This window comes from Mesoplodon bidens, assembly GCF_964165515.1.
Source record: "Mesoplodon bidens genome assembly, chromosome: 9".
NCBI lineage: Eukaryota > Metazoa > Chordata > Mammalia > Artiodactyla > Ziphiidae > Mesoplodon > Mesoplodon bidens.
The window spans coordinates 80492031-80636209 of record NC_138166.1 but is presented as its reverse complement, the minus strand read 5'-3'; positions in this window follow the sequence as shown (position 1 = coordinate 80636209).

Here is a 144179-nt window from a genome sequence, read left to right as displayed (position 1 = left end):
CTGGTGGTATTGGCTGCCTAGGAAGCATGTTATGTGTGGGATCAATGATTTAGAAGAAACCTATGGTAGGTAGAAATAGAAAAGGCTTTAATTTTCTGGGATCACATAGCAGAGGTGAAGGTCAAAGTTTAACAGTAAGATAGACCAAACACAGGAGGAGAAAAATACATGTTGATAAAAAGATTAAAAATGAAAAAAACCCAGAAGCTTGTTATCCAAGTTCTTTAGAGCCAAGAGATAGGAACAGGGGCAAGGAGGTGCCCCAAACAGCTTATCAAACAACTTACTGAAGAGTAGCTTGTTTGTGATTGCTCCATCGGTCCAAGCCAGGGCAATTTCTTTGCTGCGGGATTGCCTGGCTATATTCAGTGTATTTCAAGGATTAGCAACGAAACATCCCTGGAAATGTTTTACAATGTTATGTTTTAAACACATCCTTATTTATAATCAGTTATGCTTCTTACACTCTCCTCTATGAATTAAAGAAGCTTAAACAGCAGACAAGGGGGGCTGCCTCAGTGAGCTTGCCACGTGATGAGAAGAGAACTGGGTAATTTCAGAAAAGCAGCACCATGAGATGAAGCCAAACCTGAGTTGGGCATGCATGCTCAGTTCCCTGTTTCAGTTGTCTTCCCAGTTCAGTCATTCACTCCTCCTTTAGGAATTACTCTTTAGGGAGGAATCAGGGCTGGAGGTGGTATGGGTTGGAGTGAGGACAGATATGTCCCTCCCATATTTTCCTCTGTCAAGATGGGTTTACGTGCTCCTTCCCCAAACTCTCCCCATCATCTTACATTCTTTATTCACTGGGCTGAACAATTGATCCTAGAATCAACCAAAGGGAGACTGGTCAGCAATATGTAGGGAAAGTGAGATTTTCACCTTTGTGGAGCTGCTCTCCCATCTGCAGTTACATAGATCCACTGTGAATACTCTCAGTGTTACTGATAGGCACTTAGCTTTTACCCCTAAACTTCAGGCTCTGAAAGGCATTCCAGGCAAAAATAGTCACACCCTAGTCTAAGTCTTATATCATATATTTCCAGGCATATGTTCTGAGATGGCTCATGAGTATTACACAATAAATCCAAATGCCAATAGAAAATTATTCCATCTAGTTAATTGTCAGCATTATTAAAATATGCTAAATTTGAACCAATATATTTATTCCCTCACTTTATTGTATTCCAGTTGAAATTAAAGGCCATAAGTCAGATAACTTGCTCCTTTAAATTGTAAAAAAATCAAAAGCTAAAATTCTTAAGTGTAAAGAAATTAAAATCCCCAAATTTATATTGCTTTTTTTTTTATTATACTCTGTCTTAGCCAAATGAATCTCATTTTGATGCCTGAATAGTATTGGGATTCCTTCACCAACTGCGACCTAGGCTGTGATCCAGTGGGACTGGTAGAGCCAAATACAGAAATTGAATTATTGCAATAAATCCTCTTAATCTAAGGCTATGGACATGTTTTAGCCAAAACTCTTATTAAATTTTCCACCTACTATTTCAGTGCTGAAACTAGTGTTTGTGATTACTTCTCAAAGTTTCAAAATAAAATATGTGTTCAGGTTTTAAGGGCTCATCCCAAATTCAGAAATAAGACCCAGGCTTCAGACAAATGGAGGTCAAATATGAGCATTATTACTGATAAAAGTTATGTATGAGGATGCACCTTAATATAAAGTCTAATGGATTTCCATAATCTTCCCCTTATATTTAACTTAAAAAACTGAACCAAGGAACCCAGCTTACCACACAGAAAACAGAGAATTGAAGCCTGCAAAGTCTAGGTACTTATGAATGAAACAGAGGGCCGAGTTGTGCAGAGCATACTTTCTATTCTTCTACCAGTCTTACTAACTGGGTCAATGAATCCTATCTTAAGGAAGTGTTCCTTCATGCTTTTTCCTTTCTGGTGAGTAAAATGGAGCTTTACTTCCCTCTATGGAAATTTGAGAATGAAAATAGCTATTTACCAACTACAACAGATATACCAGAAAACTGCTAATTAAAAGAAAGATGGGCTCATGTCATTAATACTAGACATGATTTAAAGACACCATTTTTAAGGGCAAAGTACTCTGTCTTGATGAAGTAAGTGTACCATTTAAAATGAATGTATAATTGCTGTGCTAGACATATGTAGAGTTTTCCTTCTTAGCATATTCTTCCTTGTTGGGAAAGAAGAACTGCTCTCTTTTGGCTCAGATGGGACTGACCCCACTTGCCACTACGTAGGTTCAGGCATTTGATGGAGGTCTACTCTCATGAACTTGGACATCAGAAGCAGTTCAACAACAGGCCAGGAAACTACATAAGGACAATCAGAATCCTCTCTGTGATTTTCCTGCTTGGATTATTTGGGAATAATCTCTCTTTCCAATAAGAAGTATCTATATGATGAGCCACAGGGTTACAGCTAATATCATGGCCACAACATGGGGACAACTTGTTCCAGAAAAAAAGAGATAGGACTTACTTGATGACATATTTAAATACCTGATGGAATTATGCCTAAAAATCAAAAACACTTGAATTTTCAGTTACATTATTCAGTAAATTCTTCTTTTGCTTAAATCAGTTTTACCAAGTTTCAGTCTTGTATAATAATTCAGAACTGATGTTACATCTGTACTAAAAGAATACCAAGTAAGATTTAGCCAAGATCCATGTTCAAAGATGTTTATCACAGTAAATCTGGAAAACACACAAACTGCTGTATTAAATTTTCATAAACTAGTACAAAGGAAAATTATGTGTTTGATATAGAACAATCTTCAAATTATATTAATTCAAAAAAGATAGGTACAAAACTATATGTATATAGTATAATTAATTTCATGCAAATTAAAATAATGCACATCAATATGTAAATTTATGCATATATGTTAGCACACATAAATTCTGGAATTACAAACACAACTTTTAATAATAGTTATATTGGAGCACAGAGAATAGAGATTGAGAAAAGGAAGATTTGCTAATAATTTTATCACTTTTCTTACCTTGATATTTTTATCATTAATTACAAAAAAATTTAAATAGAGGTTACCTTTTGGTGGAATTATGAGCCACTTTTATTCTTTTTTTTAGGATCCTAACTTGAAACTACTAATGAATATCATATTTCAAAAACGTATATGAAGGTGAAGGTGGCACAGAGCTGAATGATAATATATCTAATTTCAGTAAGATAGTAGCCCCTTGAAGAGAAGGATCATGGTTTCTTTTTCTTTTCTCCTTAATGGTAGCATATAAGTTCTGCCAAGTTGATTCGATATAGAATGAGTAATGTGGTTTGATGACATGTATTAATTGCCAAGTTCTTCCCTCTTCTCTTAGAAAAACTGCTAGCCTTGTTTGAAAATGTATGATTTTTCCAAAAAATCATCTGAAAATTACAAAACTGAAAATGAAATAATCATTTCATCTATTTTATGCCCAACTTCACATAGAAAAATGAACTTAAAAGCAGCAGGAATTGTGTGACCTTTGCAAAATATCAAAGACTCTTCCTCTTATAATTGTCTTCCAGTGAATGAATTTCTTAGGCTTAGGACAAATTGCAGGGTTCATCCAACCTTGAACATTCAGTACATTTTCATCTTTTAAAGAAAGCACTGGTATGATGCTTAAATAGCTGGTGGTCACATATGAATATAGGAAACATAACTTCAATGGCAAATCTCAAATTCTGCTATACCGCTACATCTGTAGTCAATGAATAATGTAAATGAAAGTTTCAAAATTTTCTATGTACTGTATGCATTTTTATTCCTACTCTTTTATTTGTGAATATTTATGCCAGCTTGTGATTTTGTATCATTGCAATTGCAAATGAAAGGTAACTGTAATATGGTTATAAAACATAACATAGTAACATTTTGGGTGATCCTCCAATATGTATCCAAAGCTTTCTGTTAAAGTTCAGTTTTTCTTTAAGAGTTATAATTGATCTCTAATTTAACAGAAATGTTGGATCAATGGTTTATTTTTACTACCTATTTCTAAATATATCTATATATTAAATTAGTATTTATACAATAAATGCAACTTAAATAATGATCAAGTTCATCTTACTGCATTCAGGGAATGTTGAAAACTACAGGATTTAGAATTATCCCAAGGATGATATCAGGTATCTTTTTCAATGGCTTAATCAAAGTTATATCAACTTAATGATGACTCTTACATACAGTAAAAATTATTATATTTAAATTAATCCCCAAAACAGTTATATATTTGAAGGCAGTGTACTTTGTCTTCTTTAAAATAGTCCCTATTGATTTGAACTCTCTGACTGAAACTATAATGCTGAAATGCATCCATATACCACAATCATTCATTACTATTTTTAAAGGGAACCTCAAATATAAGCATATCTATGTTCTGCAAATAGATACTTTAATGTATTCAAAGATCAGTTTCTTTTACTTTTTTTTTAAAACCTAAATGTATTTTTTAAAATTAATTAATTAATTTATTTTTGGCTGCGTTGGGTCTTCGTTGCTGCGTGCAGGCTTTCTCTAGTTGTGGTGAGTGGGGACTACTCTTCACTGCGGTTCGCAGGTTTCTCACTGTGGTGATTTCTCTTATTGCAGAGCACGGGCTCTAGGTACATGGGCATCAGTAGTTGTGGCACGTGGGCTCAGTAGCTGTGGCTTGCAGGCTCCATAGTTGTGGCTCGCAGGCTCTAGAGCTCAGGTTCAGTAGTTGTGGCACACTGGCTTAGTTGCTCCACTGCATGAAGGATCTTCCCGGACCAGGGCTCAAACCTGTGTACCCTGTACTGCCAGGCAGATTCTCAACCACTGCACGACCAGGGAAGTCTCTCATTTACTTTTAAAATACAGGGTCTTAGGGGTAATTTTTTTAAGGCAGCTTTGCAATGCTGTTGTAACTGGATGGTTTTAAGGTATCTAAAGTTGGGTTATTTTTCCCAGGAGTACATTCTAATAAATGTCCAAGTGATTTCAGGCAAAGCTACTATTTTTTTTTTTTTCTGATACTGTTGTTTTTTAGCTTCAGGTAGCTTTTTCCCCACCTCGCTGTCCTCTTCAGCCCTCCATAGCTGCCTTTAAGCCCCATGTCACATAGCAGGTACCACAAAGAGGCAACTGCCAGAACTCCTGTGTTGATGGAAGCTTTTATTTCTTCAGCTTTTGCACAAAGTGATTCTTCAATTGCTTCCTCCTTCTGTCTGTTTTACCCTATCCTGACTTCGGGCTTCATAGTTCACTTTCTATTTTCAACCTTGCCTTGTCTTTTAGACTAGATTTTCAGCATTGTCTTCTTACCCATAATCTTGTTCTACCTGTTTTCCAAGAATTAGGTCCTTTCTGTACACTGCTTTGGGCTGCCTATCTCAATAAAGCTACCATTTTTTAAAGGAGCTTTGAAACAAAGACAATATCATGGGACTATGAAACAGCAAACTGGACAAATAGTCAAATGGGTTTTCCTTGTCCCCTTATTTATAACATCAAAGGCTACAATTAGAATTGAATTTGAAAACATAGATTAGAAGGTATATTTAGACACTAATGATCTTTGAATAATTATAGAATTAATAATAAGAACTTAAATTTGCATTGTAAATTTTAATTTTCAAATGTATCTGCACAGATTTTATTTTATTGCATCTTATTACAAGATATTGAAATTCCATCTTATTGCATTTAGAAATAATTCTTTTCTTTTTTTAACCCCTTTAATTTTTACAAGTTTTATTGACAGAACAAGTATATTACAGTCTATTTTGCAGGATAACTTCTGTGTGCTCTGTGTATTTAACCTCTCTACAACATTTTAATGATCTCTTAGCTCAAAGAATAATTATTTATGGCTACCAAAGCAGAATTCAGAACCCAAGTTTACTAATACCTAGAACAAGACCTGTCCCATTTACTCGACACTGCTTAAGTTGAGATGGTTGCCATTCATTACTGTTCATGGTCTACAATATGGTAATGCTTAGATAAAAAGTTATGGGTATTAAAGACTGTACTTCAAATACCAGTTTATAAACTAGCATGTATTTAGAAAAGGCGACTCCTAGAAAGATTTAAGAAACAATGACAAATGAGACTGAATCAGATTTCAGTATTCTTTTAAAATGATAACAAGACTCAATTCACAGCAACATTTGATTTTTGGTAAATTAGATATCACTTAAGTTGGATTCTCATTGTTAAAAACCATCTTAAAAAGCTTCCCCACGTTAATGGTTCATAGTACTAAAAGCAAAGCTCACAAGTGTCAGAGACGGAAAGATGTGTTTTTTATGAATATATTGAATATTTATATGTTTACATATGTATTTATGTGTATTATATATGCATTTATACATACATATATAAAATTGATTACTATGTATATGTTTATATAAAGAAATATAGAGGGTAATATGTATTTATATATACATATATACATGAATTACATGCATATAAAATAGACATACTCATGTATATATGTATATTGACTAATAATTTTGCAAGGTATTTTCACATGCCAATACATATGCATGGATTTCCTTTTGACTGAAAAATGTACACTGGTTCAATCATTTGTATTCATTGCTATTGCATACCCACTTCTATTATTCCCAGAGACACGAAGCTAAGAGAATATAAACATCTGCCTGAAGCTAATACACTCAGATATTCTCTACAGACAAGAGTTCCTGAAAGTGGTGAACAAAGAGAGTAGAAAAAAGAGAAAATCTAAATATAAAATAATTTTGACTTCACTTCTTAATTTCCAGTAAGCCCATCCTTATTTCTTTCTGATTATGGGTTAGTATTGGTGAATATTTCTTTTTGTAGCTAATAGAGCAATAGTAAATAATATTTTAATATTGCAAGTGGATTCACTTTTTAATTCACTGGATAAAGGGAAAATGTTATTTGCCATTCTCCTACACCAATATGTATTATCAGAATTATCAAAGGGGGAAAAAGTTGCAGTGGTGATGATATTCCTTAAAAATTTTAATTTAACATTTCCCTGAGCTTTGCAACTAATTTACTATTTCCTCTGCTTTCTATCATATTTTCTGCTGATAGAAGTTATAAATCTCAAATAGGGTCTTAATATCTATTAGCATATTTCTGCAGAGAAAAACCAATTTCTTAAGGATATAAAATAAACAACGTGCTCTGATTAAAGAAAACACTGTAGAAAATAAAATATTTTTAAATGTAATTTTTAAGCAAAATATTAATAACAAAAAATAATTATCAAGAAGAAGGCTATATGTTTTACTATTTAAAACTGTTATTTTTGGCTTCCCTGGTGGCGCAGTGGTTGAGAATCTGCCTGCTAATGCAGGGGACATGGGTTCGAGCCCTGGGCTGGGAGGATCCCACATGCCACGGAGCAACTAAGCCCGTGAGCCACAACTACTGAGCCTGCGTGTCTGGAGCCTGTGCTCCGCAACGAGAGAGGTCGTGATAGTGAGAGGCCCACGCACTGCAATGAAGAGTGGCCCCCACTTGCCACAACTAGAGAAAGCCCTCACACAGAAATGAAGACCCAACACAGCAAAAATAAATAAATAAATAAATAAATAAATAAATAAAAACAAACTCTTAAAAAAAAAAAAAAAAAAAACTGTTATTTTACAGAATATATATTCTAAAAAATTAGCTACTAGCCAAACTTCCAGGAAGGATATTTCTTGTAATTTGCTGACAAGGCTATCTTAAGTTTAAATATAAAGAAAAGTTCATGACTTTGAGTGTACATAAAATAGAACCAAAGTGCAGTTTGCAAATATTTAATGGGAACACTTACCAAGAATAAAATAACAAGGACCACAGAATAATAAAGCAACACAATACTTATTTTAAAAAATAGAATTATTTTGACAAACCAGAAATTAAATGAACAAAAAATGGTGACGGATATCATATAATGGCATACATTCCTTCTATATGATGGGACATGAGCTGATCTATTTTTCAAGTCCAAAGGTGTGCAATAATTGTTTTTGAGATTTAAGTAAATGCACAGGTTTGTCAGATACAAGTGATATAATTCAAGCATAGCCAATAGGCTATATCATCATATTAACCAAGCAGTTTAATGCAATGTTTACCTCTTTCTTAGGCTTATAAGAAAATATTTAAATGTCAAGAACCATTATCTTGTTCACATTGGAGATAACATTTGTTAAAGGTCATTCTGAAAATCTACAGATTATGAAGAATGGTTTTTAAAAAGTCATAAATGAATTAGTTCAGTCTATATAAATAGTATACGTGGGTGAGACCCAAATAATGATTAATTTTTACATCTAGTCAAATGAAAAAACTGCTGAATAGATTTATTTCTTAAGCCTGTTTTTCATCTAGATGTGTTTTCCCTCTAGCTTCCTATTGATTTTCCCACTACTTCCAAGGGTCATTCTAATGGTTCAAGAAAACGTTATCAACCATGTCAAAAAATACATTTAGTGATAAGGCAATACATTTATTTAAATTGTTATGGAAATGTTAAATTATAAATATATAATGGTGTATATATATGTACACACACACACTGTTTTGTAAAATGATATTTGATAATAACGTATACATATTTCCTAGCCGTAATATTGAATTTAGCTTATGCATAACATGACAGATGAAGAAAAATAACTTTTAAGGTTCTAAAAATATAAAATATAAACCTGAAAAGAAACTTTTTCCCCTTAATAAAAACAAAATAAAGATGGTGTGAATGAATTGACTACAGTAATGTTAAGGATATTTAAAATGGTTCTTCCTTTATGTTTTAAAACAATGTAAATAGAAAATTTTTATTTTGTAAAAATTATTTTATTCTATTATATACTAAAAACAGGGATGATTTCAAATGAAAAGGTGTCTTTTTTTTTTTTGTCGTCAGGGAAATTCAAACTAAAACAGCAATTAGACATCATTAAATGCCCACTACAGACCCAGAAGTTTAAAAAAAAAAAGAAAAAAGATAAAAGATGTGAGGAGCAGGAACTCGTGAACATTGCTGGTGGGAGTGCAAACTGGCACAAGTTCATCACTCTGGAAAACTCTTTGGCCTTCCCTAATGCTAGGTTAATATTCTTACAGCTGGGAATCAGCAAAACTGCCCCTAGTTACAGAACAGAAATGCATGCCTATATGCAATACAGATATGCATTCTATGTTCCTAGAGTAATATTCAAACATCCCCAAACTGGAAACACATGCCTGTGAACCATAGACTGGATAAATTAAGTTGGAGTATAGTAATACAATGGATAAGGTAAAGTAACCAGATTTAAATAACAACTACATACAAAACTTCCACAAATCTTACAAATATATGAACAGAAGTTCACAGACATAAAACAGTAATGAATATAATTCCATTTCAATTAAGTTCAAAAGTAAATGAAACTTATTTCATTCGGGGAGAGTTGTTACCCTGGGTGGGGAGATAATGTTTGGAAATGTGTACAAAGGTGGTTTCTTGGTAAGATTATTGACCCCTGTGCTCACTTATATTTAAGATATTCATGCATTACACTTCAATTTTTTAAAAAGTTTAATTAAAAAAAATACAATGGGGCTTCCGTGGTGGCGCAGTGGTTGACAGGCTGCCTGCCGATACAGGGGACAAGGGTTCGTGCCCCGGTCTGGGAAGATCCCACGTGCCGCGGAGTAGCTGGGCCCATGAGCCATGGCGGCTGAGCCTGCACGTCCGGAGCCTGTGCTCCGCAACGGGAGAGGCCACAGCGGTGAGAGGCCCGCGTACCGCAAAAAACCAAAAAACAATGATGCTTGAAATGATCAGAGTAAAAAATCAAGTGTTACCCTTATTTCCTAATCTTTTAAATGGCCATGATTTAAAACTGACGTGACCAACCTATCAGTAATACCAAAAGCCAGGCATTATGCACAAGCTCATTTATCAACTACAGTGAGTATTTTTGCAATGTATTTACCAGGTGTCCAGCACAAAATATTGTCACTCTGGTGTTTCTTAAGAGCTCATCAATATTAGCTCCAAGGAACTCCGGTTGGAGACCTGGGGTTTGCTTTCATTGTCAATATCTACTGGCCTCTCCAGGTAAGTCCATCCTCGGGGAAGATTTTCCAAACTAGATTAAGGTAACCTTCCCACTTTATCATGATTAGAGAACTGCCTCCTTTCACTCACACCTATAAACTACTTTTAGTTCAAATGATAAGGGTCTTGGAAAAATTTAAAGCATAAGGTTAGAAATCTGGGAAAATACCAATTCTATTAAACACATATAAGGTACCATTATAAGTCACTTCAATTTCAAAGTTTATTTGCATTTCAGTGCCCTGGGCCATCTTTTGAGTATATGGAAACAATGTGTCTTGGTTCAAAAAAGATTTGCAAATAAGTTTTCTCCTCAACATTTATTTTCTTTCATTTTTTTAGCAAAATAACTTTTTTCTCACTAACTTTTAATTTTTTTACAATATTTTAACATTGTAATTAATATTTACACTGGCATCTAATCGAATTTGGTAACTGATAACTATATGCTTATTTGTTTACAGTGATTTGCCATCTGAATCTAGGAGTTTCCATCTGTGTCGAGTAATTTCTTGTAAAGGATACAAGAACTGAAAAACTATGAAATGATTTCAATTTCCAGACAAGCCAAGAATCTCTTGTATAAGATTCCAATAAGTAAAAAGAAAGTTACACAAGGAACTGAATCTCTACATAATTTCGACAAACACTGTGACTGTTAATGCTCAGTTCCCAATAAAGAATTTACCACAAACATTCTGAGCTCCCACTGAGCTCAGAATTATTTTAGTAAATGTTCTGAATATTAAACAAAAATATTTTTTCATGTTATCTCTTCATTAACACTACAGTTATATTGACTTGATTTCCAGATATTTCTAAATAGTTTATCATCTCATCACTTTAGGTGTTTGTTGTTGTTATCAAATAGTGAGAAAATACAGGGAAGCTCAGAAATAATAAAATAAATCATTGTGTTCTATGATTTACAGTTGTCTAACCAAAGCAGTAGTAAATTTATGAGAAGTGAGAGTGGTGGGTAGGGGAGAGCTAAAGGTACATAAGGCTTCAAATAGCAAGTAGATCTCTCAGGACATGGGTTGACAACTCTTCACCATCAAATTCCAAATAAGTATGTATCCCAATCTATCTGTCTAAATATTTTCCATGAAGGGGAAGTATTTGTCAGTCAGTGTGGAATAAAACAAATTATTGACCCAAGTACCTAAGCCATTTTGTGATCTTGTGTAAAGTAAAATGAATATTACTGAGGTTTTAAACTTCCTTTTCTTTGTGTTTCAAAACATAATGGTCCTTATTCATCTTAATGAAAAGATCCATGAGTCAGAGTAGTGGAAGAGAAAACATGCTACAGACCCTCTGATGAGGGAAAGCTTCCTTAGAAACATAGCAATCAGGGAACACTGCAAACTCAGCCTGTGAGCAAGAGCAGCACACAGTAGAGTTGGCACCCTGAACTTCAGAACAGGGTCATGTGTTTTGAAATCTGCTTCTGTTTTGGTGGCAGCTGGTTGGGAGAGCTGGTTGGTCAAGTTACCTAAATTTTCTGAAATTTAGTTCTATATGAAAAATGCTTAGCTCTTTCCCTTAAATAAAGGAATAAAGGCATTGTTTTTTGTTGGCTTTTGATCAGAGGATTCGAAGGAGTGTAACATAATAATTTCTGAAACATTGCATTTTACACAATTTGGGGGGTAGATTTTGCAGCATAAATTAGAATATGGGAGTATAGGGTTACAGACACCTTTAAGAATAATTTATATCTTTGAAGTCAGGGTCCAACAGAGCCAAATACCTGGTTTCAACACCATTCAAGGTCACTACACTAAGGAGGAACCAAGGGAGATGAGACAAAATGCTAATTTACTACTTTTAGGAGTATAGTTGGTATACTTGGCAAAAAATAATAAATCTACTAATATGTCATCACTGTCATCTTTATATAAAAACAATACAAAATTTGCATCTTGTTTTCTTTCTCACACTTGATCCTTTCTTCTCTTATTTTCTGAGTTCAATTTTGAGGCAAATATTATTATCTAATATAATTTTTTTTTTTTTGAGGTACGCGGGCCTCTCACCTCTGTGGCCTCTCCCGTTGCGGAGCACGGGCTCCAGACGCGCAGGCTCAGTGGCCATGGCTCACAGGCCCAGCCGCTCCGCGGCATGTGGGATCTTCCTGGACTGGGACACGAACCCGTGTCCCCTGCATCGGCAGGCAGACTCTCAACCACTGCGCCACCAGGGAAGCCCCTAATATAATTTTTATATGCAGTTTTCTGAGTGGCTTCTCTGACTCCACTACCTAAGACTTTTAGTCTTCTTTTTTTCACAGCAGAAGCAATGTTTAGGATTATGGTTGATCTTAGAAAGATCAAAGAGAGTATATGCAAATCTATACTTTTATTGTTCTCATTCTGAAACACAAAGAGCCTAAGGATACAAATAAGGGAAAGTCATGGCAAATGAGAAGAAAAAATTCAACATTAAATGGAAGCGAAATTTAATTTGCATTAATTGTACGTCTATGGCTCAAAAGTGAAATGTCATAGCTGTGGTCTCATTCAAAGGGGATATTAAGCTTTAAAAAACACATAGGGCAATTAATGCTGGAAAACACTTGGTTTTACATTTAAGCCTAATTATACTTTTATAGGATTTAAACTATTATTTAATTATGTTCTTTATGCAATGTCTCGTAAGAATTAATTGAGGCCAGGCACAGTAGAATTGACATTTATTTTTATTTTATCACTATTATTATCGCTATCACTACAATTTTCCTATGGGAAGGCAATGGCTCTTCAGATCCTTTTGAGGACACGGACTTAAATAGCCAGCTAAATGGGAACAGATCAGGTCTCACTTTAAGTGAATGCTGATGAATTATAAATGACTGCCCACAACAATGATTAGATTCAGGTTATCAATTTTTGGAAATCCAATTAAATTAATGATAACTTTAATGTTTACAACACACATTTGAGGAAACACCTGTTTTGAAAATTTGACTTAAAATGATAAATTCCCACTTTGATTTTTACCGTTTTGACAACTTTGCTCACTACAAGAAAAAGTAGAATCTGGATTTGCTCAACCAAATAGATTCTTGCAGAGTGATGATAACAATTATAGCAACAAATTACTGTAACAGACACTGTGTTAATCTAAGCATTTTACTTGAAACATTATTTCATTTTAACCACTATTAAGACTTTCAGTATATAAATAAGGGATATATGGCTCAAAGAACTTAATTTACTAATGCACATTCAGTTAATAAATGCACCATCCTGATTCAAAACTCGTTATCGGATCATTCCTTCAAACTTTGTGAGCCAGAGCCATTGTTATCCATATTATCCAGATGTGAATATCTATGTTTAGAGAGTAAAGTAATTTGCTCAGGATTAACATGGAGAATCAATGGTTGAACTCAAAATAACGTATCAACAAAGAAGTAAACATCATTGAGCTAAGGGTCACGGAATAAAAGTCTAACAATTTTTATGTGCAACATCAACATGATCAGCAGTGTGCACTAACTCTATTAACGCACTCATTGGTTCTTGTTTTTAAATAATTAGGTAACTAAAAATTGGTTATCTCAGTTTTTTAAAGTCCAAAATCCTGTACCGTTAAATAAACAAAGTGGATTAAAGAAAACGCATTTTGTAGCACTTAGGAGGTGGAGATATTAAACTGCAATATGTCTTACAAATAAAGGGTGTGATCCTAGTTGCAGGATGTATTACACATGAACTGAACCTACCATTTCAGTTAACTCCTCTGTTATGTATAACATCAAATCTTTTCCTCTACCTCGATACATGACCTACAAAAATGCTTAAAGCACCGCATTTAAAGAATTAAAAATCCCCTAAGTTCTATAAATTCTAACTGCCCCAAAAAGCCAGTGTAACACTGCTGTTCCCATTAGGAATTTTAATTGATAAAAAACAAGAAGGACAGAATTTTGTAGAAGAAGGTTCATTGCTGCCAGTTTTCTAGAGATAACCATAAACGTCTGGTTCAGAAATCACAGAAGTATGCTATTTGTGCCCCTCATAAAATCTTGGTAAACTGTTCCTACAATCTTGTAATCTATTTAGGATCTTTTCAGACCAATTTGCTTAAAGAGCTAAGGCTGATTTCTAATGTTTTTAATCAAAATACACCAACTCTTACAGAAATTATTATCACAAAACTTCACTGAAGTGTCATACACCTGGAAACGGTTATCTGAGATGAGGCAAATGGTAGTGACATTCATATTACAGAATGGGAAAGTATGTGAAAGGTACCTTTTTTTGCCTTAGCTCATCTGAGGTCATGCATTCACTGAGCACAGGGCACTAGGGATTGACTAGCTATAAAACTGTGTACTGAGTTAGCATCAGAAAGGTAGAGAAAAACAAGTTCAATCTCTACATTATTTCCTTAAGTTATTAAAATACACACACACACACACACACACACACGCTGGAAATCTTTCTGTGACCATTCTGCACGACTGTATCTTCATCTGTAGCCAAGACTACATCAGTAATTGCACCTTGAGGAAAATCAAAATTTTGGTTTAAAGTTGCTGAGTTATAACGGCAACAGAATTATAATGTCATCAAGTCTTGTACATGTGTAGGTCACTTATAGAGGAAAAAATATAATCTCAAAATTCAGAAAGATGACACTTGGAAGTAACTAGAAGACCTAGAAACTCCAAAACTCTTCTGAAATCCTCTCTTTCAGAAAAAACTGTCTCAGGTATAGGAGAAGAATATCAACACCCTCATTCCCTAACCCTCATTATAACTAACTCAGAAATCAGGGATCAATCAAACAGAGATCAAAGTAGAAGGATAAAACACCCTCAACACCCTCATTCCCTAACACTCTCATTCCCTAACCCTCATTATAACTAACTCAGAAATCAGGGATCAATCAAACAGAGATCAAAGTAGAAGGATAAAATAAATACGAAAGACGCGTCTGTATCTGCCTTGTACAGCAGTCCCTAGATGAGCAGTTCAGATGAGCAAGGTAACTCTTGTGGCACCTCCATCCCCTGCAGCCTTTTGGTGGGTCTCTTTCAGGAAAAACTGACAAGAGGCCACTTAGTGACACGCAGTACAACTCCCACCACTGCAGCTGGTTCTAAGACCACCACAACTAATACCCATCACCTTCCTCCTCTACAACGCATTTAGATTTTCTGAACGCTCAACCAGCATCTCTGCTGGTCTTGTGGGATTCTCCCTGGCGCTCACTTCTGAGATGTCTAAGCCCTGGTCATTATGCCATTATCATGCTGTGCTTCTTACTGTAATGTCCTTCTACTGTAAAAGCAGAGCAAGGAAGTACCAAGGGAGGCCTCACTGGATAACTGGGTACCAAACATACATTTCTGCATTGGTTAGCAGCAGCCCTACGATATACTGGTGATCACGTCACATTTCTTTCTTGCTTGTTATTCTCTAGGTTAAGAATGAACTAATAAGTAAATGGATAGACAGAGCTTGAAACGTAATGAGACTTTTTCTTTGTCATCTACTAAAAGCATTTTTCCTCTGGAAGCCCTTTAAATCTGCAGAGTCCAGAGTAACACAAATTTATCCAAGTAAGCTTCTGGGAGTGACATTAAGTTGGTCCCTTCCCACTTACTCCTTTAAATTCTCATATCCAAGCATTCTATCCCTAAGTCCGCAGACCATGTAAAATAAACAAAACAATGATTGTTCATTTAGAGTATAAACTTATTATGGAGGATGACACTCCAACACTGCAGAGTTTCATCACCAAGTTGGTATCTCATGTGGCCATTTCATTATCCTCTCCAGACTGGCAGTTTCTTTTTTTTTTTTTTTGTGGTATGTGGGCCTCTCACTGTTGTGGCCTCTCCCATTGCAGAGCACAGGCTCCGGACGCGCAGGCTCAGCAGCCATGGCTCACGGGCCTAGCCGCTCCGCGGAATGTGAGATCTTCCCAGACCGGGACACGAACTCGTGTCCCCTGCATCAGCAGGCGGACTCTCAACCACTGTGCCACCAGGGAAGCCCCAGACTGGCAGTTTCTGAGTGCTGCAGCACAGAATAGGTCCAGTTAATTTCATGGTCATATCCTTACTGCTGCATCTCCTTTTATGTAGGGTATGTCTCTTGGTCCAGTGAAATGTTATGTGAGATTCCATGATAGTAGATCAAAAACTTGGTAAACTCTCAGATAATATTACTGGCTAAGGCCCCATAGACCAAAAAGACAAATCCATACCCAGAATACATGTACATTGCACCGAAGATGAATTCCTACATCACTAAGGACAGATAATCTAATGTAGTCAGGTGGTTGATTGATGCCTTCAAGAGATGGTGACATAAAAGGGATCAGCTTTACACTCTGTTGCTAGCCTGTTAAATATTTTTCAACAGCAGTAAGTAAACCAACATGGGTTGAATGAGAGCCTATGCTTGTACCTTCTCACCATGGAAACCTACATGTGAATGTTCTAGCAGCTTCATTGAAAATTGCAAAAAACTAGAAACAGTCCATATGTTTCCCAATAGGAAAATGAAGAACCAAACCACTGATATATATATACAATGGAACACTACTCAATAATAAAAGGGAAATAACAGGAACATAGGTAAATCTCAAATTCATTATTCAAAGTGAAAGAATCCAAATTCAAAAGCTTATATATTATATGATTACATTTATATAACACAGCAAAGGCAAAATCATAAGGACAGAGAACATTTCAGCAGTTGAGAAGGTTTAAGTGGGGGGAGGATGGTTTGGCTACAAAGGGACAGACGATACGATGGAGTCTCTTTGGAATGATGGCACTCCTTTGTATCTTGATTATGGTGCAGCTAACACGACTCTATGCATTTGTCAAAACACATAATATATACCAAAAAGAGTTAATTTGACTTTACCCAAGTTAGAAATTAACAATGAACGAATAATTAAAACTTTAGGACATATAGAGGGATTCTTCTTTGTAAAGAGATAAAACTCCCCAAAAATCATGAAACAGCTCATCCCCTTAATGCTGATTACTGCACCTGTTTAAATAAATAGAATTTTGAGCTATTAATAATAGCAGCTTAGAGAATGTAAACACTTAAATCTTTTCTATTCAGCATTTTTTAAATTGGTGGATCACCAGTGAATAAAGCAAACTATTCATGCTGCTCTGTAATGATCCTCTTTTAATTGCTTTGACTATTTTCTACATGGCACTATTTCTTAAAATCTAAAAGATCACCAATATTTTTTGAACTGGATACATTAAAAAGGAGAATTATCTTTATAGCTCAGCTTTTATTCCTTTATGTTCTGCTTTATTCCCAGAAATCGCTTAATACCTAGTCAATCTTCTACTTCTAATTAATCAATTATCACTACTTGTTTATAAGGTAACTTCATGTTCTGCTAAAACTGTTAAATGTCTTTACAGACTGTCTCTTTCTATTCTTAAGCTTTTTGTTTTGTTTTGTTTTGCGGTACGCAGGTCTCTCACTGTTGTGGCCTCTCCCGCTGCGGAGCACAGGCTCCGGGCACGCAGGCTCAGCGGCCATGGCTCAGGGGCCCAGCCACTCCGCGGCATGTGGGATCCTCCCGGACCGGGGCATGAACCTGTGTCCCCTGCATCGGCAGGCGGACTCTCAACCACTGTGCTACCAGGGAAGCCCAGCTTTTGTTTTTTTTTAACTCTTTGTAAACTTTGAGAAGTTTACAAGAAGAAATAGGGACTATGTAGATTCCTCCCAAATCACTATTCTGGATCACAGCACTTGAATCCTGACGTTGCCCATCATTTCCTAGCAGCTTCTGGGGTCTGATGATATGAAAAGTAATAAAAAGAAAAGACCAAGAAAAAGAAAAGATCCTGGGAGAGAACATATGATAAATAATCAGCAGAGTTGTTTATTCCTGTCGAAGTAAAGTCATTTAAGAAAGAATCAGGGACTGATTTGACTTTGACTCCTGTTGCCTCTTAGTCATTTTTATATCCTATTACATTCAGCAATTCTGTTTAAGATGAGGACTGATTGGTATATTATTCTTGATATTTTTCTTGAACCTTATTGGTAAAGTCAGTATTGACTTTCTTTTCTGATGATGTAATGAGAGCTTAGTGGAATAAAACAATAATGATAAAAGACCTGAACTCCCCACTATGTCAGAAGCAATCAGCTCGTATTTTAAAATGAGTCATTATTGTTCACGAGCAGATTTCTATGTAGTTAGTATTCTGTTGGTTCAGCTTTATGAGGCCCTTTGCTGATGACTGGGCGGTCTTTATTCCTGGATGCCATGTCAGCCGTTTATGTGAAATAATGAAAATGTAGTTCTGCTACATGGGCCAATGAATGTGTAAAGAGTTTCCCCATTGCATCATTCTTCTGAGGAACTATCACTATTGATTACTATGTAATCTGTCTTCAGAGAGCATTAAAAATGATGGATTGTTTTGCCTTGCTTGTACCCCAGAAGTCTTGACATTACCAGTTCTAACTTGCAGATTTGGCTTAGTGATGTCATTTGCTTCAACAATTTTGAGCAAAATATACACAAAGGAAATATAAAAATAGAGGCTTTCTCATGATGTCTCTGGTTAGTTAGTCTTACTGAAGATAGTTTAAAAAATAGTGTGTACTTAATTTTTCTGTAACAAAAACTATTACCAAACCAGGATATATTTGTATGTAAAGTGGGTTTTCCATAATTCAAAGCTCAGCCCAAGGAGCAAATAGTTTAAACCTTTCTTCCTGGCTTCAGCTAGTGGCTCTCTGGACTTTTTAACCATAGTTCTTTGTATATATTTTTATTTGGGCATATGTATGCACACACACACACATATATATATATGTATATATATAAATCACCCAAGGATTCTGAGCTCCTGAGCATGCTATATTGTTATTTTAGTAGTAGTAATAGATAATAGAGTACCTACTATGTACAGGCACGCAGTAAATTACTTTGAAAGAATTCATGAATGAATATAAATTATAAATAATTTGCTTGTAAAAAATTCAACAAATTTAAATTAAAATTAATAGGATCTTGTAAAGAGGTACTTTTCATAGATTACAGTATAAACATTAGAGGAGACTATAAGAACAACAACTCTTGGGCTTCCCTGGTGGCGCAGTGGTTGAGAGTCCGCCTGCCAATGCAGGGGACAGAGGTTCGTGCCCCAGTCCAGGAGGATCCCACATGCCACGGAGTGGCTGGGCCCGTGAGCCACGGCCGCTGAGCCTGCGCGTCCGGAGCCTGTGCTCCGCAACGGGAGAGGCCACAACAGTGAGAGGCCCGCGTACCGCAAAAAAAAAAAAAAAAAAAAACAATAACTCTTCGTTTCAGAGCCTACCAGGACTCAAAGCAAAGTATCTATCTGCCTGTCTGTCTATCAATCTGACTGTCGACATATATGCATCATACATATATATACATATATTACACACTTGAAAAAAACCAGGTAATGTTCTGCTTTTCATTTTTTCTAACTAGTACTGAGATTCATCAAAACACCTGCTATTTCTTATACCTTTCTTACATTCATAACATCCATTTTAAAGTTAAATGTAGTCCACCTGTAGAAAATAAAAGGAATTAAAATATATACATTTCTATTTAAAGCTGTAATAATGTATCTGAAAATACACTACTAGTAGTCACTTCTCATCACAGTTAGTAAATAAAAGCAAATAAGGAATAAAGACTTGCGTTTCCTTGTAGTAAATATAGTTAATTTTTAAGTAGGTCTTTTTTCCAATTTTGATTCACATTTTATTCAAGTGCTAATTGCACTTACACACTGCTCTCAATAAAATAATGCATGCTGATTAATCTATGGGCTCCTTTTAAAGTCCTTCCCCCCATCAGATGTTTATAGACATTAATGACTCTTTTCTAATAACAGAAGAATAGGACTTTATGGAATAATTTAATTTCTTAGTATCACAAGCCCAGAAGTACTTTTTTCTATATCATTTCTTAAGTCCACTTTAAACTCTTCTTTCTGGATAGTAATTGCTTATATCAAAAGATGGAAACTGTATTTTAAGATAAAATGAAAACTGAAAAAAAACGTATAATGTTCTAGTTATACAATATTTAATGTGATAACTTACCCATTGTGATTCTGCGAATGTTTCTAATGTGTGAACTTTAATAGTAAAAGTAGGACTGAAGTTTTAGTTGCACTGTGAAATGTAGTAAAATTGCATAAAGAATCAAAATCACTTACTAACTGTGCTCACAAAAACCTCCAAAATTTCTCCATGGTAAAGTTATATATCATAGCCCAAAACAAGCAGAATATCATCTCATAAGAGATTCTTAAGCCAGGATGCAGGTTTGTTGTAAAACTTGAAAACATATACATCATATCCTAAATATTTAAGTAATTATTTCTATAGTAAAATGTGTTAATGCTCAAGTCTATAAAATGCAATATACCATGCATGTACTTATTTAACAAGGCAGTTTGGCTTGTCAAGAACCTGGTACTTAAGCAGGAAGAGTTAACTGCCCTGCTTCAGCAGCCTTCCCTCCCCAAATACAACCACTGGGATTTGAGACTTGGAGGCTACAAGATGGGATATCATTTTCCCCTCATTAGAGCACTAACTGTAGAGTAAAATAAATTGATATTCAAACACATCCTTACTTAAACTTGTCTGACACATTCTCAGTCAGATATAGAAAGGAATGACGAGTAACAGTAGTTCCCAAGGGAAAACTCACCATATGGAAAATGGTTCTCTGCAGGTAATCAATTTCACCTTTAGAGCCTAGGATATAGAAATCAAGTGTTGATTCTCTGATCAGCATGCAGCTAATGCAGAAAGAGCTCCCTGTCCCCCAAGCAAAAAAGAAGTGCCCATCTGAGCATTAGTGCCACAGTGAGGACTTGAGGAAGGTTAATTATAAAAAGCTATATCACAAGGTACACCTCTGTGACCCTCACTGAACGTCATACTGAAAAGAGCATAATTCCTCATAGCTAAAGGGGAAATCTTGATCTGCACAAATAAGCACAGAGAAGTGGCCATGATGAGGAAACCATGATGGGCTCTCAGGGGTAACAGCTTTCCTGGTCTACTCTGAGAATGAGGACAGAATGATGAACGGATATGAAACCAGCCTAATCAGGACATGTGATTTCCTGGCAGGTTATCTCAGGTGAACAGGGGCAGGACTGATTCAATGACAAGTATAAGTTACCCTAGAGTCCCTCAGGATTATATCTGGAATTAAATCTTAGAAAAAGACTTAATTCCATACTAATTTAATGGTTAGCGTTTTACAGATATTCAATTAATAACAGTTATTATAAGTAATCCTAGCAGTTAAATCTAATTATATGCCAGCCATTCTTTTCAATTCTTTACATTTAATGTGCCTTTTAAAACTCAAAACCATTCCATTTAATATATGGGATAACTGGGGTCCTGAGATATCAAGTAACTGGCCCAAGTACACACATTCAGCAACAGGTAGAATCACTGTTAGAACCCAAGGAATCGGATTCCAAAATTTCCTTTTAAAAATCACTACCCTAACACTGGATATTTTAGGAAATGGAAATTTACAGTGGGGATGAGGCTAACAGGATCTGGGATGTTTAGGCTTCAACTGATCCTCTCTTATTTACTTGTGTTTGAAGATAATTTAACTTACGAAACATAACTTCTTGTATCTTCCTAACTAAAAGATTAGTCATTTCTACCAATGGAGCTTAAAAAACAAATCTATTTTTTGATAAATAATGATCTTGCTCTCAGCATCTAAAACTTATTACCAGAAACATACCTTCTGTCAGACAGACAAATGGTATTATTTCTTATCCCAATGCTTAGGGTATGATAGGCATTTTGATGGTTATTATTTTTATTGTGTTTATTTCTGGAATTTTCTGCTTCTTTAAGGTTACTATCCTTATCATTAGCTAGAAGCTACAATATGAATTTTGCATTCAAATCTCGGTGCTTTTTCCTTTGCATGAAACTATTATACTGCTTTCAAATGATAATATAATCTGTTCATATTTTTAATGGAATATTAAATATTAACATTCAAATATTAACACTTTGTTCTCTTTGAAGATGGTGATCTGAGTTTTATATAGTAAACATTTCAATTAAATTATTGGTTTGAGAGGAAATTTCTGAATTTTGATGAAAGATACTTGACAATGCATTTGTCAGATTGATGAGGCATAGCTTTATTTGTTTTTCATTGCTTTATTTTGATACATGGACACATAGCATTGCTTCAATTCATGGATAAATTATTTTTAAGAATAGGATCATTTCTAAATTTCAGGTTTATATTTAAGATGAGTATAAACATGCTTAGAGTGTTTCAAGACACTCACTATCTTTAAGTAAGATTTGGATTTAAAAGTTGCTCTACTCCCTTTCAGGCAACTAAAATTTCAGAGTATTAGTGATTATATAGAAAACCTTTACAAAAAGCTAAGAAACAACATGATATATAAAAACAAAAACTTATGCTCACAGCATATTAATGAAAGTAAAATTGACAATTCATAAGAGGTATAAAACAACCATTTGTAGAGTAGATGAAACCAATTACTATTTTAACAAAGAAAATTCACTCAACCAGGTTCAGGAGAATTAACCAAAATCCTTATAAACACTGCCTCCTCATTAACAAACCAGCTGAAAGAATAACAAATGCACTGCCCTTTCTGGAGATATTTAAAACATCCCAAGTTAATGGTTCAGGAATTATGAAAGGATTTTAAAAAACAAAATCTTTTGAAAATTTCTATAATGGGTGCCTCCAAAGTCTGAAACCTGTATATGAATAGGATTTGTCTGATATTCTCCACTGCCCTTTCAAGACTGGATAAGAGGGGAACATGTAGCACTAAATCAGACACCATCTCTTACATGACGTATTTTAGGATGGTCAAGAAAGGAATGCCACTTTTGTTTATATTCCCCTTTACTTTCATACAATTTTGCCTCTCATTCTTAAGAGGCATTTATTAGTAACAATCAGATTTTGTTTCAGCAAAGAAAGACTATGATTTACACTAAATCTCCTGCTGAGAACAATTTAAAAACCTAGACACAAACACCTACTTGAAGGCACAAAAGAAATAATAAGATTGTGAAGAATAACAAGTCAGGATCTATGGGAGGATGAAACCCTATGTGGAAGCAAGTGTAAGGCTTCTTTTAAGTATTTTCTGACTCAAGAGGAAGTAGCACGGAAGCTGAGAGGCTGAAAAACACTTTTAACAGTCCTGCTACACTGGGGGCAGAAACTGGAGTTCTGAGATGGTAATCTGGTGAACTCATCTTGATTTGAGGCAAGTATGATCAATAAGAAGATGGAACTCACAAGAACTGAGGCTCAGATTTAAATCTACTCAGTCCTTGAAATTTGATTAAGTTGATCCTGGATTGTTAGCATCTCAAAGTGCCTGGCAGAAACAAAAAGATAGTATTTTGAGAGAGGATAACTTCATATAAGACCATGCTATTTCTACAAACAATTTTGTTGACACAATGTGTAGCACACAGTGTTTAAAAAAAAAAAAAAAAGCAATATACCTGAGGAGAGAAGACAATGCAATACAATAATACAAATCAAAAGGATAAAGAGACATAAATATAAACTCAGGGGTAAAGGGATCATTTATAGCAAATGTAATAGAAGACATCCTGCTGTATTTGAATTTCAGATAAACAGTGAATATCCCATGAAATATTTGGGACATACTTATACCCCAAAATTATTCACTGTTGACTGAAAATTCCATTTGATGTTTATCTAAAATTCAAATTCAGCTAGGCATTCTGTGTTTTATCTGGCCACCCTACCCATTGGGAACCCAAATATTAGACTTCCCAGAACCAGATTTTAAAATATATGTCAACAATGTTCAAGGAGTTAAAATACAGGCAAGAGAGAAAGGATCCAATAGTCACCAGCTACAGGTTTTAGCATCAGTTGCCAGCAGGATAGGCAATTATCAGGCAGACAAGCTACACAATCACTGCAGAAGCCTATGAACAGCGTAATGGCATCAATCGGTTCAAGGTACCCCTCCCCCACTACAAGAACCCAGGAAGAAACACTCTTCAGAAACCTTGAGCCAATCTCTAAATGTGCAGAGCCTTTTACTTAAAGTGAAGTCATTAACCCTCTGTGGTTAATTTTAGAGTAGATTGAATATGGAAAGTGAAATGAAACCATTTAAAACAGAAGAGATTTGGACAAATGGAAGTTTTTTTTACTCCTCAGCAGGGTGGGAATCAGTGAGGGAGAATAATGAGCCATAGAGGTAATTATGTCCCCCAGATATATTTTAAAAAACATTGTCAGCTCTACTCTTATTTATCATAATTTTCTCTTAATCCAATTTTTTTGTAATTCACCTCTGTGAAGATATTGTTTGCTTCCTCTACATTTTTTGCAGTGGTGTGTATAGCTGATCTGTGAGCTACCATGACTCTACCTAAAAACATTGTGCAAAAAAGGAATGAAAAGAATTGAGGACAGTCTCAGAGACCTCTGGGACAACATTAAATGTATCAACATTCAAATTATATGGGTCCCAGAAGAAGAAGAAGAGAAAAAAAAGGGGCTGGGTAAATATTTGAAGAGATTATAGTTGAAAACTTCCCTAATATGGGAAAGGAAATAGTCAATCAAGTACAGGAAGTGCAGAGAGTCCCATACAGGATAAATCCAAGGAGAAACATGCCAAGACATATATTAATCAAACTATCAAAAATTAAATACAAAGAAAAAATATTAAAAGCAGCAGGGAAAAGCAAAAAATAACATACAGGGGAATCCCCATAAGTTTAACAGCTGAACTTTCAGCAGAAACTCTGCAAGCCAGAAGGGAAAAACTTAAAATCCACTTTACTCTACCCAACAAGGATCTCATTCAGATTCAATAGAGAAATTAAAACCTTTACAGACAAGCAAAAGCTAAGAGAATTCAGCACCAGCAAACCAGCTTTACAAAAAATGCTAAAAGAACTTCTCTAGGCAGGAAACACAAGACAAGGAAAACACCTACAATAACAAACCCAAAACAATTAAGAAAATCGTAATAGGAACATACATATTGATAACTACCTTAAATGTAAATGGATTAAATGCTCCCAGCAAAAGACATTGACTGGCTGAATAGATACAAAAACAAGACCCATATATATGCTGCCTACAAGAGACCCACTTCAGACCTAGGGACACATACAGACTGAAAGTGAGGGGATGGAAAAAGATATTCCATAAAAATGGAAATCTAAAGAAAGCTGGAGTAGCAATCCTCATATCAGACAAAATAGACTTTAAAATAAAGACTATTCCAAGAGACAAAAAAGAACACTACATAATGATAAAGAGATCAATCCAAGAAGAAGATGTAACAGTTGTAAATACTTATGCACCCAAAACAGGAGCACCTCAATACATGAGGCAAATGCTAACAGCCATAAAAGGGGAAATCGACAGTAACACAATCATAGTAGGAGACTTTAACACCCCACTCTCACCAGTGAACAGATCATCCAAAATGAAAATAAATAAGGAAACACAAGCTTTAAATGATACATTAAACAAGATGGACTTAATTGATATTTATAGGACATTCCATCCAAAAACAACAGAATACACTTTCTTCTCAAGTGCTCATGGACCATTCTCCAGGATAGATCATATCTTGGGTCACAAATCAAGCCTTGGTAAATTTAAGAAAATAGATTTCGTATCAAGTATCTCTTCTGACCGTAATGCTATGAGACTAGATATCAATTACAGGAAAAAAATCTATAAAAAATAAAAACACATGGAGGCTAAACAATACACTACTAAATAACCAACAGATCACTGAAAAAATCAAAGAGGAAATCCAAAAATACCTAGAAACAAATGACAATGAAAACACAACAACCAAAAACCTATGGGATGCACCAAAGGAAGTTCTAAGATGGAAGTTTACAGCAATACAATCCTACCTCAAGAAACAAGAAACATCTCAAATAAACAACATAACTTTATACCTAAAGCAATCAGAGAAGGAACAAAAGAAACCCAAAGTTAGCAGAAGGAAAGAAATCATAAAGATCAGACCAGAAATAAATGAAAAATAAATGAAGGACACAATAGCAAAGATCAATAAAACTAAAAGCTGGTTCTTTGAGAAGATAAACAAAATTGATAAACCATTAGCCAGACTCATCAAGAAAAAAAGGGAGAAGACTCAAATCAATAGAATTAGAAATGAAAAAGGAGAAGTATCAACTGACCCTGCAGAAATACAAAGGATCACGAGAGATTACTACAAGCAACTACATGCCAATAAAATGGACAACCTGGAAGAAATGCACAAATTCTTAGAAAAGCACAACCTTCCAAGACTGAACCAGGAAGAAATAGAAAATATAAACAGACCAATTACAAGCACTGAAATTCAAACTGTGATTAAAAATCTTCCAACAGGGCTTCCCTGGTGGCGCAGTGGTAGAGAGTCCGCCTGCCAATGCAGGGGACACGGGTTCGTGCCCCGGTCCAGGAAGATCCCACATGCCACGGAGTGGCTGGGCCTATGGGACATGGCCGCTGAGCCGGCACGTCCAGAGCCTGTGCTCCGCAAAGGGAGAGGCCACAACAGTGAGAGGCCCGCGTACGGCAAAAAAAAAAAAAAAAAAATCTTCCAACAAACAAAAGCCCAGGACCAGATGGCTTCACAGGCAAATTCTATCAAACATTTAGAGAAGAGCTAACACCTATCCTTCTCAAACTCTTCCAAAATATAGCAGAGGGAGGACACTCCCAAACTCATTCTATGAGGCCACCATCACCCTGATACCAAAACCAGACAAAGATGTCACAAAATAAGAAAATTACAGGGCAATATCACTGATGAACTTAGATGCAAAAATACCAGTAAAATACTAGCAAACAGAATCCAACAGCACATTGAAAGTATCGTACACTAAGATCAAGTGGGGTTTATCCCAGGAATGCAAGGATGCTTCAATATATGTAAATCAATCAATGTGATACACCATATTAACAAAGTGAAGGAGAAAAACCATATGATTATCTCAGTAGATGCAGAAAAGCTTTTGACAAAATTCAACACAGTTTTATAATAAATACCCTCCAGAAAGCAGGCATAGAGGGAATTTACCTCACCGTAATAAAGGCCAGATATGACAAACCCACAGGCAACATCGTTTTCAATGCTGAAAAACTGAAACCATTTCCACTAGGATCAGGAACAAGACAAGGTTGCCCACTCTTACCATTATTATTCAACATAATTTTGGAAGTTTTAGTCACAGCAATCAGAGAAGAAAAAGAATTAAAGGAATCCAAATTGCAAGAGAAGAAGTAAAACTGTCACTGTTTGTAGATGACATGACACTATACATACAGAATCCTAAAGATGTTACCAGAAAACTACTGGAGCTAACCAAAGAATTTGGTAAAGAAGCAGGATACGAAATTAATTCACAGAAATCTCTTGCATTCCTATACACTAATGATGAAAAATCTGAAAGAGAAATTAAGGACACATTCCAATTTACCATTGCAACAAAAAGAATAAAATATCTAAGAATAAACCTACCTAAGGAGACAAAAGACCTGTCTGCATAAAACTATAAGACAGAGATGAAGGAAGTTAAAGATGATACAAACAGATGGAGAGACATACCATGTTCTTGGATTGGAAGAATGAACATTGTGAAAATGACTATACTACCTAAAGCAATCTACAGATTCATTGCAATCACTATCAAACTACCAATGGCATTTTTCACAGAACTAGAACAAAAAATTTCACCATTTGTATGGAAACACAGAAGCCCCGAATAGCCAAAGCAACCTTGAGAAAGAAAAACGGAGCTGGAGGAATCAGGCTCCCTGACTTCAGGCTACACTACAAAGCTACAGCAATCAGGAAAGTATGGTACTGGCACAAAAACAGAACTATAGATCAATGGAACAGGATAGAAAGCCCAGAAATAAACCCATACACATATGGTCACCTTATCTTTGATAAAGGAGGCAAGAATATACAGTGGAGAGAAGACAGCCTCTTCCATAAGTGGTGCTGGGAAAACTGGACAGCTACATGTAAAAGAATGAAATTAGAACACTCCCTAACACCACACACAAGAATAAATTCAAAATGGATTAAAGACCTAAATGTAAGGCCAGACACTATAAAACTCTTACAGGAAAACATAGGCAGAACACTCTATGACATAAATCACACCAAGATCCTTTTCGACCCAACTCCTAGAGAAATGGAAATAAAAAAAAAACAAAAAAACAAATGGGACCTAATGAAACTTAAAAGCTTTTGCACAGCAAGGGAAACTATAAACAAGATGAAAAGACAACCCTCAGAAAGGGAGAAAATATTTTCAAACAAAGAAACTGGCAGGGGATTAATCTCCAAAATATACAAGCAGCTCATGGAGCTCAATATCAAGGAAACAAACAATCCAATCCAAAAATGGGCAAAGACCTAAATAGACATTTCTCCAAAGAAGATATACAGATTGCCAACAAACACATGAAAGAATGCTCAACATCACTAATCATTAGAGAAATGCAAATCAAAACCACAATGAGGTATCACCTCACACCAGTCAGAATGGCCATCATCAAGATCTACAAACAATAAATGTTGGAGAGAGTGTGGAGAAAAAGGAACCCTCTTTCACTGTTGGTGGGAATGTAAATTGATACAGCCACTATGGAGAACAGTATGGAGGTCCCTTAAAACACTAAAAATAGAACTACCATACGACCCAGCAATTGCACTAGTGAGCATAGACCCTGAGAAAACCATAATTCAAAAAGAGTCATGTACCACAATGTTCACTGCAGCTCTATTTACATTAGCCAGGACAGGGAAGCAACCTAAGTGTCCACTGACAGATGAACGGATAAAGAAGATGTGGCACATATCTACAATGGAATAATTCTCAGCCATAAAAAGAAATGAAATTGAGTTATTTGTAGTGAGGTGGATGGACCTAGAGTCTGTCACATAGAGTGAAGTAAGTCAGAAAGAGAAAAACAAATACCGTATGCTAACACATATATATGGAATCTTAAAAAAAAATGGTTCTGAAGAACCTAGGGGCAGGACAGGAATAAAGACGCAGAGGTAGAGAATGGACTTGAGGACATGGGGAGGGAGAAGGGTAATCTGGGACAAAGTGAAACAGTAGCATTGACATATATGCACTACCAAATGTAAAACAGATAGCTTGTGGGAAGCAGCTGCATAGCACAGGGAGATCAGCTCGGTGCTTTTTGTTCACCTAGTGGGGTGGGATAGGGAGGGTGGGAGGGAGACGCAAGAGGGAGGAGATATGGGGATATATGTATATGTATAGCTGATTTGTATATGTATAGTTGATTCACTTTGTTATACAGCAGAAACTAACACAGCATTGTAAAGCAATTATACTCCAGTAAAGATGTTTAAAAAAGTGTGATTTGTAGAGTCTACTCTTTTTAATATTCTTGTTCTTTTCTCCCTTAATCAGAATTAATGTCTACAGTTAAGACTTACATTGAAGTCAACTGAAAAAAATATACCAAATAGTTTTCTTCAAATGAATATATTGGCACCCTTTTCTTGCCGAGATTTCTGGCAATTCCTGTGAAAAAGGCAGATAGCCAATTCAGAAGTGCTGCCCAGAAAGAAAATTTCCTTTCTCCTAAAAATACCTGAATATTTTCTCTTCCTCTCTCCTATAGAACTCAGAGGAAGAATTAAGTAAAAGTTATACTATTCTAAACACTACCACTGACATTTGACAGATAGTGTAAGACATCATTACGAAACCTTTACAAGAAGCTACCAACAGGATTATAAATAGACAAGAAGAGCATTATTTATCCTGTGTATTTTCTCTTTAAATAGTTCGTTCTTTGGGGATCGTCTATTCACAACAATACAAACCCCAAACATTTGTAAAGATAGTCAGAAAATCAATGAAATTTCAGTAGAAATAAAATTATAAAGCATCATGTAAATTTAATATACAAATATATAATATATAAAAAAGGAAATTTTCTTATAGCATTCTTCAGTAATTTTTACTCAGTTATGCATCTCAATTAGTTAACATTTATTAATCTAGTAGTTTGCTTACCATCTCCACTACTCAGGTAGAGATAAGAAGGATTAAATATTTCAATTTAATAGTAATTTCTAATAATGATATTATATTTACTCAAGTATATTTAATAAATACAGCTTTAACAGTGTACAAGTCTCTTTTGCCCTAACAGCCCTTTAAGAAGTACAACAGATAGGCATACATGGCAATTAATGTTTCACAGATAAGGAGACTGAAGCTGGAAGAGTTCAAGTTACTAGCTCAAAATCAGAGTCAAATTTAGAAATTTAGAAGTGGAGGCAGGATTAAGACAGAAGTCTCTGGAAGGTAAGCACAGTACTCTTCTGATTGTTCTGAGAAGTTTATATTTCATATGTTTGTAGCTCTCTGGTGGCATCTGAGAGTTGCATTTGTTATGCTTTACACTGATTTTTTAAAAGGAAAGAAAATAAAATTGGAACATGCTTTATTTATCAACAGCTTACAATATTCCATCACTGTTTTAAGTGCTTTACATCCATTAACTCATTTAATCATCCCAAAATGATACGAAGAGGATACTATTACTAACTCCCTCTCCGGAGGGAGATACTGAGACTTGGAAAGTTTCAGGGCCAGTAAGCAGAGTGCTGACCAGACTGGATACAGACTTACTTGGTCAGAACAACTGGTCTCCAACGGAGACTACATTCCCTCAGGCTTATTCGCTCTGTGTCCGAACTGCCATAGAGTCCATCTCTGTGACAAACACCTACGGATCAAGGGAAATGTTTGGCTCCACTTCTAATCAAAGCATATTTCTTCCTGGCTTCAGATGCATTCTGTAAAGTTCAAATGGCCATTATTCTCCAAAAGAATACTGGAGAGGAAATTAATGATGCTGATCAATGTGCATGTTTTCCTTGGTCAATGCCTAAAGAACAGGTCCCTACCATGTGCTGCCATTATCACAGGGCTCTGAGCTTCTCTGTCTTTGACACACAGCTCAACACTTCTGCTGCCCACAAAAATCTAAACACTGTGGCCTCTCTAAGTCCCACATGATTATAAAGGGAACTCCAAACCCCATATATTGTCATGCCTCAGCATTATTTCTCAATATTCTTGAAACCTGAGTTTTCATTAGAACACCATTTCCTATGCATCCATTTAAGTGGAGACTTTATATTCTCAGAAAATATATAACCCAGGGTCAACATTCTTGATCACCACTTCTACCCCTCTAAAATTAAGCATTCAGGGCATTTTAACAAATACTAATAGCTAACATTTAATGAGCACTTACCATGTGCCCAATCTCTTTTAAAGCAGTTTTTATGTATTTGCACATAAATCCCCAAAATATCTATGAAACAGGATTATTACCATCACTCTTTGACAGATTTTACGTCTTAAGCCAAGAAGTGATCATTTTAACCCTGATTATTAACTTCCATGCCATACTGCTTCTCCGTATTGACTCTCTTGAACAATACTTCAAAAAATCAAGTTTTTTTCAATAATAATTTACTTTCCTATCTCTATTATGTAAATACTTCATTATTTTCTTTTCTCTTCCTCCAGTTACTTTCTACCATGCATTACTTGTGTTTTTAACGAGGAGGAATCTTCTTCATTTCTTGTCATTCATTTCTTTAAAAAGACATTCAAGCCAAATTTGGGTAAAAACAATGTTGTCATAACTTTTGATTTATAAGGCTACTTAGTTTTTTTGCTGGATCTATTATATTTTTCTTATGAAGGAAATAAAATACAGATGATGGAATAAAAGCCCTATTTTTAAAAAGTTATTACATAAGAGCCTTGAAAGAGGAAGAGATTTCCAGAAGTCCAGTTGTAACAAGTCTCCATCCTCTGACTGTAGTAAATGTGGTGTGGCTGCTCACTAGGTCATGTGCATTAACTGATTTTGAAATCAGATCTACAGGCCATGCCATGACTCACTATGGCTGTAATAATTGCTACACTTTAGCTATTGAACCTACTTTTGATGTCAGAGATAATTTTTAATACACGTATGCTTAGGTTTTGTCCTTCTCTATAATACAATCTAAATAATTTGTGGGAATGTGTTAGTATCGCCTACAAAAGCAACGATTTTGTAGCTAGGCTACAGAAACATAGGTTGTTGTATCAACATACTACAAAATTATTTATGAAGAAATAACCATTGGAAATATACACATAAACTTAGGGAAAGCCTCTAGTAGGAAAGAACATTTGGACTTTTCTTAAAAAGCCTGTTTATATATTCAGTATAAAATATTAAGCACTTGCCACCAAATCCATGTGCCAACACTGTCTATGGCAGTAACTATGATTTTTTTTTTAAAGGCACAAAAGATAAAGCAAGTGTCACAGACCCCACACAACTTTTTTTGCTATGTGCTGTTGCATTATAACTCTCTTCTTTAAAAGCATGCAATTCCCACTAGCAAAAAAACTTAGCTGAAAATCAAAGAAAGGCTTGAAAAGTCATTCACATTTTATGAAAATTATTAAAAGAAGCTGAAATTGACATCGTGGAGTTCATATTCTGGATATATCTGACACCTGACTTAGTAAGAAAATCAGACTGACCACTATGTAACACTACTTATAAGAAGCTTTACTGGGGCCTCCCTGGTGGCGCAGTGGTTGAGAGTCCGCCTGCTGATGCAGGGGACAGGGGTTCGTGCCCCGGCCCGGGAGGATCCCACGTGCCGCGGAGCGGCTGGGTCTGTGAGCCATGGCCGCTGGGCCTGCGCGTCCGGAGCCTGTGCTCCGCAATGGGAGAGGCCACAACAGTGAGAGGCCCACATACAGGAAAAAAAAAAAAAAAAAAAAAAAAAAAAAAAGAAGCTTTACTGATTGAAAAATACGCTACAGGGCTGATGTACTTTGTTCTTTTTTTACTGTTGTTTATTTTTCTTTGTTTTTTGTTATTATAATTTTTGAAAGACTAAAGTTTTTCCAATCTTGAAAGGTGTTTTTAAGTATCAGTAGCTTATGCTACTTATGTAATATTTGAAATCTTTTCACCCGTATTTATCAGTATCATTCTCTCCTTATCACTCTGTTATTTCCATCTACTGGATAATTATTTATTGAAAACTTACTATGTGCCAGGCATGATTTTAGATTCTGGAAGTTCATCTATGAACAAAAGAGCCACCCACAGCTTATGTATTAATAAAGGGCGACAAGTAATAAACAAACAGCAGATAGAAAAATTTTAAAAAATACCAGATGATTACAAATGGTATGCAGAAAATAAAAACGGGTGATGTGTTAAAAACAGCTGAATGACAACTATATCCTGTGTTGTCAGAAACTATTTATCTGAGGAAGTGACCTAATAGCCATTCCCCTGACACTCTGTCTTGCCTAAAAGGGCATTGATTGTATTCATCTATTTCTATTCACTCTTGTATATGATGCTTGGATTAGTTGAAGGCATTGTAACCTTGAAAAGAAAGAGAATGAGCAGAGAAACTGCACAAGTGCCTTGATATCCCTGGACTTCTTCATTAACTACCTTGTAATAGTCCTCCTTCCAGAATTCTTGTAAGTGAAATAATTAAACGCACTATAAAATTGGGCATCTTGGGTGCATTTTTCATTTATTTCAGTAACAACATTCTAAAGGACATAAAAGTAGCATTTAAGTTGAGGCATGAATGACAAAAAAGAGCCCAGCTATAACTAAGTCAGAGAGAAGTATCTTCTAGAGAAAACAACTGATTGAAAGAATGTATGGCTGGAATGAGCCTTCGAAAACGAAAGAAATGTGTCTGGGGATGAATGGGAAGCATGAGAGTAAACAAAGATGAGGTCAGAGGTGTAGCAGGATCAAACTGAGTAGGGTTTTTTTTTTTAACATCTTTATTGGAGTATAATTGCTTTACAATGGTGTGTTAGCTTCTGCTGTATAACAAAGTGAATCAACTGTACATATACACATATCCCCATATCCCCTCCCTCTTGCGTCTCCCTCCCTCCCACCCTCCCCATCCCACCCCTCTAGGTGGTCACAAAGCACAGAGCTGATCTCCCTGTGCCATGCGGCTGCTTCCCACTAGCTATCTGTTTTACATTTGGTAGTGTATATATGTCCAGGCCACTCTCTCACTTCGTCCCAGTTTACCCTTCCCCCTCCCTGTGTCCTCAAGTCCATTCTCTACCTCTGCGTCTTTATTCCTGCCCTGCCCCTAGGTTCTTCAGAAATTTTTTTTTTTTTTAAGATTCCACATATATGTGTTATCATACGGTATTTGTTTTTCTCTTTCTGACTTACTTCACTCTATGTGACAGACTCTAGGTCCATCCACCTCACTACAAATAACTCAATTTCATTTCGTTTTATGGCTGAGTAATATTCCACTGTAGATATGTGCCACATCTTCTTTACCAATTCATCTGTCGATGGACACTTAGGTTGCTTCCATGTCCTGGCTATTGTAAATAGGGCTGCAATGAACATTGTGGTATATGTCTGTTTTTGAATTATGGTTTTCTCAGGGTCTATGCCCAGTAGTGGGATTGCTGGGTCATATTGTAGTTCTGTTTTTAGTTTTTTAAGGAACCTCCATACTGTTCTCCATAGTAGCTGTAATAATTTACATTCCCACCAACAGTGCAAGAGGGTTCCCTTTTCTCCACACCCTCTCCACCATTTATTGTTTGTAGATTTTTTGATGATGGCCATTCTGACAGGTGGGAGGTGATACTTCATTGTGATTTTGATTTGCATTTCTCTAATGATTAGTGATGTTGAGCATTCTTTCATGTGTTTGTTGGACATCTGTATATCTTCTTTGGAGAAATGTCTATTTAGGTCTTCTGCCCATTTTTGGATTGCGTTGTTTGTTTTTTTGATATTGAGCTGAGTGACTTGCTTGTATTTTTTGGATATTAATCCTTTGTCAGTGGCTTCATTTGCAAATATTTTCTCCCATTCTTAGGGTTTTTCATCTTGTTTATGGTTTCCTTTGCTGTGCAAAAGCTTTTAAGTTTCATTAAGTCCCATTTGTTTATTTTTGTTTTTATTTCCATTTCCTGAGTAGGGTTTTGTTAGTCAGGATAAGGTAGGTGTTTGACTTTATTCTAAAAGTATGGGAGCCATTCCAGTGTTCTAATCTAGGGAGTGGCATTCTCTGATTAACATTTTAAAGAAATCCCACTAGTTCTTACCTGTGTGGAGAGTAGAGATGCAAAAGTTGAAAAGAGGGTGACCCATTAAACTAGAATTGAAGAAGTCTAGGTAAGAGATAATGGTGATATGGATTTGATAACAACAGTGGAGAAGAACAGAAGTGAGTAGATTTGATATTTATTTTGCTGGATCCATAAGACCTAATAATGGATTGGATAGATGAGTGAATAAAGAATGACTCTAGTTCTTTGATTGGCTTTTTACCTAAAATGGGTTCAAATATTGGGTTGGTCATAAAGTTTGCTCAGCTTTAAGTAAAAATAAAAGACACATTTTTCATTTTCACCAAGAATTTTATTGAACAATGTATTCACTAACCAAACAAACTTTTTGGCCAACCCAATATTTAGCTACAAGAAGAGTAAATAAATATTTCATAAAAATGTATATCTAGCATGAAAGAAATTAAACCTCTTTTCATAGAATTCAAAACTTTGGCTCATATAAAAGAACTATTATTAAGTATCTACTATAAATTAGATTTTTTGCCACTGATTACGGATTACAATATGTAAATTTTCATGTAAATAACTACGTTAAAATGTAATGAATGTTCTAAAAGGAGTATCTCTAAGGGTCTATAGGTACCCAACATAGTAACTGCATAATTGTAGGTGTCTTTTGCTCAACAACTAGGTTGGAAACTTCTTTAGAGTAGGACATATTTATTTTACTTCTTTGTTGCCCCCATGGTACCAAAAATAGTGCAAGGAATATAATGAGTCCAAAATACACAGAAATTTAGAAGTTCAGATCTATAGAGTTAACCACCATGCATTTTCCGGTAGAGGCATAAAGGCAAATTCTGAGTAAAAACTCCTTTGGAAAAAACACTTTATTCTTTTGCAAAGACAAAAATAAAACCCCTAGAGAAGAGTGCTCTTCTTTAGCAATAACCACCACAATACAGTACCTGTAATCAGATACAATTCCTCCGTCTGTAAAACAAGGTAAACATCTAATGATCAAAGACTATTAAGTTAAAAGGTATGTCTTAGGTATATGGGTAAAATAATGTTTATTTTAGCTTTTTATACATCTGAATTATAACATTTTTCCTTGAAAGAGTTCTATATTCTAGTTTAACTCTTTGTTTAAAATGGGTTAAAGTAAAGCTGTTCAAGACAGGGCCTCTGCATCCCCCAGAGATCAGAATCACCAGAGCATCTGTCCTTCAAAACAAGAATGTAGCCAAGTATGCAAATACCCTCTATGTGCTGAGGGAGGCCATGCAAGTGACCTGATCCTCTGGCCACTGGCAATTGCCATGTTGGTGGGGTTAGGATTTTTTTTTAAACTTTTGCTGGAAGGAACGATAAGAATATTCTTGCTCGTTTGACAAGATATTCTTGTTTTATACATACATATACATATATATGTGTGTATATATATACACACATATATATATATATATAAAATAAAATATATATTTGCTGGTTAACTTGTTTGCTGATTTTAGTGAGAGAAACGCCTAAAGTTAATCACCTCTGTCCTCATTACTACAGTCAGTGGAAATCATTACAGTTGGCTGCAGGGTACACAAGGATAATTTGTCTATCCAAGAAAAGAAATTAAACATTGCAAAACAAAAATCGTAACACTGCAGTATGGTATGAAGAGGCCAACTTCTTAAATTGCACACAGATATTTTAGTTCTAAATGAGATATGCACAAAGTAACATATTCCTAAATTAAGTTATAAAGTTTTTTGATCTTTCAAAACTCAAGTTTGCTGCTTTGTTAAGAACGATGTCGTTTGTTATGAGATTAAATTTGTGGCTGTATGATTCTCCACATGCCATTCTTTCTTTTGTCTTAATATCTTAACTCACCCCTTCATACATTACTATAAAAGACATTTACAAAACAGAAACTCTTACAGGACTTTTATACAAGCTCCAATGCTGGAAGCACTGAACTCCATTTGGTAGATATATAATGGGATGTTTTAATTTCTAAATTGAAGCTGCTCACCCAAAGATTTAAAATGCCAAGGGGATCAATTTATTGTTGAAATGTGCTTTTAAGACAGACCCATTTAAAAATAGCCCTGACGGGGCTTCCCTGGTGGCGCAGTGGTTGAGAGTCCGCCTGCCAATGCAGGGGACACAGGTTCGTGCCCGAGTCCGGGAAGATCCCACACGCCGCGAAGCGGCTGGGCCCGTGAGCCATGGCCGCTGAGCCTGCGCGTCCGGAACCTGTGCTCCGCAGCGGGAGAGGCCACAGCAGGGAGAGGCCCGTGTACCACAAAAAAAAATAAAAAAATAAAAATAGCCCTGACAAATAAATACAAAGATTTTTCGTCTGGTCAGCTATGGTAAAGCAAAGTGCTATCTTTGTATCTGACCCAACTCTGCCTGAGAATCAGCATTAACCAAACTCCAGTCTTCCTCTACTTAAAATAATTCTTCCTCTACTTAAATATAACATTACCTGAGCACTCTCAGTGAATACATTTCTCTCAGATCCACATAGGTCCCCTCACAGAATAACATGAATGTAACCAAGTGAATATGTTCTGAGATGCTATCACGATAAAGAAATTAGATAGGAACTATAAATATGAGTATCAAAATCATATATAAACTCTCATACATGAATCTTAGGTTAGTCATATTTCACCGGACTTGGGGTTAAGCCTTGGTTCTGTACCTACTTAGTGTGATAACTTCAGCTAGTTGAGTTTCCTCTAAGATTTGGTTTTCTCTTTTTTATTTTCTTTCTTCTCTTTTCTCCGTCTTTCCCTCCTTAACTCCCTCCCTTCTTCCCTACACATCTCCCTACATATTCTAGTGTAGATAGTTGGACAGTGAGACAGATGACATAACTGATGATAAGTACTACGGAGAAAAAAATACAGCAGGGAAAGAGAACTGACAGTGCTGGGAAGGAACACTTGCTATTTTATACAGGGTGATCAAGGACGTCTTATTTAAAAGGTGACAGTTGAGAAGAACTGAAGGAGACGAGGAGTGAGTCTTACTAGGCTATCTGACAAAAGGTCATTCGAGGAAAAGGGAACAGTACAAAAATCTTCGAAGTTAGAGGATGGTTGATGTGTTCAACGAAGAGAAAGCAAGTCAGTGACGCCAGAGCTGAGTGGGCTGGGTGAAGATTATAAGTTGACGATGTAAAATGTTAAAGGGATACAGCACCACAGGGTGTGGAATCATATATGGTAATGTAGGTTGCTGTGATGACTTTAGTCTACGCAACTCTGAGTTAAAATCCATAAAAGATTTTTCAAAAAAGGAGAGACATGTTTTAAATGGATCACTCTGGCCTCCAACGTGAAAAACAGTGATGATCTGGACTAAGGTGGCAGCAGTGGACGTGATGAGAATTGACTGGATCCTGTTTTTTTGTTTTGAAAGTATTTTTTTAATTAATAGGTTTTATTTTTAGAATAATTTTATATTTTTAAAAAAATTGAGCGGAAAATATAGTCAGAAATACTGTAGCTACTACCACTTAGAGCTTAACTTCTACAAACTTCTATTTATCAACTAAATATCAAGAAGCTCCAATAATATAAAAATCAGTTACTATATAAAAATCAGATGCATCCACCATCATATGTGACAGTAGATCCAGTCTTTGTGAACACAGCTGCTATCTCAGTTGTTTCCTACTGACTCTAAATCTGACTCACGATTCCAATCCACAGGCGTAATACTAGCTTTAAGAATTTGGGATATAAAATATTTCAGTCATCATCCTCCAGAGCACTGGATTGGATGTTAAGTCAATCTTTGCTTCCTACTGTAAGTCAGAAGAAAGGTATGGCTTCAAACACCACTCAGACTTTTAAAGTAAGTGCCACGAGATCATGAGATTAATGATAAGGTGGACAAAGAAATATCAAAATAATAATTTAAAATGCATTTTCTTATTTATGTGCTCTGAAGTTTCCTAGGTTGTGGGTACAAACTCCACCTATGTATTTATTAAATTTGAATTTTTCTATTTCTATGCACTCACCAGCTCACATAAAAGCCCTTCCTTCTGCAATACTTTCCACAACATTTCTGGAAGTGTTTTCAGAGTTAAAAGAAAAAAAAAGCTCTGTCACTCACTGCTCCCATTTTCTACAATCTACCCTTCTACCACTACCTTCCTTCTCCTGAAAAATGCAGATTGCTGCACCCCAACCCATGGGGACACTTAATATTCCTGTGCCCCAAGGGAACAGCAGCCTCTTTCAAAGTGGAAAGACTAGCTCTATCCCAGATGCTTCATACTCCAATTTCGGTCAGTTTTAACAACATTACTTCTGGAACCATTAAAGTCTTGAAGAGATTTGTAAAATAACTTTTTAAAATTTAAACTGTTTCTCCTTGGAAAACACAGATATCAGTGTTGGGATGAACTCAAATAGAATTCTCCAGTCCATTCTGAGAACAGTGATGCCCCAGCTCAGTTAACGAATTCAGCTTATTTACTTGGAATTTCCTACCTTATAAAGAATTTCCTCCAGTACGCCTCAAACTCCTCCTCCAAGCTGGCGTCCATCAACTTCCTCCTACTGAGCTGACCACTTCACCAGCCACAGCAGCATATGCCTAAATCACAAATATAGACACAAATAAGATTTTACCAGTTGATTCCTTAGACCTCAGGTAAATACATTTTTAAAAAGAGCATCACCAGATTTGTTCTAATCCGGATTCTGACTCAGTTTTCCTTATCTAAATGGGCTTTGGCCACATTCTTCAATGGTTTCTGTCCTGTACAGAGGTACTACAGATGAAAGAGACTATGTATTCATTTAAGCATGTAATAATATTAATTTAAGTAATTGATTAGTATTTACTGAGCATCTCATATATGTCTAGAACACATTTCTATCACTTCAGTTCAGAATGCAATCTCTAAATGCTCTGGATTGTGTCATTTTTCTCGCCATATCATTTTTCCTGGCTCGTTTCCTTTTTGAGACTAATCTAGTTAAAAATTAACTAATACTAACAATACTTATTGATCACTTTTTATGTACCAAGCACTGGTCAGGTCTTAGGAGACCTGTTGGGATTTGAAGGTGAACCTGGGAGGGATGAAAGAAAATCAGAACCTTGTTCAGTCAAAGGGAAAAAACAGTAAGGAATAAATAGGTTTCCACATATACTCAATGATAGACTATTTGAAAGTTACACTCAAAGACCTGCATTATATGCATTTTTAAAATAAATGATTGTTTGGCTTCATGTTACAAAGACCCAATAGTGGCTTAATTTATTTCCTCAAAGTTTTCCAAAATCATTTATTCTTTCTTTACTTCCTTTCTATATTATTTTCTGTGATTGGCTAATTTAAGAATCACTTTGTTGAAGGTCTATAAAGTAGTCAGTTAACAACAATGGTTGTTATCCTGAGTTATTTATCAGAAAAAAAATGAGGACTTCTTTTTTGCCTTTTGGTTATTTTAAATACCTTCTAAAGATTTTGATTTAGTAGGTCTGGGTAGGGCCCAAGTATTGATATATTTTTAAAGTTTCCATGGATAATGCTGATGCAGGCACCCTCTTCCCAGTGATGGCTACTGGTTTCCAGCAAATTGAAGGGGAAAAAAATAAAAGCATCCAGGGTCTTCTCAACTTACATAGTTTATATACATTCTCTTACTGTATTAAAACAAAACAGAAACACCCCATGACCTTCCCTGAACTGAGAAGATATATTCCACAAATACTTTCTCAAATGAACATTAAATTCCTACTTAATTACTGTTTTTCAGTAATAGGTATCTTGACATCCCTGTTCTTTACTTTTTTTTAACTTTGCAATGCTTGAGTTTTAAAATGCCCTTCATTCTGGCTTTCCCTGAAGACAACAGGAAGAGCCAAATGAAGTAATCCATCTTAAGATGGGCATGGTCTTCAAAGACAAGCCATGTCTCTGGAAAAGGAAAAAGTCCATGTGTTTTTCTATCTCTTTGTCCTTAGTTGTTTTAACTATTAACTATACCTGAAATGTTCTCTTTGGGTATTTGAGATACCCCAGAAGTGAGTTCTTCCAGCAGTGCTCTGTTAAGAATGACTCGAATAATAGTTTTACAAAAATCTAATGATTAAGTATTCTCTTCCTATCACTTTTGAGTTGTCCATAGGCATATATGTAAGTTTATATATCACAGAGAGATAGACGTTTACATTTTATATATTTATACCTATCCATCTGTATTTATCACAAGAGCATACAGATAGGTGGCAGTACACATATATATATACCACACAAATGAGTGCGCGTGCACACACACACACACACACACACACAATCTCTGTGTATTCACAGTGGATGCCATGATACCAGACTCAACGAAGTGCCCAATTAACAGTTACTGAATAGATACATTAATGGATAAATGAATGAAATTGCCTTAGAAAGTGCTGACTTTCAAAAGGACACACACACACCAAGTGCCTGCTGTATCTGGTGTGCAAATGCTCTATTTTAGGTCTCATCCCAGGCAACAACAAAGGGACATAAAAAGACCTCATGTGTATGTTCAGCTTCAGATCATAGTAACGTTTGGGCCTTTTGGTTGTTTTGTTTCTAATTATTAGACTTTATTTTCTAGAGGAGCTTTAATTTTATAGAATATTGAGCAGACAGTACAGAGAGTTCTCATATACCTCCTCATCCCCTCTCATAATTAACTTAATTATTAATATCTTGCATTAGTGTGATACATTAATTACAATTGATGCATCAATATTGACACATTATTATTAGCTGAAGTCCGTAGTTTGCATTAGGGTTCACTCATTGTGTTGTACATTCTATGATTTTTGATGTATGTGTAATGACCTGTATCCATCATTACATTATCATTCAGATCAATTTCACTGCCATAAAAAAAACTGCTGTGCTCCACCTATTCATCCCTTTCTCCAACCACTGATCTTTTTACTGTCTCCATAGTTTTGCCTTTTCCAGAATTTTGTATAGTTGGAATCATACAGGATGTAGCCTTTTTCAGTTTGGCTTCTTTCAACAATCAATATGTACTTCAGGTCCCTCCATGTCTTTTCATGGCTGGAGAGCTCATTTCTTCTTATTGCTGAAAAATATTACATTGTATGGCTACGCCACAGATTGTTTATCCATTCATCCATTGAGATATCCATTGACATATTTGTTGCCTTAAAATTTTAGCAATCATGAAAAAACCTACTATAAAGATTTGTGCGCAGGTTTCTGCATGGGCACAAATGCCTGAAAAGACATTCCACCAAAGTAGATATATAAATAGCAAGCAAGGGTTTGGAAAGATGCTCACCTTGCATGTCATAAGCAAACTGCAAATTAAAACAACAATATACCACCACCCAGCTATTAGAATAGCTAAAATCCCAAACACTGTCAACACCAAACGCTGGCCCAGATGCAGAACATCCGGGAGGGGAATAAGATGCAAGATGGTCATCACTGCATAACAGAAGATTTTGATACAGCTGGGTAACTGTGTCACCAAAGAGTTACACCCAGAGAACAAATTTAATGAGCTATAAATGTACCAACCCAAAAGTGACAATAAGGATATCTGGAAGTCTAGGAAGAAAGAGAAAAATGAATTATATCTGGGAAAATGAATTGCAAACCAGTATTCATACAATTATTTCAAACCACCAATGTGGTACAAAAAATCCTAAGGAGAAAATTTAGTCTAAAATGGCCTCAGATTAGTAGGACCCCTTACGACTGGCATAAGCAGACTCAGATTATCTCCAGAAGAATGCAAATTGAATCCAGGCCAGCAAGGTCTACAAAATGCTTTGGATTGTAAAAGGCAATTTCAGAGATGTTAAAATGTTTTAAAAATTACTTTCCAGAATTATGGAATTTGGTATATCTGTTTGCTACAACACATTCTTTGCTATTCTGAGAGAGCTGCTTTACTTATTTCTTAGATTAATATGCGAAGCATGTGTGCATTATTTTCCAAGAAGGATCATCAGGTTATACAATGACAATCCATTTGCCCGACTTAATGGATACTTCTCTAATGCTTCATCTCCACGTAACATTTAAAATGTTTTACATTCCATCTGTCTTAAAACTCATTTTCTTCTTTGGCTTCTCTCACATTCCTCTCTGGTGAATATCCTCTATTTGCCTGACTATTTCTGAGTTTCTTCAACTCAGAACCCATCTCTATCAATAGGCCTTTAAGTATTCTTGTTCTTTAGAGTTCTAGTCTCAGCCATTCTCACTCCCACTCCACATTATTCAAACTCATTAGTTCAAATGTTAATGGAACGCGTTGCGAATCATCAGGGAAATACAAATCAAAGCCACAATGAGGTATCACCTCACACCTGTCAGAACAGTCTCATCAAAAAGAATACAAATAACAAATATTGGGAAGAATGTGGAGAAAAGGGAACCCTCTTGCACTCTTGATGGGAATGTAAATTGGTGCAGCCACTACAGAAAACAGTATGGTGTTTCTCAAAAAACTAAAAATAGAACTACTGTATGACCCAGCAACTCCACTCCTGGGTATATATATGGAAAAAACACCCCGGTGTTCATAGCAGCATTATTTACAATTGCCAAGATATGAAAGCAACCTAAGTGTCCATCAACAGACAAACGGATAAAGATGTGATACTCACACACACACACACACACACACACACACATATACACACACAATGGAAAACCACCTAGCCACAAAAAATAATGAAATTTTGCCATTTGCAGCAACATGGATGGACTTGGAGGGCATCATGTTAAGTAAAGTAAGTCAGACAAAGAAAGGCAAATATTATATGATATCAATTATATGTGGAATCTAAAACATACAACAAACTAGAAAATATAACAAAAAAAGAAGCAGACTCACAGATACAGAGAACAAGCTAGCGGTTACCAGTAGGGAGAAGCAAGGGGGAAGGGGCAATATAGGGGTAGGGGATTAAAAGGTATAAACCATTAGGCATAAAATAATCTACAAGGATATACTGTACAACATGGGGAATATAGCAAATATTTTATAATAACTATAAATGGAGTATAACCTTTAAAAATTATGAATCATTATATTGTACATCTGTAACATATAATATTGTAGGTCAACTCTACTTCAATATAAAAACATTTAAAAAAATGTTAATGGAACCCAAATATCTATGTCCACCCAAGACCTTTTCTCAAGTTTTCTTTTAAAACAACAAACTGAATATTTCAGAGTAACTCCAAATTCCAACATTTCTAAAACATCCATTCTTCCAGTTCAAGCTGTTTTTTCCTGGGTGTCTCATCTTTGTCACGTTTTCAACATTGAACTGAATGGATCAAATTAGAAACCCAGAAGTCATTTTTATTCTTCCTTTTCCTTGTCTCTCATACAATTAACTTAACTGAAAATCCTAATATTCTTTATTAAAATGTTTCTCATCCATGAACCAACTATTCCACCCTAAATCTTGTGACATTGTCACTCATTCCTAAACTAATGCAGTGACTTACTTGTTTCTTTCTGGCTCCAGCTTCAGTCCCTTACATCCATAATTAATTCCCTGAAGATGCGAAAACAAGGAGCCACAAATCAGGTGGCTTAAACAACAGAAATTTATACTGTCTCATAGTTCTCGAGGCTGGAAGTGGAAAATCAAGGCATCAGCAAGACTGATTCCTTTCGAGGGCTATGAGGGAAAATCTGTCCCAGGAGTCTCTGGTAGCCTCAGGCATTTCTTGGCTGGTAGACGGTGTTCTCTCTTTATCTTCACATCATCTTCCCCTTGCACTGAATATGTGCCTGTTTCTGCCTAAATTTCCCCTTTTTATAAGGACACCAGTCATACTGGATTTGGGTCTACCCTAACGACTTTTATCTTAACTTGATCATCTACAAAGGCCCTATTTCCAAATAAGGTCACATTTATAGATACTGGGGATTAGAAATTTAATGTGTTTTGTTGGGGGGAAACAGAATTCATTCCGTAACAGGTGCTAAAAGGTATCATTATAAAAGAGGCCACAGCATATTCATCCCTTTCTTAGCTCCTCATGACTACTTAATACAGACTACTTTCTTAGGCTAAATTATGTAAGGCTGTTCCCATTCTGTTCCCAGCATATCCTGATGCTCTGACTCTTCTGGGCTTTGCTGATATCACACTCCAACTGAAATCTTTTTTCCTTCTGGTTGAAATTTTACTTAACTTTCATAACCGAATTCATATGATGTATTCTCTAAAGAGAGTCACTTGATTCTCTGAGTCCCAATTAATCATTTGCTATCCCTTTTCCCGTGGCATTTATTTAAACCTCTTAAAATTAAGATTCACTAAGCCTGACTTCTTGAGTTCTCTTATGAGTCTTTTATTCTCATTCTTATATAGATTCTATTGTATTTCTTTTAATACACCAATGTGATGTGAACAATAGATATTCAAGAATATCTGATTTAATTGATCTACGTTTAAAAGTAGATAAATCTGTGCCTCCTCAAACTTTCAGACCTGACAGAATTGCAATGCCATTGATGAAAATGGGAAAGCTAGAGCAGCCTCTGTCAGAATTATGGGTACCTGTTGAATATGTCATGGCAGAATTTACATCAACTCTATAAATATGAGAGTCTAATTCATCATATAAAATCTCCAAGGGGAAAATATAAATAGAATAACCAGGGACTACTCAGCTTTGGGAAGCTCTACGTGGTAGAAGAAGAAATAATTGCCAAAACTAGATAAAGTGAAGAAATGATGATCAAAAGAAGGCCATGATATAAATTTGATAATTATTGTTTCACATCTTAGTTCTAGACTATAGAATGTAGATACCACAAAATTGGAAATATAGGCTAATATATTCACAAAGATAGGTAGATAACTTGCTTGCATAGGAAATGTTCTAAAAGGTTTCAGTAAAAATACATGTACAGATTTTTCTTTTAACTAAGGAACATTGTTTTTCCAACTCTCTGCCTTAGAAACTGAAGTAGTAACAAGGAGAATATTCTCCTCATGATCTTGCCTGTTTTTTCATTTTATCTATTTTAGTTCTCATGTTAAATCATAACATTTAGCTGAGCTTTAATGTTCGCACTTAACATGAAAACCTAAAGTGCACATTTAATGAGAATGAAATTCTTAAATCATACTACTTTATGATGCATGATTTAAGAGTTTCATTCCAATTAAGTATATGTATAAAGCTATAATTATTGCCACTCTGTCTTTCTATTTATACTTTTACCCTCCCCAAAAGGCTTAATGAGTTTATTGGATAATTTGGGGAGATGAAACCTAAATCTTACAGCTTCTTTATTTCATTTGAAATTCTAAATGCAATGTTTCACCTTCGGCATTTGGTTACTTAATGGAGAACACAGTTAATCCATCTTTCCTTGATGATAATTCTGGCCTTTACTTAACAGGTATCATAATTTAAATGCTATAAATCTAACTAGTAGATGATAATTTTTTTTCGCTAGGATTATGGCAAGGCAGCTTGAGAGTAACTGATGAGTTTCTATCACCATCTGCCAAGAGGAGAGGCACATTCCTCTATGGTTCTCTTCTTAATGGGAAAATGAGCATGTTTATATAAATCTCTGGCTAATCTGGGGCCAAATACATCTCTTAAGAATCTTTGCTTCCTTTTAGAGAGCGTTAATTCTGAGGCAATTATTGTTTGACAGGTGGAAAGCGCAAGTGAAACCACAGCTGCAGTCCCTTAAATGATGCCTATAAACAACTGGAAATAACCTCGGATATTTCCATGATCTTACAAGAAGGGGTTGTCAGCAAGTCATTGTTGCTCTATCCTAGTGGAAAGCCCTGAAGGCAGCAAGTGATGTTTTACATGTTGCCAAACTATAAAATACACTGTGGTCTTGTTTGCTGTTCCCAATGACCTGCCATTGTGGAATTCTCATTTGCTTCTTTTGGGGATTGTAGTCAGCAGTTTTACTTTTGAAATCTGTCACCTTCTCTATAATGCATAGAATTTCATGATTCAGTATATTTCAGAGAAAAAAGTGTTCCAAAATTCAGAGAGGTATACAATTTGAAAATAAAAATAAATGTTATATTTAAAAGAGAAACAGTTCTTTATGATCTGATGAAAATAGATGTCACTTAAAATTCTGAAAAATACTAAAATTATATATAAGTATGTAAATTATTAAACACATTTAATAGAGTTCTAAGTATCTTCTTTAATGCAAAGAAAAATATAAACTTGAAGATTAGAGAATCTCAAGATATTTAAGCGTTAACGCTTGTATTTGAGATCAAAGAAAAATGACAGATTCTGTGAGTAATTAGTCTTTAATATCTTGGTAAGTCATTCAAGAACCTGTGACCTTTTTGAATGTATAATAATAGTTATCAATATGAGCAGTAATTGAAACTCTCTGAAAGGATGGAAGGAAAACTGTAGCAATATGGCCACTTAGGATCTTATATTTGGTGTTACTTGTTAGGCATTAACAATCCTCATTAATTACATTAATAAGATGCTAAACTTCTGTCCTAATTGCTTCTATGTCCTGATTGTAACTCTAGACAAGATGAATTAGGAAACGGGCAATTGATCCTGAAATTTGATCCTGAAGACCCACTCTTTTTGGGTCATTCTATGAAACAAAGCACATACTGTCATGATTCAGCAATCTTGCCCTGGGGAATTAGTAATAGGGGGGGCAATTTTTCCTTTCTCCAAAATGTTCTAATTCCCTTACCCAAAGGAATTGGTTTGCTGTAGTATAATACAAGAGAAGAATTAACAGTGGCTTTATGGGATTTCCTCTAGCCTTGAACATGCCTGAGAATTCTGACTAAAACTGCTAATAACTTACTTATACCATATCCACAATAAGGATTATGTACCAGACCACTCACCTGTCATCAAGTAACAAACAACTCAAGTTAATGAGATGCAGCTACAAAGAGCTAGTCACACGTGTGTGAAGGGACTGAAAGACTAGTCATGCCAGTCACAGTGGGGTCTGTGACTAGTTAGATTAAAAGCTAAGACTTTTTAGAGATAGTGATTTCCTAAATCTCAAGTAGTTTACACATTCTCAGAGAAGCCTATGTGAATTATGCATTTGATTGTCAACTCATATCCTAAACCAGTGCTGCTAGTGGTACACAGTACTTTAATATATGACTTCTTATCTTAGAAAGAATTCCTCCACTTTACAAAAACTGTATTGTTATGTAGGTATTAGAAATTAAAGATACAAAGATGAAAAACATAATGCTTGCCCTCAAAATAATTTCTAGTGGACAGATAAGTGAATTAATTGCAGCTTAATAAATGTTAATAATAGAAACAGGATATTTGGTGGCAATGTGTTTGGGGTTTACATATTGTCAGAATGGGGAAGAAAGATGTTAAATACTGCTGCTCCCCAAAACTATACTGGCTCTAGGTGTTGAAGGAACAGGATTCATCTAGGAGGAGCATGAAAACGGCTCTGTTGGCTGCGAGAATTAGATTGTTCAAAGCACTTAGATAGATACACATGCTTTGTTCAAAGAACTGCAATTTAGGATTAAGGAATTAAAAAGAAGAATTAGGAGCTCTAGGCAGATGTATCATGGAGGATGTTTTTCACATGTTAAAGAAATTGGGCACTGCCATGTAACAAATTGAGAGATATTAAATAATTTTAATTAGGTAACAATGATATCATTTTGGAGAAGCTAGAGAAAAATAAAGTCACCTTAGTTATGAGGAATCCATGATAAGAAATCCCATTGTAAAACTACTGCATAAAAGAATTATTTAAAAATAACTTTTTATCAAATTTAAACTAAAGAAAGAATTAATTTACTAATTTCTAAACATTTAATGTGACATGTTTGTGTAAGAAAATAATGATGGCAGTTTTAGAGTACACAAGATAAAAAGCATATTGTTATTTCTCAGAAATAATATTTGATAACTTCTATAAATAAATATACTCTATACCACTTCCACCTATAAATAGGTACTTTTACTTTTGTTCTTACTCATACCTTGCAGGATATTCATAACTCAAGAGGCAAAGGAACAAAAAAGTTTGGTGGTGCTCTGTCGTTTTGGAGACTTTAATTTTGTTCCTTTTACAAGAAATAGACCTCAAGTGTAAAAACAAAGAAAATTTGATAATCAAAGGCTGGCAAAATATATAACACATGGACACAAATCAAACTTTGTTTAACTATATTTATCAGACACAATTGACTTTAAGACAATAAGCATTATTAGAGATAAAATGGGACATTTAAAAATAGTAAGTGTTCACTCACCAAGAATACACAACAATTCTAAATTTGGAGACATTAATGTTAATTATAAGAACTAAAAAGGGAGCTAGAAATATCCCCAAACATGAGAAGCACACAATTCTCAAGATGTCAAGGCATCTGATAAAACAAGAAGATGAAATATCTGTGAGGTATAGAAAAATTGAACAAAATGATTAAGGAACATGATCTAATTGGCAAATATTGAACAACTCAATAACTTAGAATATATACTACTCCCGAATCCATGTGGGACATTACCAAAGTTAGCCATATTCTGTGTCATAATGCTAGTCTCAACAAATCTCAAAAGATTGAAATTAAGCCAAATCTATAACAAAAATGTATCTAAAACTCTCACCAAATCTTTAGAAAGTAAGCAATGCACTTCTAAATAATCCATGGATCAAAAACAAAACAAACAAATAAAGAAACACTACACTGATTTCAGACAATATTTTAACTGAATGATAAAGTATGATATATCAAAATTTACAGGATGTCGCTTACCCCATACTTAGAAGGAAATGTCTAGTCTTAAATGTATATATTGGAAATGAGCAAAGGCTAAATAAAAATAATATAAGTATCCATCTCAAAAAGTTTGAAAGAGAAAAGCAAATGAAACCCGAGAAAAATAGGATGAAATGGATAATAAAGATGAGAGCAGAAATTAATAACAATAAAAAAATCAAATTGCAATAGAGAAAATAAACTAAGTTAAAAGTTGTTTCTTTCAAAAGAGCTAATACATTTATTTTTGGAGGGCACTCTAACTTTGATACAAACACCAAAGAATATTGCAAGATAAAAAAGCTAAGAAACAAAATCTTCTCAAGAACAGAAATGCAAGTATCATAAACACATTTTTAACAATTAAAATCCAGGATTGTATAATATAGGACTATATCATGACCAAGTTGTGTTTATCTCAGGTATGTATTGGGATGTGACATTTCAAAATCAGTCTATGAAATTCACAATGCATGACGGAATAAGAAAAACCACCTAACCTCATAAGCATTTCATAAAATTCAACATCCTTTATTTATAAATAAATGTAAAAATATTAATGATAAGAGGAAAACTTCCTTAATCTTATAAAGAGTATCTACAAAAAACTACAGTCTGCATCACATTTCATGAGGAAACACCAAAAACGTTTCTCCTGAAGGAGAAAACGATATCGACTATGACCACGTTACTGAACACTGAACTGGAAGTCATAGATTAAGCAATAAGAATAGAGAAAGAAGTAAAGGTAATAATGATTCAAAGTATGAAATAAAACTTTCCTTTTTTGAGACAACATAGAAAATAAGAAAGCATCTAGCGATAAGATTGATATGTGAAAATTATTTTCTATTACTGGCATTTAAAAATAAAAATTTTAAAATGTCAATTGCAATAGCAATAAAAAGCACCAAATAGTTATGACTAAGTCTAAAGAAATTTATGAAAGCCCACCACAAAGAAAACTGCACAGCTTCTCTCTTTTTTTTTTTGTAGTTGCTTATTGGTCTCTCTCATTCTTCAAATGTGCTATTTAGAAATCAGACAATATCTGACAGACTCACATCAACTTGTTTCTCCAATGCCTTAAAATAAGTTTCTGTTTGTTTGTTTTGTGTTCAATATATTACCCAGTTTTTCTAAGTGTACTTTGAGAGAGAAATGCTCTCTGCTAGATAGATGGATAGTCAAAGAAGCAGAAGTCAAAAAAGTTTTCAAAAATCTCCTTCATGCCAACAGAGATATCTTTCCTTTTTATATATTCATCACAAAAAGTTAGCTCATGCCTGATATGAGAACATTTAATAAGGTACTTTATTTATCCTTTAAATAAAGAAAGTTAATTGTGTAGTTGACAGATTTTTACTTGATTAAAGGTTAAATTATCAATTAAATGTTTCTCATATTCAGGCACCTATTTGAATACAAACACTAGTTTTTATTCAAACACTCTGTTCACTCTTGAAATTTCATGATAACACCTGAATGAAAATACACAAAATACTAAATTTAAAACCCAGTTAAATTTTGAACTGAAAGATAAGTTAATACTATCTTTTCCATTACTTTTCACTGTTCTAAAGAGATATTTATCTTGTTCATTTGGAATACACTTATGTGAATAGAAAATCTCTGTATAATCTGCCACAATCCTGTCCTGAAGAGTGAATATGTAAGAGAAGTTTTGAAAATGCATGGCCTTAGGAGCACTATCACCTACTCCTTGACTTTCCCACAAGGGCTCAACTCTGATACTCCTAGGCTTGGTCTTAGTGTGTTCACTGTTTAGTTGTAGGAGGAGGAGGATTGGAAGTAAGAATGATATAAGAAAAATATATTCAAAATAAATGTTGAATAAATCAGAAAGAACAGTTGGCAACTCTTAAAATGTTCTAATGGATAGGTCCATCCTATACTGAAGTTTGGAGTATCCTACATCTTCTGCAGACATTCTGAAGCTTAAGATGTAAAATACCAGATATCCCCAAAGTCCAATACTTCATTTACTGTTAATGACCAGATAAGTCAATAGCATGGAATTTTTGACACATCCTTCCTTGTATGAAGTCAACAAAAGTTACCTCTTGTAAATGAGGTTGAAATAGGCTACTTATGAATTTCTGTATTTACTGAATGATGTACTTTTGAATAATACGGTGGAAAGCTGCTAAATCAAGTGTTCTTTCATGTACCGCTTGCAGTTGATTAATTGGCACAAACTTCAAGAGACCAGTGTGGCTATGTGCAAGTTTTTTTCACAATTGCACGTCTACAAGTTTATAATAAAGAGACAATGAGATATATAAAAGGCTAAATGCACAAAGATGTTCATTATAAAACTATATAATGTAATAAATATAAAAAATTTAATGTGCAGTAACAGCAAATGATTAATTTATGGTAAATAATTATGATGGAAAAGTTTATCATTGCTAAGATGCCATTAACAAAAATAGCTTTAGTGGCATGGAGAAGTGTAAATACTACAATGTTAAGTAAAACCACACGATAAAAATGTCAGTTACAAGTTGATGGTTCTATTAATATAGATATATATTGTGTATATACAGAGGAACAATTATGGGTTTCAATAAATGAATACACATCAAAATAAAGATATTCAAGTATTAGCTTCAATTTTCTTTGGGTGATAAAGATGCCTCTAGGGAGGCATCATATAGCATGTAATCTTATAGCTCTTTCATCTACTATAGATGAGATCTCAGCACAGAACTTAACCTCAGGAAACACGATTTGGATTTGTGATGGTTTCTAAGATTTAGGACTCTATAAGCCAAAAAATGTAATATTACTTCTCCATTACTCATTTTGTGAATGACAGACATTGTTTATATGGTTTATATGCTATTGTTTAAATGGAACCCAGTATTCTCAAGTTTAGAAAGTCACGGTATAGACTAGCTAAAATTTTGCAACTAAACTGAGAAAAGTTAAAAATTCCTGCCAGGGAAAAACAGATTTGGTTTGTTTACTGAAGCAAAAGCAGATAGAGTTTCTGTTTCCAGGATAATATTATTTAATAGGAAGACCCCACATGTATCGGTTTCTATGCCTTACGTGCACATATAAATTGCCAATTTATACTTTTAGAGTTTACTGTCAGAACATTTTCAAGTTGAAATGCATAATGAAAAATAAAATACGACCAAAATTTTTGAAATGTAATGCCCATGGCCAAAATGCAATGGTAAAAATCATGAACACCTCTCTTGTAATGCTGTTTTCTTTTTCTCTTTCATTTCTTATTTCTTAAATTCTTTGCACTAATTCAATGCACTTGACTCAGATACCTGAAGCACAGAACTGAAAGAATAACTCAGAGACTGAGATTTTTTTTAAGGTGGAAAGTATTATAGACGCAATACAGGAGCAGATAATCAGAGGAGAGGAGGTGCTGGGCTGCTAACATCTCTGTGCATACAGCGCACTGGAGGAGGCTTAGGGAAGAGTGTGGCACTTTAGAATATGGCTTAATACTCCTTAGGTGTGCTGCCTCCTCACCACCTCGTCATATGTAACACCACCTCTGTTTCATATCATACTACAGTCGAGGCAAAACTGTCCGATTTCTAATAACATGCTACACATATTTCATCCTTACATTTTGATCAGACTCTGCACAAAATGTTGCACTACCTGTATTGTTCCTTCCATGGCTCACGGTTCAGTGTAGCAAACCCATTAGAATCAGCCCAGCCTTTGTTTGAAAGTATTGCATGACTACGACTGCAGCCAGTAATTGAGGGGTCAGATCTTGGAAAATTAGGGAAGCATACTAAGGTAGCTACAACTTAATGCATGCCGCTTTGCCCTTGGGATGCTTACCAAGTCTTGGAGTAAGGCAAACGGCTAAGAAGTGCTACAAATTATTTCTTCTAACAGGTGAAAAATCCAGTGGAACTTGAAGCAGTCTCTGAGAAATTCAGAGACAAATACTGAGTTTGGGACAGCCAAGGTATCCAGAAATTGATGAACTGAGATCCCCAAGAAAGGGTAACACAGAGAAGTGAAACAGACACTCTACACTGGTTTTTCCTTTAAGACATTTGCCAGGCATAAGGGACTAAGAAACCAAGCAGAAGTATCTGAAATGCAGAGGAGAGATTTTTGGATAGCTCACTGTATTGGGAATATAAAAATTGGGGTCCAGAAATCCCTAAATAGGAGAAAGCCTGTACAAATTCCAGAGGGCACATTTGCAATTATTACAGGGCTAAAAAACAGGAGTGAGGCCAAATCCAAGGAGACACAACAAAAAACAAGAGAGAGAGAGAAAGAGAGAGGCTGGAAGGGGGGAGGGGGAGAGACAGAGAGACAGAAAGTGAGAGAAAGAGGAGGAGGAGGAAGAAGTGAGGGAGAGAAGGAAAAAAGGAAGGAAGATAGAAAGAGAAGAGTGGAAGGAAGGAAGGAAGGACGGAAGGAAGGAAGGAAGGAAGGAAGAGAGACTCCAAAATCAGCAATCAGCCAAATCTGTCTTTAATTGGATTGGGGTGATCTACTCCTCTGAGTCTGGCAAATGATGATGTAAATTATCTTTGGAGAAAAACAGAAGAAACATATTGAAATGTCTAATACGGTATAACCAGTATCCTAGGCTGGAGAAGAGAGAGAAAGGGAAAGAAAAATATTTGAAGAATTTATGGTCAAGAACTTTCTAAACGGACAAAAGTCATCAAGCCACAGATTAAGGGAATTCTACAAAACTCAAGTAAATAAATAAGAAAACTACACCAAAACACATCATAGCAAAATTGCTAAAAACCAAGGACAAAGATAAAAATATCTTAAAAGCAGTCATAGGCAAATCATATGTTTTCTTCAAAGGTATGTAATTAAACTAGCAGCTGATAAAGTAACATCTTTAAAATGCTGAAACTATTGCTAACCTAGATTTCTAGACCTAGCAAAAATTTCCTTCAAAGGTAAAGAAAATAATGAATTTTTTTCAAATAAGATAAAGTAAATAATTTTTAGCCAGTAGATCAATATTAACAAAATTTTAAGCATACAATACAGTATTATTACTATAGGTACAATGTTGTACAGATCTCTAGAACTTATTCATCTTACTTAACTGAAGCTTTATACCCATTTATAACCAACTCCCAATTTCCCCCTCTCCCCAGCCCCTAGAAATCACTCAATAATAAAAAAAAAAACACTAAAATGAGTTCTCAAGCAAAAGGAAAATGATCCTAGAAAACAAACAAACAAAAACCACGTGGAAATTCAGAAAAGAATAAGGCAATCAGAAAAGATAAATATTAAGGTAAATCTATATGAATATTTACTGTACAAAATAATAACAGTAATTTTTGAGGGGTTAAATATATATAGCATATATATTTCACATTATAATTTTAATCTACAAAAAAATTGAAAAAAGTCTACATGATAAAAAGCAGTAGCAATTAATGTATTTTCTTTGTAGAATTTACTGACTCTGAAAGCAGTGGGCTGTGATTCCTCTGTTAGAGCTATATTGCTGAATACTTGTGAATCTAACAACACAGAATATATGGATGGATCCATGTTGAAGATTTAATATTTGAAAATAATCATGAGTATATGCAGAATTTGGAGCCACATTACACACAAATATGAAAAAAATACCTTCAAGTTTATTATAATAACTGTAACTGATAGTTATGGAAAACTTCATCATAGGATAAGAATATATGTGAAGCATTTACAAATTCTTACATGGATCACAATACCTATCACTGTAATATATACACATCTTAGATGACATCTTTACAGCAACCTTCCATTAAAATTAAAAATATGAAAACATGCTTCACTTAAAAGGTAATTTGAATAATGATACATACACTTTCTAAAGGTTGCAATCAGTTGGTGGGAGAACTGGGATTATAACCCGTTTTTCCAGGTATATTTACATATAACACAAGATATGTCATTGAAAATTATTTGTTGCTCTGAATATGTAATCTGTTAGACTACCAAAAATATATTTCAGTATAGGTAAAGTCTTTCCTCCTTGAATATCACTAACAAAACTTACATATAGACCCCTATTACAATATGGCTTTCTTGATCAGGTGATAAGGAAATTGACTCAAAGTTCTTTCAGTTTATCAATTTCCTTATTAAACCACAGTATGTAGAACTGAACACAACACTCCACATGTTGTTTGGTCAATTCATTGTTCTGGAAAGTATGCTCTATTTACTGAACTCAGATGGCCTCTTAAATTTTCAAGCATTGCTTTCCATGCTTAACCATCAACACAGCTTTTTATCTGAAAGTCTTTGATACTCTTCTAAGGATTATTTTGTCATTTATTGTGCTGTAGGTCAGGAACCTTGTTAATCTGAAAATTTGTCATTTTCTTAAATAACTAAACTTGCAACTATCATGTGACCCAGCAATTGCATTCTTGGGTATACATCCCAGAGAAATGAGAACTTATAGCCAAAAAACAACCTGGACACAATTGTTCACAGCAGCCTTATTTGTAAGCCTAAGACAAGAATAATCAACTCAGATGTCCTTCAGCAGGTGAATGGTTAAAAAAAAAAGGCTGTTGTTTTTTAACTCAGAAATGGGTGAATTGTTTTTGTTTGTTTGTTTAAATAAGTTGAATTTTTTAAAAACCATTGTGCATCCATACCATGGAATACTATCCAGCAATAAAAAAAGAATGAACTATTGATACACACAACAACCTGGATGAATCTCTTAAGAAGTATACTGAGTGAATAAAGCCAGTAATAGAAGGTTACATAATATATGATTTCATTTATATAATATTCTCTCAGTGAAAAATTTTAGAAACAGCCGATTCGTGTTTCCCAGAGTAAGCATGAGGAGAGGTGTAGGGACAGGGAGGAAAGTGGTGTGTAAACTGGGAGACCCTTGTGGTGACAGACCTGTTCCATATCTTGATTGTATCAATGTCAATATCTTGCTGTGAGATACTGTACTACAGTTTTGACAAATGTCATCTTTGGGACCACTGGGTAAGGGATGCATGGGCTCTCTTTGTATTATTTCTTCCAACTGCTTGTGAATCTACAATTATCTTAAAATTAAAAGTTTAATTTAGGGTTTCCCTGGTGGCTCAGTGGTTGAGAGTCTGCCTGCCGATGCAGGGGACACGGGTTCGTGCCCCGGTCCGGGAGGATCCCGCATGCCGTGGAGCGGCTGGGCCCGTGAGCCATGGCCGCTAAGCCTGCGTGTCCAGAGCCTGTGCTCCGCAACGGGAGAGGCCACAACAGTGAGAGGCCTGTGTACAGCAAAGAAAAAAAAATTAATTTAAAAAAGAAAAAGCATGTAGATTAAAAAAAACTCCCTGAAGCCTGGAGAGATAGATGGAACAATAACTGGAGATCACACACAGGGCCAGAATAATTCCTGTTCTCATCAGCCAGTGTGTGATATCTTGGGGCTTGAATAGAGCACTGACTGTTCTGTGTCACTAGGGAGACAAAATTAGCCCTAAACTAAATGCCAACAAAGCTTAAAATCATGACACAAAATCATCAAACTGTTCCCCCAAAAACTTCACTGCCTTCAAGAACAAAGAAAGCTCAAGAATATTTTTAGGAGTGCAAAATATCCAGCATCCAACAAGCTAAAATATCTCATATCCAATCAAAAAACACCAGGCATTAGTTTCTTCTATTCTTTCAGCTTTTTGTCTTCTTGGAATTTTTTGATATCTTTGAATCACTAATGACTTCCTCTGTTTTTTTTTTTTTTTTTCTAGTCTTGCTTTAATGAGCTCTTTCTATGCATATTTCCCCACTGAGGTAGAAAGCCCCATGGAAACACCTTCCTGTTCCATACTGGTATATTTATTTTTGTCATCCAAGTAATATATCCTCCACCTTTCTCAACTTGTATGAATCACAGCTGTGATCAGCATGATAAACTTGAGAAATTATTTAGGAATGTATTAAATGGAGAATCAACACAAATATAATTGACAGGTAATATCAATTCCAATCTTTTTTTAACTAACTGGACCAGATGTTGCTCATAATTATTAATTGCACATTGTTTTTGATCCATAGTTTATAACATTTACATTTTTTGTTCTAACTCTAATCTCTACAGTTAAAGTTTCAAAGTTGAGAGAGATTTGCACTTTTGAGAAGCTAAACATCCTCTATATTGCTCACAGGTAGCACCCAAGAGTGAAAAAAATTTTTAAATGAGCACAGTTGGAAGGGTAAATAAATAGAGCCTGCCTAATAATGAACTTCCTAGTGAACAATATTAACTTTAACTTTATCCCAAAATTAATAAGTAGACATTGGAAAGAGGTGATCAGATTTACATTTTCAAATTACTCTGAGGGGTGTACAGGATATATATTGGATAACTGAAGATTCCAAGCAGGAATGTTGGTGAAAAGGTTATTTGCAACTGTTATATAGTATTAGTATTATATAGTATATAGCATTATTACAATATAAGACAGTGGAAATATGTATAAATAGAAGTAAACAGAATCACAAAGTTTGTAGGATACAGAATCATATATGTTTACATGAAGAAGACAGGTACCTCCAATATTTCTTGCCCAGGCTAAGGGGTGGCTTTGCAAGACAGAATTAAAAGAGAATATCACAGCGTGGATATTGAGATGGGCTTTGTACATATTGATTTCAGATGTCTGTGAGACATCCAGGTAGAGGTGGTTCCTGCATTTCAACGTCTATAGCGTCTGTTATCAGGCTACGTATGAGAAAATCAAAGGAAACACTGAAGCCCTGGACAGCACCCTACACCCACAAACTCATCATTTCTTCCTTGCCTTCTGTCTTCTGCCATCTGGATCATTGCTTTGACTTGCTTTACATTTCCTGGTACTTCTAGAGAACAATGTACATACCTTTGTGTTTAGAAAGTCTTGCACAAGCTCCTAGTGAACTTGTTCTGTTTTTAGTGAATCTGCAGCTGGAAATGTTAACTCACATTCAAACATGCATATATACACAGATATAGACACAGTTATGAGTATTTATTAGGCAAAAATGTTTAGATAGTTTATAATTTTCCTGGCCATAATTAAATTATTTTTGAAAAAAATAAGTGCAAATAATACTTTTCAGCTTTATTTGTATTTTACTGAAATATTATTAAAATATTAAACTAATAAATTAGTTTGTAAATTAGTAAAATATTATTAAAATATTAAACAGTTAAACAGTTATGAAATTCATAACAGTTTAATGGCATCTCTACTAAAATGCTCCTTTCTTGTTGATGCTGACAGATAATTATACACATTTTTGACATGCTTATGCCATTATTTAGGAAGGCACCAGATTATACTAATATTCAGCACATATGTCTCAATTTTGCTTATAAGGATAGCATGAAATAACGCCTTGTCAGTATCCAAAAACATAATGCAGCTTTCATTGCCACATGTTGAATAACATTATTGAAATGAAAAAGATAAATATGAAGCAAGTTGGTCTTAGAGTATTTTTTATATATAACTTTAATAATTAGAGCCCATTGGTTTGGGTCCTTTGAAGGTCTTCATCACACACTGTTACTCCAAACCCACATTTTTATTCCAGAAACATACCTGTACTTATATTTTAAACTGGTGACTAAAGCTTTATTCTGGCGACTTTTGAAATGGGTACAGCAGAATCTAATTTTTAATTTTCCTAACATTAGAGTAATGGTGACTTAAAGAAAAACACCAAAATGTACAATGCAGGAAAATAATTTCCTACAATGTAAATAAAGGTTATAAAAATGTAACTGAATGAAGATACTGTATAAAGCATGAGACATAACAACATTCTCCCTGCCAGAAAGGCAAACCCTTCTGGCCTTTAAGTTTCATGAAGGCATCACGCTATGAAAGAAATCACCCAATAGGGGTGAGGACCATCAGATTCTACGGAAAGCTCTCTACTAATTTCACAAAGGTTTGTTTTCAGCCTAGTGATACCTTCCCACCATTCTGGAGATCTGGAAATGTGCCTTGTGCCTTTCTGCCTAAAGAACTAGTAACAACAGACTGTAGGTAAGTGATAACTGTGATGACATATTCAGGATCAATTCAAAAGTCCTTTCTTCTCTCTCTACATTCTCTCCATTTCATAGTTCCAAGATAAATATCTCTAAGCCAAGCCCAGTCTTCAGAGCTAAAAACTCTGCACATCACATTTGCCTACTTAAGATTCTTCTTGGGATTGCATAGTCAGATATACTTTTCGCATAGTCAGATATATTTTAAGTGTCCTAGAAAATAGTTTCCCATCCCTCTAAACCCCAATCTTTCACATAATGGTAAAAGCAACACAATTCTCACCCAATTGCTTAGGTGATTAACTCAAGAATCCTCTACATTCACCTTCTGCTCTAACTGTACATGTGTGATTAATTTCTCTCCATTTCTCTGCCTAAATCCCAGTCTAGTCCACCATCATCACTTACCCAGAACATGGCAACAGTATCATGACTCATCTCTCTTTTTCTACTCACATTTCCCTCAGAAGTATTACCTACACAGTGGCAAGAATATTATTCTTAAAAAATTTTTACATCAATCTATTCCTCATAACCCTTTAAAAAATAACCTAAGTCTTCTGGTTGTCCTTAGAAAAAATATAATGTTTTACCTTGTCTTAAATTTTCTGTTATCTGTTTATTCCTACTCCATTTGATATCATTCAGCAGCCAGAATGATAGACTTCAAATCTAAGGAAGACTGTTCCATCCTCTTGTTTAAAATCCTTGTTCTTATCTTTAATGTAATTTTCCTCCTCAGCACAGCACTTATAATTTTTGTTAGATGAAAGAACAAATCCATCTTAATTGCTGACGGGATTAAACAAAATGAAATAAACATATTGCTTGGTATGGTGCTTGGCATATACTAGATGATCAACACTAGCTAGCAATCTTGTGTATCATACTATTATAAGCTCCATGACTGTCTTCTTTCTGTAAATATAAATACATGAGTTGTTATACTTGCCCTCATAAAGATGGAAGTCAGTGGTACTAGATATGTTTTAAATAAATGATAGTCTACAAAGACTAAATGTTCTTTTATTTTATGGAAAAGCATATTGACATATGCAGCATCTTAATCTCTTATTCTATATTGCACAAAGTTGATATACTGAAGGAGATTTAAGGGGAAATCTCTCTTGAATACTGAACAAGCAAAACCCAGTAAGAGTCTTCCTTTTCATGATAACTTAAATACAGGGATGTGAATGCTGACATAAAAATCAAATTAGACAAATGTTACCAGGATTTTGAAAGTGTTCATAGCCCATACATTAACCCTGGCAATATCTATCAGCTATCAAACAAGAAGCAAATATTGAACACTGTACAGTGATCAAAGGGAGAGAGGAAGATACTCTAAGAGAATTTATTATAATTGGAGATGTTTAAAAATCACTTTTCATAATTATTAAACACTTTCATATGACTGAGCTCTTTTCTATATATCCCCACTCTGCTCTGAAACCAACTGGAATAAAGGTGAATGAGAAGCAGAGAAAAAATATATATGGACTAGCAAATACCTGTAACCCTATGTGCCATGTGCAAAGGACAACCAAGGGTACTAGGTGAATGGGACCACCACAGAGGACACAGAACCAGCAGATCTTTCAGAGCAGGTAGATCAAAAGGCCTCCAAATAGGAGCAAGACCAGGGATTTCACGCTTGGAATTCCAAGGTTGTGCTGCATGAACTTGCTCTGATAGCCTCCTTGAAACTTATTTAGCAGTACTGAGAGACAGGGGCTGGCTGGGGGTATCCATATAAACAAATGCACAACTTTTGTAAAAAGCAGATTGCTGAGCTTGTAAAGGGAAGAAGAAACTGAGTAGCAAAATGCCCTGGATCTGCAAACTTTGTCAACTGAAAAGCATTAATGGCTAAATCATACTAGAAAAAAGTCTACACACAAACATGAAGACATGCACACATGCACATGCACGTGCACGCACACACACACAAACACACACAAATGAACCACCATAGCTGTCATGGCTTCATCATGAAGCCCTCTAGATGTTCAGAAGAGAAACATATAAGAAACACAAGACAAAGACAATGCAAATCAAACAAAGATTTTAAAGATGATTAAAAGAAAGAAATATTGAAAACATAATATAAAACAAAGGTGAATATACACATGTGTGCACCTAGACACGCACACGCATATACATGTATGTTCGTAATCAGCAGTTCAAAGGGAAAAAGACAATTATTTGATAAATATGAGACAAAGTTAAAGCCAAAACAAGAAGTCTGAAAGTAATAAAATGGTTAAAGATGTATCCAGAAAATGCAAACAAAAAGAAAACAAGAAGCATAATCTTACATCAACAGTTTGAACTGAAGGTGGAAAAATAAACTTTTCTGAAGAAAAAGAAGAACACTCTAAAAATAGAGTAAACTGAATCATGAAAATCTATCGTAAGTATTTTTGTTTCAAATATTCCAGTATCAATATTAATAAAAACTAATTTGAAACAATTAAGGAAAACCTAAAAGTTGAGAATCATGATAGTTGTAATGAGGAGACTTTATAATGACTTTAAAATCAAACAGAAGAGCTTTGATATTCATAAATAAAAACTACAAGAAATGCAAGGAGAAACACAGAAACAAAGATAAATTAGAAGACATTAATTTATTTCCATCAGCACTAAAAAGCAAATAAAAAATATGAGTAAACGTAAAAGAAATCAAATTAATTTTCTTTAGAATTCAGACTATAAAACTAGAAAGCAAACTTTCTTTTCAGGGGTACAAAAACCATCTTAATTAACTGAATATAAAGGGAATTAAATATTTTATAAAAAATAAAATTATACATTCTGATCACAGTGCAGTAAAACTAGAAATTCATAGTAAAACTGGAAACAAAACAATTGAAATTTTTAAGGCTAAGAAATAGCCTTAAAAAACATTTAAATAAAATAAATCAAGAACACAATTTCAAAATATCTAGGAATGTTGATACTGAAAATATTATGTACTAGAATCAATGGGTTGCACTCTGGAAAGAGAAATGCATAGCTTTAAATACTTACAATACAAACTAAGAAGAAATGAAAATTTATTGACCATTAAACTCAGCAAGTTAGGAAAAATACAGAAAAATAAAACAAGGAAAGTTGGAGGAAGAAAATAAGTAATATAAAAGCCGAAATTAATGAACTAGAAAACAGAAAATCAGAACTAATAAATAAATCAATGACGTGGTTCTTTGAAAATGCAAATGGGGGGGCTTCCCTGGTGGCGCAGTGGTTGAGAATCTGACTGCCAGTGAAGGGGACACGGGTTCGAGCCCTGGTCTGAGAAGATCCCACATGCCGCGGAGCAACTAAGCCCGTGCGCCACAACTACTGAGCCTGCGCGTCTGGAGCCTGTGCTCCACAACAAGAGAGGCCACGACAGTGAGAGGCCCATGCACCACGATGAAGAGTGGCCCCCTGCTCGCCGCAACTAGACAAAGCCCTCGCACAGAAATGAAGACCCAACACACCCAAAAATAAATAAATTAATTAATTAATTTTTAAAAATGCAAATCGGAAAAAATAAAATAGATAAACCACTAGCTAAGCTAATTCAGTGGAAATAAAGAAGAAAACAAAGGAGAATGGAAAAATACATCTACAGAGTACATTAGAAAAAAATCGTAAGGAATTATTTTGCTAAATAGAACACAGATAAATTTTAAACCTTGGCATGAGAGAAACTACTGACATAAAATGAATAGATAACTTCAATGCAACTTAATTCATTCCAAAGAGTAGAATGAGAATAAAGCATTCAAAATCTTTTTGCAAAGGCAGCATAATGTTATTTTTAAAATCTAATAAAGATAGAACTACATTATACATAGATTAAAATTTTTTTCATTATAAAAACATACCAAATACATGTATAATATGAATAACAATGGGTTAATTTATATAGTAAAGGGGCTATTATGAACATCTAAATAAATACTAATATGAGATGTTCAAATGATTCCTGGGAGAGTAACTGCCTAGCTATAGGTCTTTCATATTGTCATATTAATTAGATATTAGCAAATAGATATATAAAGTGCTTATAATACCTTACCTGGAGTGTAAGTGATTTTACACATTGCTCCCTATACAAATGAGCACTGGTACTGTCAGACTCTTAGTGTTTTCTTGTCTGCCGGTTCTGAAATAACATCTCATTGTGGTTTTAATTTTAACTCACTGATTATTACTGAAGCTGTATACTTCTGGTTGAGTTCCATTTCAATGAATTACCAGCTCGTAATGTTTGTTCATGTTTTATTTTGTATTGTGTGTAGATCATTGTAAATCTGTTCTAAAAGTCTGGTACATATCTTTTCAATTTTTATAGCATTGTTTGATGCACACTGTTTAATTTATTATATTGAATTTCATCAATCATGTTTTTAGGGACTGCGATTTTTGTATTTTATATAAGAAAATCTTCACTATCCTGAACCAATAAGATAGTCTTTTATCTTCTAAAAATTTAAATTCTTAGTTTTCATATATTGATACTTAATCTATCTGGAATCGATTCTAATATATGTGTTTTACATTTATGTTCTGTTTTACAGTTAACCTATAGCCTCAACATATTTCCAAAGAGTCCACTGATTTGACATGCTACCTGTTTTGTAACTCAATTTTCCAAGTATTCATGTGTGTGTTTCTAGGATACTTATTCTCTCTAGTCCATCTTTTTATCCTTGTTTGAATACCATACTGCATTTAATTTAATATACCCTTGTTATATTTTGGATTGCATAGGACACATTCTCCAACTTTATACTTTTTCAGGAGCATCTTTGATATATTTGGGCCTCTGTGCTTTCATGTAAATTTTATAATTAGCCTTTCAAGTTTCATTAAAAACCTGGTTGGTACTTTGATCAGAATTACATAGAACATATAATTTAGGGAAAACTAACATCTTTATCATATTGACTAATCATGTATATCTCTCCATGTATTTAGGTTTTCTTGAATTGCTTAAAAAAAGGTTTAATGGACTTCCCTGGTGGTACAGTGGTTAAGAATCCGCCTGCCAATGCAGGGGACACGGGTTTGAGCCCTGGTCCAGGAAGATCCCACATGCCGTGAAGCAAATAAGCCCATGTGCCACAACTACTAAGCCTGTGCTCTAGAGCCCGCGTGCCACAACTACTGAAGCCCGCGCGCCTAGAGCCTGTGCTCCACAACAAGAGAAGCCACCGCAATGAGAAGCCTGCACACCGCAACAAAGAGTAGCCCCCGCTCACCGCAACTAGAAAAAGCCCATGCGCAGCAATGAAGACCCAACACAGCCAAAAATAAATAAATTTTTTAAAAAGGTTTAAGATTTTCTCTCTTAACTGTCTTACAGATTTATTTTCCCTTCAGTATATTTTTATAGTTATTATTAGGGTAATATGTATGCTTTATTGCTATGGTAAATATTTTTTTTCTAAATTACATTTTCTGGTTTTTCTAGCATTCAAAATTATACAATTAATTATGCTTTAAAACTTTTATCCTGAAATAATTATAGGCTCCAGAACTTGTAAAAATAGTGCAGAAAGGTCCCATGTACCCATCACTTAGTGTCCCTCAATGGTAACATCTTATATTACTACAGTACATACATGATCAAAACCAGGAAATTGACATTGATGAAATACAATTAATTACCCTAAAGACTTTATTCAAATGTCACCAGTTTTTACACAAATTTTCTTTTTGGTATGTCTTTGTGTATAGCTTTATGTATTTTTTATCATGTTTAGATTCATATAAACCACCTTCTTAATCAAGATATAGAACTGTTATGACACCACAAAGGAACCCCCTGGAGATACCGTTTTAAAGTCACACCTCCCTCCTTCCCTCACCACTGATCTGTTCTCCATTTCTTTAACTTTGTCTTTTCAAGAATGATGCAGAGGGCCTCCCTGGTGGCGCAGTGGTTGAGAGTCCGCCTGCGGATGCAGGGGATACGGGTTCGTGCCCCGGTCTGGGAGGATCCCATATGCCGCGGAGCGGCTGGGCCCGTGAGCCATGGCCGCTGGGCCTGCGCGTCCGGAGCGTGTGCTCCGCAACGGGAGAGGCCACGACAGTGAGAGGCCCGCATACCGCAAAAAGAAAAAAAAAAAAAAAGAATGATGCAGAAATTGAAATATACATTATGTAACTTTTTGAGATTATTTTTTTATCTCACTCACCATAATGCCCTGAGATCCAACCAAGTTGTTACATGTATCAGTAGTTTGTTATTTTTAAATTTTATTTTATTTTTTAGCTGAACAATAATCCATTGTAGGGACATACTACAGTTTATTTAACCATTTACTTGTTGAATGAAGGACATCTGGGCTGTTTCCAAATTTGGGCTATTACAATTAAAGCTGCTATGAACAATGTGTACAGGTGGTTTTTTCAGCTTTGTTGAGCTATAATTGATATAGAAAAAACTTCACTTTTTTTTTTTTTTGTGGTATGTGGGCCTCTCACTGTTGTGTCCTCTCTCGTGTGAAGCACAGGCTCCAGACGCGCAGGCTCAGCAGCCATGGCTCACTGGCCCAGCCGCTCCGCGGCATGTGGGATCTTCCTGGACCGGAGCACGAACCCATGTCCCCTGCATCGGCAGGCGGACTCTCAACCACTGCACCACCAGGGAAGCCCAAAACTTCAAATATTTAATGTGTACAATCTGATGAATTTGAATATACACAGACAGCCATGATACCATTTTTATAATTGAGGTAATAAACATATCCATCCATATGAAAAACCTTTGGGGTTTTCTGCTTGTTTAATTGGTTTTGTTTTATTCTGTGGTAAGACACATAAGATCTACTCTTTTAACAAATTTTTAAGTGCACAATGCTGTATTCTTAATTGTAGGCAGGATGTTGTACAGCAGATTTCTAGAACTTATGCATCTTTTATAACTGTAACTTTACACCCCCAGAACAAAAATCTTACATCAACAAACTGTCCTATTAGTCCTATTGATTAACTGTCCTATTAGTCTAAGAATTTATCTGAAGATTCTCTCGGATTTTCTTGGATTTTTCCTTAAAGGTTCAAAAAAAGGGAGTTATTTTTCTTTTGCTAGGGTCAATCTTCAATATTATCAATTATCAAAATTAATGTCTTACTTTTTTAACTTAAAAAATGCCAGTTCACTGAAAAAATAATAAGAAATCACAACATACCTTGGAAAGATTTATTCAATTTAAACAGACTCAAATCTTTGAAGTTCTTTCTGATTTCTATGTATACAATCAGTCGCCAGCAAAGTCATCCCTTCACTGAGTCTTTAATATATTTATCCTTCAAATCCTCCTGGAAAGCAAGAATCTCAACTTATAAATATTAAATCACCCACAGCAACTATAATAGTATGAGAAAACTTTAAAAATTCAATTATTATTTTTATTTTTAAACATCTTTATTGGAGTATAATTGCTTTACAATGGTATGTTAGTTTCTGCTTTATAACAAAGTGAATCAGGTATACATATACATATATCCCCATATCTCCTCCCTCTTGTGTCTCCCTCCCACCCTCCCCATCCCACCCCTCTAGGTGGTCACAAAGCACCGAGCTGATCTCCCTGTGCTATGCGGCTGCTTCCCACTAGCTATCTATTTTACATTTGGTAGTGTATATTAGTCCATGCCACTCTCTCACTTCATCCCAGCTTTCCCTTCCCCCTCCCCGGGTCCTCAAGTCCATGCTCTATATCTGCGTCTTTATTCCTGTCCTGCCCCTAGGTTCTTCATAACCACTTTTCCATATATATTAGAATATGTTTTAAAATATGGAAAACATAAGTATAGTCAGCCACCAATTAAAAAAACAACTTTCCATGAAGAATTAATTGCTATAGGAATTTCCCTCCCATCATAGACACTTAGAAAAATGGACAAATATCTGAAACAACTACATTTAGTCTTGGAAAAAGCCAGGGCAAGCGTCTTGACAATGACATGAAACCACAATTGCTCCTGTGTACTACCTAATGCCATTTCCAGGGCACTTCTTAGGTAGAGAAATCCAAATAAAGTCCAGTAGTCAACAAGTGAAGTAGACAGAGGCTGGAATATGAGAAAGGAGATCTGAATAGACCCATGGGGAAGAATACCAGAGAAAAGAGAGTTGCACTGAGAGAGATAGAGCTCTGGAACCCTACAAAGAGGTTACCCTTAAATGGTTGTCTAAATGCTGATCTCAACAAACTTGAAGTGAAACTACATAAGGCTCCAAAAAGCACCACTGGAAAGACCAAAGAATTTTTGCAGAATACTTATGAATACTTTGCTTTTCACCAGCCAGAGTAGAGAGACCTCATAAATCATGGGACATTGGATAGAATATTCAGAATCAAATTTTCTTAGGAGTGATACCTAATTAGCTCTAAACTAAAGGCTACTGGACAGAACTAACAAAGCTTAAAAACAAGTTTTCACTGGATCTAAACCATCTCACTACTTTAACTACATGCCAGAACAAAGACCAACACTCTTTAAGAAATACAACAAAATCCAACAAAGTAAAATTTATAATGTACAGCATCCAATCAAAAATGATCAGGGGGGCCTCCCTGGTGGCACAGTGGTTGAGAGTCCGCCTGCCGATGCAGGGGATACGGGTTCGTGCCCCGGTCTGGGAGGATCCCATATGCCGCGGAGCGGCTGGGCCCGTGAGCCATGGCCGCTGGGCCTGCGCATCCGGAGCCTGTGCTCCGCAACGGGAGAGGCCACAACAGTGAGAGGCCCGCATACCGCAAAAAGAAAAAAAAAAAAAAATTATCAGGGGGCTTCCCTGGTGGCGCAGTGGTTGAGAGTCCGCCTGCCGATGCAGGGGACACAGGTTCGTACCCTGGTCTGGGAGGATCCCACATGCCGCGGAGCGGCTGGGCCCGTGAGCCATGGCCGCGGAGCAGGTGCTCCGCAACGGGAGACGCCACAGCAGTGAGAGGCCCACGTAACTCAAAAAAAAAAAAAAAAAAAAAATGATCAGGGGTGCAAAGTAACAGGAAAATATGGTTCATTACCAGAGAAAAATTAGTAAATAGAAATAGACTCAGAAGTAATACAGATCATGAACTTAGTAGACAAAAGCCTTTAAAAATCTATTGTGAATATGATATACATGATACTCAAGAATATACATAAAAACATAAATATGATGTGGATGGAAATAGAAAGTACTAAAAAGCCCCAATCAGAGATGAAAATTACAATTTGAAATGGCAACTACAGTGGATGAGATAAACAACACAATAGAGAGTGTAGAACAAGGGATCAATTATAAAGAAATAAAAGTTTCCAAACTGAAGCATAACTTTTTAAAAGATAAAAAAAACAGTATATTAATCTAAGCTGTCTAACATATGTGTAGTTGGAATTCTTGAAAGAGGACAGTAGAAAGAAAACTGAAGTAATATATCCAAAAAATTTCCAAATTTGATAAAAACTATGAACTCATATATCTAAGATTTCAGATTCAAGAACCTCAGTAAAACTTAAGCCATATAAAGAGATCAGAGCAAAGCAGAACATAACAAATTGCTAAAAACCAGTGATGAGAAAGTCTTACAAGGTGCCAGAGAAAAGAAGACACACCATGTACACAGGAACAGATATGAGAATGACAACAGACTTTTCCTGAGATATTTTATGAGCCATAGATGTAGCATCATCTTTAAATATTGAAGGGGGAAAAAAAAAGAAAAAAAATTGTCAACTTAGAATTTAATGATCAGTGAATAGCTTTCAAAAATAAAGGTAAGGGGGCTTCCCTGGTGGCGCAGTGGTTGAGAGTCTGCCTGCCGATGCAGGGGACATGGGTTCGTGCCCCGGTCTAGGAGGATCCCACATGCTGTGGAGCGGCTGGGCCCGTGAGCCATGGTCGCTGAGCCTGCGCGTCCGTAGCCTGTGCTCCGCAATGGGAGAGGCCACAACAGTGAGAGGCCCGCGTACTGCAAAAAATAAAAAAATAAAGGTAAGGTAAGATTTCTATGCCTTCCAGTACAGCACAAACTTCTCCTGGGACAAGAAAGGAATTCAGAAAAGTTCCATTAGCTCAGCCAGGCTGAGGACACCCTCGTTGTACCTCAATTTTTGGCAACGGCTCCAGGCTCTGAGGTGAGGTTGAAAATTCTAAGGACACTCAGGCAGGTGGTAATACTTTCTCCAACTTTTCTAGGGAGGCAAAAATGGTTCCTGGGCCCCCAAGTAGACTTAGAAAGTTTTTAGTACTTCTGGTGGTACAAGAGGCACTCTCTGGGTCTTCCAGCCCAGCAGAAGAGTTGTTTGGGCCCTGGAAGGGACTTATAATTTTACTAGAAGCTTGGCCAGGTAACTGGCATCATCACTGAGCCTCAATTTTCAGCAGTGTTGATTCTGGGGTTCTGAAGTAAGGTAGAAAATCCTGAAATCACTCAGACAGGGGTAACTCTCCACTGCTTCCTGGAAAGCAAGAGCGGTTCTGGGCTCTTGTGGTGGCTCTGGAAGCCCAGAGAGCCCTCTCTGGGGCTTCCACGTCAGCACAAGCATGTGCTGGGTCCCCTAAGGAAAATTATACAATTTTTCATGGGCTCAAGCATGCTTAGCGCTTCATCTCTGTGGCTACCCTGCTAGCACAACCAGTTCCACACTTCTGCAAAAGGACTTGGAATATTTAAGGATTCTCAAATAATCACTTCCAAATTCAGTGTCTTAAACAACTTCTTTTTAGTTCTCATGAGCATACAGGTGGTCTGGGTGTTTCTATTAATCTTATTGGGTTCGGATGATCTCGCCCAGGCTCACTCATACAATTGCTCATCTGGTAGTTAGGATGAGGGCTGGCTGTTCTAATACAATGTGCTTGACAGATTTAGTCAGTTTTAGGGAAGTTACAGAAAAGGTCAGGAAATGAAAAAAAGAGTAAAAAGAGAGAAAACACTTTCAGAATCATACGATATCAAGGATTTGACTTAGGAAATCTTCTCTTAGTCTTGACTGACTTTCCTATCATTTATATCTTCATAATTTCATTGTTATTTAAATATTCTTTTATCACAAGAGACCTCTAATACCTATCTTATACGGACGTCTTAAACCATTAGCTACTGGATTTCATTTTCTAAAAACGAACAAACGAGAAGAAATAAAAATCATTCTTTTCAGAATCAGTGAGACATTAAATCTCTCTCTCTTTCACAAACACACACACACACACACACACACACACACAGAAACCATTTTCATTTTTTGACCTCTTCATGTTACTAGCAATTATATAATCTAGTAGATTAGTTTTTTCCTATTAAATGATAACCAGTTTCTAGCTAACAGTCTCAGACTGATGAATTTTCTAAATTACTGAACATCCCAGGAATAGCACAGCACCTTCTTATGTGGGGGGACTGTCCCTCCCCTGAACCTAACCATACTGTTGTAGAGGGAATAACCTAATCATTGTACCCAAGAACTCTATTTTGGGACACTTGAGCAAAATAAGACTAATTAATTTATCCCTCTATGACTTTTTAACCTGAGGACTGAAGTATGATATGTAACGTGACTTGCATAGCACAATGGAAATACACTAGCTCGAGAGCTGGCACTGCCGTGGTGAATTAGCTAGTCAGCTGTAAAAGCACTGAATTATGAGAGAAAATACTAAGGTGAAGACACAGAGAATGAGCAACACCTGATGTCTTTCAAATCCCTGTTCTCAGTCATTTCTGAGAATAGCTAATGCTTTGTGGTTCCTAAAGTCTGAGTAGATACCAATACCACTCTCTGAGTAAATGTGTTCCAGTTGGATTTCTGCCATGTGCAGTCAGAATGAATCCCAGCTGAATATTCTGAGGAATGCCCTTTTTTTCTAGGACTAATTTTTCTCTCACCCATCTACTACATTCAGTAGCTGTATAGTCTGAGACTGGATTAATGCTCATCATAGAGAGAGAATGAGGCTTCAAAAGCAGAGGAACTCGTCACGCTTCATATTCTATGTTAACAGCTTCTTTTAGATTATGGAAAGACTGAGAAGGAGCTTCAAGATGGCGGAAGAGTAAGACGTGGAGATCACCTTCCTCTCCACAAATACATCAGAAATACATCTACATGTGGAACAACTCTTACACAACACCTACTGAACGCTGGCAGAAGACCTCAGACCTCCCAAAAGACAAGAAACTCCCCACGTACCTGAGTAGGGCCAAAGAAAAAAGAAAAAACAGAAACAAAGAATAGGGACGGGACCTGCGCCAGTGGGAGGGAGCTGTGAAGGAGGAAAGGTTTCCACACACTAGAAGCCCCTTCGCGGGCGGAGACTGCGGGTGGCGGAGGGGGAAAGCTTCGGAGCCACGGAGGAGAGTGCAGAAACAGGGGTGCGGAGGGCAAAGCGGAGAGGTTCCCGCACAGAGGATCGGGGCCGACCAGCACTCACCAGCCCCAGAGGCTTGTCTGCTCACCCGCCGGGGCGAGCGGGGGCTGGGAGCTGAGGCTCGGGCTTCGGAGGTCGTAGCGCAGGGAGAGGGCTGGAGTTGGCGGCGTGAACACAGCCTGAAGGTGTTAGCGTGCCACGGCTAGCCGGGAAGGAGTCCAGGAAAAGGTCTGGAGCTGCCGAAGAGACAAGACTTTTTCTTCCCTCTTTGTTTCCTGGTGCGTGAGGAGAGGGGATTAAGAGCTCCCCTTAAAGGAGCTCCAGAGACGGGCGCGAGCTGCAGCCATCAGCACGGACCCCAGAGAAGGGCATGAGACGCTAAGGCTGCTGCTGCCGCCACCAAGAAGCCTGTGTGCAAGCACAGGTCACTATCCACACCTCCCCTCCCAGGAGCCTGTGCAGCCTGCCACCGCCAGGGTCCCGTGATCCAGGGACAACTTCCCCAGGAAAACGCATGGCACGCCTCAGGCTGGTGCAATGTCACGCCAGCCTCTGCCGCCTCAGGCTTGCCCCACATCCGTACCCCTCCCTCCCCATGGCCTGAGTGAGCCAGAGCCCCCGAATCAGCTGCTCCTTTAACCCCGTCCTGTCTAAGCAAAGAACAGACACCCTCAGGCGAGCTACACGCAGAGGCGGGTCCAAATCCAAAGCTGAACCCCAGGAGCTGTGCGAACAAACAAGAGAAAAGGAAATCTCTCCCAGCAGCCTCAGGAGCAGCGGATTAAAGCTCCACAATCACCTTGATGTACCCTGCATCTGTGGAATACCTGAATAGACAACGAATCATCCCAAATTGAGGCGGTGGACTTTGGGAGCAACGATACATATATATTTTTCCTTTTTTCTCTTTCTGTGAGTGTGTATGTGTATGCTTCTGTGTGTGATTTTGTCTGTATAGCTTTGCTTTTACCATTTGTCCTAGGGTTTGGTCTCTCCTTTTTTTTTTTTTTTCTTTTTTTGTGCTATAGGTTTTAGCGCTTCTTATCATTGGTGGATTTGCTTTTTGATTTGCTTGCTCTCTTCTTTCTATCTTTCTTTTTATTACTTTTCTTTTTTTTTAATAATTATTTTTTATTCCAACAACTTTATTTTATCTTTTTCATTCTTTCTTTTTTTCTCCCTTTTATTCTGAGCCGTGTGGAGGACAGGCTCTTGGTGCTCCACCCAGGTATCAGGGCTGTGCCTCTGAGGTGGGAGAGCCAAGTTCAGGACATTGGTCCACCAGAGACCTCACAGCTCCACGTAATATCAAACGGCAAAAATCTCCCAGAGATCTCCATCTCAACACCAACACCCAGCTTCACTCAACGACAAGCAAGCTACAGTGCTGGACACCCTACGCCAAACAACTAGCAAGACAGGAACACAACCCTACCCATTAGCAGAGAGGCTGCCTAAAATCATAATAAGGTCACAGACACCCCAAAACAGACATGGACCTGCCCACCAGAAACACAAGATCCAGCCTTATCAACCAGAACACAGGCACTAGTCCCCTCCACCAGGAAGCCTACACAACCCACTGAACCAACTTTAGCCACTGGGGGCAGACACCAAAGACAACGGGAACTACAAACCTGCAGGCTGTGAAAAGAAGACCCCCAAAACAGTAAGTTAAGCAAACTGAGAAGACAGAGAAACACACAGCAGATGAAGGAGCAAGATAAAACCCCACCAGACCTAATAAATGAAGAGGAAATAGGCAGTCTACCTGAAAGAGAATTTAGAATAATAATAGTAAAAATGACCCAAAATCTTGGAAGTAGAATGGAGAAAATACAAGAAACATTTAGCAAGGACCTAGAAGAACTAAAGAGCAAACAAACAGTGATGAAAACACAATAAATGAAATTAAAAATTCTCTACAAGGGATCAAAAGCAGAATAACTGAGGCAGAAGAATGGATAAGTGACGTAGAAGATAAAACAGTGGAAATAACTACTGCAGAGCAGAATAAAGAAAAAAGAATGAAAAGAATTGAGGACAGTCCCAGAGACCTCTGGGACAATATTAAATTCACCCACATTCGAATAATAGGGGTCCCAGAAGAAGAAGAGAAAAAAAAAAGAGACTGAGAAAATATTTGAAGAGACTACAGCTGAAAACTTCCCTAATATGGGAAAGGAAATAGTTAATCATGTCCAGGAAGGACAGAGAGTCCCATACAGGATAAATCCAAGGAGAAACATGCCAAGACACATATTAATCAAACTATCAAAAATTAAATACAAAGAAAAAATATTAAAAGCAGCAAGGGAAAAACAACAAATAACATACAAGGGAATCCCCATAAGGTTAACAGCTGATCTTTCAGCAGAAACTCTGCAAGCCAGAAGGGAGGGGCAGGACATACTTAAAATGATCAAGGGGAAAATCCTACAACCAAGATTACGCTACCCAGCAAGGATCTCATTCAGATTTGATGGAGAAATTAAAACCTTTACAGACAAGCAAAAGCTAAGAGAATTCAGCACCACCAAACCAGCTTTACAACAAATGCTAAAGGAACTTCTCTAGGCAGGAAACACAAGACAAGGAAAAGACCTTCAATAACAAACCTCAAACAATTAAGAAAATGGTAATAGGAACATACATATCGATAATTACCTACATGTAAATGGATTAAATGCTCCCAACAAAAGACACACACTGGCTGAATGGTTACAAAAATAAGACCCATATATATGCTGTCTACAAGAGACCCACTTAAGACCTAGGGGCACATACAGACTGAAAGGGAGGGGATGGAAAAAGATATTCCATGCAAATGGAAATCAAAAGAAAGCTGGAGTACCCATTCTCATATCAGAAAAAATAGACTTTAAAACAAACACTATTACAAGAGACAAAGAAGGACACTACATAATGATCAAGGGATCAATCCAACAAGAAGATATGAGAATTGTAAAAATTTATGCACCCAACATAGGAGCACCTCACTATGTAAGGCAAATACTAACAGCCATAAAAGGGGAAATTGACAGTAACACAATCATGGTAGGGGACTTTAACACCCTACTTTCACCAATGGACAGATCATCCAAAATAAAAAGATAAGGAAATGCAAGCTTTCAATGACACATTAAATGAGATGGACTTAATTGATATTTATAGGACATTCCATCCAAAAACAACAGAATACACTTTTTTCTCAAGTGCTCATGGAACATTCTCCAGGATAGATCATATCTTGCGTCACAAATCAAGCCTTGATAAATTTAAGAAAATTGAAATCGTATTAAGTATCTTTTCCGACCACAATGCTATGAGACTAGATATCAATTACAGGAAAAGATCTGGAAAAAGTACAAACACATGGGGCCTCCCTGGTGGTGCAGTGGTTGAGAGTCTGCCTGCCGATGCAGAGGACACAGGTTCGAGCCCTGGTCTGGGAAGATCCCACGTGCCGCGGAGCGGTTAGGCCCATGAGCCATGGCCGCTGAGTCTGCGCGTCCGGAGCCTGTGCTCCGCAACGGGAGAGGCCACAACAGTGAGAGGCCCACGTACCGCAAAAAAAAAAAAAAAAAAAAACACATGGAGGTTAACCAATACACTACTTAATAACCAACAGATCACTGAAGAAATCAAAGAGGAAATCAAAAAATACCTAGAAACAAATGACAATGAAAACACGATGACCCAAAACCTATGGGATGCAGCAAAAGCAGTTCTAAGATGGAATTTTATAGCAATATAAGCCTACCTTAAGAAATAAGAAAAATCTCAAATAAACAACCAAAACTTACACCGAAAGCAATTAGAGAAAGAAGAACAAAATACCCCAAAGTTAGCAGGAGAGAAATCATAAAGATCAGATCAGAAATAAATGAAAAAGAAATGAAGGAAACGATGGCAAAGATCAATAAAACTAAAAGCTGGTTCTTTGAGAAGATAAACAAAATTGATAAGCCATTAGACAGACTTATCAAGAAAAAAAGGGAGAAGACTCAAATCAATAGAATTAGAAATGAAAAAGGAGAAGTAAGAACGGACAGTGCAGAAATACATAGGATCATGAGCGATTACTATGAGCAACTATATGCCAATAAAATGGACAACCTGGAGGAAATGCACAAATTGTTAGAAATGCACAACCTTCTAAGACTTAACCAGGAAGAAATAGAAAATATGAACAGACCAATCACAAGCACTGAAATTGAAACTGTGATTAAAAATCTTCCAACAAATTAAAGATGGCTTCACAGGCGACTTCTATCAAACATTCAGAGAAGTGCTAACACCTATCTTTCTCAAACTCTTCCAAAATATAGCAGAGGGAGGAACACTCCCAAACTCATTCTACGAGGCCACCATCACCCTGATAACAAAACCAGAAAAAAGATGTCACAAAGAAAGAAAACTACAGGCCAGTATCACTGATGAACTTAGATGCAAAAATCCTCTACAAAATACTAGCAAACAGAATCCAACAGCACATTTAAAGGATCATACACCATGATCAAGTGGGTTTATCCCAGGAATGCAAGGATTCTTCAATATACACCATTCAATCAATGTGATACACCATATTAACAAACTGAAGGAGAAAAACCGTATGATCATCTCAATAGATGCAGGGAAAGCTTTTGACAAAATTCAACACCGATTTATGATAAAAACCCTGCAGAAAGTAGGCATAGAGGGAACTTTCCTCAACATAATAAAGGCCATATATGACAAACCCACAGCCAACATCATCATCAATGGTGAAAACTGAAACCATTTCCACTAAGATCAGGAACAAGACAAGGATGTCCACTCTTGCCACTCTTATCCAACATAGTTTTGAAAGTCCTAGCCATGGCAATCAGAGAAGAAAAAGAAATAAAAGGAATACAAATTGGAAAAGAAGAAGTAAAGCTGTGACTGTTCGCAGATGACATGATACTATACATAGAAAATCCTAAAGATGCCACCAGAAAAATATTAGAACTAATCAGTGAATTTGGTAAGGTTGCAGGATACGATATTAATGCACAGAAATCTCTCATATTCGTATACACTAGCAACAAAAAATCAGAAAGAGAAATTAAAGAAAACAATCCCATTTACCATTGCAAAAAAAAGAATGAAATACCTAGGAATAAACCTACCTAAGGAGGTGAAAGACCTGTACCCAGAAAATTATGAAACACTGATGAAAGATATCAAAGATGACATAAACAGATGGAGAGTATACCATGTTCTTGGATTGGAAGAATCAATATTGTGAAAATGACTCTAGTACCCAAAGCTATCTACAGATTCAATGCAATCCCTATCAAACTACCACTGGAATTTTTCACAGAACTAGAACAAAAAATTTCACAATTTGTATGGAAACACAAAAGACCCTGAATAGCCAAATCAATCTTGAGAAGAAAAACGGAGCTGGAGGAATCAGGCTTCCTGACTTCAGACTATAGTACAAAGCTATAGTAATCAAGAAAGTATGGTACTGGCACAAAAACAGAAATATAGATCAATGGAACAGGATAGGAAGCCCAGAGATAAACCCACACACATATGGTCACCTTATCTTTGATAAAGGAGCCAAGAATATACAATGGAGAAAAGACAGCCTCTTCAATAAGTGGTGCTGGAAAAACTGGACAGCTACATGTAAAAGTATGAAATTAGAAAACTCCCTAACACCATACACAAAAATAAACTCAAAGTGGATTAAAGACCTAAATGTAACGCCAGACACTATAAAACTCTTAGAGGAAAACATAGGCAGAATACTCTATGACATAAATTACAGCAAGATCCTTTTTGACCCAACTCCTAGAGGAATGGAAATAAAAACAAAAATAAACAAATGGGACCTAATGAAACTTAACAGCTTTCGTATAGCAAAGGAATCCATAAACAAGATGAAAAGACAACCCTCAGATTGGTAGAAAATATTTTCAAATGAAGCAACTGACAAAGGATTAATCTCCAAAATTTACAAGCAGCTCGTGCAGCTCAATATAAAAGAAACAACCCAATCCAAAAATGGGCAGAAGACCTAAAGAGACATTTCTCCGAAAAAGACATACAGATTGCCAACAAACACATGAAAGAATGCTCAACATCATTAATCATTAGAGAAATGCAAATCAAAACCAGAATGAGATATCATCTCACACCGGTCAGAATGGCCATCATCAAAAAATCTACAAACAATAAATGCTGGAAAGGGTGTGGAGAAAAGGGAACCTTCTTGCACTGTTGGTGAGAATGTAAGTTGATACAGCCACTATGGAGAACAGTGTGGAGGTTCCTTAAAAAACTAAAAATAGAACTACCATATGATCCAGCAATCCCACTACTGGGCATATACCCTGAGAAAACCAAATTAATAATAATTCAAATCAGTATAATTCAAATCAATATAATTCAAAAAGAGTCATGTACCACAATGTTCATTGCAGCTCTGTTTACAATAGCCAGGACATGGAAGCAACCTTAAGTGTCCATCAACAGATGAATGGATAAAGAAGAAGTGGTACATATATACAATGGAATATTACTCAGCCATAAAAAGAAATGAAATTGAGTTATTTGTAGTGACATGGATGGACCTACAGTCTGTCATACAGAGTGAAGTAAGTCAGAAAGAGAAAAACAAATACCGTATGCTAACACATATATATGGAATCTAAAAAACAAACAAACAAAAAATGGGCATGAAGAACCTAGGGGCAAGATGGGAATAAAGATGCAGATCTACTAGAGAATGGACTTGAGGATACAGGGAGGGGGAAGGGTAAGATGGGACAAAGTGACAGAGCGGCATGGACATATATACACTACCAAATGTAAAATAGATAGCTAGTGGGAAGCAGCCGCATAGCACAGGGAGATCAGCTCGGTGCTTTGTGACCACCTAGTGGGGTGGGATAGGGAGGGTGGGAGGGAGGGAGATGTAAGAAGGAAGAGATCTGGGGATATATGTGTATGTATAACTGATTCACTTTGTTATAAAGCAGAAACTAACCCACCATCGTAAAGCAGTTATACTACAATAATGATGTTTAAAAAAATAAAAGTAAAAAAGATTATGGAAAGAGTAAACATAGTTTCAGCCTCCACTGATGGGTTAATATTTTGTTTCCAAAAATCACTGCAGTATATAAATATGAATTATAAATCCTAAATAAAAATTAAATCATTGCTAGCAGTTTAAATCTATTCTTACTTGTCCAAAAAATAATGGTCCTTTTCACTAGCCCTTTATTTTTATTACATCCATACAGTAATTTGTACATTCATTCAGAACATATTTGCTAAAAACCCAGTATGTTTCAGGTGCACAATGAGAATACACTATTATACAAACTGTATAATATCATGGAAAATCACTCTTCACTACTGTGTTTTACAGTGGAATTTGTTAGCCACATTTTTTTACTTGGAAAATAAAGCACGTTATAAAACACTAATAGTCATTATGTGATGGTTAATTTTATGTGTCAAGTTGACTGGGCTAAGGGATGCCTAGATAACTGGTAAACATTATTTCTAGGTGTGTCTGTGAGGGTGTTTCTGTAAGAGATTAGCATTTGAATTGGTAAACTTAGTGAAAAGAGTGTCTTCACCAATGCCAGTGGACATCATCCAATCCACAGTGGGCCCAAATGTAACAAAAAGGTGGAGGAAGAGTGAATTTACTTTCTGCTTGACCTGGATATCCATCTTCTCCTGCTCTCGGACACTGGCAGACTCCTCAGCCACCATCATAGCATAAGCCAATCTTTCATAATAAATCTCTTTCTGTATCTATCTATCTATGTATCTATCTATCTATCTATCTATCTATCTATCTACCTATTAGTTCTGTTTCTCTGGAGGACCCTGACTAATACATCCTTTAGAATAGCTGAGTTAATCAAAACTAGATAAATGAGGTCAGAATGAGCAGGTTACTTATCACTGGGGTGGTAAGAAAATCAACCTCATATGCCAAACAAAGCTTATCATTTTGAATGAACAATATTCCATAATTCTAAAAATTTTTCTTTCCTAAAGCAAACATGCAAAATCTAAAGATTACAAGTTTATTGTCCTTGGTACTACTCAAATGTGTGAATATTATGGAAAATATCTCTCCCTCTTTTTAGAAAAAATATTTTTAAGAAGCAAGATACAGAATAAGTACAGATTTCACCTAATTTTCATGGTAACTTCCATGTAAATATTTGCTATTATCTTTCTTTGTAAATGAAAGTAATGGATAAATCCATTGCTTTGCATGATAAAAAGGACTTGTGTGAACAGCTTCTTAAATATTATCATTAAAGTTTTATCACCAAATATTAGCTTGACCTTTGTGGTCTCAGGTATCAACTCCAATTTTTTTTTTTTTTGCGGTACTTGGGCCTCTCACTGTTGTGGCCTCTCCCATTGTGGAGCACAGGCTCCGGACGCGCAGGCTCAGTGGCCTTGGCTCACGGGCCCAGCTGCTCCATGGCATGTGGGATCCTCCCGGACCGGGGCACGAGCCCGTGTCCCCTGCATCGGCAGGCGGACTCTCAACCACTGTGCCACCAGGGAAGCCCCAACTCCAATTTTAATCAAAATTGAATGAAAAACATCTAGTTTTTGATTTTAATAGTGGTGATACACTAGCATGTGTGTTATTGTATATGCAGACCATGTATAATGAGATGTTTTATTATACCCAACTGTATCTTAATGCAGGGGTTGAACATTTTTTCTACTCTCTTTCCTTCATGTACATATTTTATGAGTGACTAGCAATGGTATTATTATGGAGGTAATATTATTATATGACCATAGATATTTTTAAATTTAATTTATTCCTCCTATCAGAATTATGTACAAGAACTACTATTGCATATGAAAATATAAATAGCTGCATCAGTTGCCTTATTCAAACTGACAAAACTAAGCTTAAAAAAATTAAGCCAAAGTCAACTAAAAGTTAGAACGCTTTCCAGGAAATCAAACTATTTGCTTTTTTGGAAGAATCCTAAAATGACATGGGAAAATGTCCACGACATAATTTTATACAAAAAACGAATCTATATAACCTTACATAAAATAGGATCCCAATATAATAGATAGTAAGCAAACACAGAAAGTTAGGACTAGATGGAAATACATTTTAACATAACAATATTTACGTGGGATGATTAGATTATAGGCACTTTCCATTTTCTGTAATGTATGTGTCAAGTCATGTATGTAGAGGTAGGTGTGTGTGTATGTGAGAGAGAGACAGAGACAGAGACAGAGGGAAATATAGCTTCTCCAGAACTATTAGCTTGAAAACAGGAAATTTTTAACATCTAACAGTTTTTGGAGAAAAACATAGACGATTTTATTTGAATTTCAGTCAAATTACCAATAATATAATTATAAAACTTGATGTTCATTTTGGACAGTGTTATAGGTGTAATGCTCAGTTATTTTATTTTTTTAATGATTTTTTCTCAATATATGTTCTTCAATACTTGAATTGTAACATAATAAAGTTAAATGATTATAGACACATTCAAAAAACAAAAAGTAAGGAAAAGAATTGTCCTACGTTCAGAAAGTCTCTAGATAGTAAAGCTTTCAGACATCTTGTCTATGTTCTTTACAGAACATGAAATTAAAATTTGGGAGGGTTAAATAGATTCCTCTTAACAGTTTTTGGAATCTCCAGGACCAGAATCAGATTTTTTATTTTATTTTTTATTTATTTATTTATTTTTTGTGGTACGTGGGCCTCTCACTGCTGTGGCCTCTCCCGTTGTGGAGCACAGGCTCCGGACGCGCAGGCCCGGTGGCCATGGCTCACGGGCCAAGCCGCTCCGCGGCATGCGGGATCTTCCCAGACCAGGGCACGAACCCGTGTCCCCTCCATCGGCAGGCGGACTCTCTATCACTGTGCCACCGGGGAAGCCCCTTTGTGTACTTTTAGCACAGTTGGTTTGGTTAAAAGAAAGTTTGACGGAGACATATTTTATAGCATAACTGACTTTTCCCATAAAAATAATTGCTTTGCATATACTGGAAAATATAGTACAGCCGCATAGGAGTGTTCCCAATGCAAATTTTTAATTTGAATTGGTTTGAATACTTTGAATATAAAGATAAATCAGATGTTTGATCTCTTCTACATATATAGAGAGAGAATTTAGTAATGCTAAGAATTCTTAAATATTTGAGTATTACAATATCCGTTCTAATATATGAAGAATAACATAAAAATGAGTGATGATAAACCTAGCTTACAGTTCCACTAAAAGATTATGGAACGAGCATTTTTACTCTCCCTCTTTCTGAGACCTATAATAGGAAATCCAAAAAATGCAACAAAAGGGAAACAATCTGATCAGTATTTTCCAACGGCCACATCCACAGACCATAAATACAGCATTTGACAAAAACTGAAATCTGAATCAAATTGGAGAACACTGCCATACTTTAATACATTCTTCTCCAGATCCTTAGCAATTTTCAGATTTTTCTAGGATTATATGACAAGGTCTAAAAAAGCCTAATGATGCTTGAGCTGATGAAATGACAAGGCTTGGGCAGGTCATGGGAAAGTGGGAAACTCCCCTATACTATTCATACTTACCTTGCTGACTGGCACTGGAAGCAGATCTAGGTGAAATGGGGATAAGTGAAGGGCCCTGCCATGGATCAGAATCAACTGAAAAAGATAACTCTGGGTCAGAAGTTTGTGACGCAAGTGGCAAGAATATGAGTCATGGTGACATCCTGTTTACTCTAAAAGTGAAGGGAAATGCACTTCTTGAGGTGAGTAAAGAATGTAGTAAGTTGCATGCGAACAAATTAGAGAATATCGCTTTGGATGTGCAACAGCCAAATTCCCCTCATATGCTATACCCTGTTGTCCCCTTCCAAGATTACTCTTGAGCAAGTAACTGCCCTGATTGAATTATCTCAAATCAAGATTGTAATGATTAGAAAACAACCAGCTACAGAACAATCAATAGACTGATGAAGAACATACACCAGAATAATTAAAATATGAAATTTCAGATACATAGCTCTCAAAACTCTTATTTCTGAGCCTAATGCAAAATCCAGAAATCAATTAGAAAATTTTGGAATACCAGCATGAGATCAATAAATGAATTTAGGCCATTAACTGTTAGGTGAAGGGGAAGGCATGAATACTTAGAAAACAAAAATGGAATAAGCCAAGATGAGGGAGAGAGCGAACTGAGTACAATAATACTAAAAACTATCTTTTGTTTTCTAGTCATCTTCTAAAATAAGAACATGATGATGGCATTTCCCAAAACAAAACATGTTGCTGGCTGTCTACAGTGCTTTAAGCACTTTTAAATTTATTTTCTGGCTTCCAACCTACTTTTTCCTCTTTCATCTCTACCGTTACATCTTACTTGTCAACTTGTTCATAAACATGCCATTGACTTTTGTGACTTTTATATTAACTTCATATTGGTCTTTCTACCACCTGATTTGAAAGCTCCTTCCTGAAACTTTTGTTATTGTTATTGTTGATATCCCCAAAGAACCAGGTCAAATGTCACTTTCTATTGTCAGGCAAAAATAATTGCTCTTTCATGACTTTGTTTATGCTTCTATCAAAATATATGACACACTTAGAGCTATATTAATTAGTGGTATTTGCATAATCAATATTTTTTCAATTGAAATTAATTATAATTCCACATAGAACACTAACAAATTTCGGATCAATGCTTTAGAAAAAGGGGAGAAAGGGATGGATTTGGTAGTTGTCATGGGAGATTCTATAAATTTATTTTGCAAGGGACCCAGACTTATTTGTGGATATTTTGGGGAGAATGAGCCATTTGTAGGAAACACAACCTAAAGGGCATGGCAAACAAGAATAATTAGCAAAAAGGAGTAGTTTGAAAACGGGGAAACCTAAGGACAGAAGTTACCCAGAAACACATGCCAGCAGCCCCTATCAGAGAAGTTTATCTGCAGCCAGCAGTGGCCATGCTACCATATTCATATCTAGAAATGGGAAAGTTTATGAGGAGAAAAAACAAAAGACAAAAGCAAAGCAAAGATCCACATGTGGACTAAGCATTAAATGGATTACTAAGACAGGAATTCAAACCAAGGAAAATATAAGACAAGAAGAGTTGTCAGAATTGGACTCGCCATGAGAATGTCAGACTCAGCACAAGAGTGGCCTGGTACCAAATCCCAAATATTTGTGATAGAATATTAAATCTTTCCTACCTGAGTTAGTGATTCTCAAACCCACATGATTATGAAAGTTACTGTTGTCTCTTAAATTACAAATCCCAAATCCCACTTCCAAAGATTTAGAATCAATACATTTGTATTTAAAAACAAATAAAAAACAAAGAAAGAAAAGCATTCTAAGTTCAGCCTGTTTGTTCTAGACTAGAAATATGGCACAATCAGAGTCAACCCATGCTTGTCTCTATTTTTCTCTCTAACTAGAGTTTTTAATTTCATTTCATTTGTTTTTCTATTGAAAACTTTTCTCATTTGTAGTATTTCACCCCAATTCCTCTCAGTTTTGTCCCTTGGATATCTTGATCTATGTGATAGCTTCTTTTATTTCTCTTTCAAGAAAAGATCCCAGGTGTCCAGAGATGTGCCTTCTCCCACTTTTCCAATAGTTCTCAGCCTCAAATCCCTGTTTGTAAGTAAGCTAGTGTCTTTGATTTCACCTTTCCTGGCATCAACAAGACTCATCTTGACTTACAGTGTCTATCCCCACATTTCTGTCAACAGATTTATCAAGAATCTTTGCAATTAATATGCTTATGCTGGTGTTAATGGTAAAATTGCAAACCTATACTTAACATGTCAGTATATAATTAATACTAACATTTCAACCATATATTACAGCTGACAAATTTCTGATTAAATGAATGAACTCAGTAAGTATTCAACAAACATTTATCTACAACTACTATCTGAACCACAGTAATTAGATGAAGACTGTGGGACAATGACAAATCAATTCCAAAGGCAAATTTGCAATCTCTTGAAAATGAAAAAAGAAAACCACGATAGAGACGTTTTGATTTTAATAATGGTGCAACACTAGCACGTATGTTATTATATATGCAGGCCATGTATAATGAGATGTTTTATTATATCCAATTGTATCTTTTTTTAAATATTCTATGATTTCCTTTATATAAAGTTCCAAAGCAGGCAAAACTAAACCATAGTGTTTAGTGATACATAGGTGGTCAAACGATCCAATTGTATCATAATGCAGGGGTTGAACATTTTTTTCTATAAAGAGACAGAGAATAAATGATTTCAGATTTGTGGGCCATACAGTCTCTGTTGCAGCTATTCAGCTTTGTCATTATAATGTGAAAGCAGACACAGACAATATAAAAGAACAGGTATGACTGTGTTCCAACAAACTTTACCTATAAAAAATGGGCACGTGATTGAATTTGACTCCCAGTTTATACTTTGCCAGTGCCTGTTTTAGTCGATATTCTTTGGTCCATGGTATATTATATATTGGTGCAATGAAATATGAAATTATTTTCTTTTTTAAAATACTTTGTATAATACATATTGAAGATATGATAAATTTTGATTGTACAGAATGTAGCAAATTATTTTCACAAAATAAAAATTCTAGGATTCAAGCCACCAAATATTTATCACATTCTCTATGCTGCAGCATGCAAGAGGAAAAGGAAGAGGAAAATACTGGTATGAAGACCTTCCTAACAAGCTGTCAGGACCTTGTTAAATGAACGTTTGTTAAGTGGAGCTCAGAGTGCTGGACAGTGAGTTGTGGTTCAACAACAGACCACACACACACACACAAAAATTGAAATAGGTAAGTTTATTACTCATAGGTCCTGGAGGACACAGCATGCCTCAAAGGGCCACAAGAGGAGGTCAAGGCAGAGTGCAGACAGAGAGATAGACAGGAACTGGGTGGGGCACATGCTTTTGTTAGGGTGTATGAGTAGAATACTTTGAGGTTCAAAGGTAGGGCCAGCTTGGTCAATTCAAATCAAAAGAGCAGGGTTTTGGCAACCCCATGGGGGTCTTATCTAAGGAAAGCATAAGGCATCCAGGTGCTGGGAGGCAGGGGAGACTGTGGATCACAAGGGCTGTTGGGGAAGTTATGTCAGGAACTTACATTTGCTTGTGACTCTGCAGCTGCTATCTAGGGCATGAGCTTGCATGAGGGGCCTAGTGTCAGTTTAAGGTCCCTGCAGGTCACTTGACCAATCAAAATGAATGCCAAAGCAACAATACCATGGAGTGGCTTAGCTAAACTCTCAACACAAGCTTTGTTTCAAACTAGTCATACTAATTTCCTAGGACTGCCGTAACAAATTACCAAAAATTAGCTAAAACAACAGTAATTTATTCTCTCACAATTCTAGATGCTGGAAGCCTGAAATCAAGGTATCAGCAGAGCCCAGTTCCCTTTGAAGGCCCTAGGGAAGAATCCTTCCTTGTTTCTCCTTATCTTCTTTTGGCTCCCAGCAGTCCTTAGTACTCCTGGGTTTGTAGCTGCATCACTCCAATCATCTTCATCTTCTCTGTGAGTCTCTGTATCCCCTCCTGTTCTTACAAGGACACCAGTCATTAGACTTGGGACTCACCCCAGATCCAGGATGAATTCATCTTGAGATCCTTAACTATTAACATCTGCAAGGACTCTATTTCCAAATAAGTTCACATTCTGAGGTTGTGGGTGAATGTGATTTTGGGGCACACTATTCAATCCACTACAGTAGTCATTATTTGCTTGCTTATTTTTTATTTAAGTCTGCTCTGATGACTCATTCAACTTCTTCCAAAAAACGACTATATTTTAACTCCTCAAAGTTCAGAGTTCAAAGCCTTTATCAGGGCTTCCCTGGTGGCGCAGTGGTTGAGAATCTGCCTGCCAATGCAGGGGACACGGGTTCGAGCCCTGGTCTGGAAAGATCCCACGTGCCACAGAGCAACTAGGCCCGTGAGCCACAAGTACTGAGCCTGCGCGTCTGGAGCCTGTGCTCCGCAACAAGAGAGGCTGCAACAGTGAGAGGCCCGCGCACCGCGATGAAGAGTGGCCCCCACTTGCCACAACTAGAGAAAGCCCTTGCACAGAAACGAAGACCCAACACAGACAAAAAATAAATTAATTAATTTTAAAAAAGCCTTCATCAATTTGTTTTTGTTGAGGAACACAAAACCACTACAAATATTAGCATAATCATGGGTGTGTTACAAAAATATGAAATAGTATGAATTTCTATAAGGCTGTAGCTGAAGAATACACTGTAATGACTGTAGAAGCAAAGACTCATATGGAGCAGCCTGAGATGCCACCACTTTGCTTCATCAAAACTAGTGAGAGCTAGTGAGGCACGTCTGCAAATTGCATGTGTGTCCACCACAACTGCAAGTTGATTGCTCATGGAAGGTCTACAGAACTGCTGTTTATGGTCATCATACCCTTCTGAGGAAAACAGCTTCTATTTCACTTCCATCTCCAATTCTCACAGAATTTCCTTTCATTGACAAAGTCAAATCTAGAACCATACAGAGAAGGGGATTTTGGAATGTAGTTTCCCAGATTTGGCAGTGGTGGTGAAAAACTGTCACCAGGCTATCCAGCATAGTTTGCTCCTTTGTTAACATGGTTTCCATAACCACCATTTAAGCTACACTTAATTTACAAGTAAAGTCAATAACCTTTAATAAGCAGGATCAAATTCTACAGTCAATGCAGTAGTCCTACTATTTGCATAATGATTTACTGGTATGAGGTCCCATGGGACCATCTCAGCTTTTCTTGTTTTGTACTCTGGTGCAAAGCACTATAAATCAGTGCCTTTGTTGGTTTTGTTTTGTTTTTTGAGAGTCAGATTGCCAGTATAGAACTGGCTGATTCAGATTCAGATGGTGGCCAGCGGTGTGGTGTAGAATTGTGCTGTGTTGTGTTGTGTTGTGTCGTATTGTATTGTACTGTATGATGTTGTACCCCAAGAATTAGCATTAGCTCAGAGCTGTTACCCAATAATCCAGTCAATGCTGAGTATCATTTTTTTCTCCAATATACAGTCACCAAAAAAAGTGACCATAGTTCATTTATGGAGAGTTAGAAAGGCAATGGCAGAATCAACTGTTGCCAGTGTAATAAAATCCTTCATAAACACCTAGACTTTCCTTCTTTTAAGGATTTTTGGGCCTGTGAACTAGCTCAAATCTGGGAGCTGTGTGAGGGGCCATGAATAATGTCAAACCTTGCTGTTTATATAAATCTAGTAAACATTAAGACAGCTAGCCATCTATTTCAATCCTGAGGATATCATGATATACTGGCAAAGACTGCTGAAGATCTCTGAGGGCCAAACCATTCTTAGTATTTACAATTCTGGTCCTGCTGTGTATTATGCTAACCATACCCAGGCTTGGTGATTAAGTTAAACCACTTGGCCCTGTCACTATAGGATTCTACCACCTCAATAAACTCAGCAACCCCATTTTAATAGCACCACCTTCCACTGTCATTCTTTGCTTGCAGAGAACAGCCTCTAGCCCCTACCATAACTTTCAAAAATACTGTTGCTTCCTTCACTGTATGGGTTGACTTTTGTCCATCAAAAGCATGTTGAAGATCTAACCCCTGGTACCTGTGAATGTGACTTATTTGGAAATAAAGCTTTCATAGATAATGTCAAGTTAAGATGAAGTCATACTGGATTAGAGTGAGCCCTGAATCTAATGACTGATAGTCTTTTTTAAAGAGAAAAGATTTAGAAATACAGAGACAGAGAGGAAACAGGGAAGAAGGCAATGTGAAGACAGAGAGAGATTGAAGTTCAGCTGCCAAAGAAACCAGGAATGCCAAGAACTGACAGTAACCATCAGAAACTAGAAGCGAGGAAGGATTCTTTCCTACAGGCTTCAGAGAGAGCAGGGCCATGCTGACAGATTAATTTTAGGTTTTTAGCCTCCAAAATTGTGAAAGAATAAACTTCTGTTGTTTTAAGCCACCATGTTTGTGGTAATTTGTTACGACAGCTCTAGGGAAAAGATATATACTCATAATATATCCCTCAAAGCTGTGCTGAAGGGATTGTTCACTGGATCCTCACAGGTTACCTAGTTAGGGGTGAGAAAACAGTTCACATATAAAAATTCCACTCCAGGGCTTCCCTGATGGCGCAGTGGTTGAGAGTCTGCCTGCCGGTGCAGGGGACACGGGTTCGTGCCCCGACCCCGGAGGATCCCACATACCGCGGAGCGGCTGGGCCTGTGAGCCATGGCCGCGGAGCCTGTGCGTCCGGAGCCTGTGCTCCACAACGGGAGAGGCCGCAGCAGTGAGAGGCCCGCATACAGCAAAAAAAAAAAAAAAAAAAAAAATTCCACTCCAGCATTCCTACGTCCTTAAACCCTGGAACTCAAAGACCTTATGGTATCGCAAATGTATATTTTTAAATACAGCCCTTCACTGCATCCTAATTACCACTGGCAATGAGATCATCAATACCTTGAAATCTAGTTAGATCAGAGAATGAATGGCGATTCCCATCCTTAAGTGTGTCCCCAGTGAAGTACTTCTGGTGCCAAAAATTTTATTAACCTTGGTGTACTCAAGGAGATAGAGACACTACAGTTTTTCAGGGAAGAGTTTAATGAAGGAATGTGAGCTTAATAGTGGGAAGCAGCTGCATCACACAGGGAGATCAGCTCCGCGCTGTGTGACCACCTAGGGGGGTGGGATAGGGAGGGTGGGAGGGAGACGCAAGAGGGAGGGGATATGGGGATATATGTATATGTAGAGCTGATTCACTCTGTTATACAGCAGAAACTAACACAACATTGTAAAGCAATTATACTCCAATAAAGATGTTAAAACATTAAAAAATAATTTAAAAAATAACGCTGGATGAAGAGCATGAGGTCAAGTTTTAGAGGGCTTTGAAAAATGGTAGAGAGATTTAGACTTGATGTGGTAATAATTGGTTACGCTTGTAAAATGACTTCTAGTTTACAATGCACAATAGATATTTTTTCATTTAAACTTTAATTTTTGACAGGCATGCTGTATTATAGGTGAGGAACTAGAACCAGAGCAGTTAAGAGTCTGCTGAAAATCACACAGCTAATAAAATGCAGGACACCTGGGGGGAAAAAAAAAGGAATGTGAGCTTAAACAAATGTAGAAGTACATGTTGGACAGAAAAGTCTGGAGGACTGTAGTCAAAGAATTCGAGAAATTGTTACTAATGACTTCAAACTAGAGCAGGTAGAGAACTGAAGCGCTTATGCAGATGGCAAAGAAGCTGCTACATTTGTTTGCCACTATCACAAAGAGGGAGTTTGTTGGAGGGCGCCTTAGCTGTGATGTCTTGGCTCCCAAGAGTAATGGCTTCTAAGTTTCAACTAATCTCTTCTCATTAACAAACCCTAACCTAACACCATACATTCTAGGAAAACTAGTTCCCAGCTTCGGCAGTGGTGCATCGAAGGTAAAGGTGACTGACACTGAACCCTTCTATTCCAGACTAAAAACAGCTCTCACATATTTCTCTGTAAATATTTCCACATGTGACTTCTTCCTCAAAAACTGAGATATGACACTCTCTTAAAATACTACCTTAAATTGTAATCCTATATTGGATGATATTGACTCTAGTTAGTTTCTAAGTCTTACTGCTTACAAGTAGAGCAGGGGAATATTGTAATTTTCTGTGGAGTTGAATTTTAGTATAAAGAGCAAATATAATATTTTTAGCAGTCATCTTGATGAGGTTTCAATGAAACCACCTACATCATTGAAATATATGGATTAAAACACTGTGACAAAAACCGGGATTATGTTCCAACTGAGACCTCTCATGCTTCAAGGAAGCTGACCAGTTCATAATCAACTAACAGTATCACGTGAGAGCCTGTTTCATGTTTAAGTGCAGGTTCCATTGTGAATTGTAGTTATTTATGTTTCTAATAATAAACTGGACCTCACAATAAAGTAACAAGGTAATGTATTCTTACTTTTATATCTATAAAAAGTCAGTATATTGCTCAGTCATTCTTATATTTCCAAGAAAACAACGTGATGGCATAAGGAATTGATTAATGATTCCAAAATACTCCCTAAAGCCTGCCTGCTGCCTTCCTTCCTTTCTTCCTTCCTTTGTTTATTTATTTCTATTTTCCCAGATTTACTGAGATATAATTGACATATAACTTTGTAAAAGTTCAAGGTGTACAGTGTGTCGATTTGATATGTTTATATACTGCAAAAGGATTACCACCATAACATTAACTTGTAAGCCCTCCAGCCTCTCACATAATTACCATTTCTTTTTTGTGGTGAGAACAATTAAGATTTACTCTCTTAGCAACTTTCAAGTATATAATACAGTATTATTAGCTATAATCATGCTGTACATTAGAACCCCAGAATTTGTTAATTTTAAACTGAAAGTTTGTATCCTTTGACTAATATCTCCCCATTTGCACCACCTCATAGCTCCTGGTAAACACTTTTCCACTCTCTGTTAGATTTCATATATAAGTAACATCTTACGGTATATGTCTTTATCTGTCTGACTTATCTCATTTAGTATAATGCCCTCAAGGCTCATCAGAGTTGTCACAAAAGGCAGAACTTCTCACTGAATAATATTCTGTTTTTCATATATATGTGAAATGTGTTGATAGACATTTAGGTTTTTGAATAGGTTGAGTAATACTCTAATGGACATGGGGGAACAGATATCTCTTCAAAATCTTGTTTTCATTTCTTTTGGATATATAGCCAGAAGTGGGAGTGCTGGATCACATGGGAGTTCTATTTTTAATTTTTTGAGGAACCTCCACACTGTTTTCTACAGCAGCTATACCAATTTACATTCTCACCAAGAGTGCTCAAGAGTTCCCTTTTCTCCACACCTTCAACAATACCTGCTATTTTTTGTCTTTTTGATAATAGCCATGCTAACAGGTGTGAGCTGATATTTAATTGTGGTTTTGGTTTGCATTTTCCTGATGATTGGTGATGTAGAGGCTTTTATCATGTACTTGTTGGCCATTTGTGTGTCTCCTTTGGAAAAATGTCTACTGAGTTGCCTGCCTGTTTTTTATCAGGCTTTTTTTTTTCTATTGAGTTATATGAGTTCTTCATATATTTTGGATAGTGACCCTTTATCAGATATATGATTTGCGAATATTTTCTCCCATTCCATAGGTTGCCTTTACTTTTTTCTGATTGTTTCTTTTACTGCACTTTTAGTTTGGTGTAGTCTCACTTGTTTATTTTTGATTTTGTTGCTTGTACTTTTTACATCCAGGAATCACTACAAAGATTAATGTCAAGAAGATTTTCCCCTATGTTTCGTCCTAGGAGCTTTACAGGTTCAGGTCTTATGTTTAAGTCTTTAATCCAGGTACCTATGAACAGTCACTCCTGCTGCATGTCTGCTAATCTGTGTTTTTCTTACTTGTTCCTAGCCAGCTCTATACATCTCAGCTTTGTCAGACTGGCTGGGATGAAACCTAAGCGAGATCTTCATGCAGTGTCCCCAAGAGGCTGGAAAAGGTGGTTGCTCACTCTGCTCTTCCTTAGAGAAACTCTTTGTACCTGGTAAACTCCTTGGCACTGAAGAGTGCTGGCTTGGGGATAGGATGATGCAAGCAAAATGAAGTTGTCTTCCTTCTCCTCTGTGTGATTATTTCAGTTTTTTCCACTGTGCTGCTAAAACTTCCTAAGTAGACTCTAGTGGTCTCCCAGAGCTGTTTTTTTATTTGTGGCCAGCTATCCAATCCTTGATCTTTGTCGGGGAACGGGGAAGCTGGGTTCTCCTAAGTCACCATTATTTTTTCTGCAGCCTCTCCATTAATTTTTAGGTAAATGAGACTATTTTATAAAGCAATGTTGTTTAATATTTCTAAATTATCAGCTCATCACTTTTTTTTCCTCATCACCATTATAACAAATATAACACTTTGTTCCTAGTTGCACAACAAAATTTCAAAGAGTGAAATTCAGTTTACTCAAATATTTATAAGCTGATTGTTCATCTTCTTTCTATTTCCCTCAAAGAAGATAAATAAACAGAAAGCAAATAAACCTGGAATTTTGACTATAAGGAGTCATGTGGTCTCAGAGGAAAGAAATTAATGTATTGAAAAGAAAGAGGAGATGCAAATCAGACTGAAGGGACTTTAATCCTATGTCTGGAGAAACATGTACATTTTGTAGATACAAATCTAGTCTCTTCTGATGACCCTTAGGGTTACTACCAGCTCTTCCATAATATATACCTTGTCTCCACTGTTAGAGACAAAATTCAAATGAAAAAAATCATTCTGAAATATTCTCTAACGTTTGCATATCATTAGTCTATTTTAAGGGTAGCTAACTAAAGCTGTGTCTGAAGCTAGAATTCAGCTTTCACAGGTGAACAATTTCCAAATCCAGTCATTCAGCAATTATTATTTTTTGAATATATACTCTTCAGGATACTCTATTAAAAACAAATAGATAGGGCTTCCCTGGTGGTGCAGTGGTTGAGAGTCTGCCTGCTAGTGCAGGGGACACGGGTTCGAGCCCTGGTTTGGGAGGATCCCACATGTCGCGGAGCAACTAGGTCCGTGAGCCACAACTACTGAGCCTGCGCATCTGGAGCCTGTGCTCCACAACAAGAGAGGCCGCGATAGTGAGAGGCCCTCGCACCGCGATGAAGAGCGGCCCCCGCTTGCCACAACTAGAGAAAGCCCTCGCACAGAAACGAAGACCCAACACAGCAAAAATAAATAAATTAATAAACTCCTACCCCCAACATCTTCTAAAAACAAACAAAAAACAAATAGATAACAGTCAAACTTAAATGCTATAATGATTTAAAGAGGGATAAATGCTATACTGCTAGAATGATTTTCATGACATTATATTCAAGTGTATTTGGAGAACTTTGGTCTGTAATGTTGTTTTCAATACATCAGCTTTTGGAAGAAGTATCACTTGGAGATAAAAAGCCACAAGTAATTACACTTGAATTTTACCAAATTCGGAGTTGTCAGGTCACTGAGGAGTAGAGATGTAGAGTTTCCACATGTGTGTGTACTTCCTATAATGAGATTTCCCAGTAGAAGCTGACAAAGTAGGTCTGTGAAGCTAAAAGGGACATAATTCCAGAATAATATCATAGCAATAGAGAGCACAAGGTCTAGAGTTAGACAACTCAATTTGAAGCAATTTCTAACAGTCCTCAAAAATTCCTGTCAGTGGGAACTTTGAGAAGTTATTTAATTTCACTGTTGAGTCTTCTTTTTGTAAAAATGGTGGTAATAACAATTCCAACCTCATACATAAAAGCTGTAAACATTTAAAGTCATGTCAAGCATGTGGTAGATGTGCAGCAGGGTAATTATTATTGCTTGTTAAAAATTTCAGATATATTTTGTCCAATTAAATAGAAACTTGGAATATACATTTTGGCCTTTAGATACCTAGGTTCCCTCAAATGCAGAGTCAGTTGCTATATGATTCAGCTTTAGATGTTCCTGCAGTTTTAACTGTGCCACAGTTCTTCAGGGTTTAAAATAAAGCTTCCTGGTTATACCTTACCACAGGAAGTAAGGTTTGGGGTTATCTTTTGTCTTTTTTCTCTCTCGTTTCTTTCTTCCTCCTGTCTTACCTTCCTCCTTTCCTTTCTTTCTTTCTTTTTTTTTTGTTTCCACTGCATTTACTACCAATATAAAAAATGTTAAAATGAAAAAAAAATTATTCTTAGTTCTCCAGTGGTTCTCATCCCTCTCTCTTCCCCACACAGCTCCTGACCTATTTCCTCAGGGTCAGTTCAAAACTGGACCTGGTGCTCGCTTCGGCAGCACATATACTAAAATTGGAACAATACAGAGAAGATTAGCATGGCCCCTGCGCAAGGATGACACGCAAAGTCGTGAAGGGTTCCATATTTTTGAAAAAAAACTGGACCTGTTCACTGGTGTTTTCACAGAAAACAACCAACGCCAGGGATGCAGAGGCAGAGAGTGGGAAGAGGGCGACAGTACTATCCAGGTTCCACCAAAGGCAGCCAGGTGGAGAGGCACAAAATTCACACAAAAGGGCTGATGGCCTCACAGTGACATAGTCTAACTAAAATGGACTGAAAAGGAACTACAGAAGGCCCCTCAGAGGCTTTACAAAACATCTCAGCGGCTGTGTCCTACCCACAATAACTGACTCCAGGAGAAGGATGAGGAGGACCAGGGAAAGTTGTGGAAAGTTTCACAATTCTCCCATGTCGGGAGGTGGGGAAAGTCTAGAAGGAACCAAGAGCCTCACTCATTTTTTTTTTTCTTTGCGGTACGCGGGCCTCTCACTGCTGTGGCCTCTCCCGTTGTGGAGCACAGGCTCCGGGACGTGCAGGCTCAGCAGCCATGGCTTACGGGCCCAGCCGCTCCGCGGCATGTGAGATCCTCCCAGACAGGGGCGTGAACCCGTGTCCCCTGCATCGGCAGGCGGACTCTCAACCACTGTGCCACCAGGGAAGCCCAAGCCTCACTCATTTTGACAGAAAAACTTACTCTAGTGTTGGGAAGTCACAAAATGCCAAAGACGCTGAGAAAAGCTATGAGGGGATGCAGAGTCTCACAAAACACAGCGATCACAGACCACGGTGGTGGGGGTCGTGCTACTGAGGCAGAAACTACGGAATCCAAGAGCAGGGAGAGTGGCCTTTCAGGAAGTGCCTCTGGTGAGAGAGAAGAAGATCCAGGAAGCAGCTGAAGGGAGCAAAGATGGGGTCCTGAAGGCAAGGCTCTGGAGGCTGGATCAGAAGAAAGTGCACCAGTGATGAGACACAACTCTGGGGGCGGGTGTCAGTGACTGAGGTCGGGGGTGGAATAGCTGCACAGTAGCCATCACAAGGCACAGGGAAGTAAATGGCTGTTGGCCATAGAGGGCCCCTTCCAGGCTGAGTGGGAAGGCACAGTCTCACAGAGGTCCACTGATGCCTGGATGGCAGAAGGCACAGAGGTCTTCATATCAACAATGGCCTTTTTTGGCAGTGCTGGCAGAGAGGGTGGTGGGATCTGTCTTCCATAACCTGGGGTCCATCCTTGGGCCGGCAGGCATTCTTGTTAAGGGGCCAGTTTTGAGTGTTCAAGGGTGTCTCTGTTCTTTGTGAAGGCCTCCCCTGGAGGGACCCCCTTGGCCTGGTCCAGGAAAAGGAGGCTCAGCACTGACTCCCCCACCAACCATGATCATATGGGCCAGACCAGGGACCTAAGCCTCCTTGAACTGGGCCTCTACCCCAAGGAGGAAACGGGAGACTCCCCACTGGTGCAATCATGGGTCCCCTTGGTCCTAGAGGGTCTCTGGGAAGAGCAGTGAGCCCCCCATTCTGTCTGGGGTCTCCTCCCCTCTGGAGATGGGGGCTGCAGTGGCCGTGGCTGCCCCTGCTGATTCTGCTTCTTTCCTTTCAGCATCATGGTTATGGCAACGGCTGCAGTGCAATTTCCCATTCTTTCTTTTGAAAGCAGGTTGTCCTATCCAAGCGTTTCTGCAAATTCTCAGGGAAAGTTATGTATTTCTTTTTCTAACTTCTACCAGACAGCTGATTTCAGACCTGACCTACACTCTTTGAAGTTCTCCAAGGTGATGGCTGCTGAAAGCATTCTCACATTAATTCATTCTAAGTGTGGGCATAAGCCCCTCCTTGAGAGGAAACAATTATCTTTAGGAAAAACATCACTGTAGCCACAGAAAAGGTAAAACCAAATTCTATATACTCCAGGCTCAGCGTCAAAGCAGATATACCTTCCCTGTCTCCACCTTTCCAGCCTCCCAAAGTTTCTGTAAAATTTCAAAACAAACAAAAGTCTCCTGCAGTGCATGGCTTGCTGTGAATGCCCAGTACTCAGATAGAGAAGGCACTTCTTCCCTTTGTGAACACACTCCTGGATTTATGGCATTTTTCTTTTACTTTGGTCATTCTCAAAAATCATGTTCATTGTTTGAGGGATAACCTATTCCTGAAGACATCAACCTTGAAATTTCAAACATCAATTTTGCACTGGAAATATAACAACATAATAGGTAAAAGTAGACACACTAACTTATGAACCTCTGTTAAATCACCAAAGTAGGTGTTTTGTTTTTAATTTTTGAAACCAAATATTATGAATATCATCAAATGTTTAAAATACCTCATTGACAGGTTTTGGCAGTTGAAACTCCATTTTAAATTAAATAGCATTTTAGAAAAATTATGTAAACTACCGATGAGATAAACACATTGAGTAAGCAAAAATGCCTACATTTCAATTTGATGGCATGCATGTATCCCTAATCTGTTTTGGGGAAAGCCTGGTATATCAGATGCCTATGTGATGATGTTTGAGGTTGCCCACAATGGTGAAGGTGGTTTGACCCCTATATACTGGTATATATGTCATATGTACATATATATATATACATATATATATACTTACATATATATACACACACATATATATATACTTATTTATTCATTTAAATTTCAGGAGCATGAAGTTAAATAAATTTTATTCCTTAGTTTAGGATATGCCATCTTCATTATAAAATTTTACTCATATTTGAATTTATTTGCTTATGTTTTCCCCTTCATCTTTTACCATCACTGCCATTCCTTTCCTCCAATAATCACACAATCTTAGGATTTTGATAAATTTTGTTTATGTAGTATCCTTGTCTCCCTGAGAGGAAATATAGAACAAGATGCTAAAATAAAAATGACATGTAGTGAAGGACTCGACTTTTACTGTACTTTACAAAGGCCCCTTATCTTCAGTGCTGTCCCGCAAACTAAGGACAATAATAATCATGAAATAGTCAAACTAAAAGCATCACTCCTTTCAAATGTTTTGCATACTATCTTAAGGCAATAGAAAAAATGGTTTAAGTGTAAATCCTGTTTTCCAGCAATAATTGTGTTTAAAATGGATTTTTCCCACAAGGTCTACATTAACTGGTTGAAATTTCTTTCCAACCTGCAGAGTCATAAACTTTTATTTGTTTAAATGCCAATATAGATGTGCAGAACCTATCTTTACTATACATGAGCTGTGAAGGATTTGAATCATAATTACATGATTTTAAGAGGCACAGAAAACATTACCTCTACTGATTTACTACAGCCTCCTCCATATGCCTCAATTTTTAATACAATAGCACTTACACAGAAGGTGGAGAGGCACACAGATTGAGAAATAAAGATACTCTTCTATATTATTATAAATTAATGGTGCAAAAACAACAGAGACCTTCTTCTCAGTTTTCTAACAGAACATGACAGTATCGCCTTTCTTGAGATGGCAGAGGATGGGTGGGAGAAGGGGGCTCGGACTCCTATACACACTAATATTTACTAGAAATCACTGCCTTAAAATCAGATGATGAAAGAGACTTATGGCAACTTTATAGGGGATCAGCCCTCTGAACATAATAAACACATCATATTGACTAAATTTTTAAATTAAATTCTGTTTTTGTTTTTTAAATTGTTTTCCCACATTTTTTTACAAAAATAAATTCTAGTATTTTTGTTGATGGTGATGTCAGTAGTGTTTTAAAATAAGTAACACTGTAAATCTGATAGGGAATAGTGGGGTGAAAGAATTGAACTAGTTATTCCAACTTCTTGAAAGCAAGCATTATGCCTTGAACTTGGTTTATATTGATGATGGCCCTGTGCAAGACACTAGGCAAATTGAAGAATAATAAGTCTCTATTATGTCATTGTTGATAATAAGATCAATCTGTATGCTTTAGATTAGAATGAACTTTCTCTTTTATATTCATAGACTCATGCATATAACTCATAGTTATAGGATAACTTGATGAGAATTAGAGCCTGGGCTTAATAAAATTCAGTTTTCACCAAGGAACAATAAAGAGACCGCACATTAAAACTATACTGTACTGAAATATAGGGCACTGAAGTGAAAAATAAAAGTAAGAAGATGTAGAAAGTGAAATTGTAACATAAATTTATAAGTATTTGCAGCCAGAGTTGCCCAAGGCCTAATGAAAAAGGTAGTAACTGGATATTCATCTAGTATCATAGGGAGTCCACATGTCATGAAAAACGTGTGGCAAATAGGCAGAAAAAGCAAAAAAAAAAAGGTTACAAGTTGAACAAAAAAATCAGTGAAGATTTTATAAGACCATTAAAAAGATAACATTTCAAAATGGAAAGAGTAGTCTATTAAAGTTAAATGGACAAAAGAATTTGGTACAGATGTAGTGTTATTAGATATTATAATATTGATACTAAGCATCATCATCATTATCATACCTAAAAATCACTGAGTACCTACCATGAAACAAACACTATACCGGTATCTATCAATTCCTCCTGGTAGCTACAATTTGCAGGTAAGTAAATTAAGGCTGTAAGAGTTCCCACAGCCTTACTATGAGATCAAATAATTTGCCATGAGTCTGATGGAACTAGTCTTAAATCCCAGTTTGTCTACCTCATCCATCAGTAGAATCACCTTAGTTAAATATTTTAACCTTTAACCTCCTGCTTAATTGAGACTTATTTTATTAAATCGGGTTTGTTGTTAAAAAATTGCACTTTATTTAGTAGCTCATTTGTGTCACTGATGCAGTATTCTAAAGATTTTTTTTTAATGTGGGCCATTTTTAAAGTCATTATTGGAATTGTTACAATATTGCTTCTGTTTTATGTTTTGGTTTTTTGGCCATGAGGCATGTGGGATCTTAGCTCCCTGACCAGGAATCAAACTCACAGCCCCTGCATTGTAAGGCAGTCTTAACCACTGGACCACCAGGGAAGTCCCTGATGCAGTATTTTTAACTATTAAAAAACAGTGGGTTTGCTTATAAAATTTTTAAATATATTGAGCTCATTCTTCTTAGACATTTTCTTTATAAGAATAGCACCACATTTAGGGTTTACATGCAAAAATAGTTTTTCATTATTTCCTAGACATTAAATACTCTACCTCAAATTCAAATTCAAACAAATATACCAATTCTACAAAGAGATGTCTACAAACCAACCAACTGGCTTAGCTCTAGGGTATAGTTTCCGGTTTTCTCTAGGCTGATTTCTAAAAATATTTTCTTGGTATACCAATAATCTGGTTAAATTACCTGACAATATTTGCTTAAACCTGACAAACTGTATAACATGGCAAAAGCAAAAAACTATATCATTTTATTTGTCCATGCTAAAGACTGAAGTCCAGCACAACTACAACAATGAAAAAAAACATAGAAAATATATATCCTCCTTCTCCATAGCCTTACATTTCACTCCTAAGATTATACTTGAGTATATAAAATACTTTCAGATTTTATATGTTTTTCTAATAAAAAGGATAGTGGTATGGACACTTTTAAATCACAAACAATTTAAAATTTTTTATTGGGCTATAAAATTATAAATAATTTTATTTTAAAGCAGATTTATCTTCCGAAGTGCCATAGGCTAAAATTTTCTTCAAATCTTTGAATATATGATCAAGTTAATAAGTTAGGTTATGGGATGATCTAAAACTGCATAAAAACAGAAAAATAATCCTACTCTACCATCCCAAGGGGTAGAATTGGAACCAAAGAAAAGTCCTTAAAAACTGCTCAGATATTAACAATGGAAAACTCTGGATATAGGGTTTGGATTCAGTTATTCATTCTGAAAACTGACTCTTACCTAATTCAGATACTTTTCTTAACACTGATATTCCTTCTATTCATTACTGCCTTCCTTTAGGTATCAAGGAACTGATGCATGGATGCAAACAAGTTCCCTTACTCCATTAGTTGTAAACAGTTTGGTATTCTCCTTGGCAGCATTTACAATGAGGGAAGGAGGAGATGGCAAATTAGATCTCTCATTCAGTGATATTTCTTTTTAGTAATCTTTCTAAATTTTTTATCAAGTCTCTCCTTTGATCCAGCTTCAAAAATATATGTTCATCCCTAATTTTGAATTTTGGTTCTTTTTCATTTTGATTAATAGAAAAGTACATACTAAAGCTGTCATCTGGGAATGAGTCTATAGTCTACAGATCATAGGCAGGTCAGCCAAAGAGTTTTTCTACAAAATTATATTCCCAGCAGGAGTAGATATAGATACTCGAACAAGCTCTGTGCACTGTGACATCTGTATCTGTGAGAAGGGTTCTATTTGAATACCATCTGGCACCAGAGAGTTGAACTACTTGAAGTCATACTGTAGACATTTTTGGCTCTGGCAATCAGGATTACAGATATCTGGTGAGTTAAATGCTCCAACGGAGCTGCTGACAGTATTACAGCCCTCAAAAGGACAAACTGGATGGTATCATTGGACTGGCTAGAATTATTGTAACTAAAGGAAGACATCTAAGTTAGGAATTTCTCTTCTTGTGGAAAATCCAGAAGGGCTTATATGTCACATTAATTCACAGTATTAAAGCTCAGCCTTCAAAAATAAGTGAGTTTTTAAAATAAAGACATTAGCCTTGAGACTCAATTAGAAAAGGATAAGAATGTTCTTTCCAAGGTGCAGCATACTGTGTCTGTAAGTAACAGCTTGAGAGAAAATTACAGTTATTAGGGTGCAATGGTAAAGGGTTTTTATTTCTATTTAATTCAAATTAAATCTGATTCAAAATACGTGGGGAACAGGGGTGGTTATTGCCAAAAATGCTATTAAAGCTTCTGTTCAGCATTTCTGTAGACTCTTTATTAAAACGAGATTGACAGTATCATCTCTGCCATTGCCCTTCTGTTTACTCTCCCCTCATGACTACCCTACATGCAACTGCTTCTGGTTGGAAGCAGAATCAGGGAGTGGAAATGGAAGAGTGAGGGAAGGGAAACATGGTGGAAAGAACTACATGTTGTAGCTTAGGAGGGAATAAGTTTTAAAATTTTTACTCATAATTTCTAAGATTGGGTTTATAAAAAGAAACTCTGTACTTGGTTGTGATTCTTGCATTTTTAAATTGAATTACAGTATTGATTTAGGTTTTTTTTTTCTTACAATGCCTTGCTCGTGATAAAGGAACTTTCATAAAAACTCTGACCAACTTCCAAGTACATTTAAAACTAATGTACTTGTTTTAAATTTTGTTCCCAACAATGGATGTTTTATTTTCTTCCCACTATAAATTGTGATGATTAATTGTCTATTCAGTTATTGGTTCTTACTCATAATAACTACAAAGGTATAATTTGTAGTAAAGCAAATTAAAGCAAGTAAATTTGTAGTAAAGTAAATTAAAGCAAAGTAAAGTAATGTTCCTTCATTCTTTTGTTCTTTCCTTTATTTTTATCTTTTATTTTCATTATCTTTCATTCCGGCAAGTAGATTTGATTAGTCTCCTATGGCTGCTGCACCCACAAACTTAGTGGTTTAAAATAACACAAACTAAAAATAACGTAATTTGACCTACAATTCTGGAGGCCAGAGGTCTTGAAAGCAATGTGTCAGCTCTTTTGGAGGAGCTAAGGGAGAATCCATTCCTTTCCTTTACCAAGAGAGCTGTCCACATCTCTTGGCTCACAGCCTCCCCTCCAGCAATGGCACCACTAGGACCTCTGCTTCCATTATCTCCTTCTTCAAAGGACACTTGTGATTACAATGGACCCACCTGAAAAAGCCAGAATAATCTCTCTATCTTAAAATCCTTAATATAATTACATCTGCAGAGTCCCTTTGCTAGTAAGGTAACATATCCACAGGTTCTGGGATTAGGACATGGACAACTTTGTAAGAACATTGTTTCACCTACCACATACAGAGAAGGCACCAAATGATCATATCAGAAGGTAACAATTTCCACCAGTGTAAACTGCCATCTTATTGTGACAGATGATGTAATGGTGTTGCGATCATCAGCAATGTTCTCTTGGACGGAAGGAAATGGAAGTCACTTACCTGCCTCTAGAGAGTCGTTGGTTCACTTAGGCATGCGTCTTATTGAACAATAACCTGAAGCAATGGAAGAAGTTGTCCTTTCGCGAGAAGCTTAAAATCTAGTATAAGTAAAAAGGTATACAAATAAGTAATTATTAGAAAAGGCAATGTGGTAAGTGCCCTATGAGTTGAATCTAGTGCATCAGGAAATAGGGGACAAAGAGAGCACACTGATCGGGGTTATCAGTTAAAGCCTTATTTTTTAAAAATTTATTTAGTAAGTACTTATGCAGCTCTTACTTTATTCCAGACATCAATCTACATATTTTCAAAAATTACTCAATTAATTCTTATAACAACCCTCTATGAAATTTATTATTATTATTATTATTATTATCCGAATTTCGCACATGAGGAAACTGAAGAACAAAAAGGTTAAAAAGTTAAATAAAGTCATACCTAGAAGGAGATCTGAGCCCAGGCAGTCTGGTTCCAGGTTCCCTTTCTTAACCACTACCCTAAGCTGACTCTCAGAGAGAGCCACTAGGGCCAGACTCTTTCAAGTACTATATTAAAAGGTTTGTGAGTGGAGAAGACAAGGAACATTCTGGGTTATAAAAAGCAGCTTATCTGAAGGCAGGAAAGCAAAGAAGGACACAGCTGTTCAGCTAAATATCATAGCTCAGTTATCTTGAAGAGTAAGGAGATACATAGCTGTATGTAATTTGTACCCATACATTATTTAAAGATGAGTAAAACTCCAAATCATTGGGCCACGCCACCTACCCCAGGGCATCTTAAACTTTCAAGTCACCTTAACCTGAATTTTGAGTTGAGCATAAATATGAAGCCCATAAAATCTTGGTTTGAGGAATTTTGGTTTACTAGCAATTACTTGTCAGGGTATTTAGATAATTTCAGGTCTGGAAATGTCTCTCTAAGTTCTTGGGATATGTTTTTCTCATCATAAGAATTACTAAATAATATATAGCTTCATGATACCAAAGGGCAAAACAGTGAAGTAGTAAAGAGCTTCAGAATCAGGCATATCTGGATTTGAATCACAACTCTACTAGTTGCTAGTTATATACAACATATTTGCCTCCTTTAGGCTAAGTTTCTTCATCTGTAGAATGGGGGTAAGAGCAATTACTACTTCTTCAAGTGGTAGTTATAAATATTAAAGACTGCATATTGAAACACATAATACAGACTATTAATTACTCAGTAAATGTTAGCTACTATTACTATTATCAGCTGATCATCTGATTTTTATATTGACATTATGTGGCAGGAATTGGATTGTGAGGTATTCATAAAACAGCAAACTGAAAATTTCAATGTGTAAGAAAGCTTAGTTTTGAACAATGATAAAAAAGGCAGCAAGGTATAGCAGTTAGAAAAATAGATTTTGGAATAAGACAGACTGGGTTGAAATTCTAGCTCCATGACTTGCCATACTCACAGCTAGCTGACTCTGAGTGTGTTAATTAGCTTTCCAAATCTATTCTTGCCATCTGAATAAAATAGTACGAATAGTATCATATACTCAATGCATTACACATATAAAGAAACTAATACATTGCCAGAAACACAGTAGATACTCAAAAAATATTAACTTTGTTTAACAATTCTAACTGGATTCCTATTATTTCCTTCTAAATGTTACTTGTGATAAAAGCTAACAAAGGTAGAAGAATAGCACATTATTGGCATATCAATGTTAGATCAACAATTTACTAATGGTTACAAGATAACACATCATTTAGCTATTTTGCATTGGGTCACAATATCTTTTTGACAAAAAATAATCTTATATTGCATTTTTTTTAATTACATAGGTTTATGCCTGAATTCACCTATTTGGTTTTGATGAAAGCAGTCAAATTGATCAGTGTTTGGGAACAACTGTTTCTAAAAAATACAAACTTAAAATAGTATAGTATCCAATTTCATTAAAAAAAAGAACAAAATAATGCCATTTGCAGTGACATGGATGGACTTAGAGACTGTCATACTGAGTGAAGTCAGACAGAGAAAGACAAATATTATATGGTATCACTTATATGTGGAATCTAAAAAATGGTACAAATGAAATTATTTACAAAACAGAAATAGACTCACAGATATAGAAAACAAACTTATGGTTACCAAGGGGGAAGGGGGGGTAAATTGTGAGAATGGGATTGACATATACACACTACTGTGTATAAAATAGATAACTAATAAGGACCTACTGTATAGTACAGGGAACTCTACTCAATACTCTCTAATGACCTATATGGGAAAAGAATCTAAAAAAGAGTGGATATATGTATATGTATAACTGACTCTGTTGAACACCTGAAACTAACACAACATTGTAAATCAACTATACTCCAATAAAAATTAATTTAAAAAAAGAAATTGGAGTTTTAGAATTTATCTACATATTCTAATTAATAGTTACTGACTGAATCAAAGAAATCCGTTTGGAAAATTTAGTACATTTCCTGGCATTGTTCTTGGGTCATTATTTACTAAAGCTGCACTTTTACAGCAGGAGGGGAAATTATTATAAAGTTAATTGATAAACTAAGCATTTCCGCCAGAAGGAAAGAGCTGATTTTACAACTGCAAATGGCTCTGAAAAACTTAAAGCACATATTCAGGGAGTCCCAGATTTACATGTACAGCCTCCCTGATACCAATAATTTTAGCTAGCATTTATTGAGAACTTTTAGTTCCAAGCATTTTAAAAGAAGTAGAACATTTAACTGACAAATTAAGACCTATGAGAGTTTATCTCACACAGCCCCATTTTTCAGAGGAGTAAACTGAGGTTTGTATGAGTTAAAACGTTTTGTTCAAGTCATATCATTGGTAAGTGGCAGATGTGGGACTTGAATTCAGGTATGATCAATTCTAAATACCATATTTTTCACTTCTATTTTTAATATCTTTACAGATAATCCCAGAAAATAATCTCTCTACAGATAATTACAGAAAATAACTTCTCATATGCTTTCTATAAATATTATTTTTATCTTTCAAGGCACATCATATGATGTTCCTTACTTCTATCCTTGCCCCCTTCTCTATCACCAGGATGCCCTCACCACTGTTATAGGCTGGGCTCTTCTACTCCTCCCAACTCCCCAGCCTCTCAACTATGGCACCCATCCCATTCAACCCCTTGCTTGACTACCTTTACTCTTTCACTGCATCCATGCTGTACTGTATGTCTGGAGGAAGGTGTCCTGGGATACAAGAGCAGAGTAGGTAATTCCTACTTTCTCCACTGCAAGCTCCAACACACTATTTTTGGATGCTATATAGCAACTTTGATAAAATGACTAGTATGTACAGTCTAGGATATTCTCTGAAAAATAGATTTTTTAAATTTCATTTCATACATTTACATACTCAAAAATTCCCTGCTTTTTAATCAACTTTTTCATCATTTTTTATTTAATTCCAAGAGATAACTATACTAGAACCAAAGGAAGAAGACTTTTAAATTTTATCTTTTTCTTTGTAGCTTTTAACACAAAACCCATTGAGAGAGAGAAAAAAAATGATCAATAAGTAGTGTTTACTGGTGACTAGAGAATGGATCAAATGTTTTAATATTCATTTCCTGTAGAAAGTCTAGGATGATAAGTAGTCATGGAGAAAAAGAGGAAGGAAGACAACTCTTAGATTGAGAATAAAGGTTAAACAAGTTAGAGAGCAAAGGAGAAAGGAAAATGGAAAATATGAAAGGTTTGAAAGCAGAAAATATAACAGATTTGAAAAATATAGAAGACAAAAAAATTAAAAATATGGAAGACTTGAAAGCAGCAGACAACTTCCAAAGGAATAGTATAATATACCATTCCACAGACGTTGGATGCATCTATTATCACTATCCACCAGATCCCAAATTCAAATCTCAGCTCTTCCCCTTTACAGGCTTCCAATCCTGCAGGCTGTGAATCTTTCTGAGCCTCAGCTTTATGCTTTTCAAAGTTTCAGTAAAGACCAAATGAGACATTTTGTGCACTTTGCAAACTGGACTTTGCAAAGGGATATGGTTACATACCAGGAGGTTCAAAAAACCGCAGGATAAATATAAGACATGTCCATTGAGTGACAATCTATTTAAAATATTGTTTGTATGTTAAAAAAGACATCCATATTTGGAAGTAGCAAGCAAATTCCACTTTTTTTTCAGATTCCACATATAACTTTAAAAAAGTTAATGCATATGAAGTAGTCCAAATAGTGTTGACCTAATAAGCACTATTTGTTACCTTAGAGAAAATTAAATGTCCTGTGAGCTTTTCAAAAGCATTAGAGGTTTCATGGCAAAATACATTTCAGAAACATGATATGTTGTATCTTACAACGCATATTAATGCACATTAACATTAAAGGCATTGAAGAATCCTACAGCAAGAACACTTGTTTAATTCATTCAACTCCAACATTTATCAATATATTTACTCCTGAATTCTACTTTTCTTTGGAATACCTATTAATAACTCTGTGAATACTAATGGTCTGAGGGAAAACTTTTAGTTAGCTGTTCTGAGACCTTTGCTCACCAGCTACCATAAATACTCCTCTTTCTCTGGGAACACACAACTGGAATTCTCAATAAATATCTTACACAGAACTTTTTGAACATAACTCACATGTAAGGTAAGAACAATTTTTATGACACGATTTTTCTAAGAGTTGGATCCTTTCATACCAATCTATGACCAAAATGGGAAAAAGACAGCTTTACATCAATTTGCTATATGGAAGTTGACATACAGAAAGGTTAAATAGCTTGTTTTATATGTAATTTAAAATTTTCCTCACAAACTGCAGCAAACATTTTTTGAAAAATTAAGTGCCTCATTCAGATCCTGAATGATTATACAAGGGTCATTGTAGAATCATTTATACAATGTCATTATTCAAGGTCATTTATAAAACTATTAAAATAAATCCTGTTATTTACATCAATACATGTAATTTTGTTATTTCTCTGGAAACATTAACCAAGAAACTTCTGAAGTCTTTAAAGTTCCTATAATTTTCTTTTTTAAAAATTTTTATTGGAGTATAGTTGATTTACAAAGTTGTGTTAGTTTCGGGTGTACAGCAAAGTGAGTCAGTTTTACATACACATATATATATATATATCCACTCTTTTTAAGATTCTTTTCCCATTATAGGCCATTACAGAGTATTGAGTAGAGTTCCCTGTGCTATAGAGTAGGTCCTTATTAGTTATCTATTTTACACATAGTAGTGTGTATATGTCAATCTCAATCTCCCAATTTATCCACTCACCCTTTTCCCCCTGGTAACCATAAATTTGTTTTCTACCTCTGTGACTCCTATCGTTTTAATAGTCACTGCTTATGTAAGGACAAGTAGAGGACAAGAAAAGTGCACTGAGATGAGTTTATAGGGCATTCACATAAGCTCACTATCTGACTAAATGAGAGAAAAAAAACACTGTGAATTATTTAAATTCTCACCTCATCACCTCATCAAATCATACTCTACTAACATAAATGGAACTTCTAAGTTCTTACAGAATAATCAAAATTGCAAATATTGAATCTGAATATTGAATCCATTGCAGAAGTTATACTCTCCTTAATAAAAAATATGTTTGAACTAATAATGCCAAGTGAGAGTTTGAGCACATAAATTAACATGTTGGTTAATTTTTTTTTAAATGTTCAGATCTTTCGTACTTGAATATACCAGGTTGCATGAAAAATGTCAATCTCAACATTCTTATAATCAATTATTCAAAGAGATCTTTATGTTTTGTATGTTAATCACCATGAATGACATCAAAGCAAAATTTTCCATTTAAGCTTTATGGTTAGATAACAATTTAATTGTCATTGTAAAATCCTGCAAATTTACAATCTCCTGAGATACTGGTTATTGATTACTTTCTCTGATTGCATTACTTCCAATGAAAACAATCATTCAGGCAATGCTGATTTTAAATATTTAGTAATTCAGGTGTTGTAGCTTAAATTTCCTCTATGAAAAAATGATGTTAATTCAATGGAATTGGATTCCACATATAAATGAGATCATGCAGGTTTTTTTTTTCTTTGTGTCTGGCTTATTTCACTTAGCATAATGCCCTCCAAGTTCATCCATGTTGTTGCAAATGGGAGGATCTCCCTTTTTTAAGGCTGAATAATATTCCTCTGTGTGTGTGTGTCACAATTTCTTTATCCATTCACTGAGGGACACTCAGGTTGTTTATCATGAGTAATGCTGCAATGAACATGGGAATGCAAATATCTCTTTGTGGTACTGATTTCATTTTCTTTGGGTATATACACAGAAGTTGGATTGCTGAAATATGTAAAAGCAGAGAGTAGGATTGTGGTTACCGGAGGAGATGTTGGTTAAAGAGTACAAAGTTGCAGTTATATAAGATGAAGAGATTTAATGTATAGCATGATGACTAAAGTTAATAATAATGTATTGAATACTGGAAATTTGCTTAAATTTACCTGAATTTGTAAATTTCAGGTGCTCTCATCACACACAAAAAAACGGTAACTACATGAAGAGATAATATGTTAATTAGCTTGGCTGTAGTAATCATTTCACTATATATATGTATATCAAATCATCATGTTGCATACCTTAAATATATACAATTTTTATTAAAAAAATAAAATATACTAAAAGATGGCAGGTTTTTTTAATTCAATTCTCTGGCAACAATGTACTCATTTTAAAATCATCACTATATGACTGGAATCAAACAAAGAATAAATTTAGAAAAAAGACTTCAATGGCTTTAGGGAAACAAATTGTTTTTAAGCACATCTGAAGGATCCATTCACATTCAATCATTTAAAGTCCTAATCATTCTTCTTACATCCTTCCACCTGCATTATAAGTTAGCTTCCAATCTGTCAATATTGACTTGGTCCAACTGGAAGGAGTTATAGATTTAATTAAATAAATTAACTTTTTAATTCTAAAATTCAGACTTTGTAACAACTCAGATTTTCATTCTTCTTTATTATTTCCACATAAGAAGAACTTGGCACATGTGTTCCTTATATTAAATATATATTATTTGTTAATTTGTTTAATTATTATTATTATTGAGAAAGTTTTCAAAACACAGTATTATGTACTTCAAACAATGACTGAAGTATTAATTTCTTACATATAGCATTAAAATCTATCAGGACAGATCACAGAATCTTACAAATTAATAGCTATTTTACAGTCAAAAACGCTAGAAATAAAGTAGTTCATAATAAAATGTTATAATACTCTAAAAATAGCGATTGACATTAAATATATTAAATTATGTGTCTCATAATTTGAGAATCTATTTCAGAAAATGCAGGATAAGGAAAATTCCTATGATAAATCTTGTCACCTCTACTTAAACCTAAGATTTTTCTCAAAATATTATTACTAAGATTAATCTCAAAAAGTTTATTAGCTCTAAAAATAAAAAATTAAACATTTTAATCACATTTTTATTGTAGTAAGAATATTTAACATGAAATCTACCCTTCTAAAACTTTCAAGTGTACAATATAGCATTGTTACATTTACATTTAATAGTTTTGGACTGAGGTTTACCTTGGGTAACTGAAACCATGTGAAATGCAAATAAGAGAGAACTACTGTCATTTGATCTGTGCAGTAAGGCTGAGTTTCAAATAGCCTCAATTTTTTTTCAGTATTTTATTTTATATTATTTTCAAATATTTTATTTGCAATAACATTCTCAATATTGTTTCAAATTGTTTAAAAATATTTAGATATTATTTTTATTTTACTTTATTTACCTTGTAATTGAGAAGCAAGTGCCTGTTCCAACCCTACAAAACCCTAGTTTTGTGGGCTCTCTCTGTTCCCTTCTGTAATTACTGTGAACTGGTCAATTATTTTCTCATCTCATCTCTTTCTTGTAATACATTGCCAAATGTACCCAACAGCAACCAACACATGCACCTAACACTGTATATCCCAATCTCTTCCCACATGGCTGCAAGTTCATTAGGCGTTGACCTGCTTTCCAAGTTATCTCAGCAACAACTATATAACAAGTTTCATGACTACATAGAGAGATTCCATGTTTTCCAACATCCAGTGATCATTTATTTGCTATCTGCCAGTCAGACCCTTAAAAAATGCTACATACTTAAGTGTTTTCCCCTCATGGCAGCATTTATTTTTATATCAGTCAGTTTACTAGGTTAAGATGCAGAACAAACTATTTCAAACTACTTAATGACTTAACACAATAAAGGTTAATTTTTCATTCACATTATATGTCCTTTGCAGGTCATCTGGAGTCTGTGCTCTGAGTCATTCTCATTCTGGAACCTAGGCTGGAAAAGAAACCATTTCCTGGAATACTGCTGGTCACTATGGCAGAGAGAAGGTAAAGTGTAGTGGATCACATGCTGGCTCAGTACAGAAATGCTTCAGTCCAGAAATGACACAAGTCAATTCTGCTCATATTTAATTGTCCAAAGCAGTCCATGTGGCCATTCTTCAATGCAAGGTGGCAGGGAAGGAGAGCCAGGCATAACTGATGAACAGCACTTATGACTTCTACATACATTATTTGAATCAAAGTTGTGATGTAGTTGAAAACGAGAAGCAGACTTTCTAAGAGAACCTTTAGGTATAAATTATAAGTGCAGGCACTCCAGTGTATGATGTCCTGAAATATAGAGCATAGCAACAGAGAGCTTTCTTGCACTAAAAAACACAGAATGTTAATGATAAATTCATTATTCTATCCACACTTGAATTCCTTTTACATTACAGCTAGTCCCATTTACCAAGAATTTTAGAGGAAGTCATTAAAACATCATTTTTATGCATTACAGTATTTATATAGAATGACACTGTTTATCACACAATATTGTTAATGCCTTAGAAAATGAGAGTGTAAACTATAGTTTTACCTCATTTGATTATATCTGTATGAAAAGATTCTTGACTATCTCATAAGGAGATCGTACTCATACAAATTACTTGCATAATAACCAACTTGTATGTGAAAGCAAGGGCAATGAGATTCCTTTTCAGAAAAGTGAAAAAGAAACATAAAGGTACATTCAGGACATAGGTATTCTGTAGCTTCTATTTTAGGGTCAGTATTGTAGTGTCCCAAGGCCTTCTCAGAGCCACTGTCCTATGGCCTTTGCTACTGAGGGATAGAGATGGAGAGTTCCATTTTATTAATTTTTTTATTACTGAAGTAGAGCTGATTTACAATATTATATTAGTTTCTGGTGTACAACACAGTGATTCAATATTTTTATAGATGACACTCATTTAAAGTTATAAAATATTAGCAACATTCCCTGTGCTGTACAATAAATCCTTGTAGCTTATTTTATACATAGTAGTTTCTAGTTCTTAATCCCCCACCTCTACCTTGCCCCTCCCCACTTCCCTGACCATACTGGTAACCCTTAGTTTATTCTCTATATCTATGAGTCTGTTTCTGTTTTGTTATATTCATTAGTTTGTTTCATTTTTTAGATTCAACGTATAAGTGATAATATACAGTATTTGTCTTTCTCTGTCTGACTTACTTCACTAACCATAATACCCTCCAGGTCCAACCATGTAGTTGCAAATGGTAAAATTTCACTGTTTTTTTTTATGGCTGGGTAATATTCCATTGGGGGGTATGTGTGTGTGTGTGTGTGTGTGTGTGAGTGTGTGTGTATACCACTCATCTGTTGATGGACACTTAGGTTGCTTCCATATATTGGCTATTGTACATAATGCTGCTATGAACATTTCAATTTAGGGTTTTCATATCCTTTGGATATATACTCAGCAGCAGAATTGCTGGATCACATGGTAGTTCTAGTCTTAATTTTTTGAGGAACCTCCTCCATACTATTTTCCATAGTGTCTACACCAATTAACATTCCCACCAACAGTGTACTAGGGTTCCTTTTTCTCCACATCCTCACCACCATTTGTTCCTTGCGGTCTTTTTGATGGTATTCATTCTGACAGGTGTGAGGTGACATCTCATTATAGTTTTGATTTGCATTTCTCTGATGATTAACAATGTTGAGCATCTCTTCATGTGCCTATTGGCCATCAGTACCTCTTTGGAAAAATGCCTATTCAGGGCTTCAACCTATTTTTTCATTGGGTTGTTTGCTTTTATGATGTTGAGTTGTATGAGCTGTTTATATATTTTGGATATTAACCCTTTATAATCATTTGCAAATATTTTCTTACATTCAGTGGGTTGTCTTTTCGTTTTGTTGATGGTTTCCAATGCTGTTGAAAGCTTTTAAGTTTAATTAGTTTCCATTTGCTTGTTCTTGCTTTTGTTTCCTTTGCCTTAGGAGACAGATCCAAAAAAAAAAAAATGCTACAATTTATGTCAAATATTGTCCTAGGTTTTCTTCAAGAACTTCTATGGTTTCTGGTCTGACACTAGGTCTATAATCCATTTTTGAGTTTATTTTTTATGTGGTGTGAGAAAATGTTCTAATTTCAATCTTTTACATGTAGCTGTCAAATTTTCCAAGCACCACTTATTGAAGGGACTGTTTTTTTCCCATTGTATATTCTTGCCTCCTTTGTTGTAGATTAATTAACATAAGTATGTGGGTTTATTTCTGGGCTCTCTATTCTGTTCCACTGATCCATGTGTCTGTTTTTGTGCCAGTACCATACTGTTTTAATGACTGTAGTTTTGTAATTCAGTTTGAAGTCAGAGAATGTGATACCTTCAGCTTTGTTCTTTTTTTTCAAGACTGCTTTGGCTCTTCAGGGTCTTTTGTGGTTCCATATAAATTTTAGGATTATTTGTTTTAATTCTTTGAAAAATGTCATGGGTGTTTTGATAGGGATTGCATTAAATCTATAGATTGCTGTGGGTAGGATGGACATTTTAACAATATTAATTCTTCCAATCCATGAACACAGGATATCTTTCCATTTCTTTGTATCAACTTCAATTTCGTTCTTCAATGTTTTATAATTTTCAGAGTACAGGTCTTTCAACTCCTGGGTTAAATTTATTCCAAGGTATTTTATTCTTTTTGATGCAATTTTAAATGGAATTGTTTTCTTGCTTTCTCTCTCTGATTGTTCATTATTGTGGAATAAATCCCACTTGGTCATGGAGTATGGTCCTTTTAATATATTGTTGAATTCAGTTTGCTAATATTTTGTTGAGGATTTTTGTATCTATATTCATCAGAGATATTGGCCTGTACTTTTATTTTTTTTTGTGGTTTTGTCTGGTTTTGGTATCAGGGTAATGGTGGCCTCATAGAAAGAATTTGGGAGCATTCCCTCCTCTTCAACTTTTTTGAAATAGTTTGAGAAGGATATGTACCAGCCCTTCTTTATATGTTTGGTAGAATTTCCCTGTAAAGCTGTCTGGTTTTGGACTTTTGTTTGCTGGCAGTTTTAGATTACTAATTCAATTTCACTACTGGTGATTGGTCTGTTCATATTGTCTACTTCTTCCTGATTCAGTCTTGGGAGATTGTATGTTTCTAGAAACTTACCCATTTCTTCTAGGTTGTCTGATATGTTGACACATAACTGACCACTGTACTCTCTTATGAGTTGTTTTGTATCTCTGTGATATCAGTTGTACTTTCTCTTCTTTCATTTCTTATTTTTTAAATTCAAGTTCTCTCTCTCTTTTTCTTGATAAGCCTGGCAAAAGGCTTATCAGTTTTGTTTATCTTTTCAAAAAATCTGCCCTTGGTTTCATTGTTCTTTTCTATTTTTTTTGGGGGGGGTGTCTTTATTTTATTTATTTCCTCTCTGATCTTTATTTTTGGCTTCCTTCTGCTGACTTTGGGCTTCGTTTGTTCTTCTTTTGCTAATTCTTTAGCTGGCAGGTTAGGTTTGTTCATTTGAGATTTTTCTTGTTCCTTGAGGTAGGCCTGAATTGCTATAAATTTCATGCTTCGAACTGCTTTTGCTATGTCCTATAGGTTTTGGAAAGTTGTGCTTTATTTTCATTTGTCTCTTGAGACAAGTTTTCTGATTTTCTCTTCAATTTCTTCATTGACCCATTGGTTTTCTTAGTAGCATGTTGTTTAGTCTCCATGTTTATTTTCTTAGTTTTCTTCCTATAATTGATTTCTAGTTTCATACCATTGTGGTCAGAAAAAAAAATGCTTGAAATAATTCCTATCCTCTTAAATTTGCTGAGACTTGTTTTGTGTCCTAGAATACGATACATCCTGGAAAACATGCCATGTGCAGGTGAAAATAATGTGTATTCTGCTGTTTTGGATGGAATGTTCTGTAGATATCTATTAAGTACAACTGGTCTAAAATGTCATTTAAGATACTGTTTCCTTATTGATTTTCTCACTGGATGATATGTCTATTGATGTAAGTGGGGTGTGAAAGTCCCCTATGATTAATGTATTGTTGATATTTGTTTATATATTTAGGTCCTCCTATTTTAGGCTCACATATGTTAGCAAATGTTATAAACTCTTCTTGTATTGATCTCTGTATCATTATATAATGTCCTTCCTTGTCTTTTGTTATAGACTTGCTTTAAAGTCTACTGTCTGACATGAGGATAGCTACCCCAGCTTTCTTGTCATTTCCATTTGCATGAAATATCTTTTTCCATCCCCTCACTTTCAGTCTGTGTGTGTCTTTACCTCTGAAGTGAGTCTTATTTGTTGTAAGCAACAAATAGATGGGTCTTGTTTTTTTATCCAATCAGCTACCCTATGTCTTTTGATTGAAGCATTTAGTCCATTGATATTTATAGTGATTATCAATAGGTATGTACTTACTGCCATTTAGTTACTTGTTTTCTAGTTGTATTTGTAGTTCTTCTCTGTTCTTTTTGTTTCTTCCCTTGTTTTTTGATGACTTTCTTTACTAGTATGCTTGTGTTCCTTTCTCTCTAGTTCTTGTGTATTTCTTGTAGGTTTCTGACTTATGGTTACCATGGGGTTCATATACACTGACCTATAACTGTGTATACTTGATTTAAACTGGTAGTCATTTAAGTTCAAACACATTCTAAAAGATGTACATTTTTCACTCCGCTCCCACATGTTTTGTGTTTTTGATGTCATATTTTACATTTTCTTTTTTTTTAATTTTATTTATTTTTGGCTGCATTGGGTCTTCATTGCTGTGTGCAGGCTTTCTCTAGTTGCAGCAAGTGGGGTCTACTCTTTGTTGCAGTGTGCGGGCTTCTCATTGCTGTGGTTTCTCTTGTTGCAGAGCATGGGCTCTAGGTGCACGGGCTTCAGTAGTTGTGGCATGCAGGCTCAGTAGTTGTGGCTTACAAGCTCTAGAGTTCAGGCTCAGTAGTTGTGGTGCATGTGCTGAGTTGCTCCGCGGCATGTGGGATCTTCCCGGACCAGGGATCGAACCCATGTCCCCTGTATTGGCAGGTGGATTCTTAATCACTGTGCCACCAAGGAAGTCCACTGATGTTATATTTTACATTTTCATGTATATTCCTCTACTGTTAATTGTAGTTTACAGTTAATTTTACAATTTTTATATTTTAATCTTTGTATTAGCTTATTTACATGGTTAATCTACAACCTTTACTATATATTTGCCTGTATTAGGGAGATTTCTCCTTTCCTATAGGTAGTTACTTCTTTGTTGTAGCCTTTTCTTTTTCTACTTAGAGAAAATGCTTTAGCATTTCTTTTAGGGTTGGTTTAGTATTTATGAACTATTTTAGTTTTTGCTTGTTTAAGAAGTTCTTTATTTCTCCTTCAATTCTGAATGATAATCTTGTTGGGTAGAGTATCTCAGGTTGTAGGTTTTTCCCTTTAAGCACTATTAAATATATCATGCCACTCCCTTCTGAGTGGTAAAGTTGCTAAAGAAAAATCAGCTGATAGCTTAATGTGGCTCCCTTTTAGATGACTTTTTTTCTTAATGCCTTTATAATTCCCTCTTTAACTTTTGCCATTTTAATTATAATATGTCTTGGTGTGGATCTCTTTGGGTTCATCTCGCCATCTTGTTTGAAATTCTCTTTGCTTCCTATACCTGGATATCTGTTTCCTTCTTCAGGTGTGGTATAATTTCAGCCATAATTTCATCAAGTATATTTTTGACACCTTTCTCTCTCTCTTCTCCTTCAGGGACTCCTATAATGTGAATGTTAGTACAATTGAGGTTGTCTCAGAGGTCCCTTAAACTACGCTCATTATTTTACTTTGTTTTCCTTTTGGATGTTCTGATTGGGTGATTTCCATTATTCTATCTTCTAGATCATTTATATATTCTTCTGTAACTCCTTGTCTGCTTTTAATTCCTTCTAGTATGATTTTCATTTCAGTTATTGTATTCTTCAGCTCTGACTGGTTCTTTCTGTATTTTCTACTTCCTTTTAAAGTTTTCACTGTGTTTATCTATTCTTTTCCCTAGTCCAGCTAGCATTCTTATTACTAATGCTTTGAATTCTTTATCTGGTAAATTACTTTTCTCTGTTTCACTAGTTGTTTTCTTCAGGGTTTTTTCCTTGTTCCTTCCTTTGAAACATTATTCTGTCTTCTCATTTTGTTTAACCTTCACTGCCTCTATGAAATTCGGTGAAACAGTTGCCTATCCTGGTCCTGAAGGGGTATCCTTATTTGGGAGTATCCCTATGCAGTCGACATGTGCCCAATAGCTTTGGCGGGAGAGCTGAACATGGGTCACATCTTCCCCCAGGGTATGCTGGGAGAAGAGGTGGAGCTGGAGATAGAGGAGCTAGAGCCAGAACCAGGTATGAGCTAGGGCTTTTCCTATGCTCAGAGCCTGCCACCACCCTATCATGGGCTGGGTTGGGTCCCAAGGTGCTAAAGCAGAAGCCCTGAGGGTCGGGTCCAAGCTGGTTCCATTCCTACTAAGTGTGTGTTCTCCCTCCTTCCAGCAGACAGGAGCAGTGCTTGAGGAAGAGGGACCAGAGCAGGTGACCAATGTGGGCAGGGCATGTGCTGGGGCAGTCTGGGTCAACAGTCAGAGCCCTCCTCGAGCACCAGTAATGGCTGCCCTCACCCCATTTAGATTAATTGCAGGTTCCTAGCCAGCTCTGTTCCCCCTAACCTTGCACCCTCCTTGGCAATAGCAGCCTTCACCCTAGTGGGGAGCTGCTCCAGAGCAAAAGGGGCTGGAACAAGTGCTCAACATGGGCCAGAGCATGTGGTGTGGCAGTTGTGGGAAACTGGCCAAGGCCCAGACAGTTTCAATCTGCTTCCCCTGCCTTGGTCCCAGGAGTAAGCAAGTGTGTGTGCTTGCTCTTCATGAGAGAAGTCCAAATTTCTTACAGACCTTCTGTTAGTCCCACCGTTTTTCACACTACCTAAGGGGATTAGTCTTGCTGGTGTTGAACCCCAGGGCTAAGATGCCCAACATGTGGTTCAAACCACTCACTCTCCAGGGAGGATCTCAAGACAAAGTAATCCCCCTCCTTTCTCTTCTGTCTCCTTCTAGGGGCACAAGTCCTGAACTAATCGCTTCTTTCTTTCCTACTGAACTCTGTGTGGATCTTTCTTTATAGTCTTGGTTATGTAAGAGTCTTTCTGACAGTCTCCAGTTTGTTTTCAGTGAGAATTGCTCCTCATGTAAATATATTTTTGTTGTGTTCATGGGGAGAGGTGAGCTCAGTGTCCTCCTACTCCACCATCTTGATTTCCTCTTCTAGAAGTTCCATTTTAGAGAGTGTCCACAATGGTGTACTATTGGAAGTACCTGATGAAACTTTACAGCATGGGCCTATCAATAACATTTTCAGATTTCACTGGGGTTCAACTATTGAACTACATAATATACCTCACACTGGAAATTAGAAAACGATAAAGAAGGGAAAGAAAGCAAGGGATCATAGAAATGATAAAGAATCCATATTATAATTGTTTATATTCTGCATTAAATTGTCAAGTTTATAGCATCTTTCTGGCCATTTTATAGGAGTTCATGTAGGAAAAAGAACTTATCATTTTGTAAACAAGCTGTTAAAATCAAAAAGGAAACAAATTCCATGAGCAGTAACAAAGCTGAGATAACCACAGAGCACAACACTTATTAAAAATCCACGATTCTATAAAGCTTTTGAGAGAGAAGGTAATAAATGAACTAATGACAAGAACCTATGGTGAGCTATTATTCCTGTAACGATGCCTTAGTGACCCTCTAATAAGTACTTAATTTGTTTCTTGGCAGGAGAACCCTGTTGGAAGGCCTAAGGTGATATGGTCAAAGCAAGATGAACAAAAAATTGCCTTTTAATAGCTACCTAATGAACCTTGCATGACTTTAAAACACTGAAATAAACTTTACTGTTTCATATTGCTGTTTTCCTATTCTGAATTCCAAAACTAAAATAACAGTGCTACTTTAATAACCTTGTCATCTACATTTTAAAAAACATTCTTTCATCTTAACTCTTTACGCTTAACAGAATGTGTGAATAACTTTAAGATACACTACATAATATGGCCTAATATGCCTGAACATAATGGCAAATTTTACTAAATTAACAATTAATGAGTATTGGTTTTAGATGAAGCACTTAATATTTTCGGATGCATACATTAATTATCTTCTATATTTATCATGTTCTACCATTCTTTCTCTAATTAGGATATATCTTCAAAGAATCTGAATGCTTAAGGAAATATAACTCTTACTTTTTATTTAATACTTAACTAAGGAAACTACAAAGAGTGCTATATACTTTTGTACACTTTTGATAGTTTGTCCTATGATTTTACTTACATTCACTTCTTTTAACTGCTGTTGCTTCTGAAAAATTCAAACATCCAGCAAGTCTGAATTAAGCCCATTATTAGGGCTTGATGTGTATGTTAGAAGGGTCAGTATTTAACTGAATTATTTTCAAAGCCAATCTTATCTCTCCTCCCATGGTCCATGGATAAGAGCCCAAGTGTCCTACAGTAGTCTACCTTTGTAAGAGAATCTCAGTAAATCAGTTTCATATGCACTCCTGATACTTTCTGATCAATCTCACTAAACATTATTGCAAATCCTTTGTAGCTATATCTAAGTAAACTCTTGATTTTTACCAGGTGCTTCTTTAACTTGGTTTTGTCACTTCTGAAAGTCCCTGCTGGTGTGAGAGTCCATAGCTGCCTGTCTGCTATTAGTTTCTCTCTACTTCAAGTATTATGAATACAGATCCATACACCCTACTGTCAACAAAAAAATTAATCAATTGTCGATCTAAGAAAGAAATGAAAATTTTTATTCAAAGCACTTTAGAGAGTCAAGAGATAAACTTGTGAAAACTCATAAATTATAGCTGTGTCAGAGGAAGATCATGGATAAAGAGAAAGGAAAAGATAAGGAATAGTTATAAAGTAATTTATAATTAATTCAAAGATTGGAGGGTCATGAAATATTGACCAGGGATTATAAGTAACTTTCACTTTTTAACTGAATCAATATCATAGCCCATTCCCAAAGAAACCATAACAAAGACCAAATTGAAATTCATTTTTGGTTGAAAGTTCAACACAATTTTAGACCCTTAACATCATTGAAATATATTTAAGTATCATATAAAAAAGGCTTAATGTTATTTTCACTTAATTAATTGTATTCTTACTTAAATAAATTATTATAATGAGAAAATAAATAGTTCAGCCCTGGAATATTCCTTAATGTCCTCCAAGAAATAGAATATTTAACATCAATAGTAATCCCAAATATAAATGATCTCTCTACAGGGGTGGGTCCTAAATTTGGAACTGTGCCTTATTTTTTCTGAAAGTATAATTCAATCATTTATAGTCAGTTTTGACTCTATCAAAAATGTTTAAAAACCCACATCATAAGTATTTCTTTTGTCCCTAAGACCTTATCTAAGTGAAGGGCAGAAAAACAATTCTACTCTGCCTAAGAGTTTTTTCCATGGCACAAGGAACACTAAAAGGTTGAGGACAAACAATTAAGAGACAATATAATTTCTTTCCTTCTGTGAATTAACACTGTATAGAGAACAATAAAAATGGTGAATGAAGATCACAGTACAAACTATACAGTATAGAGACTTTCAACTCAGTGACATTTATTTTCTGTTTTTTTAATTTCTTTTTAATTTATTTTCTTTTTTTTTAACATCTTTATTGGAGTATCATTGCTTTACAATGTTGTGTTAGTTTCTGCTGTATAACAAAGCGAATCAGCTATATGTATACATATATCCCCATATCCCCTCCCTCTTACGTCTCCCTCCCACGCTCCCTATCTCACCCCTCTAGGTGGTCACAAAGCACCAAGCTGATCCTCCTGTGCAATGCAGCTGCTTCCCACTAGCTATCTATTTTACATATGGTAGTGTATATATGTCAATGCTACTCTCTTACTTCGGATGACATTTATTTTCTGTCTCCAACTACCATGGTATTGATAGTGATTTGTGAGAAAGAAATAGACAGTGTTAGTTTGAACTTGGGACTGTAACTCCTTATTAGGCATTAAATTTTGTGGCAATTTCTTTTTTTTTTCTTATTTCATTTAACATCTTTATTAGAGTATAATTGCTTTACAATGTTGTGTTAGTTTCTGCTGTATAACAACGTGAATCAGCTATATGCATATGTATATCCCCATATCTCCTCCCTCTTCAGTCTCCCCCCCACCCTCCTCATCCCACCCCTCTAGGTGGTTGAAAAGCATGGACCTGATCACCCTGTGCTATGCAGTTTCTTCCCACTAGCTATCTATTTTACATTTGGTAGTGTATATATGTCAATGTTCCTGTGTCATTTCGTCCCAGCTTATCTTTCCCCCCTCCCTGTGTCCTCAAGTCCATTCTCTACGACTGTGTCTTTACTCCTGTCCTGCCCCTAGGTTCATCAGAACCATATATATATATATATATATATATTTTTTTTTTTTTTAGATTCCATATATATGTGTTAGCATATGGTATTTGTTTTTCTCTTTCTGACTTACTTCACTCGATATGACAGACTCTAGGTCCATCCACCTCACTACAAAAAACTCAATTTCGTTTCTTTTTATGGCTGAGTAATATTCCATTGTATATATGTGCCACATCTTCTTTATCCATTCATCTGATGATGGACACTTAGGTTGCTTCCATCTCCTAGCTATTGTAAATAGTGCTGCAATGAACACTGTGGTACATGACTCTTTTTGAAGTATGGTTTTCTCAGGGTATGTGTCCAGTAGTGGGATTACTGGGTCATATGGTAGTTCTATTTTTAGCTTTTTAAGGAACCTCCATACTGTTCACCGTAGTTGCTGTATCAACTTACATTCCCACCAACAGTGCAAGAGGGTTCCCTTTTCTCCACACCCTCTCCAGCATTTATTGTTTGTAGATTTTTTGATGATGGCCATTCTGACTGGTGTGAGGTGATACCTCATTGTAGTTTTGATTTGCATTTCTCTAATGATTAGTGATGTTGAGCACCTTTTCATGTGTTTGTGGCAAGCTGTATATCTTCTTTAGCAAAATGTCTATTTAGGTCTTCTGGCCATTTTTGGATTGAGTTGTTTGTTTTTTTGATATTGAGGTGCGTGAGCTGCTTGTATATTTTGGAGATTATTCCTTTGTCAGTTGCTTCGTTTGCAAATATTTTCTCCCATTCTGAGGGTTGTCTTTTCGTCTTGTTTATGGTTTCCTTTGCTGTGCAAAAGCTTTTAAGTTTCATTAGGTCCCATTTGTTTATTTTTGTTTTTATTTCCATTTCTCTAGGAGGTGGGTCAAAAGGTTCTTACTGTGATTTATGTCATAGAGTGTTCTGCCTATGTTTTCCTCTAAGAGTTTTATAGTGTTTGGCCTTACATTTAGGTCTTTAATTCATTTTAAGTTTATTTTTGTGTATGGTGTTAGGGAGTGTTCTAATTTCATTTTTTTATATGTAGCTGTCCAGTTTCCCCAGCACCACTTATTGAAGAGGCAATCTTTCTGCAATGGATACTCTTGCCTCCTTTATCAAAGATAAGGTGACCATATGTGTGTGAGTTTATCTCTGGACTTTCTATCCTGTTCCATTGATCTACCTTTCTGTTTTTGTACCAGTACCATATTGTCTTGATTACTGTAGCTTTGTAGTACAGTCTGAAGTCCAGGAGCCTGATTCCTCCAGCTCTGTTTTTCTTTCTCAAGATTGATTTTGCTATTGGGGCTTTTGTGTTTCCATATAAATGGTGAAATTTTTTGTTTTAGTTCTGTGAAAAACGCCACTGGTGGTTTGATAGTGATTGCATTGAACCTGAAGATTGCTTTGGGTAGTATAGTCATTTTCACAATGTTGACTCTTCCAATCCAAGAACATGGAATATCTGTCCATCTTTCTGTATCATCTTTAATTTCTTTCATCAGTGCCTTATAGTTTTCAGGTCTTTTGTCTCCTTAGGTAGGTTTATTCCTAGGTATTTTATTCTTTTTGCTGCAATGGTAAATGGGAGTGTTTTCTTAATTTCACTTTCAGATTTTTCATCATTCGTGTATAGGAATGCAAGAGATTTCTGTGCGTTAATTTTGTATCCTGCTACTCTACCAAATTCATTGATTAGTTCTAGTAGTTTTCTGGTAGCATATTTAGGATTCTCTATGTATAGTATCATGTCATCTGCAAACAGTGACAGCTTTACTTCTTCTTTTCCGATTTAGATTCCTTTTATTTCTTTTTCTTCTCTGATTGCTGTGGCTAAAACTTCCAAAACTATGTTGAATAATAGTGGTGAGAATGGGCTTCTTGTCTTGTTCCTGATCTTAGAGGAAATGGTTTCAGTTTTTCACCAATGAGAATGATGTTGCCTGTGTGTTTGTCATATATGGCCTTTATTATGTTGAGGTAGGTTCCCTCTGTTCTAGCTTTCTGTAGAGTTTTTATCATAAATGGGTGTTGAATTTTGTCGAAAGCTTTTTCTGCATCTACTGAGATTATCACATGGTTTTTATCCTTCATTTTGTTAATATGGTGTATCACATTGATTGATTTGCATATATTGAAGAATCCTTGCATTCCTGGAATAAACTGCACTTGAACATGGTGTATGATCTTTTTAATGTGCTGTTGGATTCCGTTTGCTAGTGTTTTGTTGAGGAGTTTTCATCTATGTTCATCAGGGATTTTGGCCTGTAGTTTCTTTTTTTGTGACATCTTTGTCTGGTTTTGGTATCAAGGTGATGGTGGCCTTGTAGAATGAGTTTGGGAGTGTTTCTCCCTCTGCTATATTTTGGAAGAGTTTGAGAATGATAGGTGTTAGCTCTTCTCTAAATGTTCGATAGAATTTGCCTGTGAAGCCATCTCGTCCTGGGCTTTTGTTTGTTGGAAGACTTTTGATCACAGTTTCATATTCAGTGCTTGTGATTGGCTTGTTTATATTCTCTATTTCTTCCTGGTTCAGTCTCAGAAGTTTGTGCTTTTCTAAGAATTTGTCCATTTCTTCCAGGTTGTCCATTTTATTGGCATACAGTTGCTTATACTAATCTCTCATGACCCTTTGTATTTCTGCAGTGTCAGTTTTTACTTCTCCTTTTTCATTTGCAATTTCTTTTTGACTACACATTTCAAAACTTATACTAAACAAGTACACACTGTAATCTTTTTGGAGTAAAAGGAGAGTATTTTAGTGTGTAACATTTTTAAAAAAACATTTTCTTTATAAATAATTTCAGATTCATCTAAGAGTTGCAAAGATAGTACAAAGAGTTTCAGTAAACCCTTCACTTATCTTTCCCTAATGTTAACATTTTATGTAACTATTCCCATATAAACAAGTAAATGTATAGTAAAAAGGAGCTTATAAACAATGGCATACTGCCTGGAGGCTTTAAAAAGGACTCTTCTAGACTATGGAACAGATTATATGAGTGAAATTTCATTAACAAGAGAAAGTATTTTAGGACCCTTTAAGGCTTTCAGTAGTGCATAAAAAGTTATTTAGAAACTAGAAACTACTTCTGCATCTCATTTACCTAACTGATGAGAGATAAATGAGCTAAGCATTTAAAGCACAGCCTTGAGGTATTGTTTTTTTGGCACATGAACCTAGTCTAATTCTCTTAAAAGACAAGAGAATCATTAGCTTTCTGCTATCACCATGCCAGCAGCAGTCACTAACTTTTCCTACCATAAATACTTTCAGAAATAGTAATAGAACAATTATAAATCATGATTCTCATGTCTGATTTAGTACATTTTTGTAAATCTAAACTAGAAACTCTATAAATGGTAACACTTTATTATGCGTAAACAGGATACTATTATTTATTAAAAATGTCATTAAATCTCACTCCGGTAGTGTGAAAATAATTCATACTGCCTCACGGGAGGTCTTTTTTATGAAGCAAGCTGAGAGATAAATATTCTGTAGATTGCTTTAAAAACAGATGAAAATTTCATTTGCTGAGAAGGGTGAACATCACCACCATTTGGGCAAAGTTAAAATCAGACTTGAGGCTATTGCCAAGACCAGAATCTCCCTTGCTTATACAAAAGCTGGTGATAAAATGTCTACTTTTAAAATGAGGTGGAATTAATATTAATATGAGAATGCATTCCAATACTAGGAGTGTGATTGCTGTGTTGTATTGTAAGTCTGTGTTCAGCTTTGTAACAAACTCTCAAACTGTCTTCCAAATGGTTGTACTGTTTTCATTTTCAGCATCGATAGATAAGAGTTATTGTTTTATATCCTCACCAGTAATTAGTATATCCTTTAGTTTTTTTTAATTTTAGCTATTCTAGTAGGTGTATAGTAGTATCTCATATTTTTAAATTTGCAATTCCCCAGTGACATGTGATGCTGAGAATCATTCTTATGCCTATTTGCTATCTGTATATTTTCTTCAGTAAGTTGTCTCTTTTTGTGCATTTTCTCATATTGGGTTGTTTGGTTTCTTATTGCTGAATTTTAAGAGTTCTTTGCATATTTTGGATTCAAATCTTTTATCAGATATGTTTTATAAATATTTAATCCCATTTGTCATTTATCTTTTCAACCTCTTAACATTGTCATTTTTAGAGCAGAAGTTTTTAATTTTAATAAAGTTTAACTTATAATCTTCTTTCGTTCATAGATCATGATTTTGGTATTCTAAGAACTCATCCCTGAACCCAAGGTGACCTAAATATTACCCTCTATTTTCTTCTGGAAGTTATATAGTTTTGCATTTTGCATTTAGGTTGATGATCCATTTTGAGATAATTTTTGTAAAATAGGTAAGTTCTTTGTCTAGGTTCACTTTTTGCATATGGATTCTCAATTGGTCCAGCACCATTTGTTGAAGATACAGATTTTCTCTATTGAATTACCTTTGCTCCTTTGTCAAAGATCAGTTGACTACAGGTGTATTTCTGGACTCAATTCTCTTCCATTGATCTATGTGTTTAATTTTTTATCAAAAACTATGCTGTTTTATATTGCCTTGAAATTGAGTAGTGTGAGACCTCCAACTTTCTTCTTCTTCAGTATTTTGTTGACTGTTCTAGGTCTACTGCCTTTCCATATAAACATTAGAATCCATTTGTTGATATCTGATAAATAGCTTCCTAGTATTTTGATTGAGACTGCATTGAATCTATAGAGCAAGTTGGAAAGAACTGACATCTTAACAATATTGAGTCTTCTAATTCATGAATACAGACTCTCTCTCCACTTATCTAAATCTTCTATGATTTCTTTCATCAGAATTTTTTTTTAGTTTTTCCCATATAGATACTGCCCATATTTTCTTATATTTATATCTTATTTCCTTTTTTATACTATTATAAATGTCTTTTTCTTAACTTCAAATTCCTATTGTTCATTGCTAGTATATAGGAAAGCAAATGACTTTTGAACATTAACCTAGCATCCTGCAACCTTGATGTAGTCATTTATTAGCCCAAGGATTTTTTGTCAATTCTTTGCAATGTTATACATAGCTAACTATGTTATCTGCAAACGGAAGATATTATTTCTCCTTTTCCAATTCCTATGATGCCATTTATATCTTTTCTTATTGCACTAATTAGAACATTCAGGATAATGTTTGATAAGAGTGGTGTGAGAGGATACCCTTGCCTTTTTCTGGGTCTTAGGGAAAAAGTGTTCATTCTTTCACAGTTAAGCATGAAGTCGGTTGTAGGTCTTTTGTATATATTTGTTATCACCTTGAGGACTTTCCACTCTATTCCTAGTTTTCTGGTATTTTTTATCATGAATACATGTTGGATGTTAAAAGCTTTCTCCAGATGAAATGATATGATCATGTAATCTTTCTTCTTTAGCCTGTTAACATGATGGATTATAACATCTTTAAATGTTCAATCAGCCTTGAATATCTGATATAATTATTTTAATACATTATGGAAATTAATTTGCTAACTTTTGTTAAGGATTTCTGAGCCTGTGTTCATGAGAGATATTGCTCAGTAGTTTTTGTTTCTTGTAATGTCTTTATCTGGTTTGGTTGGGTATGAGGGCAATGGTGGTCTTGTTGAATATGTTAGGAACTGCTTCCTCTGCTATAATTTCCTGGAAGAGATTATTATGAAAATGTGGTATTATTTTTTCCTTAAATCTACTATTCAACAATGAAACAATCTGGGCCTGGTGCATTCTTTTTTGGAAGGTTATTAATTATCGATCCAATTTCTTTTAATAGTAATAGAGCTATTTAGGTTATCTATCTCTCCTAGTGTCAGTTTTGTTAGATTTTCTTTTAAAAAATAAGTTCCTTCACTAAACTATCAGATTTGTGGACATAAAATTGTTGGTACTATTCCTTTATTAGCCTTTTAGTGTCTATGGGATCAGTAGTGATGGCCCCTCTTGCATTCCTGATACTGGCAGTTTGAATATCTTCTCTCTTTTTTCTTTTGGTTAGTCTGGTTACAGGTTTATTAATGGTATTTATCTATTCAAAGAACCAGCTTTTGCTTTTGTTGATTTTACCTATTTTCTTGGCATGCCTTGTAACATTTTGCTGAAAGCCAGACATGTTGTATAAGATTATGGGAACATTTTTATGGCTTCAACAGCTTATGCTCCAGATATGCAGGTCTCAACTATGACTTTCTATAAAGACCTGTCTCTTCAGATTTGGGGATGGTGGTTTGCTCTGAAACCTCAATTCTCTGATGGGACCCAGAAAAGTCATTGGTTTTCAGTTTGTCAAGCTTTTTCTTATTGTAAGGACAGGAGTAATAACATCTAAGCTCTTTTCATGTTGAAGCTGAAATAGGAAATGTCCTTTTTTTAATGAAAAGAAATTCTTAGAAAATTTGCTCTCTAATATTTTAAGGAGATCAATGATTATTTCAGAAATGGAACTATTCATTTATTAAAATATCCACTGACAAAATCCATTGATTAATGTCTCAATCCTTTCATTGATGAAGTATGTCTGTGTAAATAAGAGAGGTTGATCACTGGAAAGTCTGGTTATATAAGTGCCTTGTTCATACTAGGAAATTAATAATTTAGTTATTATTAATATTTTTAATTTTGAATTATTAATAAAAAGGTAAGAACTAACACCAAAATCATTATCCACAAAAGAAAAAAATTGACAAGTAGGACTTAACTAAAATTTAAAATTTCTGCTCCACAAAAGATGCTATAAAAAGGATGAAAAAACAAGCCACAGACTGGGAAAGACAGTTTCAAAACATACATCTGATAATGGACTTGTATCCAAAATATACAGAGAACTTCTAATACTCAACACTAAGAAAATAAACAACTCAGTTTAAAAATGGACAAAAGATCTGTATAGATAACTCAACAAAGAAGATATACAGATGGCAAATAAGCATATTAAAAGATGCTCAATATCATATGTCATTAAGGAATTGCAAATTAAAACAAAAAGATGCTACTATACACTAAAGTACAAAATACTCACAAACCCAAATACTGGTGAGAATGTGGAGCAGCAAGAATGCTCACCCACCAATGATAGGAATCGATAATGATACAGTCACTTTGAAAGACAGTTGTGTAGTTTCTTACAAAGTTAAACATAATCTTATTTGCACTGTACGATATGGCAAACTAATTGTTGTCTGCAGCTTGGTACATGTCCTTTCACTTCTAGTTGTAGTGATGGATCCTCCTCCCTCCATCCCTTCCCTTTAATCTTAAACAGAATTCACAGGTGACAATAAATAGTTCAGTAACTGGGTACATCCCTTATGATTCATGCCTCGGCTAGAGAGAGAAGGTTGAGCTCAAGCACTGCTTCTTATAGCTCTTAATTTGATGTCAAATAGAAGCTTCACTCAGTTACCATCCTGGAAAATAGTCTAATATTCTGAAAGTGATTTTCTTCTTTCTTAGCTCCTGATATGTTATTTGACAAACTGCTGTAATGATAACCAAATGATTTCATAATCTTTATTGATAAGTATTCTTCAAGATCTAAGGGCATGTATTCAACTCCTACCCCAAATTAGACTAGGTGGCTTACTTCTACCATCACTCAAGACTTTCCTTGCCTTTGCTAGATGATTCTGAACACCCAAACATAGATCCAAAGCCCATGAAGTTCTTAAAACGGTCCCTCTTTACCCATATGTTTGGATGCTGCAATGCATTTTCCTGGCAGAAATTCCCCAATCGGATTCTCTCCGGCCATAAAAATGAGGACATTTCCTCGCAATGATAGTCAGATTCCAGAGGAATGCCCAATGGGATGGTGCGTTGTCCAAACCAAAGAGAATACTGGCTTATGCCAAGGCCTGAGGCTATTTAAGAGCAAACATCTTATAATACAATTGGCAGTCCATAAAATTGAATAAGATTACTTAGATTACATAATTCTGAATGTAAAATGACACCATGCAAGTAAAGGTAAAGTTCTAACTCTAAAGTTTTTTTTTTTAAGATTCAAAAGGAAGAACAATTTTGATATCATAACAATTTCTCCAAGACAGATGACTCAGAATTTAATTTTGCATTTTTTAGCCTTTAGCCTTGATATAAGATTTGGTTGTCTTTTGTTGAAATCATTGAATAGATGTCCTTTTCTGAGCATGTCTGTGAGTGAGTGCAAGAGTGAAAAATACTCTCCTCCGATGTGAGGAAATTAACTTCTTTCAGTTACTATAACTTATATCTCTTTCTTCTTAGCTCCAAATGTTTAAACTTTCTGTCACCAAGGTTACTTTTTATTGGCTTTTGCTGCTACTTGATTCCCCTTCTCACAAGTATCTTTATGGCTTCTAGTACTTCTCACCCATATATATCTCATTTTTGTCAGTGCTCATTCTCTGTTCTTTCTTTCAACAGATCCAACTTCTTAAGAATCTTTTTCCCAGCAACAGTTTCTAAAGTCAAGCAATTTATTTACATGAATCATCATAATTTTTAATTCCTTCTACACACACTGAGGTATTTGAGGATGCTGCTGCAAGACAATATTATATATTTGTGTGAGAGTAGCTTAAAACTTCACACTAACTGTACCTGGAAGTATTTTGGTTGAGATTAGCCAAAGCTAGACTTACTTAGAGCAGGCTATCAGTTACAACATACTCATTCCTTTTGATAAAACATTTATATTTGAAATGGCTTTATATTTGAAATCCCAGGGAAATTTGAAAATTCCCCTGGGATGTCATCACTTCTTCATCTCCTCATAGTTTGATAAATGCTATTCACCACCTGAAAGGTTAGTATCTTCCCAGCTCCTGAGCCAACAATTTTTTGCAAACTTAAACATGTAAAAGATCCTCAAAATATAGCTCAGAGGTTAAAACGTAAGGTCTGGGGTTGGAATGCATGGGGTTCAAACTTCAGATTGCATTTACTAGCTGTAAGACCATGAGAAAGCTATTCAGCCTCTTTGTGTCTGTTTCCCTATCTGATAATTGGGAAGGAATTAACATACAGTTTTGATGAGAGTTAAATAATCTGGTAGACATAAAGTGCTTAGAATAATGCCTAATACAAAATAAGCACTAATTTAAGATTATTTATTACTGTCTGCTCATGTAGTCAGTACTTGTAAGCTATCTTATTTCTCTTTCGAGTTCTCAGTATGAACTGAAGCCCATCATCAAGTGAATGTCTTGAGTCGGTTTTCTCTAGTTCACTCACTTCAACTCCATCACTCTTCCTCTGTTTTAGGTTGCTCCATAAGAATAAGAATGCTACCTTTCTGTGTGATTTATATTTTATTCAGTCTCCCTACTAATCCAGATGCCCTGAAAGGACATGGTCCTGGGGACTAGTCACTTGAACAATTCCTCATGGTTCACCTAATTTAAAAAGACTGCCTTGGGGCTTGCCTGGTGGCGAAGTGGTTGAGAGTCCGCCTGCCGATGCAGGGGACACGGGTTCATGCCCCGGTTCGGGAGGATCCCACATGCTGCAGAGTGGCTGGGCCCGTGAGTCATGCCCGCTGGGCCTGCACGTCCGGAGCCTGTGCTCCGCAATGGGAGAGACCACAACAGTGAGAGGCCCGCGTACCGCAAAAAAAAAAAAAAAAAAAAGACTGCCTCCCTTCAGATAGCCTGGTACTAGCCTATTATATGTTTGCAGCCTGGTAAATTTTTATAACCAATTCTCTGCCCTGATTTTAGATTATTTTGCCAACTTCTCAATTCTTATCTTGCTTATTCTAAGCATCCTTATTCTTACACCATAATGCAAGGCTATAGTGACAATCCTTGACTATAACATGTATTTATATTGAGGTATTAAAAGGGTTATGATGATTTAAGCAGCAAATAACAGAAAACTTAAGTCGAATTTCTTAACTAAACCAGAATATATTCCCTCATATTCAAGAGATATCGAGTATAGCATTTCCAGGTTTGGCTAATTCAGTTGATCAACAGTGTCAAGGACCCAGGTCCCTTCTCTCTTTTCATTCTGTCACCCTTAGTGTGCTTGTTATCAATTAACACCATTTCTAGAGAAGATATCTGATGGAAGAAAATGTACTTTTGTTATACGTGTGATTCCTTTCAGTAATTGCCCCATATCTTACTGGCCATACCCGTCACCCCTAAACCACACTTATTCTTAAACCAAGTCAGAGAATGAGAAAACTTCAATTAATTTAGACAAAACAGGATTTACTCTGAATATAGAGTGGTAGACTGGAGGCCTGAACAAAATCTGTGCCTGTTAGTACTGAAACATAATAAATCATACCAAATTTATGTATTTAAAAAAACAACTTTTTTTTTTTTACCTCTTACATTTACTCTAGGTCAGGAATTTGGCTTCAGTTGAACACTTTTGCCTCAGAATATATCATGTGACTGTAGTCAGACAGGGGTTGGAACTGGAATAGCAAATGACTAAATTCACTGAAAGCTCTGTCTCTTCATATAATCTCAGGGCCTCTTTCTGTGGTTTCTCTACATGGTTAGTTGACATAGACTACTTTTGGCTTCCTCAAAGCATGGCAGCCTAGGCAGCTGTATTGCTCACATCAAAGCTTAGGGCTCCAAAGGTGAATGCCTCAGGATGCTGCACCATTTTAAGGCCAGCCCTTAAATTAACATAGCATACTTTTGGCCACGCTCTCCTGGACACACGTAATTCACAAAGTCTGCTCAGAATTAGGAGGGGAATTAACTTCTGCTTCTTGCCATGGGTGTGGCAAGGGTCTAGAAACGCACAGGAGATGAGAGATACTATGTAGCCATAGACAAAAACAGAAGAAGGAGAAGCCCCTTTTGGGTATTCTGCCATGAAAAAATTATTCTGCTTATCCTATGTGAATGGAAAGTAGGGTAGATTAGTTTGGGCAAAAGTTCAATATCAGGAAATCTCTAGGTGAACCATTCATAGGAAGGGTCCCTGGGCCAGTCACAAGCTCCTAGGTTGAAAGATCTTATGCATATTTGTTGAGGGAGAGAGAAAAGAAGAGGGGAAGTAACAGAGAAAGAAGAGTAAGGTTTTAGAGGTGACAGTGGAAGTGATGATGTTACCAAGTAACTAATTTATTTTTTTTCATAGTGTTGCTAGTGGTTAGCCCTCTGTGAGCCACTATCAGTCAAATGTTTATGACCATGCCTCAGGAGTGCCACAGATTCAACTACCCTCTTTCTACTGTCTGTGCTGAAGTGATCTGTCCGTTAGAGCTTTTATCCAGCATTTACAGCTATGGAACACTGCCTGAAGCTGTGTTGTTGTGTGCCTTTAGAGAGTTTCTTCTTGATATTCTGATAGTGGTACTCTCAGCTCTACACACCATTTTAAAAATGAGCTAATATAGTTTAAAATGAGATGTGGCTTAGTAATTGAATGAAAGGATTTTGTGGTCATATTGTAAAGGACTTACATATTATCCTTTTCTTTCCAAGATTTAAAACAAGTGTTAAAGAAGGGAATGCCATGCCCAAGTCTGCAAAAAAGGATGAGTCAGAGAGTAAGAGATATCCAAGAAAGCTCAGTTCAGTGACTTGAAATAATTGAGTGAATTGGGAAAGGAAATCTGAACTGATAGAGCTATGGAGAAGAGAAGAGGGATTTCATAGTTAACAGGGGAAGATTCAATTAGTGACTTGATAGCTAAAAGATATGGACTGAAGGAAAGCATATCAAGGATATTTGAGTTTTCAAGTATGGATACTTCCATTAATAATAACTTCATTGGTTCCATTTAAGGAAATAGTAAACACAGGAGGCTTTAGAGATTAATTTAATTGGCCTTTTAAATTGGTGTTAATAAAATCTATAGTAGTGGATAATATCACACATAAAATTATGTCTAATGGGTTAAAGGTCAGAGGTGGAACCATGGAATTTACCAATGGTTAGGGACAGAGCTGGAGGAAATCCAGAAAGAGAATAATTAGTGAGCTGAAGGGTGGGAATAGAAATAACATATAATAGTGAAGAATACTATAGTGGAAAAAAAGTATGATCAATATTATTATGCTATAGAGCAGCCAAATTAAGTAGAAGGCAGTCACTGGATTTGATAATTACAAGTCTATTTTCTATCTCATTAAAATAAAGAATCAGATCAAAGTGAGTTTAGCAGCAAATTGGACATGAAAGAACTAGCAATTTCTTTAGATTATTTAATGAAGTTTGTTTGTGGAAGGGAGAAGATGAGAGTACCTGCAATGCAGCATTGGTAAAGTGTATGTGAGAGTGTGTTTTGAGGACATGTTTGTAAATTGTACCTAAGAACAGTATTCTTAGAACAGGTAGAAAAGGTGAACTTGAACTAAAGAAGGGTCAGTTCCTCCTGTGAGAGGAAAGAGATTGGGAGTGATAAAGACTGCTGGAGGAGAAGGCAGATGGGTGCAAGTGGTTTTATGAGTATGACTGACATGCAGGGTTTAAGAAATTTGAAGAGAATGTAACATATCCACTGGATGATGTATAATTTAAACAAAAACTAAACTCTGCATGATGAGTCAAGGCATGGAGTTGGTTTGAAAAAAATCTAATCTAACAACCGAAAGTAATGAAAATAAATCACTATTTACTAGAATCTCTCAAATAATGTCAAAGGGTAAGAAACATATTTTCATTGTGCTGAAAAGCTTTAAAACATTTTCATTTCTGTCATCATCGGTATCCTACCCTTGAATTACAAGTGGTTTCCTCAAAATCTCCCACCCCACTTACTCTGAACCCCTTCTTCTTTTGCTTTAAAGCCACTATTGCTCCTATTCCCTCTTGAGTAGACAAAGCCCTTCCCAGTGTCACTCTATTTATGTATCTTTCTCTCTACTTGTCCTAAATTTATCATGCTCTATTTATTATCTTAAAACTATATCACAAAACCCTAAAGAAACAGCTGACACAAAGGGGATACTCACTAGATGTGGCTGGGGTGGAAAATCTCAATGGAAAACAATCAATTTTCCTGAACATATAAGGCAGAAAGAAAACTGAAAATGCAGATGTTTTACCCTGTCACAGATGGGAAGGAAAGCCAAAGTTGCAAATGATCTGTTCATAATTTTCTGCTAGAGTTGCTAAAATATTGATGATTCTTGAAGGGTAATTCAAAGATTAAACTGTTCAAAATGTAAGCATATATGTTCCTAGAATCAATTACTAAAGTATTATATCATATTAAATTATCATATATCGCCTCATAAGTCCTACCACCTACCGTCAGTATGTGTGGATGATGGAATTTTTAACCTCATGAAGGTGGTTGTAAAATTATATTATTCCCCAAGCAATAAGAGCTTCTGAAGTGTGTGATGTGTGCCAGATTCTTCTACGCATACTCCTCCCAACAACTCTAGGTGGTATGTACGACTTTTTTTACTTTTTACAGATGAGAAAATGAAAGCATAAAGGTAAATTAGAAGAAATAAAGACAGTAAAAATGATCTAAATTCATGATGCAGGAGTATGGCAAGCAGAATAATGTCCCGTCCCCGAAGACGCTGCTGCCCTAATCCCCAGAATGTGTGACTATGTCACTTACCATGTTACAAGGGACTCTGCATATGTGATTAAGTTTAAGGGTCTTGAGATGGGGAGATTGCCCTGGATTTCCCAGGTGAGCTCGGTGTAATCACAAGAGTCCTCATAAGAGGGAGACAGAAGAGTCAGAGTCACAGAAGGAGACGTGAATACTGAGGCAGAGGTAAGAGTGATGCTACCACAGCCTAGAAATATGTGCAGCCCCCAGAAGCTAGGAAGGGAAAGGAATGGATTCTCCCCTAGAGTCTCAGGAAGGAATGCAGCTCTGCTGACGACACTTTGATTCTAGCCAATAAGACCCATTTCATATGTCTGATCTCCAGGACTATAAGATAAAAAATTTATGTTGTTTTAAGTCGCTAAGTTCTTAGTAATCTGTTACAGCAGCAATAGAAAACTAATATAAGAAAAGACAGGAATAGGGAAAAGAGTGAAGTCTTTGAGTAGCTGTGAGGGAAGAAGCACCAGACTAAGGGAACTGGCTTTTTTATTTGTCCTGGGGAAGGCCTTTTTTAATCTTTGATCCCCATTACATATATATATATATTAGGAGCTCAATAAATATTGGTGAATTACAAAAGGCTTCGTCCCCCAAATAATACACCATCTCTCTCTATACTGTGAAAAACGATATTTCTAAGACATGATGCTGAGTTGCCTACTCACAGTAATTTGCCTGCCCTATCCCTTTTAAAGCCTTGTTTCTACCCATATCATCTTTGAAAAAACTAAAATATTTGTGAAAATAGGGTGGAGGGAGATATAAGTTACCAAAAGGAGAGAAGGACACCATCCACATGCCAGAGGTATCAAGTAAATTCTGAAAGTTACAGGGTTGAGGGCAGCAGATGGAGGGTGAGGCCAGCCAATCTGGAATTGGCCTTAAGTACAAGACTGTCTCCGGTCGGCATGTGGAACAGTCACCAGGAGAAAGCATATATCTTTATATCTCTGGAGCAAAGCAGGGTGAGGTTGCATATAGAGATCCTGCTGGAGCTTCCTGACCATGTCAAGATCATCTAGAGCAGCGGTGCCCAAACTTTTTGGCACCAGGGACCGGTTTCGTGGAAGACAATTTTTCTACAGCCAGGGCGGGCAAGGGGGGAGATGGTGCAGGTGGTAATGCAAGCAAAGGGGAGCGACAGGCAGCGGCAGATGAAGCTTCGCTCACTTGCTCACTCACCACTCACCTCCTGCTCTGGGACTGCTAATGGTCTGGGACTCAGGGGTTGGGGACCCCTGATCTAGAGAAGGAACCTGCAGATGGCACTGTTATACATGAGGAAAGACAGTATTTTATGATCCCCTTATGACAGCTATCATGCCAGCCAAATCATGGTGGCCCTTCCCATCTAACTTGGTAATGACATAATAATGAGTAAAGATGACTCTTGACACAGATAGTAAGAGTCTCCCAATTAGCAGCCACCAAGGACATCTTACCTTTATTTCCTTTTGTCCGCTGCTTGATGCGTGCGTAGTTGAAGTAAGTCCAGAACACACGTTGCATAAGCCTTCTTGTCTTCTCTCTCTAGATATGAAAAAACACTCATTATATATTTGCATAGGCACAGAAGTGGCAAAAGTTTTTCTCTTTCCATATTTCATTATGAGTAGTCTGCACGATCTTTGGAAAAACTCACCATGATATTTCTGAGTGCTGAAAGCACTCAAAAGACTTCTTGCCCTTATGATACACTGCTTACCATGGAGCCCTCCTTTTCTGGCTTCTGCCTACTTCCCCAGCATCAAAAGTCCCTGACCCATTATGCGCTAGTAGTAACATGGAATAACTTTTATTTCTCCTCAAGTTCAAGGTTCTCTCATCTCAGGGCCTTTACACATATAGTCGTTCTCTCTGTTTGGGATTCTCTGTCTCTCCCACCCTCCAGGTCTCCAACCTTATAAATTTAGTGTGGCTGATCTGGACACATTTCAGGTCTCAGCTGAGAAGTCAAATCCTCCTGAAGGTCTTCTCTGACCCACCACAAAGGAAAATGTGGTTGTGTCCCAGCACTATCCCATCACTGTGCTCTGTTCCACATTTTAGAAGAGCAGAAAAACATGAATGCCAAAATTCCTGTTTGGGAGAGCACTATTTTTGGGCAAATAAATACATTAACAAGCTATGGTGTGGTGTTTCCCAAGAAATTATAATTATCACTAAACTGTTATACAGGAATTTATGAGGGAAATTTTTGTTTCTGAGAAAGAGAAGAGAGAAAAATGTAAGAAAAAGAGGAGAACTAAACAGGGAGTGCAGTTAGATGACCCCAACTGTCATACATTTACTTGTCTGTATCTTAACATATACTAACGTGTCTATGATAATTATCTCTGAAGTCATTATCAGGAATTTATGTTCTTATTTTCTTCTTTATATTTTTTGAAGATTTCTAAAATAAGCATATTTTTGAAATTAAAAAAGAGTACTGGTTTATTTGTTTATTCATTCAGCATATGTGGTGGACATTTACTAAGTGCCAGATACTTTTCAAAGCACTGGAATAAAACACTGAACAGGAAATACAAGGTCCCTGCTTTCAAGGAGCTTGCAATCTAGTAGGAAGTGTAGAAATATAAACTAAAAATAAGTAAAGCAATATCAGATAGTAAGATGTAATACATAAATATAATAAAGGGATATACTGGGAAGTAAGTGGTCAGAGAAGGCCCTTTTCAGTGACAAGAAAGTATTGTTCATGTGAAGATATAAGGAAGGGCCTTCCAGGAAGTGGGAACAGATAATGCAAAGTCCTGACAGTGGAAAATGTCTTGGAATGTTAGCGAAATAGACTAAAGAGCAATGTGGAGGAAGTGTGATGACTGAGGGAGGTAAGATGGAAAGTATAGTTATGTAGAAGCCCATAATTATGCAGGACCTTAGAGGCCAGGATAATGAATCTAGATTTTATTCTCCATGTAGTACTGATAGTAAATTTATTATAAACATTTTCCAATTTTACTAAGTATTCTTCTAAAGTACCATTTTCATGGCTTCACCTTATTCTATCATATAGATGTGCTAAGATTCAATTAATCATTCCCTTATTATTGGACATTAAGGCTATAAGCCTTGGCCAAAACCCAACTTGACTCAATTAGTGGAACAGAATGAATCCACCTCTTTACGCCTTCAATCAAATGCCAGTTAGTAGCAATTAGTATTCACTGAAGATGATATGTGATACCGGAAATTATAATCAGGTAAGAAATGTGCATTATTTTCTCTGATATAACTTATTTTGACAAATAATAAACAGTAGATGCTTACATTAATATCACGGCATGTTTTCAACTATCTCTGGAGATCTCTTACAGATCTAATAAGTGGATATGCTGGCATAAATAATGAAAAATTTTAAAGTGTTTTATTTGAAATATTTCACAAAAAATATTCAAGAGGTAGCAAAGTAAACATGGCATACAGATTATTTGAAAGAATAATAGAGAAGACTTTTATAGTTATAGTGGGACCAACCATTATTTTAAAGGAAGAATTATGTTGATAGGACATGTCCGTGGTCAGGGGTCCTGTCCTACCTCTTCTAGATCTCTGAGGTTTGAAATGCATCTACAGTATCTGCCAGTTCCTCTTCCTGCCTTCACCAGAATCCCCTGGAGCACAAGTCTAAGCATATTTTATGACATAATCCCTTGATAGCTGGATTAAAGCTTATATGGATCCTTAAAGCTTATATGGATCCTTCTCAGAATATTGATTTTAGCTGAATAAAATTAAATACATAGGATTGTAAAGGAAATCAATTTTACTGAAATGTAGTTCTATCCACAGTTTTGGAACTCAGATGAAGGCCTAGATTATCAGCTCTCCATGAATGATTTCTAAATTGTAGTACAAGACCTCGACTACTGTTAGCTCAGGTAAATATATGTGCAATGTAGAGCGTGTTTATGCTAGTAATAGGTGGGTGTGTGTGTATATGTGTTTATAAAAATTGGTCCCTCAGGCTACAAGATCCTGTATGTATAGTCAGCGTTCAAGAAAATTTTAAGAACCCTTATTTTGTGTCTGGGCCCCAGGAACACCAGCCCTACACAGTGATTCCTTTACTTTGGTTCAGTGTCTGATGGTGTAGGGCAAAGAGAGTGCCTACATTTTCTCAAAAGCTGTCATCCTCTGGGTCCCCTATGAACTGGGAGGTTGCACTCAATGGATTGTTACATTAGCCTTCCAAAAATGCTACTTGTTATGGGGAGGGCTAATTTCTGGTTTGGTCACTGAAGTGCTGAATTTCTACAGCAGTAATTTCTTCACTGGCTGTGAAGCTGGCCAACCCTGAGTCCTGCTGGGAAAGAGCTGCTAGAATGGTTCACACATCATTCCTTAAACAGAGGTGCTGTGTCCTTACTCACATTTCCCTTCTCCTCAAAGAAATAACATTACTTAGACATAGACCTCAAATCAGGCCGTAGACTTGAGCCTTTTCTGCTGCTGTTTGCTTGATTTTGTTTTTGAGGATTTTGTTGTTGTTTTTAACTTCTGGCACATTCCTAGATCAGGAAGCAATGTCTGTTCTTCTACCAACTGTCCACAGAACTCCATACTTTCTCCCAGAAACCAGTTTTTATTCCTATTTCCTTCAGTTACTGGTCAGCTACTTCTCTCAAAGTTCAAACAACAAACTAGATTCAAAATTAATTTTCTACATATAGTCTTAACAGCTAAGTTTCAGCTGTATAACTTTCTTTGAACTTTTACTAGACATGATACGATCAACTTTTGCTTTATATGCCAGTTCTACTCACACCTTGATTTCTAATATGCATATGTGTATATTAGTGAGCAGAGGAATGCTATTCGTATCTCTATGTGAGCATTTGCTATTGGAGTTTAAACATTGGAAGAAATATGTGTTTGTAAAGAGAATATTTTTCTTTCATAGCTATATGTAGGATTATAAGGAGAAGACATGCACATCTTTTTCTGGATAATTATATTTCTCTAAGAGTTCCTCTGGGCATGCACATGGGAACCATGTGTAAATGTCCTTTAAAATTGTTCTGATTGTGAAATGAAGAGAGAAGACTGAAAAAGGAGCAAAGATTCTGACACAGAATAATACAAAGAAAGCAGAAAGGCCACTGGAGTCAGGTGGTCCTAAGATCTCCTTTATCTGCTACCTGCTGTGTAACCTCAGTCAGCCACTCAGAGTTTCGATTTTCTCATCTTTAAACAAAGAAAACATATGATTATTTGAGGGTTAAATGCCTAGCACAGTGTAGGAGATCAATATATGTGTTCAATAAATGGAAGGTTCCATCCCCTACCTCAGTCAGCAAGTGTTGCTTCTAAGACTTTTAATGCTTAGTAAGCAAATTTGCATAGGTCCATAAAAATAGCAACTTTTATTAAGTATTTAATATACAGGAGGTGCTCTTCTTAGAGCTTTAAATCTTTTGCATAATTTAAGTCTATGAGATAGGCATTTCTGTTATTTGCCTTTACAGGTGAGTAACCTGAGGCACAGAGATGCTAACATGCTGGCAGCCACAGAACTCACAAGCAGAGGAAATGGGATTTGAGTCCCAGGAGCGTTGCTCCAAAGCCCATGCACTCTTACCCTATGTGCCAAAATACCTCTTATAAACTAGGTAGAATTGAGATGGTTGGGCATGATGCAGTAATCAGAGATTTTCCTATAGATGCAGTCTTTGGAATTAGGAAGTAATAAAATGGTCTTTTCTCAAAGAAGAATAGGTAGTGAGTCCGTATCATACAAGAATCAGTGCTGCCTGTAAAAGATCCTGGGTGTTCAATGCTTGCATAACAAGCTAGCTGGGTCTCAGGTCACTCCCTTACTGTCCCAGCTAGAACAGGAACCACAGTTAGCCTTCTGTAGGATTAGCAGTTCCCTCTGCCTGCCACATGACATCCACTGGCTTTGTTTCCCAGCTGTCCCTCAGTCAATAGGTGCAGGGAAACTGGCTTTCCCAGACACTTCTGGAAGCAAGTGGTACCCTCGCATAGAGACTGTCTATGCCAAACAGACTGCTTATTTTCCCCTGAGTAGAGCCCTTCTTCAAACTTACCCTATATGAGTAGATTCACAGATGAAAGGGTATTTTCTCTAGCAATGGAATGGATCTCAAACTCCATAGGATGAGAGGAAACTAATGACTGTCCGAATTCTCTGCCTTGTTAAATCTGACAACACAGGTTATCCCTTAGACCACACCATGTCACATTGTGGAATTTGTCCCAACTCCATGCATTGACAGATGACAGCCCCGCAAGCATCCACCAGGTAGAAGAGTTTGAGAGCAATATAAAGTAACAGGAGACTGTTCTTTTCAGCCACTGAGTGGCTTATGTCAGCAGGATGATGATGATGATGATAAGACCTCACATTTGTACATCAATTTACATTTTCAAAAGTACTTTTTGATCTATTATCACATTTTATCTTCAGGAAAGAGAATATAAATGATCCACATATGACAGCTAAGGGAACTGAGACATTGAGAAATGGAGACTTTTCCAAGTTTAACTGCTAATAAATCCAAGAACCAGTACTACAGCTCAAGGTTTCTGATGGTTTCAAACATGGTGCTTGAGAAATATCAGGTAATTAATTCTAAACTATTGCCCCTAAATAGCAGTTTAGAGATACTCCCAGACGAGTGGGAATCTTGTGTGCAGTGAATTATAATATTAGCTAAACAAAACCAAATTATATATAAATTATAATTAGTCTGGGCAACCTGACAGTTTACACTGTTTGTTTCCTCTGTGCAGGCAGCAAGTATGCAGGGTCAGCTGAGCTGAGAAACCTTTCCATTTAGAATGTATTTGGATACTGGTTAGCATAATTCTGCTATCAGCATGCTTCTTCTTTCCTAGCAGATTGACTATACTATTCTTTATTTGTCAAGACCTGAGAGTCATCCAACTAAGTGAAAGGAACAAGGACAATCCTATTTCCCCCCAGAAGTCAATGTTCTTTTATTACTCATTGCTTTTCATTTTTGTAGTCATTATAAAATTGTTGTCTCTAAGTGGACATTTTACAGGCACATATCTTCTCAGCCAAGCTCCCCATCTTAGCACAAAAAGACTTTGAGTACACAAATTGAACATGAGGCTAATGTCAATGGTGTGGACAATAATCCTAAAAGGACTTAAGTAGTTGACAGGGCCCTTGTTCTTTGGGTCATTTCCTTTACTATGTATAGTTTTTTTGTCAGTACTGAAATTGTTGCCAAAAAATTCTAAAACTCAGGTCTGAGTACTATTGATCCCTTGTACATAAACTTTTTTACTGGGCATCGGTGAAGACAACTGTCTTTTTTAAGATCCATCACAAAGAATTCAGTATGATATCATTTAACTTTCATGCTTTCAAAAGATATAAATAATAACTCTTACGTGCATTTCTCCATTGGATTTGAAGATGTCTACACTTTTCATAGGAAGAACTAGTCAAGAAAAGAATAAATGATGCATATCTAATAGATTAATTTTTCCTTATAATTCCATGACAGTATATTCTCTGCAATCAGTAAAATATTATACAGTTTTGTATACTGACATAGAAAACAGCAAAACTGCTTTACTCAGTAACTCTTTTATTCTTTGGTTTACCATCTTATACATAACAATATGCATATTATATGCATGTTATTTATATTGTTTTATATGTTATAAGTATATTCCACCTTTGTTGAAGGAGTTTGTGATCTAGACCATCAATAATAAGATGTTGTCTGAATATTGTATAGCTGGGTCATTGTGTTCTACTCTGGATCAAACCACATATATTTTTAAAGAAATTGCATGAATACAAGATTAATTAATCATTTTTTAAAGGAAATAAGAATGAAATATTAGAACTTTACATTTTCAATTAAATTCTTATTTTTCTCTATATTTTTTACCCTGGCAAGTTATTTTTTTTTATCTGGGTGATATCTATTCCAGGTGCGTTATAAATTCTCATTTTCTAGTATTTTGAAACTCATGTATTAACAAATTGGGAGTTCCTCAATTGTCTGGTAAACATAATATAAAGGGCTGGTTTCTAGTACTGAGTTTTTCACCTTACCTTCCAATATTCAGAAGCTTCAATATTGATATATACAATTTTAAAGAATATAAAATAATCACTTGATATTTATCAAGTTCTTCTTGGGTAAAGGGAATGTACAATTGAATTTTACTAAAGCAGTAAATTATTATTCAAACTCTATTTTGTATCTGACATTTGTAAATCTACTCTATCTATCTAACATACAGCCAGTTCCATGTTGCCCTGAATCCAGATGGAGCTAATCATCTTGTACCGGATGCAAATGCTGACCTAGATATTGTAATCAAATGACACA